This window comes from Malania oleifera, chromosome 6 (assembly GCF_029873635.1).
Source record: "Malania oleifera isolate guangnan ecotype guangnan chromosome 6, ASM2987363v1, whole genome shotgun sequence".
Taxonomy (NCBI): Eukaryota; Viridiplantae; Streptophyta; class Magnoliopsida; order Santalales; family Ximeniaceae; genus Malania; species Malania oleifera.
Genome location: NC_080422.1, coordinates 2,563,004 through 2,700,158, shown reverse-complemented (window position 1 = coordinate 2,700,158; position 137,155 = coordinate 2,563,004). Strand labels below are relative to the sequence as shown.

Below are 137,155 nucleotides of genomic sequence, written 5' to 3'. Positions count from 1 at the left end.
TATTTTAAGTCTACCCCTAGTCTTTTTACTACCTTTCACAATAACTGACTCACTCTTCTTCACTAGCACACCATATGGCCGGTCGTGTCTCCCAATAACTATAAAAATGTTAACTTATTTTTAATTAGTTTTTGAGATTCATCCTCAAAAAATAAAAAATAAATATTTTGTTAATTAATTGTATAAATAATTTGTCATTATTTATTTTTAAGTTTTTCAACTCAGGACCATGAATTTTGCCGCATGTCTTATAATTTGTGAAGATTTTTAAAAAAATTAGTACAATCTTATACTATATTTTATTATAATCAATACAATTTAAAGTTCAAAATATAAACTCCACCCTCCTAGTTACAAAATAATTTAGAAAAAAAATAAAAAATAAAAAATAAAGCTCTCTATATCAGATTTTTGTAATTTAAAAATAAAAAATAAAGCTATTTTCACAAGTAAATAATGTTAAAAACTTTTTGTTTTGTTCATTTTTACATAAATATTATAATTTTTTAAACAAAACTAAGTGGACAGTAATTTTTATTGTTAAAGACATTTATAAAACTTTGTAATAATTAAATATCTGAGAGATAGACGATAGTAGGTCAAAACTTACTTTACATATTTTAGGAATGAGAGACTAATTATTTGATGCTTTTATAAAAAATAATATAAAGATGTGCGCATAAAGGCTTAACTACTTTTTTCTTCCCCAACGAAAAAGAGGAAGGGAAAATAATAAAGAGAAAAAATGATGATAGAGAAGGTAAAAAGGTAAATGTAGAGAGAAAATAAGGAAGAAAATTTAAGTAAGAACGATATTAATTGTTTTTTCTTGAATGAATAAAATGAATATGGAGAAAAGATTTTTAAAAAATAGAGAAAAATATTAATATGACGGTTAAAAGGTAGAAAAAAGGATTTTAAATGAGGAGGAAAAATTAAGTCAAAAGGTGAGTAATTAAAGTAATTTTAAACTTTAAATTTTTCCTTTTTTATTTTGAAAATAATTATTTAATTTAATTATATTAAATGTTAGTTCTGACTTTAAGAACAAAATGAAAATATTATGTGACAAAAAATATGAAGATTTAATGTAGTCAAAACTTTTTCTTTATATAATAATATAGGTAGTTATATATGAGAGAGAAAAAAAAAGTCATATTAAGGAATCGGGAAAAAAAAAATATTATATCACTTAAAAGATGGTATTTGTTGTAAGGCGAGTCTATCTCTTTACTATCCTATGTCTTAATTTTTACAAGCTCTTTAGGAAAATTTATAAACTTATACGTTTATTAAGGTTTTGTTTGAAATTCGAAAAAAATTAGAGAAAAAAAAAAGGGAAATATTAAGGAATCGATATTTTCATGTTTGGTAATCAAGGAAAGTGAGAAAGAAAATAAAAATATACCAAATTTATAAACAAAATTTTGATTTTACACATTATAAATATTTGATTTTTCTTAATTTTTAGTTATATTAAAATAAATTTTAATTTTCAATAGTAATTAATAGAAAAGAAAAATACAACGAAAAATGAGTTTATTCCTTTTTTTTTCCTTTCCTTTTCTTCTCCCAAGCAAAATCTTTGACCCAAAAGAACTCTAAGTGAAGAGTGAAAATTTTGATACTGATAATAGTCACTTCAAATTCTCAAATAAGTAATTTGTATTGATGAGCACCAAATAAGTTATTTCTCATTTGATGCTTCGATAAATTGGTGTTAAGCAGTAAATTACAAATCTAGCTTAGTGGCGTTGCCTCGAGCCTAAATGTCATATAATATCTTCAACCCGATAATTTATTATTGGTTAAAAGAGCTACTGTGCTCGTTATTTGAAATCGTCAATGAGGTGTTCAGTTTAAAGTATTAAAAATATTCTCATGTCTAATGGGAATATTTTTGTTTGATTCGCACGATAAGATTCTAAATAATGTGCATAGGATTCTCATGTCGGTGTTTGACTCAACATAAAAGAAAATGACTACTATACATTTGATGTGTGTGTATAGTAACAATATAAGTCCATTGTAAATACATCAATAGATGGAAGGTAAATTTTAAGTTCGATTTTTTACTTGTTATTTACCTAGAGAAATAGATGGGCGGCAATATTTTCATCCTGTTTGGTGTGACCTAGTGGATTTGAAAGACTTGCCCAAATCACAGCTCCGGTTATTAAAAAAAAAGAGTTAAAAGTTATAACCCAAATCTAGCATTTTTAATATATGTCCATTGGGCCATGAGGGGTTGGGGGAGGGGGCAAAAGCACTTAGGATTATGAAAAGTGGTTGAGCGAAGATGGAATTTGCCACGTGTCACGCAATGGGAGGGCGGCGTGAATAGAGAAATCATGAGAGGGGACAAAGGAGTTTACTAATGCCGGACCACGTGGCCCAGTTGCCCCTCCCTTTAACCTGCATGCCCCTCTAATTTAATATAATTATGTCTCTGCCCCAATTAAATAAATAAAAATGTACCCTCCGACCAAAATACATTAATAAAAATTTAAAAAATGAAAAATATAAAAATTGTAAGGATGTTCTTTTCCGAGGCTAATAAATATATTTACTGTAGATTTACTTCAAATAATTTAAATAAATAAGTCTGCATTACATGTGAAATAATAAATAATTAATTTTTTAGTTGTGTAAAAATTATTTTTAATTTCCTATCTAGTGACCCGTCTTTGATTTTGTTTTAGTTTACTATATATATATATATACATATATATATATATATATATATAATTTTATATAATAATAAAAAAAAAAAAAGCAGACAAACATAAATAGAAATACATAATACATTTATGCTATATTTGCCGGTATGAATTTCATATTTGGATTTGAATTTGATTGGATTTAAATGAATTTTAATATAATTTTGTATCACATCTTATTCAAATCCAATACAAATTTAAATTTAAGGTATCTCCAAACATATGATTAAACCAAATAAGGGTGCGTAGGAGGGCATAAATTAGCAAGAGTATTAACACTCATATTTGTATATAGTATTATGGAAAACTAAACTTCTAAACTTAGGTTACGTTTGATTTGCGGAATGCCTGTTCTGAAGAATTGTTTAGTTTTAGTAGGTTAGATACAATTAGTTGTACAAGAAATTATGTTTTACTATTAAACAAATAATAATGTGAAACATTTTTATGAGTTCATAATAAAGAATAAATAAAGAATAACTACTTCCAAATTTCATGATGGAGATGTCTGTTATTTTCTTATTATCTATTTATTGACCTTATAAGTCACGCTCGGTTTTTACAATGACAAATATCTGTTGTATTTTATGGGTGTTTGAGGTTATGTGCAGGTATACTGATTGATAGATCAATATGATGGCACAAGGAATTGAAGTTGAAGACCTAATTTATGTTTCATTTAATTTCATTATTCTTTAAGCGTCTGTAATAGTAAATAGGGTTTGAATTGTAATAACCATATGCATCATCTGTATAGTATGATGGGTAAGCTCAAATGAAAAAAAAAATACCTAGAATGACCATAGGACACTCACACATACACATATATGTTTGGTTAAATAAATAGAGTGATTGCATGCTTAAACAGGACCGAAATGCACTAAATATGCACATTCGGTCAATTGTACTCTCAAGTACAAATTCCTCCCGGTCAATCGAATCGGTGTCGGGTCAACACTTTGACCACAGCCCGGTTGACCGAACTTACCCAGTTCATTATCACCAGGTTGACCGAACTCTCTAGGAGTCAACACTTTGACCATCTAGTCAACCATGCCAAAATTGCATGCCAACCACCTGATCGACTGAGTTCCCACGTGTGAGAACTCAACGGTTTGGTCGACCGAACTAATTAGTTCAAAAAGTTCCTGATCGACCGAACCGCCCTAAATAGAAAAATCGCACTGGAACCTCCATGTCTGGTTGACCGAACTTGTAGTTCAATTTATGGCCAGTCGACCGAACTCAGCACAGCTCAGTCAACCGAACCTGCTTTGGTCAACTGGTGCTCTCGGGTTGCCCCATTGTTTTTACCGTGGTTAAAATATTTAAACGGGGTTAATTTGCTTAAAATATATTAAAACTTTTATAATTATTCCATATATGTCCCGAACGGCTATAATTAAGGGGAAGTCTATATATACCTCTTCATTTGGAATAATTCTGATAAGATTAGCAAACTCGATTAGTGATTTTTCTCTGAATTTCAAAATCATTCTCTCTTACTTCCAAATGTCCTATACTCATACTTACCTTGTCATATTGCCAAAAATTCATTTGTAAGTTCGATTTGAGTGTTCTTGTTTTATAGGATTGCTCTCTCAAATTTGTGAGTATTTTATATTATTTTATTTGAGAGCAAGTCCTCAAGTTTTCTTAGGAGGTTTTATTGATAAGTCTTTCCTAAGAAGGCTTCGTTTGAGCTTATGAGTATTGCACTATTATTGCAATAACTTAAGAAGTTCGTATTTGATTTTGGTTGCTAAAATACTTTCAAATCATTTTCAAATATCTAGTGAGTTTCATTTTGAGAAATTTTTGAAGAGATATTTGTTTATGTGCTAAAGATCTTTGTTGCAATATTTCTTGATTAATATTATTTGTTGAACACAAAGATCAAACCCTTTTTGCAAACAAAATCTATACATCTCTTGAGCTTTATACATTCAGAGAAATCATCTGTTGAGATATCTGAAGTGTGGTTAATATATTTGTTTAAGCATTTAGATTTAACATATTGTGTGATACAAAGATTACATTATTTGCACTCTCACGCACTGATTACATCAATTGTGTAGACACCCTAATTTTTACCAAATCATTTTAGAAAGATCTAGTGCAATAAAATTTGATTCCGAATCCCGAAAATTGGAGGACCTTTTTGTGAAAAGTCCGGTATTTTAAATTGAGTCCCAGTTTTTTTAATCGAATCTCGATATTTTTTATGTGAGTTCCTATGTTGTTAACCGAGTCCCGGTATTTTTAATTGAGTCATGAGTTTTCAAATCGAGTCCTATTTTATTGGAGTCCTATTTTAAGATTGAGTCCAGGAATTTTCAAAAATAAGTCTCTTTGGTTTTAAAATTGAATTTTTCAATTTGAGCATTTTCAATTTTTAAATTGAGTTTTTCCAAAATTTTCAAAATTTTTGGAGTCGAGTCGTTTAATTTTTAAAATGAATTTTTTTTGAGTCATTTTTATTCCGGGTCCACCGTCGCCGGGAATCGAGTTTTAATTCTCAAACTCAAGTCTTTCCTTTTGCAAGAAAAAAATGGAGCAACAAAAAATAAATTAAAAAATAAGAAAAGGAAAAGCGTGTGAATGGTCCCTCTCAACAGAAAGCACATGCAGGAATATTTTCTGTTAAAGATTTTTTTTCTTTCTTCCTGCTTCCTGCTTCCTGCTTCCTGCGTGCTTTTGCACGCCAAAACCCTCTACAGAGTCCTTATAAGTGCACCAAGCACAACTGGAAAGGGGGGTAATATTCACGGTTCATCTTCTCATCCTCTCTCTCTTTCTCTCTCTCTCGTTGGTTTTCCCTCTTCGTCCCCGCTGCAACACCGAGAAGACCTAGCCTCTCAAACTCCCTCGCACTACCCTCTCAGCCCCCAAACCACACACAGTATCTCCCCCCATCTCCTTCTCAACCATCTCCAGCCTCCTTAGCACCCTCGTGGCCACGAGTAGCACCCGCAACCCCCATCCAAACCAGCACCACCCTCGGCCCCTAGCTCTCTCTCTCTACTGCTCATCTCTATCACAACTTCCTCCTCTCTCAGGTCCCCTTCGCAGCCCAGCAACCATCCCAACTGCTCCCATAACCACTCACACCACCTGCAGCACTTGCAAACTCACCCGCAACCACCTATCACACAGCTGCTCCAGCCAGAGACTCCCCCATCACCATCTCTCTCTGGTTTTCCCTCTCGTCTCCCACAGCAGATCTGACCTCACTCACAACCGCAGCGGTAACACCCGTGACCTTCACTGCACAGATCTCGGCCACCCACGTCTTCCCTTTCACATACTAGACAGCCGGGATCCAGACTTCCTCTCCGAGACTCCCAGAACCGACACTTAGCTCCTCTTTTAACCTCTCGTTTCCAACCAAGCCAGCAAACCAGCAGCTACATCTCTCTCCCAGCTCTCTTTCTCTTCATCGGATTTCTCTGGAAACCATCTCGGCCATATCCACCCTCGCCACCCTCACGTTGTCGTTACACCACTCCTGGTGTCGTCGTGCCAAGACCAGCTGTTCTTCAGTTCCCTCGTTCGGCCGCAGAACAAGATAGCCATAGCCCGAGCTTCATCATTACTCCTCGCAAACCAGCACAACCTCACTCCGGCTGCCCCATCAACTCTGAGATCTTGACAACGCCTTCGGCCTCAAACAGCTCCAATCACCATCACCAACTCACCGCAGCAAACCAGCAGCCGAGGTCACCCTCAGTCGTCACCCAGCCCGGTGTCGTCACCACCACTGGCAACAACGGTGCTGCACCAAGAACGCTAACCCCCGCTCTTGACAGCTTGGTTAAAATTCCATATCTGCCATTCACCTGGGATCAACGAAGGTACATCTAGCTTCCGTCTCAAGTTTCCATGAATTGTGCGTTTGATGGAAACTCAGGTCTTTTGTTATTGAATCATTGATTTTAGTCGAAGAAATAATGAGAATAACGGTGGATTTAATCCCTGATTGGTTATAATCTGCTTTTGAGTCGTGATAGTTGAAGAGGAAGTAGTTTGGAATGGTTAGTATGGATGAATCAAAGTTGGGAGGATGGTTGATCGTATGAAGTATGTGGAACTTTGTGGAGTTGCCAGAAGAACGGACGCTTGTTTAATATTTAGTGACTTTATGATGATAAAATTGTGGTGCTGAAAAGCGTCATTGTGTTCTTGGTGGGTTTGCTTGCTCATTGAGAACGAATTTGAGTTGATAAGGTTCAATTGTTGAAAACAGCCACGGTACACCACAGCTAACACACAGCTCACGCACATACTCAATACACCCTTACGCACAACACTCGCCCACCAACGCAAATTGCCTGCAACTCTGTTAACACGACACCTCCACGACCCATGCACCCCTAGCTGCGGCCAACTCCAATTTCGGCAATGCGTCAACACACACAAAACCCCACTCATAGCTGTGACCACCATCCTTGACCTCTCACCCACTGCACAACTCCATGCCTCGCTCATAGCTTCCATACCCACACGCATACAGCCGCAACCACCCACATCACCAACTCCGATAGCCCAACTCCAGCCACAACCACCCGCGTACAACTCTCGCATGCAGCAATGCACACCCACACACACACCATTGAACCCCGACCACCATTCATGCCCTTACACACCCAGAAAACTCACACCAACACACACCTTTACACACCCTAAACCACACACAGAAGCTTACCCAAATACACACATCAACACATTGCTACACACACTAAAACACACTGTTTCACCCCCACTCGCACACACTCACTACACACACTTGCACACACATTGATTCACGCATCGCCCACTCGCACACACTCACTGCACACACCTGCACACATTGATTCATGCATTACCCACTCACACACCCAAACATCCCATGCATGCACGTCACACACATGCACTATGATATTCTATCTCACTCCATCCTATTTGCATTATTCTTGTATATATACTTGTGACTATTGTACATTTGTAGGGATATAAAAAATCATAAAAAGGAAAAATTTAGGAGAAAATTCAGAAAATATTCTTAGTCTGACTTTCATTATTTATCTTTTCGATATTTGAGACTAGAGAGATATGGAAATTTTCTAAGAATAGAAAAGATAAAAATTGGAAAAATGTTTTGGGACATGAAGACTGTTTCTAGTACTTTGTCCCTCTCGCACGCGTCCCATGGGCGCTGCAGGTTGACTTAGCCATGACCGGGCCTAAAACGGGTCGACCCTTCTTGAATTGGTTCTTTCTCGAGTCAGTTAGGTCTTTTGAACCTGTGTGAAACCGGTTTACCCTTCCATTTTATTTCCCTTTTTTTTTTTCAACTTTTGCGGATTTTTCCTTAATTCCCTTTTTGTTATTTAATCACTTCTGGAAAAATATTGAAAAATCACCAAAAAATCGGAAATTTCAAAAATGTCTTTGCACTTGAAAAAATCACGAAAATCCAGAAAAGTCTTAGAAAAATCACAAAAAAATATTTTTAAGGTCTGTTTTTGTCACAAAGGAGTCTGAAAACCTCCAAAATATACTATTTTCATATTTAGAAAATCCTATTGATTTCAAAACTCCGAGAGTGTATTTTTGTATCCTATTTTCTCGATTTTCCATCCCAATGATTGCAACAAAGGGTATGGACTCTTCGGAGTATTGAATTACCCCGATTTTGAGGGAATACCTATATAGTATATGTTTTGTGCATTTTCTTTGATTTTTTGGAAGGAAGTAATTTTGAAAGGCTTATTAGATTTATTTTGGGATAATTTTTAGTTAATTTGGAATCGTTCGTATGAACGGGCCCGTAGGGGGTGCAAATACCTTCCCCTCGCATAACCGTACTCCCAAACCCGACCCTGATGATGCAGACCAATTCTACCCCTAACGGGGTTGCAATAAAGTGTTTTAACCGCACTTCAAAAGGTTAGTGGCAACTCCATCACACATTATTTTTCCACTAAATATTCTTTTTTCAAAATACAAATCCCATTTTTGCCACTGGGACGTCGCGACAACCTGGCGACTCCGTTGGGGACGCTTGAGAGTCGAGTCAGTGATTAATTGAGAATTATCCCGATCTTAAATCTAAATAACCCTTCTTGATTACTCTGTGTTGGCCTTACAAGGCTTAATATCCTATTTTGATGCTAACAAACAAGTGGATCTTAACATACTATGTTAAGTGATGTATTTTCAGGACTAAATGAAGAATGCAAGGTTAAAGAGTTCATGAGAGCTTGTACCTCATATATGGAAGGTTATATCAAGCTTAAAGCATGGATTTAAAGTTTAAAGCCTGAAGATCATGAGAGCATTGATATTAAAGAAACAGCTTCAAAGAATGAAAGCCCAAGTGATCAACACGGAAAGCTCAAAGAAAGATGAAACAAGTATAAAGGCCTAAAGGAATTCAAGAATCGAAAAAGTCTAGGAAATTTCATGTAAGTACTTCAAAGAATTTCAATATGGATGCATGAAGCTCTTAGGTAAATTTATTGGACCTAAATACCTTTGAACATACTTGGAAAATATTTTTATAAAGTCAAAGATTGTTTCAAAAAGGATAGAATCAGTTTTGGAATGAAAAGCACCAAAAAGAGAATTTCTCAAATGCTGTCAATTTTTCTACATCTGCATTGATGCACATTTTTATCCATTAAAAAATATTTATTTTAAAATTTGTTTAACATGAAAGTTTTAAGATTTTATCTTATCTTTAATTTGACACCAAGAACATCAAATTTAGAGTTATAGAGAGAAAGTTATGATAAAAATAATGAAGGGTACTCGAAGTTGACAGCATGACAGATGACTGTCAAGAACTTGACAGACGACTGTTAGAGCAAAATAAGACATCTGTGCGTGTTTGAGCAGATGTTTGACACCCTACTGCCACTTTAATTTAACTGGACAGACAACTGCCCAAAATGGACAGTCTGCTGCCACACAACTATTTTGTATTTTCTCATAACGGTCAAATTTGTAAATGAGGTTGCTTGGGGCTCAAAATTTATGGAAACTTGGGGGATACTTCAACACACTTAGGGATCAAGTCATACACTTTTTAAAGTCTATAAATAAGCCTCAAAGATCATTGAATCAATACAACAAAGAATTCAAATTCTGAAAAAATTCAAAGTCCCTCTCAAATTGCTCTTAAATTCTCAAGGCTCTCTTTTGTTCTCAAGCTCACATATTGTGCACGAATTCAACTGAGTTGTTGCTGATCTTCTTCCACCGGAATTGTTCTACAAATTCTAAATCTTTCAATCATTGAAAGAATTAATCGGTGATATACTTCATTGAGCTTCAAGTTATATTCCATATTGTGATTTACTTTGAAGTATATTAGTTGTGCTGTAATTGGTGTACTAACCAGCTCTTTAAGGAGCAAGTTCTTTGTACGCATATATTTGATTTGTATCTTATAGATTGATGATTCCAAGGGTTGTTTGGATCGTTGGCTAAGTATGGGGATATTGCTTAGAGAGACGGGCTCTAGCTTAGTTAAGGAGTGACCGAACGAGGGGATATCGTTTGGAGAAGGCAGGCTCTAGCCTTACCCACGGAGTGTTGTAAAGGTTTGTTCCGCCCGTTAAAGGAACAAGTTTAGTGAATCCTTTGGTGGTTTACCAAAGGCGAGGACGTAAGCTGGGTATAAGTCGAACCTCGTAAAAATCCCCTTCTCACTTTCTCTTTCCCTTACTCTTTATTTTCAGCATATTTAAATTGCGTGGATGGTTTAATTGATAATCTTATATACTGCGTAATATTTGGAAATCAAGTAAACTTAAAGTTTAATTTTGATTTGGGTTGCGGAAACCGAAAGGGAGTACGTTGGTTAAACCATATCTTGCGGAAACTATACGAGAGTACGTTTCTTGGTTAAACACTCAAAGATAAATTAACTTAATATTTATTTGAGTTTTGAATATTTGGAAAAAGTGATTGAATGTTGTATTGAACATCATATTAAGAAAATCCATATATCTAGGGTTGACAACAAAAGTTTTATTGTGTTTGTGAAAGGATTGTTAAATATTAAATTACATTCTTCACAAGGTTTTCAAATTCATAATCACGGGGCTTATATAAACAAACAAACTATCTCAAGATCTTATATTACCAAAGCGCTGAATACTTTATATCTTGGTTTGATTGTTTGTTGTTTAACTTGTACTTGGCAAATAAATTGATTGTTTGGCTTGAAGATTGTGTTTAATTGATTGATTGTTTTATTGTGTTATTAATTGGATAAAAGAACTAAGTTCTTGTCTAACGCCCCAACTTGGGTCTGTTAGAGAGCATTGTGTCTCTCCTCCTCCACTTGGACCAGACAATAGGGAGGCGGGCCTTATTAGACTAATGACTAACCCCACAAATCAACACGTGTCATTTTCAGTGTGTTTTGTCCTCACTCACACACTTCCTGAGAAAACTTCCCTGGTGGTCACCCATCCCAATATTGTTCCAAGCCAAGCATGCTTAACTATGGAGTTCTTATGGGAAAGCTCCCGAAAAGAAAGGTGCACCTTGTTGATATAGGTAGTAACATCTAATTTTTTTAAGTCTTTCATCCATGGGGTATCACATTCTCCCCTACTTATAGAACGCAACATCCTCGTTGCGAACCCACATTTCCAAATTCAGGCGATGTGAATCTCATCACACTTCCGACTGGGTGTTGACTCTGATACCATTTCTAACTCCCCAACCTAGGTCTGCCAGGGAGCACTGCATCTCTCCTCCTCCACCTGGACCATACAACAGGGGGCGGACCTTATCGGACTAATGAATGACCCCACAAACAAACATGTCGTTTTCAGTGTGTTTTGTCATCACTCACACACTTTCTGAGAAAACTTCCCAGGTGGTCACCTATCCCAAGATTGCTCTAAGCCAAGCACGCTTAACTATGGAGTTCTTATGGGAAAACTCCTGAAAAGAAAGGTGCACCTTGTTGATATGGGTAGTAACATCTAATCTTTTTAAGTCTTTCATCCATGGGGTATCACATCTTGATTGATTAAAGAATTAAACAAACAAGTCAAGAATTTGTTAAAAGAAATAAAAGAAGTTTAAGGTATCTTAAAAGGAATTAAAATAAATTTTTAAAATCCAATTCACCCCCTTTCTTGGGAAGCTATTCCTAATTTCAATTGGTATTGGAGCGGGGTTATAGCAACTCTTAACTAGAAGCTATAAAAAGATCTAAATGGCTAACTTAGGCATAGCTCCCTTTGGAGAGGGACAATCTTCAATTAGGCCACCAATCTTTTTTGGACACAACTATAAATTTTGGAAAAAGAGAATGCAAATATACCTTCAAACCATGGATTGTAAAGTTTGGGAGGTTGTCACGGATGGTGATCTAATTCCTACCACATTAGTAGATGGAAAACAAATACCTAAGGAAAAGAAAGACATGATTGAAAGAGATTATAAAATGTTGCAAATAAACTCTAGTGCTATGAATGCTCTATATTGTGCTTTAGATGCGAATGAATTTAATAGAATAATGGCTTGCAAATTAGCTAATGAAATATTGGACAAGCTAGAAGTCACCTACGAAGGCACTATAGATGTTAGGGATAATAGGATCGATATGCTCACAAGTGAATATGAAGCCTTTAAGATGAACCCAAATGAATCCATAACTAATATGTTTACTAGGTTCACTCACATAATAAATTCCCTAAATGCACTAGGAAAAACCTACACCCCTTATGAAATGATAAGGAAAATTCTTAAAGGGCTACCAATCGTATGGGAACCAAAAGCCACTGCCATAACCGAAGGAAGAAATTTGAAAAACACTTCCTTATATGAACTTATAGGTTCTCTCCTTACATATGAAATGGCAATGAATGAAAAGAATGGAAAAACCAAAGCCCAAGAATCTATAGCCTTTAAAGCCTCAAACTTTAGTAGTGAAGAAGAAATGAATGAAGATGAAGTAGCCTTCATATCTAAAAAGCTAGCAAGGATACTAAGAAGGAAAAACAAATTTAAAAGAAGAAACCAAGACTCCGAATCAGATGAAGAAGGAGAAGAAATTAGCAAAAATAAATCTAAAAGTAAAACTCCTACATGCTATAATTGCAACAAACCGGGCATTTAAAACTAGAATGTCCTCTACTTAAGAAAGAGTCTAAGAAGAAAAAGAAAAAGGTCATGAAAACCATTACTTGGGACATGATGAGTACAAGTAGTTCGGAAAATGAATCAAGTGACCAAGAGGTTGCTTATACGTGCTTTATGGCTTGAGATGATAAGGAAAGCTTCTCATCTAAATCTTCAAATAAGTCTTGTAGTGATGAATCCAATGATGAAAGCATGCCATCTTATGAAGAACTTCAAAATGACCTATTCAAGGTGCAAAAGATGTTAATTAAAGTAACTAAACAAAATACCTCATTGAAAAACAAGAATGAAACTATAACAAAAGAGTTATAATGTAAAAATCTTGCTGAAAAAGAAAAATACTTGAAAATCAAAGAATTAGAAAGCAAGAATGAAAAGATGATAGAAGACCTTCGATCCCTATCTTCTACGGTATATGAGAAAGATATATATGTTTCTGAATTAGAGGATAAAATAATAATTATCTCTAGAGTTAGAGAAATCTCAAAAGAAGGTTGATGGCAAGAAAGACATAGAGATAAATGATCTCAAAAGTAAAATTGAAGATAAAGAAAAGATCATCTATAACTTTACAAAAGGAAAAACAAACTTTGACAAAATGATAGGCTCACAAAGGATGTCTTTAAATAAAGAAGGCATTAGTTTTAATGGAATTGAAAATAAAAAGAAAATGAATCTTTACATGGGTTATTTCTCAAAAGCCTCCAAAGACAATGCTACCACATCTAGTAATGCCTACACTAATACAATATGCTATCAATGTAATAAAAATGGCATATAAAGTTTGAATGTCCATTTAAGAGAAAATGAGTGAAAACTAAACAAATATGGAGAGTTAAAGAAACATCCTTTATCAAACCAACCGGAACCAAGAAAGTATGGGTACCAAGATGAAAGACTAGTTCATAAATGAGAAACTCCATGGATTAAGTCATTCCCCTTTAAAAATTGAGAAAGTAACTTAATTCATGATAAAAAAAAAAAAAAATGAGTTTAAGAGCTTATTATAACAAATTCAAAAATGGCATTATTGGCAAAATCATAGGATGATTTTTTTTACAAAGCTTAACTTAAAATTTTTTTTTAAGAAAATATGAAATTGAGCTTATTACATAAGTACTTCAAGTTGATTCAAGTATGATTTTTCATTTTGAAGATCATTAGGTAAAGAGACTTAGAGACCTTAGTATAAAACTTGGAATAAGTTTTTCAAAGTTAAACAAGTTCATATTCCAAGATTAATTTAGCAAAGAAGAAAATATGTTGAAATGAGGAAAATCTGCTGATAGACGACTGTCCGTTCAGAGAAAGACGACTAGCATGTTATGAAGTGTTTTAATACAAGTCAGAAGACTGACAGACAACTGTCAAGTAATGGACAGACGACTGCCAGTGATCAGTGAGCCGTCTGTGAGTGTTTTGCCAGACGACTGTCAACCTTTTGTGTATATTGAAAAACTGATTTGTTCATGGACAGACGACTATCACCCTTCTGTTCATTTTTAAAAACCTGGTTGTTTAGTGACAGACAACTGCCCCCTATTGACAGGCGACTGCATAATTTTTTTAAAAAAAATATTTGAGAATGAAATGCTATATGTTCCATGCTTACATGCCTATATGAAATGCTATATGTTCGATGCTTACATGCCTATATGATATGCTATATGCTTCATATGTATGACTTGACTTGACTTGACTTATATTGATATTTTATGGCTCACTATGTTGAAAATTTGAGCATGAGATTATTGAGCAACAACATGAATTTTGATATGAGATTAATTCTTGATCATGCATGCTATTGATGAATTACATGGATATAATTACTGCTTTTTATATTGATATCCATGAGCTATGAGAGATATAATGGTTATATTGATATCCATGAGCTATGAGAGATATAATTGTTATATTGATATCCATATGCTATGAGAGATATAATAGTTATATTGATATCCATAAGCTATGAGAGATATAATGGTTATATTAGTATCCATTTGTTGTGTATAATGTGATAATGACTTTGGTATGTATAAAGTCTTTGGTATCCATGAATATTTTTGGTATCACATTTTAAAAATTTTAATTGGTATCACAATTTAAAAGCTCACTTGGTATCACAATCTAAAAGTTAAATTTGCCTTTTAAGCATGACAAGTATGATTATATCTATGAGTATAGTATGACATTGATGATATTAGCATGATATTGATATTTGATACATGATGTGAATCAATGTTTTGAAACATAGGATGATGAAAGCAAAAAAATGATAACAAAACTGAATGTATTGAATTCAGGGGAAGTGTTATGTCATATTGCTTATATTATGATTGTTTCCCTATTAATCAATTCAAAGAATTTTCAATTGGTATCATAAATTAAATTTTCAATTGGTATCAATTCTCAATTGGTATCATGAATTTTAAATAGATATCATGAATTCAATTTTAAATCGATATCATAAAATCAACAATTGAAATCTTGAATATTATCTAAAGGAAAAAGTTGTTAGTAATGAAGTTACAACTTATATACTTGAATGTTATAACACACTACACATGCTATATTGAAAAATAAATTGAGTGCGTACATATGTTGATATGCATGCTTAATGATATGCTCAACATATGATTTTACTTGAATTTAATCACTTTTTTTTTCTTCTTTTTGATGGATGTCAAAAGGGGGAGAAGTTTTAAAGCAAAAATTAAGTATAGTATTGCAAAAACAAAGCATGAGCATAATATATGTCAAAAAGAGAAGTATTTGATAATGATGAGCATGATTGTAAAAGAGGTTTTGAAATTGATATTGATCTTACAAATATTGTTAAGATGATGCTTATTGAAAGGGGGAGTCTTTTTAAGGCTCATTCTAATTTTTGCTTCCAATTTGTCATCATAAAAAAGGGGGAGATTGTTGGCCTTACAAGGCTTACTATACTATTTTGATGCTAACAAACAAGTGGATCTTAACATACCATGTTAAGTGATGTATTTTCAGGACTAAATGAAGAATGCAAGGTTAAAGAGTTCATGAGAGCTTGTACCTCATATAAGGAAGGTTATATCAAGCTTGAAGCATGGATTTAAAGTTTAAAGCCTGAAGATCATGAGAGCATTGATATTAAAGAAATAGCTTCAAAGAATGAAAGCCCAAGTGATCAACACGGAAAGCTCAAAGAAAGATGAAACAAGTATATAGGCCTCAAGGAATTCAAGAATCGAAAAAGTCTAGGAAATTTCATGTAAGTACTTCAAAGAATTTCAATATGGATGCATGAAGCTCTTAGGTAAATTTATTGGACCTAAATACCTTTGAACATACTTGGAAAATATTTTCATAAGGTCAAAGATTATTTCAAAAAGGATAGAATCAGTTTTGGAATGAAAAGCACCAAAAAGAGGATTTCTCAAATGCTGTCAATTTTTCTACATCTGCATTGATGCATATTTTTTCTCCATAAAAAAATATTTATTTTAAAATGTGTTCAACATAAAAGTTTTAAGATTTTATCTTATCTTTCATTTGACATGAATATCATCAAATTTAGAGTTATACAAAGAAAGTTATGACTAAAATATTAAAGAGTACTTGAAGTTGACAGCAATACAGACGACAGTCAGAGCAAAATGAGACATCTGTGTGTGTTTGGGCAGATGTCTGACACCCTACTGCCCCTTTAATTTAACTGGACAGACGACTGCCCAAAATGGACAGTCTACTGCCATGCTGCTGTTTTGAATTTTCTCATAACGGTCAAATTTTTAAATGAGGTTGCTTGGGGCTCAAAATTTATGGAAACCTTGGGGATACTTCAACAAAATTGGGGATCAAGTTATACACTTTTTAAAGTCTATAAATAAGTCTCAAATATCATTGAATCAACACAAAAAAGAATTCAAATTTTGAAAAAATTCAAAGTCTCTCTCAAATTGCTCTCAAATTCTCAAGACTCTCTCTTGTTTTCAAGCTCACATACTGTGCACGAATTCAACTGAGTTGTTGCTGATCTTCTTCCACCGGAATTGTGCTACAAATTCAAAATCTTTCAATCATTGAATGAATTAATCGGTGATATACTTCATTGAGTTTCAAGTTATATTCCATATTGTGATTTACTTTGAAGTATATTAGTTGTACTGTAATTGGTGTACTAACGAGCTTTTTAAGGAGCAAGTTCTTTGTACGCATCTATTTGATTTGTATCTTGTAGATTGACGATTCCAAGGGTTGTTTGGATCGTTGGCTAAGCAAGGGGATATTGCTTAGAGAGGCGGACTCTAGCCTAGTTAAGGAGTGACCGGACGAGGGGATATCGTTTGGAGAAGGCAGGCTCTAGCCTTACCCAAGGAGTGTGTAAAGGTTTGTTTCACCTGTTAAAGGAACAAGTTTAGTGAATCCTTTGGTGGTTTACCAAAGGCGAGGACGTAGGTTAGGTATAAGCCGAGCCTTGTAAAAATCCCCGTCTCACTCTCTCTTTCCCTTACTCTTTATTTTTAGCATATTTAAATTGCGTGGATGGTTTAATTGATAATCTTATATACTGCGTAATATTTGGAAATCAAGTAAACTTAAAGTTTAATTTTGATTTGGGTTGCGGAAACCGAAAGGGAGTACGTTGGTTAAACCATATCTTGCGGAAACTATACGAGAGTACGTTTCTTGGTTAAACACTCAAAGATAAATTAACTTAATATTTATTTGAGTTTTGAATATTTGGAAAGAGTGATTGAATGTTGTATTGAACATCATATTAAGAAAATCCATATATCTAGGGTTGACAACAAAAGGTTTATTGTGTTTGTAAAAGGATTGTTGAATATTAAATTACATTCTTCACAAGGTTTTCAAATTCATAATCACGGGGCTTATATAAACAAACAAACTATCTCAAGATCTTATATTACCAAAGTGCTAAATACTTTATATCTTGGTTTGATTGTTTGTTGTTTAACTTGTACTTGGCAAATAAATTGATTGTTTGGCTTGAAGATTGTGTTTAATTGATTGATTGTTTAATTGTGTTATTAATTGGATAAAAGAATTAAGTTCTTGATTGATTAAAGAATTAAACAAAAAAGTCAAGAATTGGTTAAAAGAAATGAAAGACGTTTAAGGTATCTTAAAAGGAATTAAAATAAATTTTTAGAATCCAATTCACCCCCCCTCTTGGGAAGCTATTCCTAATTTTACTCCATTTTCATTTTTTGTACAAATTGATGATTTGATTGCATATATGTGAATAATTGTGTGTATAAGATTAATTGTAAATGCTTTGCCTGCCTTGGTACTTGGATAAGCATGTGATTAGTTTTGTTTGTTCTAGATAAGCATGTGTTTAATTGTGAATATTGTGTTCAAATAAGAGCATGGATGAATGTGGGGCAGAAGGTTTTGGCAGAAAATATGATTTCACACACTCTCACAGCTCTACACCCGGGCTTTCCCTTATTAGGATTAGAAAGGAGTATAATAGTACTAGTTTCCATGTGACATGGCCTATGGGGACTCGCGAACCACTCCACTCAGTGCGAGTTTTGTCCTGACCTCTGTGAGAAAGGATAAATTTTCAATCTGGGAACCTGTTGCCAATAGGGATTAGAGCCTAACCACGCAATATTATCCAAATAAGTAGTCAAAACATACATACAATCGTAAACTACAAGTTTACCGATTTCGATTTCAAAAATAGCTAATATAAACAGAATCCCCTTACCTTTTCCCGAATATCAAAACCCGAACTCTATGGTTCCATAACTACAAACCAAGTTCCCAAAACCTAAACATCAAAGAAGTATACTTCACTATAATTCTCACTACTACCTATATACCAAAACGAAAATGAAATCGGACCCTTACCTCAATTTTGGATCAAAACCCGAAAATCCTAAAAACGAAGATCTGATCCACTATCTTCGAAGAGATTCTCCTCCTAATCCATGTAGCAACATCAGATCGTTGATTCAGGTAACGAACGACCCGAAATCTTAGAGAGAGAGAGAGAGAGAAAGTTTAGGTTCTAGAGAGAGAGAGTGTGTGAAAATTTTGGTTTCTTAACTCTTAAGCAAAGCCAAAAGATATTTATAACTCGGTTGACCTTGCCAGACTCGTTGACGAGACGACGTCCTCATCAATGAGCCATAGAAGGAAGTTTTGTAATGACCCGAAGAATAATGGTATTTAAATAATAAAGAGGGAGCGAAATGGAAACAGAAACATAAGAAGGCGGTAGACTTTGTCGACGACATTGCACTTTGGATGTAATAACTCTGGAAGATTTACACAGGGCCTCGTCGACGAACACAGGGAGTTCGTTGACGAGCTCATAAGGAGGCCTCGTCGACAAAGCCACACCTCGTCGATGAGAAGATATCGAGAGGATTTTTAGGCAGTCTGAAATTCATCGATGAGGAAGGAGGGTTCGTCTTCGAAATTCCTTGAGGACTCATCAACAAGATGACGTGTCTTGTCAATGAATCTGGCTCTATAAATTGCTAAAACTCAAATTTTTCACAAAATTTAGCCCAAGTTACCTCTCTTTCTCTCTAAAATGCACCCCTCTCTTTCTCTCTTTGATCCCGGCCCCGTCTCTGGCTAGATCGACGATCTAATGCCACCACGATGCTCCTAGCGAAGTTCTCTGCAAGTCTGCCAGAGCAAATCGTCAGTGGAAGTGGTTTGAAATTCATCCCAAATTCAGGGTAAGATGTTTTATTCAGAATCTGCTGTCCCTACATTTATAGGAAATGTAGTATGTAAGAAAATACTGATGTTTTGTTCTGGGGAATGTCGCTTTTAGGGTGTTGAGTAGAGAACCCTGCGGGTGTAGTATTAGAGTTCAGTGAGGGCTTTTTCAGAAACTAGGTAAGGAAAATATGTTATGCTAGGAGATTTTGCTTATATTATTAGAGATTTTATATGCATGTATACCAGTTATTATGCAGTTTTATAGAATAAGAGTATTAAAAAATGTGTGGCCTGAGTAGATATTATCTGATATAAAACCTTATGCAGTTTTTCTCAGAATATCATGTTATATAGTATATACGAGCATATGTAGATCTACAATTTTATTCATATCAGTATATATTCAGATATTTACACAAACAGATATATATACATATACACAAATGTTTACTCATATCAGTATATATAGTATTTACAGAATTTCATGTTTTCCTAATGCCATAACACTCAGTTTATATAGACAGTTTATACAAACAGAATATATAGTTATAGTATCAAGATGTTACAGACATGTTGTTCAAATATTACTGTATTTACAATATAGAATTATAATGTCATGGTTATTTTGGAATCATGATAAAAACAGTAAAGATAATTATAGTATATATATTTATATAGTATCAGATCCCTGATGAGATATTACAGACAGATACAATCTACAGAGCATGGTACCGTTACTATATACAGAATAGAGTGCAACCACATATCTCAGATAGTGTGTGGGTACCGTCAAACCATGCTTAGAGAGGATGACGCTCCCTAGTTGGGTTGAGGGGGCTTGTTTGACGAGGTAGCAGTTCCACTTCCATGCTTAGAAGTGGACTTAGTTTGGCCGGACTGAGATAGTGTAGAGTATAGTGACTTACTTGGAGGGTCGACCAACGTTAAGTCCCGCCTACGGGCCACACAACCTTGTCATGAGGGGTCAAATCGTGACATACATATTTCCAGGGAAAAGCATAGTTATATATATGTATACAGTTTTACAGCATTTAATGTATATAGTATGATATTAGCAGTACGAAAGATAGAAAGTTTAGATGATACAGTTATATTTTAAGCTACGATTAATGTAAAATTTATTTATACTGATTTGCCAGCTTTACAGTTTCAAATGTTATTATTATTGATATGCAACTTGTTCGCCACACACTAGTAATAGCATATTTCCACTTACTGAGCGCCGACTCATCCCATCATTTTAACATTTTTCAGGTGAGCTAGGTAGGTGAGTAGATCAGGCTTGTGGTTAGAGAGTCCCTTGGTTGCTCTGTACTTAGGGTATGTTAGTACAGGGAGGTTTAAGTTTTGGGAAAGTGATACTAGTATATGTAAATATAATATGGAAAATTACTGGATTATGGTATTGTATGTATATTTGTGGTTATGTGATTTATGTTTTCTCGCTGCATAGGTGTACCCACTATCTATAGAAATACTTCAGCGCCTATTTAAGGCCTGAGAGTCTATAGTAGGGATATTTAAGTAATATATATTGATATAAAAAAATGATATAATTTTGAGGTCGTTACAAGTTCCTCGACGAGCCTAAGATTTCAGAATTTCCCAAAATCCCTCGGTATCTCCTCGTCGACGAGCTACTGAATTTCATCACCGAGCTGCACAAGAGACTTCATCGACGAAAACAGAAACCTCGTCGACGAGCCCTGCTAATTTTTACCTTTTTAATTTTTCCTTCTCCTTTCTTATTTATTTAATACACCTAGCTTGGGTCGGGTTCTTACAGGTGGAGGATTGTCCGCTTCTACCAGTATTGCAGGAGAGTGGATCTAATCAGATGTAGTTAGCAAATTAGGTTAACAAATCTCAAAATCAGTCATTCTCAAACACTTATAATCTGGGATGGAGGAATCACCTGAACTTCTCATAGAGGAATGATCAGTCTGGTCCATCTTCCTCATAGTTTCAGTAACTTCCTCAATCTTATGCACCACCTCAACAGCCGCTATATCATCTAGTTGCAGCTCCTCAACAGCAGTATCAGCCACAACAGATCTCTCAAAGTTACGCACCTCCAGGATTTCAACCTAATTTAGCTCTTATTCCATCAAAGAAATCTTCTGATGATAGCATGATGCAGATGGCGAATATGTTTCAACAATTCACGCAGATTCACGTCACGACCAATAGTCAGAATACTCAAGCCATCGATGAACCGAGAGAAACTATTAATAAATAAGTACACAACTGAATACCTTAGAAAAAGCGAAATCTCCAGCATAACCTCAGCCTAATCCTAAAATATACCGACAACAACAGTAACCAATGCATACTGTTTCAAGGGATTATATTGAAATGACAAAGCCTGTCATTACCTTGAGGAGCGGAAAAAAAGTCTCTCGTCTTGAAATACCCATTGATCAACAAACTATTGGTCCAACACTTAACGTTGCAAATGAGATAGATGAAGCAAAAGAAAAATCATATGAAGAAAGCTCAGATTTAGAGAAGTCAGTTAAGGTGGAGGATGAGACTAGTAAGGAGTACCGACCTGTGGTACCCTACCCTCAGAGGTTGGCAACTGGTCAAAAGAACAAATATCACAATGAAATTCAAGAAATATTCAAGCAAGTGAAGATCAACATTTTGCTTTTGGAAGCCATACAGTAAGTTTCTGCACATGCAAAATTTCTGAAGGATCTGTGCACAGTGAAAAGGAAATTAAACATAAAGAAGAAAACTTTCTTGACCGAGCAAGTTAGTGCGTTGATATTGAGTCATACTCCTCATAAGTTCAGAGATCCTGGTTCTCCCACTATTTCTATTATGATTGGTAAATCTCGTATTGGGAGAGCTTTACTTGATTTGGGGAGTAGTGTGAACTTGCTCCCATTTTCAATATATGAGTAGTTGAGTTTTGGTGAGCTGAAGAAAACACCCATGATGCTACAGTTGGCAGATAGATCATTAAAAGCTCCATGAGACGTTATTGAAGATGTATTAGTACAAGTTGACAAATTTTATTACCCAATGAACTTTGTAGTTTTGGATATGCAGCAGCCTGTCTCCAACATCTACCAAACACCTGTTATTATTGGGCAGCTATTCCTTGCTACCTCCAATGCATTGATCAATTGTCAAAGTGGAGTACTGAAGCTCACATTCGAAAATATGACATTGGATATAAACGTGTTTAATGCTCACAAGATGCCGACTGGGTGTGATGATTCAGAGGTACATGCAGTTGATGTGGTAGATGACTTGGATATTTCAAAGTTGTTGTTGGCATTTGATTCGGATGGTGCATTTGAGAGTGCATCTCCCGAGAAGCCTGAGGTATTTGATGAAAAAGTTCCTTTGATTAGAGAGTTTCTAGAATCAGAGGGGCAATCCATAGAGATAGATGCAATACTAGTTTGTGATGCGCAATGGAGACTAAACCCAACCATGATGGAGGTGGTAAAGAAAGAAGTGTTGAAGAAGTTAGATGCTAACATCATCTATCCTATCATCTCCATGTCATGTGCCCCTTGGTTTGATAATATTGTGAACTACCCTGTCACCGATCAAATGTCAAAACATGGGATAACGCAGGATAAGCGTAAGTTATTTGCAAAGATCAAGATCATACTTGAGGAGACATGTTGTCCTAATTGAAAAGACTAGTTAAAGAAGCTGGTTGATGCACTCTGTGCCTACCAAACTGCATTCAAAACAAATTTAGGGATGCTTCCCTATAGATTGGTTTACGGTAAGGCATGCCGTTTATCTTTTAAGATTCAGTATCATGCATTATCAGTTATAAAACAGATTAACTTTTCACTTGATGATGCCAAAGGTTTGAAAAAGTTGCAGATGTGTGAGCTTGAAGAATCCAAGAGGTAAGTTTATGACAAGGCTCGCTTATCAAAGAAGCGGATGAAGCTACTGCATGACAATAAAATCAAGGATAAACAACTTTTTTCGAATCAGTAAGTTCTTCTCTACAACTCCAGATTACATATGTTTCTTAGGAAACTGAGGTCCTGATGGGGTGGCCTATATATCGTTAAACACGTTCATACTCATTGCGCAGTGGACATTGTGGATCCAAAGAATGGTAACGGCTTCATGGTCAATGGACAATGGCTCAAGCCTTTCATGACTCCCTTCGATCCAAATGAAGATGTCTTGTAGAAGGGGAGTTTTCTGACCTTTCTCTCTTACTACTTTTCTTTTTCTTTTTGTTTTATTTGTTTCTTTATTTGCATTTTTCTTTTCTTTTTCTGTTGCATTAGTTGGTAGTGATTTTCTATGTTTTTTCTATTAGCTTGTTTCCCCCGTGCGCAGTTTTTATATTTCTCCTATGCTTTCACATTGAGGACAATGTTCCACTTTAGTTTGGGGGGGTGAGAATTTGCATGTGAGACTGTGCACGTCCACATGCTAAGTTTTGTATTAAAAAAAATAAAAAAAAAATATTGAATATGGATGATTAGGCCATGATTAACACTGATTTATACCCTTTACATACTTGCATATAACCTAAGAGTTACACACTTAAGTTGTATAATGGATTATTTATGTGTAGTTTCTCTTTATATGACTAATTTAGGAATTGTAACTTTATGTAGGATGACTAGTAGTTCATTCGTGTTAATGTGACTATATAAACTCCTGTATTTACATGGTATCTCATAAGACTGAATATACACATTCACGTGATTCATTGCACTTAGGGTTCCTTGTGAGCACAGAGAGAGCGCTTGTGGACTTTGACACCTTGTGAGGTACTGTTGAGCCATTTATCATTCTTTTGAGTTTTTAACGTCAGTTCAGAGTTCATGAAACCCAACCTTCCCCCCCCTTTTTTTTTTTTTTTCTAGATATTCTTTGTATACTAGTTTCAGTTTTTTATCTTTGCTTCTTAAATGTTCACCTGATCTAGCGTTTAATCCAATATCTTCATGTTGTTCCTGTGCTAACTATATGTGTAATGATTAGTTTAACACTGAATCACTAATGGGTTGTTATCATCAAAATATGTCATTTGGGATTATGTAGCCACTCAGGCTAACAATCTCCCCCTCTTTTATGATGGAAAACCGTTGGTGTTCTTACAGGATATAATCTAAACCTCAGCTCCCCCTCAATTTTTGCATATTGTTTGAAAGATATGGCAATTTACTCCCCCTTACTGTATGCATATTATGCATGATAATAACCGTTGAACTCTAAATTTCATAGCCATGTAAGTTTTCGATAGTTCATTTAATGTAGAAAAACGAGCAAATACTGAACTTTGTGAACTCCTGTGGCTCAAAAAGACTTCTAATTGAAATTGGATTTGCTCCTACCTCCGAGATGGATCTCTTTTGTGATAACAAGGTAGCTATCGTCATTGCTCACAATCCTATCTGGCATGATCATACCAAACACGTGGAGGTTGACTGACACTTTATTAAAGAAAATCTAGAAACTAAAATAATTCAGTTTCCCTTTGTGAAGTCCGAAGACCAAGTGGCAGATATTCTTACAAATACCATATCAAGCAAGTATTTCCACAACTTACTAAACAAGTTGCGCATTGAAGAGTTTGATGCTTTCACTTGAGGGGGAGTGTTGGCGTGAATTGTTAATTAAGAAACAAATCAGAGATATTATAGGAATAAGCCAAGCAGAAAGATTATAGGAATAGGCATAACTGCAAAATCCCTTCCATCGAGGGATGAACCATGATTATGATTCCTAAAATCTAATTTTAGCATGATTATAGTTATAAAATCTGTGTAGTCAAGGAAATGGTTGTTAATCTCTCTCTCTATATATATTTGTACAATACCTCTGTAAATTGATAAAATAAAAAGATAAAGAATTTAATAGTTACAACTTACAAATGTTTAATTTATTAAGGGTCCGTTTGTATTAAGTATTTCATTTAGGAAAAGAAAGGGAAATGAAAACAAGGAGGGAACTCATTTTCCATTTTATTTTCCTTCTACATTAAATTTTATTAAAAATAAATGTTTATTTTTATATAATTAAAAATTAAGAAAAATTAGGTATTAATAATGCGTAATATTAAAATTTTGATCATGGATTTGGTAATTTTTTCATTCTTTTTCTTATTTTCCTCGATAATCAAACATGAAAACGTGAATTGCTTAATATTTTCTTTTCCTTTTGCTAATATTTTCCGAGTTCCAAATAAAGCCTAAGATGAGAACAAAATAGAAATTATAGGACATGTGATATATAAAAAATTCATTCATGTTAAAGTTTGGATTGATCGTCAAAGATGAAATAAAATATGAAAAGAGATATATTTTCACAATAAAATTTGAAAATATTTATATTCTCTGTCTATTCATTGTTATGGATTAAAAAAATATATATTATTTTTTTTTTTGTGATGACAGTATTTTTTTTACCATTATTATTATTATTATTATGAACTATATTGTTTATTTTTTTAAAACGAAAATAAAAGAAAATTAGAAATTGAGACTTGGCTCAATGGTAAAAATGTTACTTCCAAGCTAAAGGCCAAAGATTCAATTTGTGTAAAATTTTCAAATATATGTAATGCCCTCCAAGGGTCTTTTAGAGGAGATGCCCGATAATTAAAGTTTGAGATTTTTCATGTTAAATATCTGCACAAATTTTGAAATGAAAAGAAACTTGAGTAGAGTTGAGTTGGCACAATAAAATACCGAAGTTGACTCGACTCAAAAATATTAAGCTCAAAATTTGACTCGAATTCAATCGAGTTCATAATTTTTAATTTCGAAGTCGACTCGAATATAAATTCACAAAACTCGAGTTCGACTCGATTAAGCTCGACTCAATTAAGCTCAACTTAATTATAAATTAATATTAAATACATATATAAATATATGCAATATACATATAATATTAAATATATTTATAAAATATATTATATGACATATATAATATAAAAATAATGAAATAAGAAAAGTTCGTTTGAGTTTGAAACTCAACTAGAGTATTACAGTGGAACTCGAACTAGACTTGTTAAAATGCTCGACTAGCTCGAACTCGACTCGAACTCGAGTAGAATTGAGTTGATTCGAGTTAGAGGACGAGTCAAGTTTTCGAGCAGCTCGCAAATATGTATGACTTACTCGCACACATAGATATGAGATACCTTCCTTATATAGCCCAATTTTAATTGAATAAAATATATAAAGTAGAACCATGGAATCCTTGTTTTCAGTAAGTAGTTAGCCTTGGATAGTTGGAAGAAGCTCTTTTATGTCAACAATGACATGAAAGCCAAAATCATTTCACAATGTATAGACACAATCTTTAATAGAATTTATATACAAATAATTTTTTGGAAGGAAATTACTAAATTAGCACTAAACTAATGGGCTTCAAAACTTTTGGCAGATTACATTTCAACAGAGCAGCCCAACTTGCCATATAGCCAAATTAGGCCCACAAGCTCCTTTGCCCAACTCTAACACGACCCACGTAATCTAAAGTATAACAAAATAATTGTCCTAATTCCACATGCCAGGCGCCAACTTTTTTTCTGAATTTTAGGTAAACAACTCCCCATGCTAACTGTCTTTGCAGTTCAACCGCCCGCGAACCACCGCGGCCGGCCGCACCCGATCCCCACTCTTATAAATAGCAAATCCACGCCTAGTATTCCCAACAATTCTCCAGCCACCCCTCTCCATTTCCCAAAATCCCATACGCGTCCCTCGCCTGCGACCGCCTCCGGAATGGCCACTTCCAGGTCGAAGCAAGACGAGCGCGCGGGAGCGGAGATAGTGCGCGGGGCGGAGGAGTGTTACCGCCACTCCGTGGAGCTGCTGGAGGAGCTGGGGTTCCCGAGGGGAGTGCTGCCGCTGAGGAATCTGGAGGAGTGCGGGAGAGTGCGGGAGACGGGGTTCGTGTGGATGAAGCAAACGGCGCCGTACGAGCACTTCTTCGAGGGGACGAAGACGCGGGTGAGCTACGCGGTGGAGGTGACGGGGTACGTGGAGAGGTTGAGGATGAAGAGGATGACGGGGGTGAAGAGCAAGCAGGTGATGCTGTGGGTCCCCATCACGGAGATGAGCGTGGAGGAGCCGGCGCGCCGCCGGATCCACTTCAAGACGCCTGTGGGCCTGGGGCGGGCGTTCCCGGTCACGGCGTTCATGACGGAGGAGGAGAAGAAGAAGTACCTGGAGACGGCCAACGAGTGATGGATATATGGAACGGCGTCGTTTCTTTGTTAGTGGCTTTGGTTAATCCTCATATTTTGTGATGATCTTGCTTTTCCGTAACGTCTGTTTTGATCATTTTGTGATCGAAGAACTTTATAGAGCTTGTGTTCTAAATTTTCTGAAAATATTCATAATTAAATTTATAATTTCTATTATTCTAATTATATATTTTAGCTGTTATTTGATTAAAAAAATAAAAGTAAATATGTGACCAAGTTGTTTTTCACTTTATTTTTTCAATTAAACCTTACTTGCTAGTTTTCGATTTTTGGTTCCTATTCTTATCTTTTAGATGTAGTTTTAGGTTTAGGTTTTTTTGCTTCCCCACATTGATGCTGCCCCTTAGTAAACATATTATTAGGCATTTACAATAATATATTGAATAATAAAAATAGATCATAAATAAATTCAAAACTATATAAATAAAAAATTAATTTTATTTTCTCATTTATAATTTTTAGTTTTTACTATTTTAATTAATTATTAAAAAATTATTAATTTAATAATGCATTCATAATCACATGTTATGTTCTTATAATAATTTTAATAAGAATATCGGTCTTTTTTTTTAATCCAATCAACTAGAAAAATGAATGATACTTTATCATTGTCATGAAATATAGATTGTTTACTTAACTTTTTTTTTTTTTTAATCTCATTTTTTGTAGATTAGCCAATCAATTTATGGTGTGTACTCAATTTCATCATTTGTTAAATAAACACATAAGAAAATTAGTTATGGACAAAAAACTGTGATGTTTGTATTCACTGGCATGAAGTCATACCAAAATATAACGTTCGATAGATAAATATAATTACATAACTCTAAAATAAATTGACATAGAACGGTTCTAAGTAGCCCTAGTCCTACATTTGACCATATTCATAACACACACACAATATCATAATTTAAGGGAATAATTGAATTAACTAAGCAAAACATCACAAACATATTCTAATAATCACAGGTTGTTGAGATTTTAAAAACGTATATGATTTGGTTTAAAAGTTCTCGGTTGATCATTTATTCAAGTAATCAAGTTCACTTTAAAATATGTTATATTAGAAGTCTTAAATCACAAATCCTAACCCACAAATCAAATATCCCTAAGGGTAGTGCTAGCAAACATGTTCATGTTGAAAATCTATGAAGATTCAAAGAGAATAAACAAAGTTTTCAATCAATAATTCAAGTAGAGTTTCAAGGCTTACAAGGGACTGTTAGGAGCTATTTTGGATTCGAATGACAAACACCAAAGCACATAAGTACTCGATCGCACCACGAACAAGTTTATTGATCCATAGGAATCTTGAGACAATAATGAAGCTTGATAAAGGTTCTGACTGTGAGCTATGAAAGAAGAGTGGGGCATGGAGTGTTGATGATGACGTTAATATTGTCCTAGCCTCTCACCACCCAATCGCTGGGGAGATGGAACGTAGCCTCAGACTACTCAATCACAATGAGAGGAATAAGTTTTACAAGCTCAAGCAAAGAGTTCTTTTAATTGACAATACAAATACCACTTGTACAATACAAGTGATGACATTTACATACATATGCACATGACTTACACATAGTTTCTTAAGAAATTAAAGAAAATACAAAAAACGAGTAAAATATTTAAAACATGGATAATGAAGTTCCTAAGAAATAGTTTGTCATAGAAAATAAGTGTCTAGGAATTAGAATAGTTATGATAGTAGAGTCTATGAACTCAAAATTAAATAAATGCTTCTTAAAATACCAAGACTCTTTGACTTGCAAGTTATCATCCTTTTTCCAAGTTAACTTTCAAGAGAAGCTTTAATTGTGAGTTTTTCCCATGTAGTGGCTGAATTCAAGGGGAGGGAGAAAAAGGTAATTTTGGTCTTTTATTTCATGGGTCTTCAAGTGGTCTTTAATTCCATGCTCCAAAGCTTAAGTCATTTATTTTATTCTCCAAGCTCATCTAATGTAAAAGTCCATTAAGTGATCATTTGGGCTTGAACTTCAAAGTACCTGCAAATAAAGTTCACATCCAATGGTGGACTTCTGGTGGTCGTTCACGTATCACAATATTCGCGAAAGATACTCGAGGTGCATGTTGATCCCTATCATAAATATTGCAAGATTATATATATGTATCATAATTTTTTTTTCCTTTTTTTTTTCCCTTCTATTTATTGCAAAGCATTGCAAACAATTTAGTTAAGTGAAATGTAACTAGGTTGATATCTACAAAAAAAAAAAAATTTGTGTGCTTTTTAATTTGAAGGTCTCAAATGAAAAATAGTTTTGTGGGCTAGTATTTGTAATTTATTTGCATTTGATATATCTATTTTAATTTATCATTGTTCAATCCTTTTGATGCTTTTGTCCATTGAAATGCTTTATTATTGTATTTTTTTCATGATTGGTGTTGTAATTGTGCATAAGAACTTTCATTTGATTTAAAAAGTGCTTCTAAAAAAACACCATTTTTTGTTTCCTTTTTTTATTGTTTTCATTATTATATAATAAAAATGTACTTTTTAAAATTTTCTATTAAATTTTATTGTCAATTTTCAATTGTTGTATCAAAAACTAAAATCTAAATTTGATGATTTTTAGTTATTATATCAAAATATTTTGATAGAATAAATTGTTTTTAAATATTTTTTAATAAAACTAAATAAATAAATGTTTAAATTTTAAAATATATTAAAGTACAAATATTCATAAATTTTTATTTTTCAAAAAATATTAAAATTGATTTAAATATATTCTTACCATATACAATAGAGCTGCTCTTGGAGTGATAAAAATTGAGTTAAAAAGTATAAATTAAGTAGAATATCTACGCCAATAGGGGTAGGCACAAAACCTAGTCCCAGTTCCATCAAATTTGACAATATCAAATATTGTAGAAGATGATCTCGATGCCATAACAACAATCGCTCTGATACTAATTTATGGGATATGAATCGAATAATTAAGATGCATAGTAGAATAAATACAACAAGTAAATGAAACACAACCAGAACAAAAACAACAATAAGATTTACGTGGTTCGACAAAGCTTACATCCACAAAAGCAATGACACACAAATTTCACTATGGAAATCAAAAAGTACACAATACATGTCACGACCTGCCCAAACTGTCACGACCTACTCATTTTCAACATTTTTTTTTATAATAATAATATCAACGTCATGCATTCCAGCTCAGCAGGTCAACATCCACCTGGACCTGTGGGTACCAGGAATATAACAGAATATACTTAGCAGAGGCCTAAGCAGTAGAAAGCATATAAACAGTACTATATCAGCGGGGCTTTTCCTGCTCTTCTATCTGGGGCTCCTGAAAAGTTTATAAGATTTAGAGGTGAGACACCTCTCAGTAAGGGAAATAAACTAATACCAGTGTGTGGCAACATGAGTATTCTGTGTTCTACATATATCATATATAACATATTTAGTACTGTTAATCAAATCTGGAAAAACATATGTATATCAAAACATGGCAGAACATACTGCATTTTCATAACATATCTCATCTCATATCATAATAATAATAACATAAAAACATCCTCGTAGGTTAGTTGGCTGTTGTCATGTATTACCCCCACATGACTAGGTTGTGTGGTCCGAAGGCGGGACTTAACAATGGTTGGCCGACCACTGCCAAATCAAATAGCAGTCTGTAGGTCCGATGGGTCTACCAGACTTATTCCGTACACCAGAGGCGATCACAACACACTTCTTTAATAACCACATCGACCATCCAATCTCACACCACTCCGTATAGCGGCGTTAACACAAATATCATGATCACAAAGACGATGGACACATAACAACGGTACCGTGCAAGTGCTAGCCTAGACCAAGCCAACCAAGTTCAGATATCATATAATACATACTGAAACTGTGATACATGGATATCTCATATCATTAATTTTCACATCAATCATATCATTTTGCATACATACGTGTATCATGAAAATCATCGGCCCGTACGCCGGTATTACACATTTTATCATAGTTTGGCCCGTACACCGGCAAATCATAGCACAACCCGTACGCTGGCAAATCACATCACATAGCACGGCCCGTACGCCGATTTTTCCATCATAAAAATCCATATCATCCACATTCCTAGAAAACAGTATTTCACAACATTTTTACTCATGCCACAAATATGAATTTTCACATATTCAACATACGATCATTTTCACAGTATTTTACAAATATAAATCATATATATATATATATATATATTTCTTGAAACTAGATACTATATATACATATACATGCATTTTCTCAAAACGAAACTAGTTTAATTTATCCCCTTACCTGATTTCTGAAAAGCTTTTAATAAAATTGCCCCGCACCCGCAGGGTTCCTACCTCAACACCCTAAAAATGAAAACTCCCCGTATTAAAGTTCAGTATTTTCGTACGTACAATATTTTCTATAACTATCACTAAGTCAAATTCAGCTTAAAAGCCTTACCTCAACTTATGGATGATTTCCTACGTTCCCAATTCAACACCCCTGGAAATGAAAACTCCCAATATTAAAGTTCAGTATTTCTAAGCGTATAACACTTTTCTCAACTGTCACAAATCCAAATATTGAGTAAAAAGCCAGGGATTTGGAATGGTTTCCACCTAACTTTCACCAACGATCCGCTCCAGCAGATTTGGAGAGAACTTCCCTATGAGCGTCGTGGTGACTTCGGATTGTCGATCCGGCGAAGGTCTGGCCCGAAATCGATGAAAGAAAGAGGGAGAACCAAAGTGGAGAGAGAGAGAGAGGATAAATTTCTTAATCCTTAAGTAAAATTCGGATTTTCCCATATTTATAGAACAGGGGATTTCGTCGACGAGCCATGTCATTCGTTGACAAATCTTTCATTAATTTAGTCAACGAAATTCAGTTGGCTCAAAACCCCCCTCTCGGTATTTCTTCGTCGACGAATCACTATATTCGTCGATGAATTTTCTTAAGCCTTCGTCGACGAAGTCGACTGCTTCCTTCTGTTTCCGGCTTCCATTTCCCTTTCTTTATTATTTAAATACCATTTTTATTCGGGTCGTTACAATACACTTCTCAAATGATCACTCTCCCTATCAATATATGCCCTGAATAAGATATATAATAGTCCCTCAGAGGTTTCCCTCCGAATACCCAACCACCCAACGTTCAAATTCAAAATTCAAAAAAACTGCTTGCTACCCAGAACTTCTCATCGATGAGAATAGGAGATTCGTCGACGAGACCAAGAAGAACACTTGTTGAAGAATCATTCCACTCGTTAATGATCTAATTTTTCTGCTCTCGGTATCTTAGAAATTCTGAACTTTTGGGCCTCTCGGGATCTTCTCGTTGACGAGTACAAGACACTCGTCGACGAGTCCTTACTGTCTCATCATCGACGATCACAGGGCACTTGTCGACGAGTCTTTGCTATCTCCATATCGACGATCGCAGGGCACTCGTCGACGAGCCCCTGCTGTGCTGCCCCTTCATGTTTTTCTTTCTTCTTTGTTTATGAAAACCAAAGTATAAGAGTCACACCACAAACAACACACAAGTATATCCTTCACTCTCTTCTATCATAAACCAAAGTTCCTGGTTCCATCAAATTTGACGAAGTCAAATCTTGCAGAAGATGATCCCAAAGCCATATCATCAATGGCTCTAATACCAATTTGTTGTAATAATGGGTCGGATGAGTAGGATGCACAGCGGAATAAATACGCAACAAGAAAATCAAACTCAAACAGAAAACATGAAATAACAAGCACAACAATAAGATGTATATGATTCGGCAAAGCCTACATACACAGAAGCAATCGACATAAAAATTTCACTAAGAAATTTGAGAATACACAATACACTTCACCAATAACTCTCTTATATCTCACAATACCCTCAGATAGGGATAAATAGACTTTCTTCGGAGGTTTCCCTCTAATTACCCAACCATCCCAATGTTCAAATTCAAAATTCAAAAAAATTGCTCGCAACCTAGGCACATTCGTCGACGATCCATATAAGACCACTCATCGACGAGAACAGGGAATTCATCGACAAGTCCAGAACTCTGAGATTTTTCTACTCTTGGGATATACTCGTCGACGAGTCCCTATTGGGTTGTGTTGTCCCTTCATGTTTTTCTTCCTTCTTTATTTACGAACTCCAAAGTAAAAGAGTCACACCATAAATAACACTCACAACGATTATAAATTCTAATATACTCTTTGCATTTGTTGTTTGATAGGTTGGTTGGGGATCACATTAGTATGACATACATCAAACATCTTATTTTAATGAATTTATGGTTTACCTAACCAAATAATAATAATAATAATAATAATAATAATAATAGATAGTATATTATACATATACTATCTATTTATTTTTATTTTAAATTATATAAATTTAGTGTTATTTAATAACATAATCAAATTTGAATTGCTTACTCATGAGTCAATTTTGGCTGTTTGAGTATTAAAGTTTGGTGTCGGATTCCTTTCATGGGACATATAACTCCAAATCGAAAAGGTCTGTGTTGGAAGTTGCAATGCCAAAAATGCCCTTCATCCTCTTGGTGGCTGAGGGGTATAAAAGACATTCCAATTCCAGATGACTTGACTCACACTTAATTGTTCGACCAAAATGGTTAACTCGAAAGAAAAGCAAAGCGGTCTTAACCGGAAAGCTTTCCTGGTTCCGGAACAAAAAGACCGATGGTGAGAGCCTTCGTGGGCTCTGCGGCGCCTCTCCCGTCCTTCTCCCACCTCCACCAGTTTCCTCATCCACACTCTCCAATAACCGCTTCGACCACCAAGGTCACTCCGGCACCGGCGAAGCCATTCTCCCCGGCCGTTCCCGCCGCCGCCCGCCCAATGCCCCTCCGCCGCGGCCGCTCGTCGTCGCTTGAGATCCTCGGCGGCGCCCGCGACTCTTTCCTCCCCGCGCTGATAGGGACCCTCGACCGCCCCTACGGCCCCTTCCCTTTACTCGGATGGAATGGCCACGTCGAGACCATATTTGCCGCGTTCTTTCGGTCCGTCCCCGACGTCCGGTTTAGGCGCGAGTGTCTCAGGGCGAAGGACGACGGCGCTGTCGCCCTCGATTGGGTCTCCGGCGACGACCGACGACTTCCTGCCGATTCTCCCGTCTTGATTTTACTGGTCCGGCTCTTTCTGACTTCTGTTGCTTTGCTTTCTCTTTTATCTGCTTGACAGTTGAGTAACAGTCGGAAATGATAATGAAGGGGAAAAGTTGGATGTTGCAGCTGCCACTGTAACCCAACCCTGCTGTTAGATTCCAAATTTCAATTATTTTCCTGTATTTTCTCTGCGATCAAAACGAGAATGTCATTTCTACTACTAGTAATCTTGATATGCCAGGGCATCGCGTCGGTTGTGCTAAATTGAAGCACGCAAACATTTTTGGAAGACTTAGGCTGCGTTTGAATCAAGGGTTTTGTGAGGGAAAAGGAAAGAAAAAAATATGAACTTTTATTGTATTTTTTCTGCATCTCAAATTCAATTAAGAGTGAAAAATTTTCAAAAATTATTGCAAATTAGTAAACATAACCTGATTGTGGCATGCAAAATTAAAAACTTGTGTATTGATTTACAATATATTTTGTTTTCTTTCTCATTACCCTAACTCACAAAACAAGAAAGAAATGGATTTCTTCATATTTTCCATCAGTTGCTTCAAACTTTCATAGCTCCAAACCGATCCAACCATTGCTAATGATGGATAATTGCAGCCAGGGCTGACAGGAGGGAGTGGGGATGCATACGTGAGGCATATGCTGATTCGAGCAAAGAGTAATGGATGGAGAGTCGTGGTGTTCAACAGCCGTGGTTGTGCCGATAGCCCTGTGACCACTCCAAAGGTACTGTATAGCTAGGATGCAATAAAATTATGGGTTTTGACCAAACTTTCAGTTATAATCATTTTAATTAACAAATGATTTTGTTTATGCAATTGATTCAATTGGAAAAATTATAGCTTTCAGCCAAATTTTAAATTTTAAATTTAGTTAACAGATGGTTGTGTCGCGACCTGCTCCTACGCGTGGCAGAAACACAACCACATGTGTTTGCCCTGAGGTACGCGAACTAGAAAAGGTGTTATTTTAAAAGGTAATGGTCTCGGCATCTCCAACTGAGTCACCAAGCTGTCGCGACGTTTTCGGACGCTAACTTGGGACGACTTAAAAATGATAAAAAAAGTGAAGTGTGTGGATTTTGAAAATGTGATTTTCGTGGAAAATAATGTGTATGAACTCGCTACTAATCTTTTAAAGTGCGGTTAGAACACTTGATTACTACCCAATTAAGGATAAAATCGATCTGTGCTACCAGAGTCAGGTTCGGGAGTTCGATTACGTAAGGGAAATGTATTAGCACTCCCTACGCACCCGTTGTTACGAACGGTACCTAATTAATCGAAAATTATCCCAAAATAAATATATTAAGCCTTTTTATTTTACTATGTGAAGAAAATGTACATAATAAAATGTTATATGGATATTCCCTCAAAACCGGCGCATACCAAACTCCGAAGAGCTCAATGCCTCTCATTGCAATCATCGGGATGGAAAATCGAGAAAATAGTTTACAAAAATACTCTCCCGGAGTTTTGAAGTCTTTATAGAATTTTCTGAATGAAAAGTAATATTCCGAAAGGTTTTGGAATTTATTCGGGATGGAAACAATTTTCTGAGCCTCAAAACATTTTTATTTATTTATTTTTGGATTTTTGGTGATTTTTTCATATTTTTCTGAATTTTTTAAATAATTAAATAAAAAAAATGGAATTAAGGCAAAAACAATGAAACTTGAGTTTGAAAATATTTTTCCTAATTTTTTTGTGATTTTTCTAAATTTTCAAATAACTAAAATAATAAGAAAATACAAGATACCGGTTCAAGATCGATTCAGTGGGTCAAACGGTTCGCAGAGGAATAGATCGGGTTTGCCTTTCAAATATATAGTAAGTAAATGACATTATAAAAAAAATAGGCAAATAGGCATTTCAAATCGTTCAACATGAAAATAAGAACAAAAAGGGAGCAATGAAATAAAATGATAACTAACTCTTCAAAGCTCTAAATACCAATCCAACCGGTCATAATCAAGATGAACGTGTCATGAAGAACCTGCAAAAGTTTTGGCTTCATTAGACGAGTAATTACCATCCAATCATCGAAGTCATGTGGACTTGCGTAGGCGCCAGTGAACTTGGCGTTGCTGCAGTGAGTCGGTTGTCTAAGAAGTAAAAATAAAGTTGTAAACTTAAAAAAAAATTAATCCGAATGGTGAAAATTAGGAAGAAAGGATCAGAAACCATCTAGTAAAATTTCGTCTCGATCAGATAAGAAATCACCATTCGATTGGCTTCAACAAATTGAACGCACAAACGCCGACGACTCCACTGCTGCGGCGGCAAGGCTACGGTTTGAGGCAAATAAATAAATTTTCAAAGCTCTAAATAATAATCCAATTGGTGAAAATTAAGATGAGTGAATTAGAAACAACCTGGCAAAATTTTAGCTCGATCAAATAAGAAATCGCCGTTCGATTGGCTTCATCAAATTGATTGCGCAGGCGCCAATGACTCCACTATTGCACTGGCAAGATGGCTTTCCAAAAAATTAAAACGAAGTTGTAAAGCTCAAAATCGTAATCTACAACAACAACAACAAAATCAAGCCTTAGTCCTACTAAGTGGGGTCGGTTATATAAATCATTTTCCACCAATTTTTGCGATCATGGACCATTTCTTTTGATAGATTTAAAAATATTAAATCCTTACTCACTATCTTCTCCCAAGTTATTTTAGGTCTACCCCTACCCCTTCTACTGCTCCCCATAGTAACTAAGTCACTCTTGCTTACAGGTGCACTATAAGGCCTACTTTGCAAGTGTCCATACCATCTGAGTCGTCCTTCCCTTATCTTATCTTCTATAGGAACTTACCACGAATATGTTCATTCCTTATCTTTCAATGTTATACCACTCGTCCATCTAAGCATCCTCATCTCGGCAACTTTTACTTTTTGGACTCAAAATCGTAATCTAAATGGTGAAAATTAAGGCGAAAGGATCATAAACAACCTGGTAAAATCTCGCCTTGATCAGATAAGAAATCTTCGTTCGATTGGTTTCATCAAATTGATTGCGCAGATGCCAACGACTCCACTGCTGTATCCACGAGACGACTATCCAAGAAATTAAAACAAAGTTGTAAAGCTCAAAAATCATTATCCAAATGGTGAAAATTAGAAAGAAAGGGTCAGAAACGACGTGATAAAATTTCGTCTCGATCAAATGATAGAATGCGCAGGCACCAGAACCCATGGTTACCTCTGTGGTCTCTTATAAAATTCAAATTTGAATCCTCTTCAATTCCTAGGCAATTCCAATTTTAAAGTAAAACTGATAAGAGATAATACTATTGAAACAAATAAAACATGCACAGAGGTGGGGACTTGATCTACAAGAAAGTCAACAAAACAAAAACAACTTTTAATTTGAAATCTTGATGCAACATGGATCACCAAAAATGACAATTGCTTTTGAAATTTGCCACGCAGACCACCATGGCACATAGGAGCAAACAGTGTACCAAACAGTGAGTGAACAAAACGAACAGTGCTAGAAATGTATGCTACAGCACAATCTGGCAATGGGAAATGAAGAAGTCCGATCAAAATAGGAAATTAAACATTGAAATTTTGACAAAAAAAAAGCGACATGAGCAAACAACCAACTGAATAAAAATGTAACAAACAGATCTGGACGACCCAAACAAACCAACCAAAACAAATGAAATTGAAAATCAAACCACCCCTGCACTGAATCAAGGCTGGATAGCTTAACAACAACTCATTCTGGAAAACAATAACGGTGAAGAAAGATGAAGCAACACGAATCTTAATAAAAAAAAAAAAATTGTTGAAAAAAAAAACCAAACCACGAACGGATTTGTAGAGACACAAGACCACTGAGACTAGATCTGAATTGATCTGGTAGATGAGACCAAAGACGAGTGAGCCAGAGATGGGGACAAGGAAGGAGACGAAGGGGCAGAGAAGGAATCCCGGCGAGAGATAAGATTTGATGTGCCTGAGGGAACCACAATGCGAGCTATTTGATCGGATGCGACGATGGCCGGAGCAAGAAAACCTTGTGGCCGTGAATGAGGGTGGGGTGGTGTGCTCACAATCGTGCTTTGGGAAGTGAAGACAGTGGAGAGGGGAATGAGCGCGAAGGAGATGGAGGTGAGCCGTCGAGGTCTTTGCAAGGCCGTGTGTACGTGGAAACAGCAGTATGGCCGGCGAAGGAGGAGCAGTGTGGTGCTGCTCACAGCTGTGGTTGATGGCGTTGTCGGTAAGGAATGTGAGAGCCTGAGAGAGATGGGAGATAGACAAGCGATGATTCCGAAGTTGGTGGTCGGGAGAGTGCCGAAAGAGATGTTGTGCGTTGGTGGTGATGCTGATGTGAAGGTACGACAATGATAGTGCGTTGGTGATGGTTCGACAGCGATGGGGTGGAGTAGTCAAGAAGGTGGAGTCCTGCTACTGGGTTTGCATAGGGGTGTCCGGAGTAGGGGCTGGCCAGATCTAATGATTCAGCTTGACACCGGTGAGGAGAGGGGGGAACAAGGGGTTGCAAGGGATGGCCGGAGTTGCTGGCTTTGATGGCGACGACTTTGAGTGAGAGGGATGTATTAGGCTGTGGGTTTTAAGGGGGTTGCCGGTGGCGAGGTGTTGCATGGGAGGAGAGTTGTGCAGGTCTGGCCGTGAGTGGGTGAGGGTGTTCCCGCAACTAGTGTGGCCGTGAGGGATGAGGTTGCGAGGACTGTTGTGCGAGATGTTGGGGCTGAGTTCGGGTGAGAGTGAGGCTGTTGTGCGAGATGATGACGCCGGTGTGAATAGCTGCTACTGGGTGCCGTGCCGACTGAGTTGAGGAGAGGTGAGCTCGGTTGGTGCGAGTGTACCTCTAATGGTTGTTGGGGTTGCCAGAGTTGATGTGAGTGGCCAGAGATGAAGGTGGCAACGGAGTTTGTGGGCTGTGAGGTTTGCAGAAGTGTCCAATGGCTGTGTATGTGCGCTCTACTGTGAAGGCTACTCACGACTGTTCTTGATGCATGGGGGTGTTGTGAAGATGGTGATGAGATAGAGAGAGAATCGGAGAAAATGGAGAGTGAGAGAAAGTCGAGGGTGAGGGAGAGTGAAGGAGATGGAGAGCCCGTGAGGGTGATGGTCCGTACAGTGGTCGGAATGGTGCGTGGCCAGACCTGCGGTGTGGTTTGCTACTCGTGCTGGTGTTAGGTGGTGATGCGGTAGAGAGAGAGAGGCAATGGGAGAATGGAGAGATTCCGGTGAGAGAGCAAGCAACAGTGGGAGAAAAATGGAGAGAATGGAGATGGAAAAATAGAGACTCCCCACCTTTTTCTTGTAGATCTACGCCAGGACTCTCTTTATAAGGAGTCTGTAGTTCGCGCCAAAAGTTGGTTACAACAGTAGAATAATTTCCCCATACACGCGCGGTTCTGTTTGGGAGAGAATCATTTTTCCCATTGCGCTCATGCCTTTCCTTTTCATTTTTTGAATTTCTTATATATTTATTTCTGTTGTCCCATTTTGTATTCCCAAAAGGAAAGTCTCGAGTTTTAAAAATAAAGCTTAACTCTCGGAAATAGAAGGACCGGGACTAAAAAAAAAACGACTTAATAAAATACTCAATTTTAAAATCAAAAGACCCAGTTTAAAAATAAAAGACTCAATTCAAAAATTAAAAAACCCAATTTAAAATTTAAAAAACTCCATTCCAAAAATTTGAAAGTCTCAGTTTAAAAATTCAAAGACTCAAAATAAAAATAAAAATGAACTACTCAATCTAAAATTAAAAGACTCAACTCAAAAATTTCAAGACTCAATTTAAGATTAAAAAGACCTTAATTAAAACTCAATTTCCAAATTAAAAGACTCGATTTAAGAACTAGAAGGACTCTATTTTAAAAGTACCCTAAACTCATTTTTTAAAATAACCAGGACTCGATTTTAAAATGGGGCTCCAATTTAAAATAAGACGGGACTCGATTTGAAACAAAATGGGACTCAATCAGATCCTCCCATTCCTGAGATTCGAAGTCAACTTTTATTACGTCGGGTCTTCCCGAATTGGCATGGTTAAAATTGAGGTGTCTACAACTGCCCCTCGTTGTAGACTTTGTTGCTTTAAAGTAACAGTAGGAACTCTCCTTCGTTATTTGTAGTAACAAGATTGCAAAGATAAAAGATACCTATTTTAACCAGGCTGCAACTTTGATCAATCGGGTATTGTTTCTGTCAATTTGGGGGTGGGAGAAGAGCAACTAGGGCAAAATAGGAATGTTGCACAATTCTCTAAGAAATTGTTTATTGGTTTTTGGTTGGCTAATCAGCGAGGGCTAGTGGATAGTGGCTAGCATGGAATCACATGGGGGTGACAGTATGACCACCTGGATTCCCAATTTAATAACACACTTGATTCCCGAAAATTGGGAGGACCCGGACTCGGAAAGATGGCTTGATAAAAATGTTAAAAAAAATTCAATTTTAAAAATTAAACAACTCAACTCCAAAAAATTTGAAAATTTAGAAAAACTTAATTTAAAAATTAAAAATGCTCAAATTGAAAATTCAATTTAAAACAAAAGAGACTTATTTTTTAAAATACCAGAAAAAAAAAAAAAACCATTGACTCATTTTTTTTTGAATTATTATTAGTATTATTTTTTGGAAAATAACCTGGATGTGTTTTTTGAAAATAACCGGGACAGGACTCAATTTAAAAAAAAAAAAAAAACAATCGTCCAATTTTCGGGAATGGAAGTCAAATTTTATTACGCCAGGTCTCCTCATGGTTGCCTGATTAAAATTGGGGTGTCTGCAGGTTGTTTGATGGTAATTAATGCATTTGCGTGTCCTAAAGCTCATTCGTAAACTTCCATGGTTGTTGTGGTTGCTTCTGGGTGGTGCCAAGAATGGGGGCATGGCAACATGAAGCATCATTGTGGGTGTAATGCAAAGCTATAGAAATCTATTATTATTTGTGTTATTATTTTTTTTGACATTGTTCTTAGTCATCTGTCTTTTTTCTTTCTAGGTTGGAATAATTATATCATTTTGCTAAAGTTCCATTATGTATTTTCTGGTGTATTTTGTTTTATTTTACAATGCTGCAAATATGCAGTTTTATTCAGGTTCATTTACAGAAGACATTCGTCAAGTGGTCGCACATGTTGGAACTCGGTACCCAAAAGCCAACTTATATGCTGTTGGCTGGTCTCTGGGCGCAAATATTCTTGTTCGATATTTGGGTGAGGTAAGAGTAGGGTTAAAAAATCACACTGCTCTAGCTCTCATTTTCTTTTCTTTATTGTATATCAGTATATTATTTTTTTTGTGACAATTACTTGCATTTGCATTATTTTTCCACTCTTTCAGTTAATAGCTGCAATCCGAAGGTTGTCCATCTCTGCTATAAGCCTTTTTGTCAACCTCTATTGTATGTAGCTTCCATGCATATGGTTGATATATTTGGCATGAACATAAGATGATCCTCAACTTTGTCTCATTTCTCTAACCCATTTATATAACCATTGCTAGATATGTTACCTTTATTGTCACTGCTTTGGTCTTTATACAGGTATCTAGATGGTTCTTGTTCGACTGGTTTGCCCTTTATCTATTCTTTCTGATGATGGTGAACTCAAAATCAATTTGTGTTAGCTCTATCGGAATTAATATCTTCTAAATTATGGACCATTCTTTTCTTTGAGCTTTACTTTATTGAAGGGTTGAAAGTTGAGGTGGCAAAATTTGAGTTAAATCAGACCTGCTCACCCTCACCGTCTGAAATTAATGTACTTAGCCCATTAATAAACTGGTTGTGTAACCTGAAGTGGAACAAATGCTTTTACATAGGATATCTTATCTTCTTCTTCTTGCAATTATTTCTTTTCTTAATGAAGTTGTTTTATTTTCAAGAAAACCAGAATTGGACCCAAGTCACCCAACTATCAAGCATTTGGTCTGAGTTCTACTTCTTGACCTGTCACCGTTAATAGTGTTTTTCTTTGTTTTCTTAAACTTAAATTTTTTTCTCACTGTATATAATCATGACGGCCTGAGTTTAGTGACAGTACAGTTGTGATTGGATGCGGTTCAGATTTTGGAGTCTTGAATTGCTGTTGTCTCAACCTATTTCTAGTTCCATGTAAAACACAACTTAGAAAATGTAGGAAAATAAACAAATGGATTGTGAAGATATGCCCTTCCATGTCGTGATCATCAAGGAACTAAATGTGTAAACTTTGTGCATTGCTTTAGATGCCAATTTGGATGCATTTTTGTTGAGTAATTTTAGTTTCATCTGCACTTTTGCACTTTGTATTATCTGTAATAGTCCTGCATGTTCTACTTAGATGTGGCCATGTAATTTTAGGTGCCTGTGTGTCTCAACTTTGAGCCTAAAATAAGGTTCGCAATTGTCGTCTAATTGAGTCTAGTTACATTGTTATGTTCCATCATAAATCAACATTTAGGCTACTATGCAGACTTTTGATGCTGCGGCACACTCAGAACTGAGTTCATAAATCAACATTTAGGCTACTATGCAGACTTTTGATGCTGCGGCGGCACACTCAGAACTGAGTTCTGCTCATGGTTACTAAATATCTTTACAGCATTGACCCTTTATTGGCTCATCACAGGCAAGTAAATTCTTTTTATTACATGGGGAGAGAGATGGGACTGCTTATTAGTCTTGAATTCACTAACGGCTCGTTTGGTTCTGTGGAACAGTTATTTCTTGGAATAAGATGCAATATAGTATAAAATTGGGAAATTGAGGGAAAAGCTAGTCTTTGTATATTCCTAATTGTTTCATTCAATATGTAATAAGAAAGGAATAGAAATTCCAGTGGGGAAATTTAGGAATAGTTATTCTTTGTCCATTTCTTATTATGGACTCATAAAAGTTCATATTGTTATTTGATTTATAGTAGCCAACTTAATTTCTTGTATTACTTGTAACTAACCTATTATAACTAATCTATTACTAAGAATTGGCATTTTGCAAACCAAATGTACCTAACTTTCGCTTGAAGACTAGCCCATTTGAAAATTATGACATTCATAATCTGTACTCCTCACATGCTACTCTGATATCTCCTTATGTAGACATTGTTTAAGATGTGGACTTTATGAGGATAACAGAAATCTTAAAAGGGCTTGGGTTTGAAATAGCAAGATGTAGATTCTATAATTTTAATGATTTCACTGATGTACTCACTAGTTTGGATCCTGTGTATGTATTCGCTAATTCTTTTGTCATTATATTGGGCTGGTTTTGAGGAGCTATTTGCGTGAACTAGTTCTTTTCTGTCTCTCTCTTGTCTGTTCAACTACTTCTAACCTGTTCATTTTTTCTTACATGTTCTTGCAGGACTGTCATACGTGCCCTCTTTCTGGTGCTGTGTCCTTGTGTAATCCTTTCAGTTTGGCCATTGCAGACGAGGACATCCGTAAAGGCTTCAACATCGTTTATGACAAAAATCTTGCGAGTGCTCTACGCAAGATTTTCAAGAAGTAACCGTGTGATGATTTTTTTCAGTTTCTGCTTTCAATTAATTTATGGATAAAAGAAGTTCATATGGTAGAGAGTGTCATGGGAATCTGTTGGTTTTGCAGACATATTGTTCTCTTTGAAGACATTGGTGGTGAATATAATATCCCATTTTCTGCCAATGCCAAATCTATTAAAGACTTTGATGAAGGAGTTACCAGAGGTACATATTTCTTCCACATCAAAAGTTGAATTTTTCTATATGACTACTTACAGCATCTTTCGCTACTCTTTGCAGTTTCATTTGGTTTCAAGTCAGCAAATGACTATTACTCTAACTCGGGCAGTGCAGATTCTATAAAAGATGTCCAGACACCGTTGCTATGCATCCAGGCAAGATATCTGTAAAATTCTTTACACATTGTAGTATCATGAGTGTGAGTTTTCTTATAGAGAGTTCAAGTTGGGGAAAAGAATGATAAGAGAAGGCAAGATATCTGTAAAATTCTTTACACATTGTAGTATCATGAGTGTGAGTTTTCTTATAGAGAGTTCAAGTTGGGGAAAAGAATGATAAGAGAATTCAGGATTGACGGTCATATGTGCTAATTCATTTTGATGTTACTTGCAGGCTGCTAATGATCCAATTGCTCCATCCAGGGGCATTCCTCGCAAAGATATCCAGGTTAGTGCAGTGGTTTCTTGAGCTGTTTTTCTTGTGCACCATCTTAAACAAATGGAGATGGTGAACCGTTTTATTTAAATGGATCATAAATGGCTCACCCATTTTAACCCAAATATGTGCCGGCAAAACCACCAGTGGACAACCTCAACCGTGTTAAACAATTTTCTTCATTAGAATGAGACAGCATATCTTGGCAGCTTGTGAAAAACTTGCCATGGCACTCTGTTTTATTCAAATAGTGTATTGTCACATGTTATCTCAGGAAAATCCAAACTGTCTGCTGATAACCACACCGAAGGGTGGCCATCTGGGGTGGGTTGCGGGTGCCGGGGCACCGCTTGGAGCCCCGTGGACCGACCCTGTGGTGATGGAGTTTCTGGAGCATTTGGAGAGAGGAAAATCTCAAGCCCCTTCACCCCCCAGGGCCACCACCAAACCAGATAGTGTGGAAGAAGAGTGGGAAGAGCGCTTGCAGCCTACAACAGCATGACATTTCCTGAGAGAAAAATCTCAAGCCCCTCCACCCCCCAGGGCCACCACCAAACCAGATGGCGTGGAAGAAGAGGGGGAAGAGCGCTTGCAACCTGCAACAACGTGAAGGTCACTTGTTTGTTTCTTCTGTGTCTTGGAAGTGTAACCGCGATGCAGTCTAATGTTCAAACAACATTTATGAAGTATAACGCCATCTCAATTGTTTTTATTCATGTATTCTCTCTCTCTCTCTCTCATACGTGCGTGCACACATGGACACACATAATGAAGGGTTCCTTGAGTATGGCTGTCTTGGAGTGTATTCAAATGGAGTTAAGAGTTTGAGATCATGCAACAAACGAATTCAATTCAATTCAAAACCTTCATTATGTGTGTCCATGTGAGTTAATAGTGTTGAGTTTGAACTGACTTAAAACTTGAGTTCGACGTGATGAAACTTTATTTGATTATTGAATCATATATACACACTAGTAATTTAAAAATAAAATAAATAAAAAAGAGAAAAATAGCTTATTTCACACTTGGAAATATAGATTTCGAATTTTAGATTTAGATTTGGTTGAATTTGAAAAATTTTCAATGCAATTTTGTATTGCATTTTATCTAAATTCAATAATACCACTCTAAATCTAAAATCTATCCAAACATAAGGTTATGCCTCTTAAACTCTATTATCTATATACAAATGCTGTCTTAAACTTCTAAAAAAGATACTTGCACCCTCTAAATTATCTTCATGATTGTAAAAAAAATAAAATATATGCTTTTGTTAATAAAAAAAATAGTTAAATGTAACGAATATTGTAATGTCCTATGACACAAATATTGGTTAATAGTTTTTTAAGATAAAATTACCCTTATAAATTTAAGAAATATTATTAATAAATTTTACAAAAATGAGAGCAAAAAGATGCCCATAAGGGAAAAAAGACAAGAAATTATTTTTTGCACAAAAAAACAAAAGAAATATTATATTAAAAACATAGAAATATTAATTAAACTATAAGAATAAAAAAAGGATAGAAATTTGAGGAATTAAATGGGTAGTACAATATATTTTAATAAATAACATATATTATAGCTTTTACTAATTCACATAACATATATCTTATGAATTACATTGTACTATTTAATAAAATTTAATTAAAGAAATAACCCAACTTAATAAGCGAAATAATTTTTTATTTATTCATAAAATTTGATGCATTTTATATATCATGAATATAAATGATATTTGAAAATTCGAAAAAGTTTTGACAGTCCTAAGGTTGTTTGATTCTTGACGCCAAAAAGTTGTTACTAAATTAGATCAAGTAAAATTAAAATAAAAGGGTATACAAATATTTTATTATTTTAGTTAATGAATTTTAACTCCATTACCCCCTTCGATAGTTTAGGGGTGTAAGTATCGTTTTTAAAAATTTAAGGGTGCATTTGTAATGCATAATATAACTTAGTGGGTGTAAGTTTAGTTCTTTATAAAAATTGACTAATATCTTAAGCTTGTGAATAGTACTGTAAAATTTTAAACTCTACTCCTTACACTACTCGAATAGGTCAAGCTTGAATACGTTTCAAATAATTTAGAAGTTAATTTGACTCTTTTTTTTCTTATTGTTAGATTATTCCATTAGGGGCTCCAATTACATCTTTTTACATATGAAGACTCAAAATCATGACATAATGGCAATTTGAACTTAGTATAAACTGGTAAAATTAGCTTGCACTTCGCACTAAGCATACATATATATTTCAATAATTTGTTTTAATAATAATATGATAATTTAACACATTATTTGTTCAACAAAATTGACAAATATTGATAAATTTATATGAATAATATAATATTTATAAAAAATGCATATAATATATATTATTTTAAAAATGTTGTTGGGATGTATATTATGATAAAAATTTATTTGCAGATGATTAATTTAAATATAATAGTAATTGCGAAAAATAAAATACAGACATATACCATACTAATATTGAATGAAAATTTGAAATTTAAAATTTGAGTGATATTTTAATGCTTTATTTTATAACATATGGGAAGTTGAACATTTATTAAATTTATATGCATTTATGTATTTATATATAAATATATATTTATATATAATTGCAATATTTTGTTGTTTGAAACTTTTGGTGAAAATTAGGTGAGAAAAATTGTATTGTACATATTGTATTGAATATTTTAAAAATAATTTCAATCATTTTTTCAATTTTAATGTATATAATGTATGTAAATAGAAAATGCAATCCTATATATATTTTTACATTTTTGAATAATATAAATAAAAACTATTAGTGGATATAAACATAAGTCATAGAGAAAGAAAGAAAGAACAAATAATTTAGATTAATTTTAGGCAAAATATACTGACTTACCCTAAGGTTTCAACAATTCCATTAACTCTCTTAATGTTTAAAAAAATACCACAGACCCCTTTTGATGTTTACCAAAAAGACACAATCATATCCTCCAGAAATTTATCTATTTGCAAAATACAAGGAGAGGTTTGTTTCTTTTTGACAAACCTCAAGGAAGCTTTTGAATTTCTTGAAATTTCAGGAGAGATATCTAAAATTTTGAAACCTTAGGGGAGGATAGTGTCTTTTTGTCAAATCTTGGAGAGGTCAGTATAATTTATTCTTAATTTTTTAATAAAATGTATTGACAAAGAAAGTAATGGAAAGTGATTGAGCTGAACCCATTTAAAAAAATTTCTTTAGTAAAATTATTGCTCAACCCCCATAACAAATGATGTTGATTTCACATAATTAAAAACTTAACTTCAACCAAATTTGATGAGTTTTAGAATAATTACTCATTTCACTCGTATTTTGATTTATAGTTCCCTTATATTTCATTTCAAATGATTTGTTTGATAAAAAATTTAAAAAAAAAAAGAATTTTTTAAAACTTTCTCCTTATATCAATGACCAAATATTATTAAACACTAAAACTTATTAAAATACAATTTTGTTTATGATTTAATATATATTTAATTTTTATTATTTTTTATAGTTAAATATAAAAATAAATTTAATTTTTTAAAAATATTTTGTGAGTTTCAAAAGAGATGGGAATATTCTTTACCCATAATAATACAAATGTGCAAGTTCAATGAGTATATTACTGCATTATATTACTTAATAAGCAATTAAGGATAAATTCAATAAAATAAAATTTTAAAATTTTAAATCCACGTGACCCAATAAAACAGCGGAATCTGAAGTTTATATTTATATGGTATAGTACTATGAACATATATAAAGAAACCGACCATCCAATTCGAAAATTGGGCCCACCACCGACCCGCCTCTAAAATTTTTAATACTGCACGTGCTGGTCAGCAGGCAGCAGCTATGGCGTCGATCCTTGGGCCCATCCCCATGGCGCACTCTATTTTTTTTTTTTTTTTCTAAATTATTATAAATAATTTCCTTTTTTGGTTAATTATAATTTGTACAAATTAGGGGGCGAGAAAAATAAAAAAAATCGAACCAAGACGCAAAAGCAAATCAAATCGAACTTAAAAAGAGGGTAGCCATTTTTTATTTTTGGATTCTGTTCAGGATTTTTTATTTTTTATTGTTTCAAAACTTTTAATAACTACAATTAATTGACCTGAACCGGTATATTATAAATGTATATAAAAAAATATATGTTAAATATAATATCATATAATATTTTAATAATTTAAATTTAAATTTTATGTTGTACTAACATTGATACTTGAATTTTAATGATGAATAATTTAAATCTACATGTTGATTAGTATGTAAAAAAAATATTATTTTTAGTGACTTTAAAATTTTAAATTATGTTTAACGGTTTGATTTGATTAACCATTGGATGGTCCAAAAATCAATTAACTGAATATCAATTAACCATTTTAAATGGTTGTTTTGGTTCATATTTTCAACAAACCAAAATTTCGATTCAATTCAAGAGGTATGGTTCAATTAATTAAACCATGCTTACCCCTAGTACAAATGTCCTTTCAACAATTCACTTAGACCTTCATAATTTATACTATATATATATATATATATATAAATATAAATATTAAATCAATTAAAATTGATTAACTGATTTAACCGAAATTCGGTTTTGTCGATTTTGAGTTCAGTTAATATGGAATTTCGATCGATTTGGTTAATGAGATTTTTTAACCGACTAAATGGTCACTCCTAGACAAATGTAACATCTTCCTCTTCTGCAATGGCCTTTTTATGATGTTACAAATTTTCCTTCTGCTTAAAACTGTTCAAGATCGAAAATATGCAATCATATGGGGTGTATGATTTGAACTTGATGTGATTAGTAGGGATATAGATGAGTACGCATTTTTTAAACATTAAAGATTTTATTTATTTTTGTAATTTTTTATTTAATTCATTTAATTAATAATAATATTTTAATTTTGGACTTTTTGGCGACTATTTTTAATAGCAAATTCTCCTTCGACATTTGAATGTGGGATATTGGTTGTTGTTTTAATTTAGGTGAACTAATATATAAAAAGTTTTTAGCATAATTTTTTTTTTATGAAAGTCTGGAACTCTAACTTGGGCAAGCCCTTCAAACTTGCCCAAACGACAGCAAATTGGGGGATGAAAATAGCATTACTTATCATTCTTATTAATTTGTTAAGCAAATCACTCGTTTGGAATCGAACCTGTAACCTTGAGATTGGTAAAATCCAACTTCGTCCTTACCACATGATCAAACCCAAATAGGCTTAGTATAATTTTATATGCACATTTTATTGAGAATGATGTAAATATTTTATATGAAATGAATTAAACAATTTTGATTATTTTTTAGGATGAAATCTTAACATATCAATTATCAAATGTCATTTTGGTTCATAGTTTATATAGTGGTTGAAGGGCACAAACCCCCAAGTCTTGACATTAAAAATTGGGACCATTTCCTATTGCGATCTATTTAATTTTTAAAATTATAAAAAAAATCTTTAAATTTGAATTAATTATATAAACATTTTATTGACATTTTACTTTGATTTCCATTATTGAAGTATGTTTTAGCAAGTCATCAATAAGCTACAACTAATATATTTAAAATATAATTACATTGCGTTTGGGAATTTTGGATAAAAGACACTAACTTTCTTGAGGTTCAACAAAAAAAAAGTAATGATTTTTCTTTATATTTCATAAATTTCAGGAACTCCCTTATGGTCTGTTTGGAAAAAGGGTTTTGGTTGAGAAAAAGAAAGGAAAATAAAATAAGAAAAAAATTCATTTTTTATGTTTTTATACCAAATACTATTAAAAATAAAAATTTATTTTAAAATAGTTAAAAATTAAGAAAAACAAATATAAATGATTCATAAACTCATCTTTTTATTCATCAATTTGATATATTATTTATTTTTTTTCTTACTTTTTTCAATAACTGAATATAAAAAAGGTGAATTACTTCATATTCTCCTTTTCTTTCTTTACCTTAAGAATTTTCATTTTTCAAATTAGGAGTGAGCATAATTTGGTTTTAACCAAATTAATGGACCGAATTTGATTAGTTTAGTTCGATTAATTTGTAGTTTGGTTCGGTTCAGTTTCAAAAATGAAATAAATTCAAGTATTTGATTTTTGATTCGATTATGAGAAAAACATAATTCTGTTAAGGTGAAAGACATAAATCTCCCTTCTACTTGAATAGATTTTTTTCTTTTATTTTTATTATATACTAACTGAAAATTTGGGGGACATTTTTGTAATTTCAGTTTAAATTGAAGCTGTTGCATTCCGTCCAAAAGGGTGGGCGTCAGCTAAAGTGGTCCGGACCAGAGCCTTCCTTTTTTAATGAGTAGTGATTCGGACTACGAGACAGCCAACTTTGTTTGAATTTACTAATGAGAACAATTGACTCAACCATCGGTTTCAATAATAATTGTTTGCTCCTCATTACAAGGGACACCGACGTCGGATTAAATTAATCGTTAATTTTTATTTTTTTAATTGCATCCATGCACCATTTCACAGTTCACACTCATATAATTGCAAAATAATTTATTAAAAAAATAAGTGAGGCCAGACCACTAATTAATTAAAATTAATTCTATTTAAAATATAAGTCATTTGTTAATTAATAGCAAACTTATGTACCATAATAATCTATACATAGCAACTTGTGCTCTATGGCACGATAATATATATATATATATATATATATATATATATATGAAATAAGTTAAAAAAATAAACCTAAATATTAAGATCGATGTTGACAATACAAAATTGCAACAATATAATTTTTGCATGGAGCTTGAACGTAAATATAATAGTTTACTATTAGTAAAAGTGTATAGGAAAAATATATATGGAATAGACAATCTATAAGGGTTGAGCTCATGATAGCAGATCTTTTAAAGAAGGGATTGACACAAAAAACATTTAAAGAACATACTGATCACATGAGTTTTTGTTGTAATCATTGATGTATGATAGTGGATTTTTATGGTTGTTCTATAACATGTATAATGATAATAATAAAAGTGTTTCTAAACATTATTTCTATTTACCATCATTTACGTAATTAAAGAAGATAAATTATTATTAAATAGAAATGATCTTTGACAAAGACATTACAGAGACAGTATGATAACTTCCTATTATGGATCATAGTTAAGGGATTAATTTATTAGTATTGTGGTGCATGGAAAGGAAGATGTTGCTCTAATGATATTTATCGTCATGACTCATGCTAATGAGTTGTTTAATTATGATATTATGGTAATCTCATTGAATAGTATAACTAAACTAATGTTTTGTGCATATTATGGTTAATTGTTAATCCATATTAATATAATTCATATGGGTCAAGTGAGAGAATGTAGGATTTATATCCCAAAGGATATGTCCCACATGAATGATATGGGTCCCACATATAGGGAATGTGTCCCTTATGATAAGGATATGTATTAATGGTTGTATGAGTTAACTAAAATGTTAGCTTATTTAATATGAGAAATTAATGGTGGAAGTTTGAAGAGATTTCTATACATAAATCAGCTACTACTATGAGGAGTAGTTGTATTATGGGCATGCTATACATTAAGCTAAGCTAAGGAAATGAGAGTTAAGGAAGTGTAAGAAAATTTAAGTTCATAAGTTCTAAGGTTAGCTATATGGTGATGTTAGCTGCAAATAAAAGATAGGAAGTAATGAATTGTCCTCTCTTTGCCTCTACATCTCTAATCATCAGAAAATCTCATAGATCTGGTGAAGGAAGGAAAGAGAATGAAGAAAAGTGGTAGAAACAATTTCTTCGAATTCTCTAAGTGTTATTTTCGATAGATTCAATATGGTTGATTTAGGTATGTAAAATTTATAGTTTATGATTTATTTATTTTCCACCTAAAAGTTATTGATGTAAAGTTTCTTATTAATTGAAGATCCTATTGAATACTATGCAAGTAAAGTTTTCTAGGACAAAAAAGTGCTAAGTTTAATTATTTTTTTTTGTGTTTTTAGTGAGATTAGTTGTCAATTAAATCACGACAAAAACATATCAACCTAACTTTCTTGGTCAGCAAATAATTTGAATAATACAAAATTACAACAATATATCATTTTAGCATGAAAGTAAACATTATGTTGAAACACATATGATACAAATAATATTTAAGTATAACTTTTTTGTATGTTTTTAATGTGATTAATTGCCAATTAAATCACTTAAAAAATAGATCAACTAAGCTTCCTTTAGTAGCCAACAATTTTAACAATAGAAAATAATTATTTAAAGAAATAATTAAATATGTTTAATCAAAAGAAAAAAATTTTACCATTAGTTGCCGAAGATGATTCCTTAAAGGAGGCCAACAGTAGGACCCCTTTCTTTTGTCGGAATGTCATGTATAAAAAATAAAAAACGATTGAAAAGAAAATAAAAAAGAAAAAATGAAAAAGAAGATGGATCCACCTGCATCCAACAATAAAAGTGGGTGGAATGAAAAAAAAATTGTTTGTGCCACGTGTTAGCTGTACATGAACTCGAAGGGTTCAAAAATCATATAACATATGAGGTAAATTAAAAATAATAATAATTAAAAGTTTGAATTATATGCTGATAACATTAGAATAATTAAATATGTTTTCAAGAAAATAAAATTGTCCAAAAATAACAAACGAATTTGAGTTTTGAACTTTGATAATGAATACCGATAATGGGAGAATCTAAATATTAATATCAATCATAACAATGTAAAATTGCAACAATATATCATTTTAATATGAAATTGTAAATATGACCCTATTATTAAGAATGCATAAGACATTTTTGGAATTTACTATTTCATTAAACATTACCTTTAAAATACATAATATAAACAATATATTGGTTTAACTTTTTTTGTATGTTTTTATTAAAATTAATTGTCATATATATATGTTCATACACGATGTACGTAGTTCGATAATTAGTTTCAACAATAATATCATAATTTAACACATTATTTTCTATTATTTGTTAAACATAATTGACAAATATTGATATATTCATATGAATAATATAATATTTATAAAAATTGCATGTTGCATGTAAAACTTTAAAATATTATGGACATGTACAAATGATATAAATTTACATGTAGCGAAAAATAATAATTTATTATATATATATATATATATATATATATATATAAACAGAAATGTAACACGGTGTATATATTTCTATAATTTTGAATAATATTAATTAAAAATAATTCTATAATTTTAGTGGACAAAAATTGTATTATATTACATTATATTGAATATTTTAAAAATAATTCTAATAATATATGCAAATTTTAATGTATATAATTTATGTAAACGGAAATGCAATGTAGTATATATATTTCTGTATTTTGAATAATATAAATTAAAATTAATTCTACACTTTTAGGTGATGTAAATATAAATCAATAATAAAGAAAGTAGAGACTAATAATTTAAATTAATTGTATAATGTAAAAGTATCGAAAAAAATGATATAAAGTTGTTGAGTTAGAATTTTTTTTCAAAAAATTATTTGCTAGAATTCATTCATGTTAATTTTTTTTAAAATTTTTTTTGGCTAATAAGAAAAGATTTTAGAGAGAGAGAGAGAGATTTGAATAAATAAATTTTAGAAGTTTAGTAGGGCTCATGTGGCCAAAGGGAGAGGATTAAAAAAGTTGTAAATGGCTTAAAAAAATTAATGAGGCCCGTCATATGCGTGTAAAAGGAACTTGTGGGGCTCACCTAAGCCCCTCCATGTGCGAGAGCAAGAGAGGACAAAAGGTTAAAAGAAAAAACGAAGAAAAATCTTGGATGAAAAGACAAAAAACTCAATGGCACGTGTTAAGGTTGGCCGGTAGGTTGGTTGCCGTGCATATAATATGACATATATTAAAAAAATTTAAGAAATAATGCTAATGTAGTATATAATAAAATTCAATAACAATAACAATAATACTAAATCTTAAGTCTTACTAGATAGAATCGATTATATGAATCATTTTCCATTAATTTATAAGATCATACACTATTTTTTTTTTTTACAGATTTAGGGATATTAAATCCTTATTGGCTATATTTTTTTAAATTATTTTAAGTTTAATCCTATCCCTAATTCCCTTCTACTATCCTTCACAGCAACTAACTCACTATGGAGTTTGAACGTAAATATAATAGTTTACTATTAGTAAAAGTGTATAGGAAAAATATATATGGAATAGACAATCTATAAGGGTTGAGCTCATGATAGCATATCTTTTAATGAAGGGATTGACACCAAAAATATTTAAAGAACATGCCGATCACATGAGTTTTTGTTGTAATCATTGATGTATGATAGTGGATTTTTATGGTTGTTCTATAACATTTATAATGATATTAATAAAAGTGTTTCTAAACATTATTTCTATTTACCATCATTTACGTAATTAAAGAAGATGAATTATTGTTAAACAGAAATGATCTTTGACAAAAACATTATAGAGATAGTATGATAACTTCCTATTATGGATCATAGTTAAGTGATTAATTTATTAGTATTGTGGTGCATGGAAAGGAAGATGTTGCTCTAATGATATTTATCGTCATGACTCATGCTAATGAGTTGTTTAATTATGATATTATGGTAATCTCATTGAATAGTATAACTAAACTAATGTTTTGTGCATATTATGGTTATTTGTTAATCCATATTAATATCATTTATATGGGCCAAGTGGGAGAATGTAGGTGTTGCAGCAAAAAATTGAACGACCTTCACGATCTCTAATCACGACCACCTGAAAAGAGATAAATAAGTAAGGCTGGGAGGACTTGGGGTGTACTCTCGGGGATCGCTCCGATGCTTAAGTCAGGGATTGGCTTGAGAGGTTTTTTATGCAACAGTAAAGTAAAGTTTAAAATAAGATACCTTAACCTCTTTTCTGAATCCTCATTTATAGTGATGGAGTTTGACCCAAGGGTGATGTGCCATTTATTAGCGAATTATGGCGTAAGCGTGAATCGCTCCAGTTGTTATAACGTTGGCGTAGATTGCTCTAGTCATATGGAGCTGACGTCAATTGCTCTGCCTGAGCAGTTGACTTAGGTGGTAATTGCCCTCATCTATGTTGGACTCTAGTTTCCTTTGGATATATGGTAAGTGATATATTTGGGGTATATCAGTTGTCCCTCCTTCAGTTTCGAATTTTTGAAGTTGGCTTCCAAAGTTCAAAAGTTGTATTTTTTTTTTTTTTTTGGTCGAGCAGCTTTTCTTGAGGCATTTTGGGCTACTTGTGGCTTCATGAGTCATGCTCTTCTTTTTTGTCATTTCTGGCTTAATGAATTGTGCTCATATTTTGGGCCGTTTCTGGGCCTCACGAGCGTTGCTCGTCAGTTGGGTCGATTCTTCTTTGTCTAATGAGTTGTGCTCATTTTTTGGGGAGTCTTCTGGCCTCACGAGCGTTGCTCGTCAGTTAGGTCGATTCTTCTTTGCCTAATGAGATGTGCTCATTTTTTGGGCAATCTTCTAGCCTCACGAGCGTTGCTCGTTAGTTGGGCCGATTCTTCCTTGCCTAATGAGTCGTGCTCATTTTTTGGGCAGTCTTCTGGCCTCACGAGCGTTGCTCATCAGTTGGGCCAATTTTTCTTTGCCTAATGAGCTGTGCTCATTTTTTGGGCAGTCTTTTGCCCTCACGAGCGTTACTCGTCAGTTGGGCCGATTCTTCCTTACCTAATGAGTTGTGCTAATTTTTTGGGCTATATCTTCAGTAAGATTTTGATAATTTATAATGTCGGGATGGTTGTTCAATTCGATAGGTTCTTGCAGTTTTGATTTCATTGGGGTTAAAGATGTGAGTTCTGGTATTTTTAATATCAGTTAGGATTCTTAATCTGTTCGGGATGGATTTGTTTCAAAGGGTTTGGATGTGTATGCACCAAGTGTTCGATCATTTGTGGCGAAGGGAATTGCAAGTAAGCGTGCAATGTTATAGATTTCGCAAACTATATTTGTGTTGTTTGTGTCATATGTGGGGTCTATAAACTCAGATTATTCGATTGTATCCTAGTTGATTCGTGAGTCCCATGTTGGATGGGGTTGTGAGTGCAGTGACAAATTGAAGTTTAAGATTGAGATCTGCGAGATGTCTACCATTGACGATGGTGATTTTGTTACTGTTTGTTTTGATTATGGTGTGAATTATTTAACTGATTGGGCTCTAGGTGTTTGACTGAATGTCACTAAGAAGTTTAGTTTTGCTATTTGGGGTTTTGTCGATTGCAGTTGCAACAATTATGCAATTTCAGTGTGTATCGTAATTTCAACTCAAATTTTCAATTGTAATTTCAAATTCAATTTTTAGAGCACTTTTCAGTGCACATGAATGTGTAAGAGTCATTATTGCTGACCCCATGGTGCATTAGGCTAACCCATTGGAATTTTAAAGTTTGGTTTTGTTTATTTGACTGGAAGTGTAGCTGTCATGACCCCACTATGCATTTAGTGCATAAGTCACTGTTCAATCAATTAAATATCTTGAACATCCTATTAATTATTATTAGCCATTAAGGCGGAGCTTTTCAAGCGTTAAAACTGTGGCATCTATTTATTTTATTTTTTTTAGAATTATTATTGTATGATGGAGAAAAATTCATACCTTGAGAATAGGCACGTTGGCTACATAAATCTTGTGTATAGAAACATCAATTGTAGTCAGATTCGTATTAGATCCGAAATTTCCCAATATCGCAAGCTGGGTCCCAGTTATTCATCCGTCAATTTTCTTACTTGGCTTCTTCAACACGAGTAAAGCGCCATTAACATGCTTGAACGTAATAAACTTGTACCCTTTACTTTTCCCAATGACCTTGCTAAGAATCACGACGGCCTCTTCGAGGTCACTGTAGGTGGAGAAGAAATTGTGGAGGTTCTTGATGGTAGTGTCCCATCCAATTCCACGAATGAAGAGTTTGGACTAGGTAGGGTCCCAATTAGCGATGGATTGGACGGCATGGAGTACATCTAGGTGTTGGACGGTGGCATTTCGGACGATCTTAATTGAGCCAATGCATCAACCTTCAATTATCTGATGTAGTCATGATCAAGGATTGAAAGAGAAAATCTCCCAAGAAGTTCCCACAAACGGCGCCAACTATTGCAACCAAAAATTGAACGATCTTCACGATTCCTGATCACGACCACCTGAAAATAAATAAATAAGCAAGGCTTGGAGGACCGGGGGTGTACTCCGGGGGATTGCTCCGATGCCTAAGTCAGGGATTGGTTTGAGAGATTTTTTATGCAACAGTAAAGTAGAGTTTAGAATGAGATACCTTAACCTCTTCTTTGAATTTTCATTTGTAGCGATGGAGTTTGATCCAAGGGTGATGTGCCATTTATTAGCGAATTATGGCGTAAGCGTGAATCGCTCCGATTGTTATAACGTTGGCGTAGATTGCTCTAATCGTCATGGAGTTGGCGTCAATTGCTCTGTCTAAGCAGTTGACTTAGGTGGTAATTGCCCTCATCAATGTTGGGCTCTAGTCTCATTTGGATTTATGGTAAGTGATATATTTGGGGTATATCAGTAGGATTTATATCCCAAAGAATATGTCTCACATAAATGATATGAGTCCCACATGAAGGGTATATGTCTCATATGATAAGGATATGAATGGCTATATGGGTTAACTAAAAGGTTAGCTTATTTAATATGAGAAATTAATGGTGGAAGTTTGAAGAGATTCCTATACATAAATTAGCTACTATTATACTATTATGAAGAGTAGTTGTATGGGCATGCTATACATCAAGCTAAATTAAGGAAAGGAGAGTTAAGGAAGTGTAAGAAAAACTAAGTTCATAATCTCTAAGGTTAGCTATATGGTGATGTTAGTTGCAAAGAAAAGATAGGAAGAGATGAATTGTCCTCTCTCTACCTTTACTTTTCTAATCATCAGAAAATCCAATAGATCTGGTGAAGGAAGGAAAGAGAAGAAGGAAAAGTGGTAGAAACAATTTATTCGGATTCTCTAGGTGTTCTTCTCGATAGATTCAATATGACTGATTTAGGTATGTAAAATTTATAGTTTATGATTTATTTATTTTCCACATAAAAGTTATTGATGTAAAAGTTCATGATAATTGAAGATCCTATTGAATACAAGTAAAGTTTTCTAGGACAAAAAAGTTTAAGTGTAATTTTTTTTTTTTTTGGTGTTTTTAGTGAGATTAGTTGTCAATTAAATCACGACAAAAGCATATCAACCTAACTTTCTTGGTCAGCAAATAATTTGAATACTACAAAATTACAACAATATATCATTTTAGCATGGAAGTAAACATTATGTTGAAACACATATAATACAAATAATATTTAAGTATAACTTTTTTGTATGTTTTTAATGTGATTAATTGCCAATTAAATCACTTTAAAAATAGATCAACTAAGCTTCCTTGAGCGGCCAACAATTCTAACAATAGGAAATAATTATTTAAAGAAATAATTAAATTTGTTTAATCAAAGGAAAAAAATTTTATCATTAGTTGCCGAAGATATTCCTTAAAGGAGGCCAACAGTAGGACTCCTGTCTTCTACTGAAGGTCTACGTGTCATGTATAAACAATAAAAACGATTGAAAAGAAAATATAAAAGAAAAAATGAAGAATAAGATGGATCCACCTGCATCAAACATTAAAAGTGGGTGGAAGGAAAAAAAGTTGTTTGTGCCACGTGTTAGCTGTACATGAACTCGAAGGGTTCAAAAATCATATAGCATATGAGGTAAATTAAAAAAAATAATAGTTAAAAGTTTGAATTATACTCAGATAACATTAGAATAATTAAATATGTTTTCAAGAAGATAAAATTGTCCAAAAATAACAAACGAATTTGAGTTTTGGACTTTGATAATGAATAACAATATAAAATTACAACAATGTATCATTTTAACATGAAATTGTGAATATGACCTTATTATTAAGAGTGCATAAGACATTTTTGGAATTTACTATTTCATTAAACATTACCTTTAAAATATATAATATAAACAATATATTGGTTTAACTTTTTTTGTATGTTTTTATTAAAATTAATTGTCGTATATATATATATATATATATATATATATATATATATATATGTGCAGACACGTATGTACATAGTTTGATAATTAGTTTTAACAATAATATCATAATTTAACACATTTTTTTCTATTATTTGTTAAATATAATTGACAAATTTTGATATATTCATATGAATAATATAATATTTATAAAAATTGCGTGTTGCATGTAAAACTTTAAAATATTATGGACATGTACAGATGATATAAATTTACATGCATCGAAAAATAATAATTTATTTTTAATATATATATATATATATATATATATAAACAGAAATGTAACACAGTGTAATATTTCTATAATTTTGAATAATATTAATTAAAAATAATTCTATAATTTTAGTGGACAAAAATTGTATTATATTATATTATATTGAATATTTTAAAAATAATTCTAATAATATATGCAAATTTTAATGTATATAATTTATGTAAATAAAAACGCAATGTAGTATATATATATTTTTATATTTTGAATAATATAAATTAAAATTAATTCTACACTTTTAGGTGATGTAAATATAAATCAATAATAAAGAAAGTAGAGACTAATAATTTAAATTAATTGTACAATTTAAAAGTATCGAAAAAAAATGGTGTAAAGTTGTTGAGTTGGAATTTTTTTTCAAAAAATTATTTTCTAGAATTCATTCATGTTAATTTTTTTTGGCTAATAAGAAAAGATTTTAGAGAGAGAGAGAGAGAGAGAGAGATTTGAATAAATAAATTTTAGAAATTTAGTAGGGCACTTGTGGCCAAAGAGAGAGGATTAAAAAAGTTGTAAATGGCTAAAAAAATTAATGAGGCCCGTCATACGCGTATAAAAGGAACTTGTGGGGCTCACCTAAGCCCCTCCATGTGCGAGAGAGACTAAACCAAGAGAGGACAACAGGTTAAAAGAAAAAACGAAGAAAAATCTTGGATGAAAAGACCAAAAACTCAATGGCACGTGTTAAGGCATATAATATGACGTATATTAAAAAAATTTAAGAAATAATGTTAATGTAGTATATAATAAAATTCAATAACAATAACAACAATACCAAATCTTAAGTCAGGATTGGTTATATGAATTATTTTCCATTAATTTATACGATCATAGGCCATTTTTTTTTTACAGATTCAAGGATATTAAGTCCTTATCCACTATATTTTTCCAAATTATTTTAAGTCTATACCTATCCCTGATTCCCTTCTATTACCCTTCCCAGCAATTAACTCATTATTTCTCACTAGTACACTATGTGACCTATGTTTATACATTCTAAGTCGTTCCTCTCAATAATTATAAAAATATTAACTTATTTTTAATTAGTTTTTGAGATTCATCCCCAAAAAAATTTTAAATATATATTTTGCTAATTAATTGCATAAATTTACATATTGATGTGTTGTCACACTCCCAAGTGCTAATTTCATATTTGGAAAAAATTGTGATACGTATTTTTTTCGTAACTTATTAATGTTTAATTTTTAAGTTTTTTTTTTCATAGAGTTAAAGTTAAATTATTGGATATTTAGGTTCGTTCAAGATACTATTAAATAAAAAAAAATTAAATATCATTTTAGAATACAACAATAATAAAATTAAGTCCCACTAGGTAGGGTCGATTATATGAGTCATTTTCCTCAAATTTATGCCATCATGAACCATTTCTTTTGAAAGATTCAGGAATACTAAATCCTTACTTACTATCTCCTCCAAAGTTATTTTAAATCTTTTCTTACCATTTCTACTGTCCCCACAACAACTAACTCACTTTTCCTTATTGGTGCACTATGTGGCCTATGCTGCAAGTGTTCATAACATCCGAGTTGTTCCTCCTTTATAATATCAAATTATAAAATATTATGATATAATTTCAACATGATTATTTATTTATTATATTATATGTACTCTTAAAATTAGATAAAATATTAATATAATAAAATTAAATAATGTAATAAAATACAATGCTATGGTTATTGTTTTATAATATTATTGTTTTATATTAAATAATGAATTGTGTCATAATATTGTAATATATGAAATTTTTATTTACCTGTGATAAATTATATATTAAAGTTTAGCAATTATTAAATATAAAATAAATCTAATTTTCATTCTATAGTTAAAATAAAATACTAATAATAAAAAATATCGTAAAATATAGTATGCAATGTATAATCAACTAGATAATTGTCAAAATAAATTTTTAAAATTATTTATTTTATAATTTAATAAAATAAATATTATTTGTTTAAAACATTATTGTTTCGTATTAAAATAGTTGAGTAATTCTTTTAAACTATAATGTCAATTGATGAATTAGACTAATTTCTTATTCTTGTATATGTACACGAAATACTATAATGCTATTCCATTTCGATTTTGTGCTGAACCAAACATGAGAGAGAAATTTGATATTTTATTTCTAAATTGAGTAGATTCCAATTCCAAATTTGAACTAAACAGTACCTCAAAATTATAAGTTAAATGTTATTTGATATTAACTTTGAACTTGAGATGATTTGATGTATTATTATACTATGATAATAAATTTTAATTGATATTTTCATAGATTTTTTTGGCTCAAAAATACTATTTTTCATGGATGGATGCTTACAAGAAAATTGAAAGTCAACTTTTCAAAATGAACCCGTCTTGCTTGCATGTGCTATCATTCCCTTCTTTGGGTATTAATAGCTATTTCCCGGTTGTTTTTCTTTTAAGAGCAGGTTTTTACGCGTTGTTCACCTATCGGCAGTTGTAAACACCATTTCTTTTAGATTTGCATGAATTAATTATATTGTCAATATTCATCTTGAGCCAGGATCAAAACATGGAAAATTACTGCAGGTGCATAAGAATAATGTAGCGATAATTAACTTTTTTTTGGTCTATCACAAGTAATAACTTCCCAAAAAAAATATATATTAATATTTTAATATTCGAGTATTGTCATTTATACTTTTTTAACTCTGAACAATTGTTGGTGATAGGATAAAACTTAAAAATAAAAAATAATCCCTATAATAAAAAAAATATTGAGTATTTTTTTACTAAATCCAGTAAACAAAAATTAATGTTATTATTTTTATACTTAAGTCCTATTTTTGTGAAATACAAAAATGTCACCTTATTATTATTATTTTTTAATTTTTATGATTATAAAAAACTTAAAAAAATATTTATTATTATTCATAAATTCCTCGTATATATTTTTATAAAAATAATAAACATGATGTTTTATATTTGTTTAAAAAATTTAAAAATAAAAAAAATAACTTTTTTTTTCACAATTAAACAGGTCTTTAATTTTTTTTATTCTATCCTTAAAAATAAAATGAATAAATGTGTGAATTTTACTTAAAATATGGGATTAAACTTGTTAATTTTTTTGGTAAAATTATTAAAAAATTTAAAAATGATCTCGTTTATGACTTTTTATTTATTTATAATCTCTTCTAATCTAATGGTACAAAAGAAGTTTCCATGTTTTTTATAAAAAAATATAGAATTAATTCTTATAATTATTTTAAAGTACTGCTATAATTACCCATATCTATTTAAATTATTTTTATAATTATGTCACTATAACTATTCATAATTATTTTAAAATTTTTTTATAATTGCGTATAATTATTTTAAAATATTTATTCTTAATTTTTAATTATTTTTAAATATTTTATTTTTTTAAAATTAAAAATCGTGAAGCATTCACGTATTACGTGCCCACGACTAATTTTTATTACAAATATAAATGGGTAAGCTTAAAACTAATTTGAGTAGCTCTAGTTCGCTGTTGCGGTCACAAGACGAGCCGTTGAGGTCCCAAACCGATCCGGCGGCGGCGTTGGGGAAGAACGCGCTTCTTCCCTTACGTTCTCACCCGTGCGTCCGCCGCTAATGGCGACGGCCTCCCTGGGTTCCGCCGCTCCCCTTCCCTCCTTCCGCCATTTCCGCCACTTGCCCCGCTCGATTACTCCTCTCCCACTACCAACCGCTTCCAATCGCACGCCCATGAAGACCGTCTCCTCCGCCGTCCAAGTCAATACCGCCGCTCTCCTGCCGCTCGATAAACCCCTGGTCCGCCACTACCACCATCCGTCGCTCGAAGTCTTCGGCGGAGCTCAGGACTCCTTGCTCCCCGCTCTCAGTTCCCTGGAGCGACCGTACGATCCGTTTCCTTTGATCGGATGGAACGGCCACGTTGAGACGATCTTCGCAGCTCTCTTTCGGTCTCTCCCGGAGGTCCGGTACCGGCGGGAGTGTCTTAGGATGAGCGATGACGGCGTTGTCGCTCTCGATTGGGTCTCCGGCGACCTCCGCCGGTTGCCGGCTGATTCTCCAATCCTCATTCTATTGGTCTGCGTTCTTCTCACTTCAACTTATGTTGCTTTCTGTTTTTGAACACTATTTCTTCTATTCTCTCCTTTTGATTTCTCGGAAACAGAGGAAAAGGAAAGGAAATGAAGAAGGGGATAAAATTATTTTATTTACTTATACACCCTTGCAACTGCCTCTGTAAAGTGTAAAGTGTAAATATAACCCGTGATAAGATTCCATGTTTTGCTCTATTTTCTCGCAATCCACACGTATTGTTAGTCCAGATTGTAATCATAGACTACACAGAGGTTTTCTGGTTGAGTTAAAACTATGCAATTGTAATCAATAGAGCTGGTTGAACACTGTTATTATTATTCTCTCCGCTTGATTTCTCTGAAACAGCGGGAAATAAAGATGAAAATGGAAAAAAGAAAAATATTAGAATTACTTATTAATATTTCAGTTTTCATTACTTTCTCTTGGTTCTTTCCCTTAAACAGCATAAACTTCATTTTTTTAGTAATATTTCCTGACAAATTCCCTTACTTTTTATTTGTTTAGGGAAAGCATAGACATGAAATATGATTTTTTTCTTGTTAAAATTTAAATGTGTTTTACTATTTTTCTTGGTGTTCCTATATCAATATAGGCATGCCATTTAGAATTGATTTTGGAAATTTGACCGAATCTTAGGATTCAATTTGTTTCTTGATTCTCAATTCCAAAATTGGAATTTTGTGTCATGATTCAAATCTCGATTTGACAACTATGCTTGAATCCTACATTTACTGAGATGGGTTTTTTTTGCTGTGTGTTAAACTACGTAATTGTTAAAGATGGTTCTGTTGATTGATTGTTGCAGCCGGGTCTAGCTGGAGGGAGTGGGGATCGTTATGTGAAGCATATGCTAGTTAGAGCCAGCAGTAATGGATGGAGAGTAGTTGTATTCAACAGCCGTGGCTGTGCAGATAGCCCTGTGGTCACTGCTAAGGTATCTTAGAAGTCTATGAGAATTATGGATTTTGGTCACATTTCATTGTAATTTAATAATTTTAATGTGGAGCACATGGTACACATTTGGATCTAGGTTTTACAAGCAGCCCATGTTTTACAAGAATCAAGACAATTGCTCGCTGCAAGCAAGAATCAATGGCAGTGCCAGGCATTGCCATGATGACATAAACTATATAGGATGACATCCATTCCAATTTTAACCTGTTGTGATGCTTTAATGCAAAACAATATAGGCAATAGTAATTTCATGTAAATCAATGTGGTTGTTCTTTACTATTACAATTTTTTTCCTTGCTGGAATTATCAAAATATGTAGTTCAAGTACTGTAAGGCATTTACTTGCACATTAAGATTTATACTATGACACTGCTGATATGCAGTTCTATTCAGCTGGATATACAGACGATCTTCGTGAAGTAGTGGCACAACTTGCTGCTCGGTACCCAGAAGCCAATTTATATGCTGCTGGTTGGTCTCTTGGGGCAAATATTCTTGTTCGATATTTGGGTCAGGTAGGATAATTAAATGACCATGCTCTCTCGTCTTCCTTTGTATTTGGCTTTTTGTCTTGCTTTTGCTCGGCTAAATACCTGCATCCTTGTTTGCATTCTTTTAAAGTGCCTGTCCCCCGTTCCCTCATTCACCAGCTTGGACCTTGGTTTAATGCATAGTATTGTTTTACTAATTGGGATTTAGTTTTATTTTTATCTTGTTATATATTCCTGCAGGATTCTAATACTTGCCCTCTTTCTGGTGCTGTGTCCCTGTGCAATCCTTTCGATGTGGTTGTTGCAGATGAGGAATTCAGCAAGGGCATTAATTGCATTTATGACAAATCTCTTGCAAGTGCTCTCCGCAAAATTTTTAAGAAGTATTGCTTAAAAATTTCATTTCATCTCTGCTTTAGATGTATTTATCTTTAAGAATTTCTTTCTCTATGTATTAAATAATTTCTTTCTCTATGTACATTGTCTTGCGATTCTCTTGTTTTTACAGGCACGCTCTCCTCTTTGAAGACTTGGATGGTGATTACAATATACCACTGACTGCAAATTGCAAGTCTGTTAGGGAATTTCATGAAGGATTAACTGTTGGTATATATTTTTTTGTACATAAAAAGCTGCCTTGTTTTTAATTAATGTCAACTGCTTACAGCATGTTCTTTGACGTGGTAAAACCTTGCAGCTACATTTGGTTACCAGTCGGTGGATGATTACTACTCTAATTCAAATAGCTCAGAATATATAAAACATGTGCGCACGCCATTGCTTTGCATCCAGGCAAGATTTCTTTTACCTTTGATCATAAAACTTTTTAAAAATATAAACAATTTTATCCTCAAAATTCTGGTTGAATTGCACTGCATTTTATAAGTTTGAGTATGGATTTGCTAGAGATAGATATGGAGTGCATGCACAGCCTAAGGCTTATTCAATCTTGTGGAAATCAAATTATTAGTTGAATTACAGAAACAATGCTAAAACGTATGCTATTCTCTCTCTCTCTCTCTCCCCTGCCTGCTTCTTTTTTTTTAGATTCCATATAATATGCTTTTATATTGTGTTTATCATCTCTTCAGGAATTTTTGTTTTCACTAGTCTAAAGCCACCCTATATATGTATAGATTCCATATAATAACCTCATATATTGTGTTTATCATCTCTTCAGAACTTTGTTTTTACTTGTCCAAAGCCATACTATGCACTATTGTTGTGATCATTATCTTTAATGTTCTTGGTTTAATTTTAGAATAATGATATAACCTTATAATTGACGATTTTGATAATTAATTTTAGAAATAGTTTCATAATTTTGGGTCTAATAAATTTATATTGATTTTGATTATCTTTTCAACTTCTTATTTCTTTTGGCTGTTTGACCTAGCTTGAAATAAGTTACTTAGTCAATGCGTGCTATTTTTTTGAATTGGGTTTTTAATTATTTTTGCTAGGAAAACAATAGGCGAGAATTATGGCAACAACAACAACAAGCCTTAAGTACCACTAAGTGGGGTCAGTTATATGAATCATTTCTTGCTAATTCACATGATCAAGGGTATTTTCCTCAACTAACTTAAGAGCTATTAAATCTTTCCACACAACCTTATTTCAAGTTATTTTAGGCCTATCCTACTTCTTCTAGCACTATTAACAATAACTAGTTCCTCCTCACTGGTCTTATAGAACTTTCCTTTTAATTTCAATGGTATTTGACGACCACAGAGCATGCATGAAGCACTCCTCCATTTTACCCAACTTGCTTTAACTCTATGTATTACATGCTCTTCAATTTCTCCTTCCACTTGCATAATAGATCCAAGATATTGAAATCTACTAGTGTTGTTGGTTTCTTGATTGACAAGTTTAATTGTATTTTCAATATTCCTTGTTACATGGTTGAAATTACATTTCATTTATTTAATTTTGCATCTACTTATTCGAAAAACTCCAGTCTTTAAGGTTTTTCTCTAAAGTTGTAACTTAAATTCTAGCCGCTACTATTTTCATCAATTAGAACAAAATCATCTATGAACAACGTACACCATGGGATCTGGCTTTGATATTCCCAGTGAGTTTATTTAATGCCTAAATCAAATAGATAATGGTTCAAAGTAGAAGTTTGGTGTCACCTATTATGATTAGAAATTCTCTAGACTCTCCACTTGCAGTCCTAATGCTAGTTGTTACTCAATCATAAATTCATACATATCCTTAATGATGTCAATATACCTATTGCAAATCCTTTTCTTTTCTAGAACCCACCAAAGCACTTTCTTAAGTATTCTATTATATGCTTTCTCTAAGTCGATAAAAACTATATGCAAGTCCCTTTTCTTTTCACTTTTTCCATTAACCTTCTTAGAAGATTAATAGATTTTGTTGTCGATCTCTCAGGCATAAGACCAAATTGATCTCTGAGACCCTCGTTTCAATCTTATTCTTTGTTCAGTTACCATTTTCCATAGTTTCATCATTTGACTCATAAGTTTAGTTTTGTAAATTACAGTTTTGAATATCACATTTGTTTTTGTATATAGTAGGGATGCACATGGTCTGGTTAATTGAGCGATACCCCTCGAACCATTAAATGAGCCGAAATCGTTGAGTATAATTTATTATTTTGAATTCACTGCTAATAATATTTTTTTTCATAATAATTAATATGTAAATTTAAAATATTCATATTAAAATTTAAGCATCAATCTTAGCGCAATACAATTTTTTTTTTATAAATTAAACTACTAAAATTTTATATAATATTATAATATGTATTTATTTATATATTTATAATATATTAGATCGGTTTGGTTCGGTCAATTGTGGCTATTGAATGGGCTAAACTAAAATTGAGCCAATAACCGAAAAAATTAAAAATTCCAAGCTAAAATTGAACCAAAAAATGGTTGGCTGATTTTTCCGGCTCGGTTTTGTTTTTCTCCATTCTTTTTACATTTTCTTGGTTTTTATTGTTGAATAGATTAGTTGACCATATACTTTCTTTATCCTCTTGACATTTCCAAGCTTCAATTAGGATGTCATCTGATCCTTTACAATTCCCATTTTTCATCTTTTTTAAGGCCATCTTAACTTTAATGACTCTAATTTTGCAAATAAATCGCAGATTTTAGTCTTTTCCTCATTTGTCACTTGTAAATTTAAGCTTTCAACTTGGTTTTCATTAAACAACTTATTAAAGTGTCTTCATCCCCTCCCTTTTATGCCTTCTTCTTTTACCCAGACATTATCATTCTTATCTTTTATGCATTTTATGTTGCCTAAATCCTTGCACTTTCTTTATCTAGCTCTAGCCAATTTATATATGTCTCTTTCCTTTTCTTTTGAATGTAGTCTAGTGTATAAAACTATAAATTATCATAAGCTCTATGTTTAGCTTCACCAATAGTTTTTTTCGCCTCTTTATTTTTTTCAATGTTTTCTATATTTCTATATTTTTGCCATGTTTGTAACTGATTCTTTTTGCCCTTACGGTTTTTTGGACATCTTGATCTCACCACTAGCATTCTTTGCTGCCCAAGAATCTTCTGTTGGATTCAACTAAAGTCTCTTTTGCATCTTTTTAACACTATTAGCCATTCTATTTCATAGAGTGTTCATGTCTAGCTTGTTCTCTATTGTCTACTCATTGTCTTTGATCATTTTATCTTCAAATTTTACTATATTTTCTCATTTTCTCTCTTCAGACTCCACCACCTAATCCTCTTGCATCGATTTATGTTGCTGTTTCTCTTACATTTTTTTTTTCTTTTTCACAAATATCTAATACTATAACTCTATGTTGTGTAGTCAAGCTTTTTCGCCTAGGATAACTTTACAATTCTTACGAGATAAATGATCTCCCTTCCTACTAAACAAAAAAAATCTATTTGACTTTTATTTTGTCCACCCTTGAAGGTCATTAAGTGTTTTTATCTTTTCTTTAAGCAAGTATTGATTATAACAAGATCGTAAGACATGGAAAAATCTAAAACCATACCATCATACTCATTTAATCTCCATACCCATGGTCCCCCATGCATCATCTCGTAAACTTTATTGTCCTTTCCTATGTGGCCATTCAAATAAGCTCCTATGAATGTTTTTTTAGACTCTATGCCTTGTATAATATTATTATTCATATCTTTCCAAAGTTGTCTTTTGTGGTTTTCTATTAAGCCTGGTTGGGGGTTGTACGCACTAATAACATTTATTATCTCTTGGCCTATAGCTATTTTGATTTTTATGAATCTATCCCATATTCTTTTAATATGCACCATATCATCTTTTAGGTCTTTGTCTACAATGATTTCCAAAACATTTTTATGTTTTTCTTTTCCAATTTACTACAGTTTAAATCTTGATTTTCCAATTTCTCTAGCTTTCTCCCTTACCCATTTAGTCTCTTGGAGGCAGATTGTGTTTACTTTTCTTCTTATCATTGTATCAACCCTACTTTATCCGGACTTGAGACCAGCTGTGTGTATGGATGCACACAGGTGGAGTATAATCATCTAATGAGTGAAAAAAGGATAAAAAGTCTGGGGTGTAGTGTGATTTGTATAGAGACTGAAATACATAGGCTGTGTATAGTCTATCTTGAAAACCGAACATGAGCAGGTTGTTTTGGAAAAAATGTTGTTAAACATGCCTAATTTTAAAAACAAAAAAAATACTATTCTAGGAATTATAAAAAACAAAAACGATCCAAAAGTTGTTTTGGATATCAGCAAAAAAGTTGTATGATATCGTTTGAAAAATCAGTCGTGGTTGAGGCAAACTATTTATGATAATAAGAAGTGTGAGAACTATGAACCTAAAAACCTAAAAACCTAATTAGGTACTCACTCCTACTCTATCTAACCTGTGTCTACTTCAAAACAGACAAACACTCGACTTAGAACTATATCCAGAAACCACACACACATATCAAAAAATTGAGCAAGGGAAAAGATCTCACTGGCGGAGTTTTGTGCGTTGGAGCCCAGAGCCTTACCACATTCTTAGCCTTAAAACAGGATAGAGGGAGATTGAGCACAGATGTGGCTTGGGGGATAGGTGTTAGTTGCAGCAGCATACTGGCAGTGGCATGGTGGTGGATGCAGCGGTATGTAGAGACGAATGGAACTGAAGAGAGAATTATGGCTACATGAAGTCAGTCCTTCTTGGTGTTAAGGTTGTTTGATGATTAGTGATTACTACTGCTACTGCTACTGCTACTGCTACTGCCACTTTGGTATAGGAACTTCTTGGTGTTCAAATAAGCAAGAGGCATGACTGCATTAAACAGGAACTTCTTGGTGTTAAAATTGGGAGATGACTAATACTGCTACCGTACTTTGGTATGGGAACTTCTTGGTATTAAAATAAGAAAGAAGCATGGCTTCATAATTGTTGAATGATTACTACTGCTGCTGCTACTATACCATTGTGTAAGACTGTTTGATGGTTACGGCTGCTACTGCAACTATACTTTGGTATAAAAGCCAGGTTTTTTTTCCTCTTTTCGAAAAACCCTTTTATAATGTATACTGGTTTTAAACTCTTTATCCATGTGCAAGTAATGATAGGTTACCAAATATCAACATGTTTTTGATAATCTAACCAAAGAGAAGTTATATTTTTATTGATTGATTGCTTTTTTAAGTGTAATTGTAGACAATTATGATACTTTGGTCATCTTACCTATAAAAGAAGTGGATTTGAACATGTGCATACTTGTAGGGCTATTTGCTTGATTTGCACATTTTATTGATTGATTGTGTACCTTCTAACGGTTCTGCCACTTAGAGGGACTTAAGACTTGCTTATTATTGTTGCAATCATCTTTAAAAAGTCACTATGAAAAATTGAAAAAGGAAAAGCATTGCGGCAATGTTGTTGAATAGTTGGGTAAATTGGAATACCAAATCACAATGATAGGTCTCTCCCTCTGTTCATAATATATGTCAAAGTACATACCAATGACCATAATATCCTTACTAACTCTTACTTGTTAACGTAACACTCACGCACTAACAATGCTAAATGACTAAGATAACCATCAACACTCCCTCTCAAGTTGGATCACGTTAAATTCATTTGTAACAAGCTAGGAGCATATATATCATATATCATATGCTCCTAGCTTGTTACAAAGAATTTAACACGAGCATCCCTCAAGGCTTTAGTAAATAAATCATCAAGCTGCAAATCTGACTTCGCATATAAGTGGTGGTAATGAGCTTCTGCACAAGTTTCTCCTGAACAAAGTGACAATCAACTTCAATATGTTTTGTTTGCTCATGGAAGACTGGGTTGGAGGCAATATGAATGGCAACATGTTCTTCAACCAAAAAATTTCACATGTAGTGTGAGCCATGACCCTATACTTTGACTCAACATTTGACTTGGCCACCACAGTATGTTTCTTACTCATCCAAGAAACCAAATTTCCACCAACGAAGATACAGTACCTAGATGTGAATATTTTATCAGAAGGTGACCCGACTTAATATGCATCAGTATATCCTTGAATGTGAGTGTGACCTCAATCTTGATATAAAAGACCTCTCCCAGGTGCATCTTTGAGATATCTCAACATGTGAATTACTGCATCCCAGTGACTTGTTCTGAAAGAATCAAGAAACTGACTCAACACTTGCTACAAAAAATATATTCGACTGAGTGACCATAAGATAATTTAGCTTTCCAACAAGTCTCTGACATTGTATTGGGTTAGGAAACAAATCACTAATATTTGGCACTAGCTTACCATTAGGATCCGTAGGTGTATCAACGGGTTTGGATCCTAACAGTCCAGTCTCATCTAAGAGATCAAGAACATACTTCCTTTATGACAAGATGGTTCCTGAACGAGATCTCAATACTTTTATACTGAAGAAGTACTTCAATAATCCCAAATCCTTTTTTTGAAACTTAGTGTGCAGGAAATGCTTTAGGCTCTAAATACCTTGGTCATTATCACTAGTAATCACAATATCATCCACATACACAATAAGCAGAATCTTTCCATATGGAGTACGACTATAAAATACATAATGATCTACTGCACACCGTTGAAGGCCAAACTAAAGCACTGTAGCACTAAAGTGACCAAACCATGTCTTAAAGATTGTTTTAAACCATGTAGTGACTTATTGAGCCAACACACTAAGCCTGACTCCCTCTGAGCAACAAATCCAAGTGGTTGCTCCATATAGACCTCCTTCTAAAGATCATCATGTAGGAAAGATTTTTTCATGTCTAATTGGTGTAGAGGCCAATGATAGGTGGTGGCTAAGGAAATTAACAAACGTACTGAGATAGGTTTGGCTACAAGGGAGACTTCAATTGAGCCAGGGAACCATTTGGATTGACTTTCAAAGTGTATATGCAACGACAACTAACCACAGACTTATTAGGAGGAAGATGTACCAATACCCAAGTATCATTATCCTATAGAGGATGCATCTCTTCTATCATTGTGTACCTCCACCCAGAATGGGACAAGACTTTAGATAGACTTGGGAGGAGCAATAGAGACATGGAACTAACAAAATAGTAGTATGAGGGTGACAAGAAATCATAAGAAACAAAATTTGAGATTGGATATTGGGTACAAGAGTGTTTACCTTTTTGAATAGTTGTAGGAGGATCGACCACTTGGGGAAGACAATCATTTGACGAGGGAATTGGAGGCCTAAAAGTGGAGGCTGGAGGAGGCTCTCCTCCTGACTTGTCGTGTGTACACTTGTAGATAGGGACAGTCTAAGCATTGAGAAGGACTCAAACTGGATGAAGATGTAGGAAGACTAGATGAAGGAAATAAGTTAGGATTAGGAAGGCTATGCAAAGGAAGGGACTCATCAAAGTCAATAGAACTCAAGGAATCAGAATTAGTACAATGAAGACTCAAAAAAGGTGACATCAGTAGAGACAAAGAATCGATGTAAAGTGGGGCTATAACATCGATATCCTTTTTGAGTATAGGAATAACCCAAAAAAATACATTTGATAGCACAAGAATCCAATTTATCTCTTCCTAGATTTAACCGATGAATGAAGGACACAACCAAACATACAAGGAGGAAGGGAGAACGAAAGAGCCTTAGGAAAGATATTGAATATGGGATTTTACCACCAAGGACAAAGGATGTCATTTTATTCGTAAAAGAGCAAGATATGAACACAACATCACTCCAAAGACATTCATTTTATGCAAAAGGGTTCAAGTGACTTAAAAAATATGTCTATTTTTTCGCTCCGCAACTCCATTCTGTTGTGGAGTGTGGGCACAAGATGACTGATGGATCATGCCAGTCCTTATTTGAGAGCATATCAAACTAAGTCCTTATTTGAGAACAGAACACACAAAATATATTAAACAACTTAGAACGATCTTTCGTTAAATGCAACCAAGTCATTCTGGAGTAGTCATCGACAAAAGTAACAAAGTTTTGAAACCCCAACTTTGACGTGACACGACTAAGACCCTAAACATTAGAATGAACTAACATAAAAGGGTTAATGACGCTTTTATTGACTTGGGGGGCAAATGAGCACTATGATGCTTTCCTAATTGGTAAGACTCACATTCAAGGTTAGACATGGAACTCAAAGTATGAACTAATTGTTTTAAGTTGTCCAATGATGGATGACCAAGGGAACAATGGATTTGATGTGGTGCAGCTGCGGCACTACATGCAAAAGGAGAAAAGAGCGACTAAAAGTAGTAAAGTTCACCAGCCTTACGTCTGGTGCCAATCGTCTTCCTCATCTTCAGATACTAAATAAGAACAAAATCAGGAAAGAAGGTTATAGAGCAATTTAGTGACTTTATAATTTTACTAACAGATGTGAGATTAGAAGGGGATTTAGGAATGTAGAGAACCAAATAAAGAGAGGGAGGGAGTAGGATTTATTATACCTATTCCCTTAACAGAAATAGTGGACCTATCAGCAAGGATAACTCGAAGTAGATTTGTAGGATATTGGGGAGTAGAAAAGAAGTTTGTGACACTCGTCATATGGTTAGTACCAATAGAGTCGATAACCCAGAGACTAGTGGGAGAGATATTGGATGACCTATAGACAGTATGGTTACTTTTTGGAGCAAAAAATGCAATGTGATGATATGCTTGTTGGGATGCCTGATACTGCGGGAACCTTGAATGCTCCTCCTCTGAGACAACTATAGTACGTTGTTCATGCAAACAAGTAACTGAAGAGGGAGACAAACTTTTGGGATTTGGGAACTCCATCCCAACACATATGCATCCTTGATAGAGCCGCAAATAAAAAATGCACAGCGGGCAACATGTTTTTCGAATTCACCCACTCGATCCCAACCTACACAACCTTTGATAACCGACGCAAACCACAAGACCACCACGTACAAGTAAAAAACACAGCATATACCACTGTTTGAGGTCCAATAAACTCCATAAACATTAAAAAACAGCTTTGAGAAGCATCAAACAATCATTCCTCGGATGTCATAAATTAGCAACTAAAAAAGGTGAGATATTTGGACTAAAAACATCACGAAAAACTTCAATAATATGTTTATAGAGCTGCTGGAAGAATTCAGGCCAGAAACATGCCTGAAATTGGCTTAACGCGCTGGTGCATAGGGTTGGCCCTGCTAGCCTTCAATGGGTGTGTGAGGACACATGGGGAAGCTTCTGCAGGGGATTTAAGTGGGGGGCAGGTCGGCAGTATCTGTGGGTGATGGATGTTGTTTTCGCAAAATCTATAGTGGATTTTGAGTTCCTGTACTGGCAATGTCGCCCCAAAATTTTCCAGTGACTGCTTTGATTCTGGCAGCTGCTGGCTGTTTCTTTTATGGTTATAGTGTTGCTGGAAATTCTTCTATGGTGGTAGACATGCAGTGGATTTCGGGTTTTAGGCTTTGGTTTTGATGGTGGCTGTGACAATTAGGGTTTAGGTCTCAGTATCATGCTTTAATACCAAGTTGAATAATTGAGTAAAATGGAAGACCTATTCACAATGATGGGTCTCTCCCTCTATTTATAATATATGTCGAAGTACATTTCAATGACCATAATACCCTTACTAAGTCTCACTTGTTAACATAACACTCACATGCTAACAATGCTAAATGGCTAAGATAACCATCAACAAATGTAATAGATTTACTATAGACACGAAGTGTAAGAATGAACTAATCGAGGTTTGTTCTCTACTTCTCTGAAAGATCAAGAGCTAAACCAATCCAAAGGCTTTGCATTGTTTCAGTTCTCAGGTTGCACCAAACCAACTTGGAGCTGCTAAATGACGTCGCTTATATTTTTAAGGATTCAACTGATGAAATATCTTTGACATAAGCCATGATTGGTTGGGCTAAATTGTTTCATTTCTAGTCTCTCTCTTTGCTGAGAAACTTCTAAGACATTCTCAAGCAAGCGAAATTGAGTTGCATTCAAGTGAACAACAGTTGTGTCTTGAGTCTTATAAATGCAATAAGTAGTGTTTGCTTTACTTCTTGGATTACAAAAAGCCTTGTGAAAGTATATTTGTGATATGGTGCCTTGTGAATGGCTATGGTTTGCCTGGCCTTGAGTATATCCTTTAACAACAGGGCAGGCCTTCAATTGAGCCAAGGAACCATCTGGATTGACTTTCAAATTGTACATGCAATGAAAACCAACCACAGACTTATCATGAGGAAGATGTACAAATTCTCAAGTATCATTATCCTATAAAGCATGCATCTCTTCTATCATTGTGTTCGTGCACCTAGAATGGGACATAGCTTCAGAAGTATACTCGGGAAGAGCACTAGAAGACATGGTACTAACAAAATATTAGTATGAGGGTGACAGGAAATCATAAGAAACAAAATTAGAGATTGGATGTTGGGTACAAGTGCGTTTACCTTTTCGAACAACAGTAGGAGGATCAACCACTTGGGGAAGAGGATCATTTGACGAGGGAATTGGAGACATAAAAGTGGAAGCTGGAGGAGGCTCTTCTCTTGAGTCCCTGTGTGTACACTTGCAGATTGAGACGATCCAAGCATTGAGAAGGACTCAAGTTGGATGAAAATGTAGGAAGACTAGACGAAGGAAATAACTTAGGATCAGGAAGGCTAGTAGAGGAAGGGACTCATAAAGGTCAACAAAACTCAAGGAATCAGAAATAATACAATGTAGAATCAAAAAAGGTGACATCAGTAGAGATAGAGAATCGATGTAAAGTGGGGTTATAACATCGATATCCTTTTTTAGTATAGGAATAACCCAGAAAAATACATTTGTCAGCATGAGGATCCAATTTATCTCTTCTTGGATTTAAATTATGAATGAAGGACACGACCAAACATATAAGGAGGATGGGAGAGCAAAAGAGCCTTAGGGAGGATAATTGAATATGGGATTTTACCACCAAGGACTGTAGATTGCATTTTATCCATAAGAGAGCAAGCGATGAGCACAACATCAGTCCAAAAAGATTTTGGGGACATTCATTTGGTGTGAAAGGGTTTGAGTGTCTTCAAGAATATGTTCGTTTTTTTCGCTTTGCAACTCCATTTTGTTGTGGATTGTGGGCATAAGATAACTAATGGATCATGCCAAGGTTTGTCTTATAGGTAACGAATTGAGTACTAAAGTACTCCTTAGCATTATCACTACAAAGTACCCGGATTGGCATATCAAACAGAGTCCTTATTTGAGAACATAAGGCACAAAAGATGTTAAACAACTCAGAATGATCTTTCATTAAATACAACCAAGTCATTCTGGAGTAGTCACCGACAAAAGTAACAAAGTATCGAAACCCCAACCTTGACATGACACGACTAGGACCCCAAACATCAGAATGGACTAACATAAAAGGGCTAACGAATCTTTTATTGACTTGGGAGGCCAAGGAACACGATGATGCTTTCCTAATTGACAAGACTCACATTCGGGGTTAGACATGGAACTCAAAGTAGAAACCAACTGTTTTAACTTGTTCAATGATGTATAACCAAGGCAACAATGGATTTGATGTGGTGTGGCAGCGGCACTACATGCAATAGGAGAAGAGTGCAACTCAAAGTAGTAAAGTCCACCAGCCTTATGTCTTGTGTCAATTTTCTTCCTCATCTTCAGATCTTGAATAAGAACAAAATTAGGAAAGAAGGTTATAGAGCATGTCACTTGACTTTATAATTTTACTAACAGACATGAGATTAAAGGAGGATTTAGAAATGTAGAGAACAGAAGAAAGAGAGAGGGAGGGAGTAGGAGTTACTATACGTATTCCCTTAACAGTAGTAGTGGACCCTTTAGCAAGGGTAACTCGAGGTAGATTTGTAGAATATTGGGAAGTAGAAAAGAAGTTGGTGACACCTGTCATACGGTTAGTACCAGCAGAGTTGATAACCTAGGGACTAGTGGGAGAGATACCGGATGACATACAGACAGTATGGTTACTTTTTTGAGCAAAAGATGCAATGTGATGATATGCTTGTTGGGATGCTTGATACTGTAGGAACCTTGAATACTCCTCCTCTGAGACAACTATAGTACGTTGTTCATGCAAACAAGTAATTGAAGAAGGAGACAAACTTTTGGGATTTGGAAACTCCATCCCAACACACATACAACTTGATAGGGCAGCAAATAAAAAATACACAGCAGGCAACATGTTTTTTAAATTCACCAACTCGATGTACACAACCTTTGATGACCGATGTAAACTGCAAGCCGACCATGCACAAGTAAAAAACACAGCATATACTTCTGTTTCAGGTCCAATTAAACTCAATAAACATTAACAAATAGCTTTGAGAAGCATCAAACAATCATTCCTTGGATGTCATAAATGAGCAACTAAAAAAGGTGAGATCTTTGGACAAAAAACATCATGAAAAACTTCAATAATATGTTTATAGAGCTGCTGGAAGAATTCAAGCCAGAAAGATGCCTGAAATTGGCTTCATGCGCTGGTGCATAGGGTCGGCCCTGGCAGCCTTCAATGGGTGTGTGAGGACACGAGGGGAAGCTTCTGCAGATGGGATTCAAGTGGGGGGAATATTGGCAGTATATGTGGGTGACTATGGTCTTGTTTTTGCAAAATCTGTAGTGGATTTTGGGTTCCTGAACTGGCAGTGTCACCCAAGAATTTTCCAGCTACTGCTCTGACTTCTGTCAACTGCTGGCTGTTTTTTTTAGGGTTATAGGGTTGCTGGAAATTCTTCTATGGTGGTAGACATGGTGCGGATTGTGAGTTTTAGGCTTTGGTTTTGATGGTGGCTCTGACAATTAGGGTTTAGGTCTTAGTATCATGCTCTGATACTAAGTTGAATAATTGAGTAAAATGGAAGACCTAATCACAATCATGGGTTTCTCCCTCTATTTATAATGTATGTAAAAGCACATTCCAATGACCATAATAACCTTGCTAACTCTCACTTGTTAACATAGCATTCACAGTCTCACACACTAGCAATGCTAAATGACTAAGATAACCATCAACAAATGTAATAGATTTACTATAGAAACAAGTTGTAAGAATGAACTAATCAAGGTTTGTTCTCTGCTTCTCTGAAAAATCAAGAGCTAAACCAATCCAAAGGGGCTGCATTGTTTCAGTTCTCAGGTCGCACCAAACCAACTTGCAGCTGCTAAATGACATCGCTCATATTTTTAAGAATTCAACTGATGAATTATCTTTGACATAAGCCATGACTGGTGGAGGCTAAATTGTTTAATTTCCAGTATCTCTCTTTGCCGAGAAACTTATGCAATCAACAATCTTTGCTTTACTTCTTGGATAACACAAAGCTCTGTGAAAGTATATTTTGAGTCTTATATATGCAATCAACAGTATTTGCTTTACTTCTTGGATAACACAAAGCTCTGTGAGAGTATATTTCTTGATATGTTGCCTCGTGAATGGCCACGGCTTGCCTGGCCTGGAGAATTGTAGCCAGCATTGGAAAAGCTGACCTTTGGACTCCTTATGATTAATAATCGAATTTATTAATTTAGGTCCTAGAACAGTGAGTTTTTTGCATCAAATTTTATTCTACTGATTGAAAGTTCCTCCTAATTAATTGTTCATCAGTTATGAGGAGGCTGGACACCTGTGCCTGTTGGTTGGCTGTTAGCAACAATGACTATTGTTTTTCATGCTAAACTGAGCTAGATGGTGGGAAATCGTTCCAGCTGTTAAACCACTTACCACTTTTAATTATTATAGTATCTTATAATGTGATGTTGTTAGCTTTTGTTAGCTGCCTTTAAGTGTTTACGATAATAGTTTTGTGATTTTTTAAAAAAATATTTTGTATTCTTGGTCTCTCGGATAAATTTTTTTTTCCACATTTCCATATTGTCAGCATGTAGATTGCATTTTGAGGTTTGAGTAACTTGAACCAAATTTGGGTTGGGTTGGGTTGGTTTGGTTCTTTAAGCAACTTTGTTTGGTATGAGATTTTAATGGAATCGAAACTTAGTGTTGATAAGTCGGGTGACATTTTCAAATAAAACACATACTTTGCCAAAAGAAACTGGGTTGAGATACCAAGAAAGGGCATGATTGCGAATGATAAATGAAGGATATGACCTTGTAGTTGAATTGTTTAGATATGTTTGCAGAGGTAACCTTAAGTTGCTCGTATATAGGGTTTGTGGAGTTTGGTTGGAATGGGATTAGCTAAAGCTGAAGTTGTGTTGAATTCTATTTGGAGACCGAAATTTCCTTCCAAGTTAGAGCCTTTGTTTAGGGGAAGATTTTGGGTAGTCCTGAACTACTAATAGGCTTGAAAAATGAGCCGACTTGAGCAGAGCTTTGCCATGCTCAACCTTGTTTATTAAATTTTATAACTGAGCTGGAGCTTAAGCCAAGATTAGATATGGATCTAATATACTTGCTCAGTCTTGTTTGTCATGCAAATGAACTAGCTCACAAGCCCTTATCAAGCCAAGCTACCGAGATGCTCACAAGTGATTTGGTTCTTTTAGAGCCTTTCACTATGAGAGATGGGAGGGTCTTAGAGTTTTGTTAGACAAAAAAAGTGAAAAAAGAGCTCTTACTAATCCTGCCTTGGAGTTTTTTTTTTCCCCTTCAATAAGCTAGCCTATCGGCCTTGGGCATTGTCCCTATCATTAAATTTAGTTTACGGAATTTGAACTAAATTAGCGACATCCAAATAGTCCCTACTTTTAAGCCCATTATATCCTATTAATCCCATTTTGACCTTTATAAACTAGCTCATAAATGAGTCTAATTGAAGCCTATCAAACAAGCCTAAACCGAGCCTATAATTGAGCCACTGACGAGCCAAAACAAGCCGAGCCCATTTCTGTTCAAATTCAACTAGTTCATTAAAATGAGCCTGTTAGGATTCCCAAATCAAATGGGATTTCTAATTAATGTGTTATGATTTCCACACCTTCCTTATTTGAATAAGGGTGGTCATCCTCAACCTCTTCTGGCTCCTCTACTGGTTCAATCATCAAGAGTCGTCCTTTTTTGCAACAGTACCTTCTATGCCACTTTTCATCACAATGTCAATACAAACCTTTTGTCGTTCGCTCTTTAAGTTCCTCTTGAGTTAGTCATTTGGGAGGAGGATTGTGAGAAGCGGGGGGGGGGGGGGGGGGGGGGGGGGGGTGGTGATAGTGCTGCTAACATGCTGCTTTCTAATGGTCTTGCTGGAGTGATGTCGTTCTTCTCCCAACTTCTCTTCTTCTAACCACGCAAAGGAAATTGCAGCGGTCATAGTCCGTGGTCAATCGTAGTGGTTACACATATATACAGGGTAGAGACACTTATTCTTATTAGGAATGTACTATATCCCCTCGAATCCTAATTGACTTGGGAATCTTAACAAGCATTAAATAATCCTAACATCAAATAGAATCTTTGTTGATTTGGGAATCATAAGACATTAATTAGAAATCCCAATTGATTTGGGAATCCTAACAGAGCCACAAAACTGGGCTTGGGAATTGCTTATTTATATAATGAAAGTGATCTCTTATCCAGCCGAGCTCTTGAGCCACTCTTGAGCGGTTTGGTACGTTTGCAGCCCTAACTACCAACAGCAAGCATGGTGGTGGTCTCAATCCATTCAGGAGCTGCCATTTTGTCCACACTTTGGCTGGATCCACATCCATCTGCTTTAAATGAAATGTCAAAGTGTGGAGCCCAGTGGTGGTCTTTGAAAAGGAAAGTGTACTCCCAAGATGGGGGTGAATTGGGATTAAAAATTTCTTTATACCCTCTTTAATAAATTTTTTCTTAACCCTTTTTGGATTCAGCAATTACACAATCACAAATACAACGGATAATTAATTCAAGATTGAATCCATAGAACAATTTCAGCAATGCTTTCAATATTCAAATGTAGATTTGAGCTTAAATATATAACCGATGAATAACCTTTACAAACAAGGAAGACTTGATTTCTTCAATATGAAACACAATAGAAAATTCAACCAAGCTTCCAAAACTCAAATATTGATGTTAAATATGTAACATGAAATATGCAACCAATTAATTTGTTAATGGGCTTTGGTATTGATCAATCAATGCACTTCCTTTAATCAAGGTTTCCGCAAACGATTAATCAACGTACTCCCTTTAAGGTTTCCTCAAAAGATCAATCAACGTACTCCCTTTAATTAAAGTTTTCGTAATCTCAATAACAAATTAATTTCCAACACTTAAATAAACATCCACGCGATTTATATATGCAGAAAATTAAAGAGTAGGGAGAGAGTGAGATTCGAGTTTTACGAGGTTCGACTATACCCCCCTATGTCCTCGCCTTAGGCAAACACACCCAAGGATTCCACTATATCACTCCTTTACGGGTATGAGCAACCTTACACACTCCTTTGACAGGAAGGAGCAGCCTTTTACAATCCTTCCTTCAACTAGGGTGGAGCCCCCTCTCCAAGCGATACCCCATGCTTGGTACAACGATTCAACAATCCTGAACCGTTTAGAAAAACAAGAAACAAATTTGGTGTACAAAGACACTCTCTTCAAGAGCTGATTAGTACAATAATTAAGCACTACAATATACTTCAATTCAAAATAACAATTGAAAGAATTTGAAGCCTTACAAGTATATCACCGTGAGCTTTCTTTCTAGATTGAAAGAATTCAGAGTAGACTCAGAAATTTTGTGAGAGATTCACAGCAAAACTTAATAAGGAACTTCAGAGAGTTTGAGAGCAAGAGAGATTTGAGAGTATTGAGAGTAAGAGAGCTTTGAATGCTGTGTATTTGTTTGGTGTATTGAATCCTTAGCCTTGAGGGGGTATTTATAGATGTTTAACTAAGAGTATTTCGTGTTCTCCAAGTGACTTGGAGTGTTTCCCAAGTTTTCATAACATTTAGAATTCAAAAAATCAAATTTGAAAACTTCTCATTATATTTAAAATTTGAAATCTCGAAGAGTCAGTCGACTAGGAATAAAGAGTCAGTCGCTTAGATTCATTAAAACACTGAAAATTTTAAACTTAGTAAGGAGTTAGTCGACTGGGTCATCACTAGTCAGTTGCCTGGGTCCTCTCGAGTTGTCTCAAAATCAGTTTATTTATTTGTCAGTCGCCTGGAAAGATCAAAAATCTAATTTTTCATTTTGTTTCCAATTTCTTTTTGCTCTTTTGCTTTCCCCAAAATAATTTAAGACTTTTGAAAAATATTTTTCGGGGTTTTTCAAAACATGGTCTCTAAGTCAATGAGTTTCCTAATGAGCTTCAAATTCAATCAAATTATCATTTGAATGAAGTACTTACATAGAGACTCTTAAGATTTAATTCTATTCTAAGCTTGAAGTCTTCATGGTTGTTATTTGTGTAGTCCATCTTGCCTCTAAACTTAAATTCTCTAAGCTTCCATCAATTTTCTAAGCTTTCATCAAGGTGTCTTTGGAATATGTTCTTTGAGCTTTCTTTTCTTTTTCATGTATTTTTGCAATGAGTTTTATGATAATTTTGAACTTGAACTTAAACACCTGATTCCTGAAGTATCATCACTTTCAACAAAACATGTTAAATTACCTCTTATTTGTTATCATCAAAACAAGATTAGTAAGCCATGTTGGGCCAACAGTCTTGACTCATTTAGGAGCTGCTACATGACAATTGGGCCCTCACTTGGATTGGACCCGTGTCTGTTGCTTTCAATTACCAGTCAAAAGTGTGGGCCCAGTTGTTAATGTGGAAGCTTTTGTTGAGACTACCATTGGACTTGCTGTGTTGGTGGTCTAAAACTACCTAAAACTTTCTCTTTATTTGGTCTTCAGTCCTTACACCAACAATTAGCTGCAGGTTAAAAGGTCTATTATGTTGTTGCCTCCTAATATTTGTTTGATGCCATTGTAGGTTCTCATATGTTCGTTGCATTGTTTCACTGCATTATGTGGAATACAATTTTAGGGTTCTTTGAAGAGTAGTCTTTTTGTCATCTTTGGACAGTTTTTTGCTTTCTTCTTTTAGTTGTTTTGAGAGGGATATCAATGCTAAAAAAAATTGTGCACTTGTGCTGTGTTTCCTGTCATTAATGACATGGGGCTTTAAAACTGACTTAGCCTCAACACGGGTTGGTTGAGTTCTTGGGTGGAAATGGATGACTTTGGCTGTTTCAGTTTTAGGTTGAGATTTGAAGTGAACTGAAATAAATTTCCCCCATTGTGGTGAATAGATAATGCTGTTTGTTTTTGTATTTCATTATCATTGCAAATGTAATTTGAATAAATGAACCTTCTAGGGCTCCAATTCAATCTTTCATTAGATTCTTCTTTGCATCATATGTAGTAATAGTGGGAGCTTTAAGGATTAGGAATTAGTAGTCTAGTATAGCAGTATGTCCAGCCTAAAAACAGAAAAGCTACTATCATCGCTAATTCACTATTAATGCACTAATTATGGGAGAACATACAAGGTAGCAAACCTTTAAAATGTGTTGGGTTTGGTCATTATCCATATAATTATAGGAAAGATTGGATTTTTCATTACCATGTATTGGAATTATTAATCAATGCATTTTGTTTTTTGTTACAGAAATTGTAACCTAAGATTGCAGCATTTCATTTTTATTTAATTTTATTTATTTATTTGTTTTTTTGCAGAAAGTAGGAACAGTCTTGTTTGGACTATCTAATCAATTGATAAACACTAGATCTCAATTGCCTTAAAAAATTATATATTTATTTCTTATATTTTTGAACTCACTTTTTAGTGCTCAAAGAACAATCCTGTTGCACATGACAATTGAAAAATTTTGAAAATGAATTATTGATTGAATTTATTATTATTATTATTATTATTATTATTATTATTTAAATTTAGAAATTTTATAGAAAATTTCATTTTAATTATAGTTTAAATTATCATGGATATTTTGTTTTTATTTTAATTAAAAAGTTTGTATAGAATGAATGATTTAATCTGTAAAATTCAATTTTGAATGTTAAAAGTTTCGTAGTAAACTAGGTCATCACAAGAATTGAAAATTTGATTTTCTGAAAAGTAATAATGCAAAAAAAACATGTAAATAACTTATTTTTTCAATCTACAACACCAAAAACAGAAAAGGTACCAAATAGCCCCCAAGTTTTCCTTCTATTTTTCTTTCAATTAGCTGCATGTGCATGCATAAATCTAGGGAGTGTTGCACAACAAAAGCTACACTTTCTAGGAATACGTAGCATAATTTTGGTAAAGATTACACATTTGGCATTTAAAACAATAAAGTTATGTTTGGTTTACGGAATGCCTATTTCTAGGTATAGATTAGTTTTAGTAGGCTAGTTACAAATAATTATATGATTAATTATGTTGTTATTATGAAGCAAATAAATGTGAAATATTTTTTTAGTCCATAATAAAGAATAGACAAGGAATAACTATTCCAAATTTTATCATGGGGATATCTATTCCTTTTTATTATATGTTGAATGAAATAATTAAAAATATATAAGAAATAACTATTCCCTTGATTCCCAAAATTTAAACTATATTTTATCTTATTCCAATGAATAGCTATTCTGCTGAACCAAACGAGCTGAAGTTTTTCAATATATTGAAAAGAAAAAGGGTTGAAGGATTGTATTTGTTATTAGTCTCTTTTTTTGCTTGGCTTTCAGATGCACCATGAAATAATTTTCTTTGAATTATAACTCAAGGTAAACTTTAGCTGAAATGTGCTTAACCCATTTTAATCTTCTTAACGATATGCTGCAGGCTGCAAATGATCCAATTGCTCCTTATAGGAGCATTCCTCGAGAAGATATCAAGGTATGCTAGTGTTCTTTGCTCTCTTTGGCTGTATGCTATAGAAATAGATTGGCATGTTTTGCTGGTATATTGGATTACTGAAGAAATCCCAAATGTTTGGTCATGAGAAATTCACTGCTCACATTTCTGAAATCCTTGAAGATTTGCTGAACCAAATGGACAGTTAAAGTTGATTCATATGCTTTCTCAAAGTGGAACTATTCCCCAGCTCTATCATTCCACTAAACTCAAGCCTGAAAAGATCGCGTTTATTTATTTATCAACTGTTAATTGATTTGTTTATATTTTTTTTTATTGGCTAAAATGTTTGTTCTTTCGTTTATTTTTTTGGGATCTTTCCCATCATATTCAGGAAAACCCAAACTGTTTAATGATAATTACACCAAAAGGTGGTCATTTGGGGTGGGTAGCAGGTGCCAAGGCTCCTCGGGGGTCTCCTTGGACTGATCCAGTGGTGATGAACTTCCTGAGTTATCTGGAGAGCGGCAGATCCCAACCCTCCGATTTCCCGGAGTTGGAGAGCGGCAGATCCAACAGCTCTGCAACTTCTTTCATGAAAGTGAACGGAGTTCAACAGTGTACAGAGGGTTCTCATCATCACCAAGAGGTTTAGATGGCAATCTTCAGTTGATAAACATGTTTGTTGTTGTATCTGTTTTATGGTCTTGGAAATGTAATTATAACGCTGCTGATGTTCAAAGTTTCAGGGAATGTGATCTGTTTGCTTTATTTTCATTTTTGTTTTTGCTTTGTGAATTTTTTGGTTATTTGGTATTTGGTTTGGGTAGGCAGGTGATGAGCATGATTGGTGGCTGCTTGATTCTGCTTATGTGGGTTGGGATGCATGTGGCATTCACGTGATATTCAAAAATTAGTTTAAATTTAAATATTATTTGACTGAATTCTTACAATTGAAGCTTAAATCTATTAGTTTGCATTAGATGTTATTAAATATTATATATATAATGTAACGATCGGACCCTTTATACGGACCCAGACTGCTACCAAACATATAGAATACCTGTACATGATAAACATATATAAACAACTAACCTTAAACAGAGACATACGAATGTATTTCATACATAACTGTAATTCAAATGTTGCGGAAAAATATAAACATCTATAGGAATTCTATTAGATATATATCAGAATTCTAACTGTATCTTTAATACATAGGATTTATACTTAAAATATAAACTATATTACATTCCCAAAAGAAACTAACCAAGCTAACAACCAAGTACTAGTACAAAAACTTACTCCTATCAATTAGATTCTAAGCTTCAAAGTCTCATTAAGATGAGGATCGATGCCCTGAAGGACCTGAAACAAAGGTTGTAAGATTGAGGTAAGACACTTCTCAATAAAGTGGAAGATATTACAACAGCATGTGATTATATGAGTTTATTCTAGTTAAAACAGTTGCAAAATTCCACATTCATATTGCTGCACCATAGGAGATATACAAATATAATTTAGTATCGTTACAAGTGAGAGTTCTCGAGGTTAGGGTAGGGTATAGACTCATACACTGTATGATCCCTCCACTAGGTACTTAACCCTGTGACCTTACCCATTTTAGTTTTTAAATCATGTCTATGAATATTTAGAACAATGACCAGCTTTGAAATGTCATAATATGCCTATTTATCCCATGACACGGGTTGTGTACTGATAACTCTGACATGCCCTGTTCGTGCAGGCACTGTCAAACATCTATTATATAGTCCGACTGTTCTACCCGATCCATTATTTCATCAGTGGTCCCAATACTCCTACAAGCCAACTATCTCTATACCCATATTGATTCACATGTGTCGTTGCACTGCACTTTACTAGCAACGGAACCGCGCCTTTAGAAACTAGAGTATCTTTCAATTCCTTTAATCTGAAGTATGTTTCAACTCCTTTAGTAACAAGTTGTGGTCCCATTTGTCATATATACAATTTACAATGAAAACATAATAACATGTGCATTTCTAGTATTTTCACAATCTCATTAATGAACTAAGCAAACATTATTTCTTTCTTTCAAACTGAGGTATCAATCGACACACATACTCTCGGTTGACCCCTTTTCACATATAAAGCTTGGTATTTTACTGACACCTATTTTCCAAAGTTTCAGATAGTATAATGGAACTTTAGTTCCTATAGTTTAAAACTGTATATTCCAATGTATTATAAGTCCATTTAACAACATATATCACGTTCGTTTCGTCAAAAGCCGCTTTAAGGAGTAATCAGTTCAAAAAGTCATTTAAATGAAAAATGAGGGTTCAAGCATCTAATACTAGTGGTTTAAAGCAACTAGGTAAATTTTTAAAACGTTTGAAGATCATATGCAAAAATCCCTAAATTTACCAAAACCTTAAAAATAATTAAATCGACACTTTTACCTGGTAGAATTTTGCAAACATACAGTCATAACATACATAATAGTATAAACTATAGTTTTACCGGTTTACTTTTCAAAATAAACTGATGTAAACAAATTCTCTTACCTTAAACCTGAAATCGAAACACGAACGAATCAATCCAAAAGAGCGACTTGGGGTCCCCAAAACCTAAAAACTGAAGAAGAATACTTTAATATAATTTCCTATACTATCGATTTACCGGATTCAAACCCTTACCTCGATTTTAGGGAAAATCCCGAAATTCCACAAACGAAGATTCGTTCCATAATAAATGTAGAGATTCTCCTCCTGATCCACGTGGTAACGACGGATCGTGGATCCGGCAACGGATGATGTGAAATCCTAGAGAGAGAGAGAGAGAGAGAGAGAGAGAGAGAGAATGAAAGTTTATAAAATATTTCCTCTAAGATATTTATATATAAATATTTCAAAATATATACTTTCAAAATATCTTCTCCAAAATATCTCTTCTAAAATATCTCTTTATTTATTTATTTATTTATTTTTATTTTTTTTAGGTCGAGTTACTTCAATCTCCCCTCCTTATTAAAATTTCGTTCCTGTAATTCTCCAACCGATACCAAGCATACTCTACCCTACGTCGGAGACATACAGAAGAGTCGGCAGCCACCCAAAAAGCAGCTTCGGCCCGAATTTATTATCTATCCTCGCTTATGGCGGTCGAATACCGTGGTTACAATGCAATGTTTCAGAAGATTACACACACACACACACAAACAAAAACTCTTCTGAAGACCATACCACCTATACATACATAACTAATTACCATTAGAAAATAACTGCAGGTACTTCTAGCGTATCTCTGACTCTAACTCCCATGAAGTTTCCTCCACTGCATGGTTACGCCATAATACATTGACTAGCGGTATTTCCTTAGTTCGTAATTGCTGAACTTTCTGATCTAATATCAATACTGGTACCTCCTCATATGATAAAGTATTACTGATCTCTAGAGGTTCGTAACTCAGCACGTGCGAAAGATTGGACACGTACTTCCTTAGCACCGAGACGTGAAACACGTCATGAACTTTAGATAGTGCTGGAGTTAAGTCACTCGATAAGCAACTGAACCTATCCTTTCTAGGATTTCAAAAGGCTCGATATACCAATGAATTAGCTTCTCATTCTTCCCGAACCTTATCACCCCTTTCATCGGAGCGATCTTTAGAAACACCATATCACCTACCTCGAACTCCAGCTCTTGTCGATGAGTATTAACATAACTCTTTTGCCGACTCTAAGCTGTCCTGATTCTTTCCTTGATCAATTTGACCTTTGCAGAGGCCTGCTAAACCAGTTCCAAACCCAGTATCTGTTGCTCGCCTACCTGATCCCAGTACAACGGAGATCGACACTGACGACTATACAATGCCTCATAAGGTGCCATCCCTATGCTAGCCTAGTAACTGTTGTTATACGTGAACTCGACATGCGGAAGATACCATATCCAACTATCACCGAAATCCAATACACAAGCCCGCAACATGTCCTCTAGCATCTGAATAGTCCTCTCCGGCTGTCCATCCGTCTACGGGTGAAAAGATATATAGAACGTCAGTTGTGATCCCAAGGCATCCTGTAGACTTTTCTAGAAATGAGACATAAAATGCGGATCTCATTCTGAAACAATAGAAATAGGGACACCATGGAGTCGTACTACCTCCTGCACATAAAGCTCAGCCAACCTATTCGAGAATATATAGAGACCTGCAGAATTATGGTAATTAAATAATAAAATAAAGGAGGAAGTAAAGGAAAATTTTAAAAATGTCAGCAGGGTCTCGTTGTCCTGGACACGTGTCTCGTCGACGAGAAATAACCGAGAAGTTGTTTTTAGGCCCTAAATTTTGTCGACGAGGGTAGTGTGTTCGTCGACAAACTTGTTTCTTGGCCTCGTTGACGAAGCCAGGGGTATAAGTAACCAAGAATTCCTGTTCTGCGAGAAATTTTGCATGCGTGCTTCTTTTCTCTCTCTAAAATTGTCCCTCCCTCCTTCTCTCTTTGATTTCGACTTCGTTCTTCACCGGTTCGACGATCCGAAGCCGCCACATTATTCTTGGGAGGATTCTCTACAAATCTATTGGAGTAATTTGTTGGTTAGGTCAACTTGGGAACCATCCCAATTTTAGGGTAAGTAGATTATTTGAGTATTTTTAGTATTATCCAATTCATTTGAGGTCAGATTTAGTATTATATGAGAACATACTGGGGTTTTGTGAAGTAAAATCAGGGTGTTATATTTTCAAGAATAAGATGTTTTGGGATCTTGCAGACAAGGGTTGAGGACCCCAGAGGGTGGTATTCCAAGAACCCAGGTAAAATAATATATGGATTATAGCTTAGGAATTGTGCATATGTGGATTTGGGAAAATATGTATGTGATGATTGTTTAGGTGAATTTAGTTGTTCGATTGAGAATTATACATGTATTATCTCAGGATGTTGGAATTGTAAATGCTGAATGCGTGAGATTGTAATAGCAGCTAGCGTTCAGATAGTCAGGTAAAGAAAATATGTTATGTTAGGAATTTTAGTATGATAATCAACAGAAATTACATGGTTTACCAGATTATTATTATGCAGATTATAATATATTTGTATAGCAGCAAATAAAAATTTTAGAACAAGTGAATTTATTTATTTAAATAGTGTGACATGAACTTATAGCAAATTAGCACAGTATTTATGCAGCTATAAATACTATGTTTTACAGTATATTAGCAAAAAATATCATGAGATTTATATATATTTTATAGAATGTTCAATTTTCAGTACATATACAGATAGAAATTATACAGTATATTTAGAAATATGATTTACAACATATGTACAGAAACATATATTTTCAGCAGTTTCAGAACACCATGTTTCAGAACCATATTCAGATTATCAGATACATAGAAATACAGACATTAAATATTCAGATATTTACTCAGATTTTCAAATCAATTTTGTAATGTTATGGTTATTTCAAAATCATGGAAAAACAGTAATATAGAAATATCAGTTACATATATAGTATAAGACCCTGATGGACCAGATTTAGTCAGTAGAGCACGGTACTGTAACTATATTCAGTTTAGAGTGCAACCACATAACTCAGATAGTATGTGGATATCAACAGTTAATCATGCCTATGTTGTGGATAGGTTCCCCGTCAGTTAGGGTTAAGGAGGACGATCTGACTTTCGGAGTTCAGTTGACTTATCTTGGTCAGCTAGCCAGGATAGGTCCCTCCTTCGGGCCGCACAACCTTGTCATGAGGGGTTAAATCATGACTTTCAGTTATCCATCCAGGGAAGTTTTCTCAGTTATTATATATATATATATATATATATATATATATATATCCAAATTTAAAGAAACCATAAATATACCTATGAATATTAGAAGTATTATGTTTAGAAAATTTAGAAAAACAATTTATGTTAAGCAACATAGGTATGAGCTATATTGAAATGTTGATACGTGTTTTGCAGACTCAATTATTTATGACATTTCCAAATCAGTTTTATAAATATATAAACTCACCTACCATACACTAGTAATAACATATTTCGTCTTACTAAACGTTGTCTCATCCCAATGATTTAATATTTTTCAAGTGATCCGGCTAGGCGAGCATATCAGGCTCACATATAGAGGAGACTTCAGTACTACCCTATTTGTAGGGTGAGTATTTTTGGGAAGTCATTTTGAGTAGTCTCTAGGTTCAGTCGACGGTATTTTTGAAATGGTTGTGTATGTATATTTTGGGAAATATTTTGACACTGGTATTGTATATATTGACATGGTTGTATGTATTCTGCTTCCCGCTTTTTAGGTGGTTTACTGTCTCAAATTCCATAGGTCCTATATGGTTCGTGATGTTGGTTTGATTTATATTAAAAGGTATCAGAGCAGTAGAACTTTTACATTTAATTTATGTAGGGAAAAAAAAAACAAGAAAATCGGGTCGTTACAGAATAGCTGACTCTGATTGGAATGAAGTGTGCAGTCTTCGTCAGCTGGTCCACTACAACCCATATAGCATTCTGACCATGCACTGCCTCAGGTAACACCGTTACGAAATCCATCGAAATGTGTTCCCATTTCCACTTGGGGATGTCAAGTGGTTGAAGTGGTCTTGCGGGTCTTTGGTGCTCTGCTTTGACCTGCTGATATGTCAGGCACTGCTTTACAAAATAGGTGATCTCTCTTTTCATGTTGGACCACTAGAAAGATTCCCTCAGGTTTCGGTACATCTTCGTACTTCTAGGATGTACGGTGTAGAGCGAACGGTGTGTCTCCTCCAGAATGACTCGTTTAATCTCAATGTCATTTGGTACACATACCCTGTTTTGGAATCTCAACATCCCATCACCTGAGATACTAAAATCTTGATTTAAACCATTCTAGACCCCTTCCATAACCTCAACAAGCTTAGGATCTTGCTTCTACGCTGCACGGATCTTCTCCTGTAAGGTTGGCTGTACCGCCAAGCTAGCAAGAAAAACCTAATGATTTTCTTCCATTACTTCCAAGCCCAACCTTTCCAGGTCCATACAAATTTGGTGCTGAACTTCTACTACAGAGACCGATGTATCCACAGACTTCCGACTCAGAGCATCAACTACTACATTTTTTTTACTTGGGTGATAGCTAATGATACAATTGTAGTCCTTTATCAATTCTAACCATCTGTGTTGCCTCATGTTCAACTCATTTTGGGTGAAAATGTACTTCAAACTTTTATGATCGGTAAAAATCTCGCACCTTTCACCATACAAGTATTGCCTTCATATTTTCAATGCAAACACTACTGCAGCTAGTTCCATATCCGGGTAGTTCTTCTCGTACTTTTTAAGTTGGCGAGAAGCATAAGCAATCACCCTTCCCTGTTGCATTAGAACACAACTGAGACCTTTCTTAGAGGCGTCACTGTAGATAACAAATCCGCCATCCCCAGGCGGAATGCTAAAAGCTGGAGCAGTAACCAGTCGTTGTTTCAGCTCCTGAAAACTAAGCTCACGCTCGTTAGTCCAATCATACCTCACGTTCTTCCTCGTGAGTCACATCAAAGGATCCGATAAACTGGAGAACCCCTCTACGAATCGACGGTAGTAACCTGCAAGACCCTAAAAGCTTCTGACCCCTTGAACATTCCTCATTTTTGCCTAGTTCACTACTACCTCTATCTTACTCGGATCCACTGAGACTCCTTCTTTAAACACTACATGCATTAGAAATGCAATTTGTTCCTGCCAGAACTCGCATATCTTCAGTTTAGCAAATAACTTCTTCTCCCTAAGCATTTGCAGTACCAGCCTCAAATGAACTTCATGCTCTGCAGTGCTCCCAGAATACATTAGGAAGTCATCAATAAATACCACGATGAACTGGTCTAAGTATTCGTGAAAGACCCTGTTCATCAAATCTATAAATGCTGTAGGTGCATTAGTCAAACCAAAAGGCATAACCATAAATTCGTAATGGCCATACCAAGTTTGGAAGGCTGTCTTTGGAACATCCTCCGCCTTCACCTTCAGCTGGTGATACCCAAATCGTAAATCGATTTTGGAGAAGATATGCGTGCCCTGTAGCTGGTCAAACATATCATCGATCCTGGGTAACAGGTAATTGTTCTTTATCGCTACCTTGTTAAGTTCCCTATAGTCGATGCACATCCTCATCAACCCGTCCTTCTTATTCACAAATAGTATAGGTGCTCCCCAAGGAGAAACACTCGGTCGATTGTACCCCTTGTCTAGCAGCTCCTGAAGATGTTCCTTCAACTCCCTCAATTCTGCTGAAGCCTTTTTGATATTGGCGCCGTTGCAAGAACTAACTCTATACCAAACTCCACCACACGATCTGGAAATAATCCCGACAAGTCTTTTAAGAACACATCTGAAAACTCGCACACAATATGAATCTCTTCCAGTTTACGTTCCCCTGCCAGCGTGTCTTTTATAAATGCCAGATACCCTTGGCATCTCTTTAAAAGTAATCTCTTAACCTGCAAAGCTGATAGGATCCATGGCGCGGAGTGCACACACGACCCTAAGAATTTGAATTCCTGCTTCCCCGGAGGTTTAAACACCATTTCTCTCATGTGGCAATCAATACTGGCATAACTAGTAGACAACCAGTCCATACCCAAAATGATATCGAAGCCATACATATCAAACACAATAAGACTAACTAGTAGTACTCTTTCCTGAATTTCTACTGGAAAGTCAAGAATTACCCTACTACATACGACTACCAATCCTGAAGGCGTAGTCACCACCAGTTCATAATCTAATTGTTGAGTCTTAATGCCACACAGTTTAACAAATCCTCAGGAGATAAAGGAATGTGTTGCCCCCGAGTCGAATAGTATAACAACTTTATTGGAAAGCATGTAAATATTACCTGTTACCACATTTCTAGCGTTTTCAACATCCCCTGGAGTCAAGGAGTACACCCTAGCTTGGGCATTACCCCCTTGCTATCCACCTCATGGCGCCTGCGCACCAGCTTTGAAAGGTTGCTGTGGCTCCACCATACTTCGACGAGTTGCAATCCCTCACCTAATGATCCTTCTTTCCACATCGTAAGCAAGCTCCCATGGCCTTCCAACACTGCCATGCATGAGGCTTCCCACATGTAGAACAACCAGCAGTGAATGTGGTATTATGAGAAGCACCACTATGGTTCTTCTTCTCCAGTTTCCCTGCCTTGGACCATAGGAAGAACTGGGAGGCACTAGCCTTTTATTCGAAGCCTGAACCACTAGGTTCTCCTGCAGACTCTCCTTTGCAACAGTGGCTTTGTCCACCAAAGCGGCAAAGTTTTGCATCTGTCAGATGGGGTTCTACTTCTATGTCTCCTTCCTCAGACCCCTCTAAAATTTCCATGCCTTTATTGCCTCATCAAGGATCATAAATGGAGCGAATCGGGAGAGCTCCTAAAATCTAGCAGCGTATTGCTGAATTATCAGCTGCCCCTGTGCCAAACTCATGAACTCCTCCATATTTGCATTCCTAACCGTGGCTGGGAAGTACCATCTAAAGAAAACCTCTATGAAACGGGCCCACAGTATCACCATTGGAATGGGTCGATGCTCCACAAGCATTCTCATAGACTTTCACCATCTTTCTGCTTCACCTGACAACTTAAAAGTTGCAAAAACCACCTTTTGCTTTTTAGTGCAGTTCAGATCATCCAGTATCTTCTTAATCTCCTCGATCCAATTTTCAGCTTAAACCGAGTCTACACTTCCCATGAAAGCAGGAGGCTTTAGCTGGGTGAATTGATCAATAGAACAACCCAGCTCAGCTGCAGGACGATCGTGCCCCCTATTCATCCAAACCACCTTAGCCATCAACTGCTGAGCGAAGTCCCGTAGAACGTTCGTGGAGTCACTGCCAGCCTTAGGGCCAGCTCCCTCACTGTTACTGCCTCCAACATTGTTAGTATTTTTCCTGGATTCCATCCTGAAAAGCAATTGAGAAACTCATGCAATTGAGAAACTCATCTTAGTACTTTAATACTCTACATATCGGTTACTATCACAATACTAATTGACTCGTGTTTCCAATTCTACCTTCCCACTCTAACCCAAATTCCACCCCTCTACTCAGAAATAAAACCATCAATAGATTGCCGTGATTTTATGAACCCTTCGAAAGATCCATAAAATCACAAAAGTCTGTCAATGTATTCATGTCTCCAAGTATAATAAGCAAAACTCAAGGTCTTATCCATGTCTTATACTCTAGTATATTCTAGACTACAAAAACTAGCAAATCCGAAGTTCTACACATATCCCTAACTAGGTAGTATGAATCAAATCACAATTCCGATAGGTTAAGGCTCTGATACCAACTGTAATGACCCGACCCTTTATACGGACCCAGATTGCTACCACATATACAGAATACCTGTACCTATTAAACATACATAAACAATCCGCCTTAAACAGGGACATACGAGTGTATCTCATACATAATTGTAATTCAAATGTTGCGAAAAAATATAAACATCTATAGGGATTCTATAAGACATATACCAGAATTTTAATTGTATCTGTAATACATAGGATCCATACTTAAAACATAAACTATATTACATCCCCAAAAGAAACTAACCAAGCTAATAACCCAATACTAGTACAAAAACTTATTCCTATCAATCAGATTCTAAGCTCCAAAGTCTCATTAGAAGACTAGGATCGATGCCCTAAAGGACCTGAAACAAAGGATGTAAGATTGGGGTGAGACACTTCTTAGTAAGGTGGAAGATATTACAACAGCACATGATTACATGAGTTTGTTCCAGTTAAAATAGTTGCACAATTCCACATTCATATTATTGCACCATAGGAGATATACAAATATAATTCAGCATCGTTACAAGTGAGAGTTCCCGAGGTTAGGGTAGGGTATAGGCCCACACACTGTATGTGTAACGACCTGCTATTTATTGAATATTATATATATATATATATATATATATATAATAAATGTCATCTGTTTGTAATACTGAAAATAACATCCTAGGCCCAAAGAGCAATGAGGAAATTCTCTCTGTCATACATATCTAAGCAGCGGTACACCAAATTGGGAACTGCTATGTACAATACAATACCAGAAAACTATAGAACTCTGAAATATAATCTCAATAAAAAATACCCAGTGATGACACTATAATTTGAAAACTATCTCAAAACATTGTTATCTCAAAAATACCTACCCTTCCCACAAGGGCAATTCAAGTCAACCTCTACCCGCGAGCCTGATCTACTCGCCTAGTTGGATCTCCTGAAAAATGATAAGTCACTGGGATGAGACAACGCTCAGTAAGTGGAAATATGCTATTACTAGTGTGTGGCAGCTGAGTTAATTATTTAAAATACTGAAATAATATTGTAATATGATAAAACTAGTAAACTATACAGAATATATTTATCATGTAATCTTTAAAATATAACTATGTATCTTAGTTTGCTATCTGAAGGTACTGCTAATATAATAATATAACTGCTGCTGTGTGATATATCTATACATAGGAACTTCTGCTATACTCTGGGATCTGTATATCATGATATATCCCCTCATGATAGGGTTGTGCGGCTGGACTTACTATGGTTGGCCTACCAGGCAAGTCAATCTATATCTGTACATCTGCCAATCTGTAATGATCTATGAAGATCCTAGCCCACTGCAATCTCCGGGCTGTAACAAACCTTTGTCATCGTCTAACCAGCTACCTCAACCCAGCGTGCTGGGACCGCAATCTCTTCTAGCACGGTTAGACGGAATCCACATGCTATTTGAGTCATGTGGTTGCACGTGTCTGAATCTAGCAATGGTACTGTGCTCTGCTGTAATTATATCTTTCTGTAATTTCCACAGGGATCTGATATCGTGTAATACTGTATACATATATAAATATATACTTATTTTGCTGCTTTTAACATGATTTCAAAAACAACCATAACACTATAATTCTGAACTGTATTGTCTGAGATGTCTGACTAATATATATATATTTTCTATCTGTATCATCTGTGCTTTCTTCTTGAACTATCTGTAATATTTGTATAAAATATATGTATATAATATCTGTATATAATATTTGTATACTCTGTATATAATATTTGTATGCTCTGTATATAATATTTGTATGCTCTGTATATAATATCTGTGTGCTCTGTATATAATATCTGTATATTCTGTATATCTGCTGTAACATCTTGATGCTATCACTATATAATCTGTCTGAGTGTTATGGTCTAGAAATCATGTTTTTCTCTGAAAATACTATGAGTTTCATTCATTTCTAATAATCTGAAATATCTGAATATTTGTATATCTTTAACACTGTAAAATCTATATATAGGGTACTGTAATAAACTCATGCCACACATTTGAATAAACGTAGTCTCATGCTCAATTTCTATAATTCTGCTATAAAAATAATATTCATAATTCTTTAGAAAAATAATCTGATCTACATGCTTATATATACATATTCATAATATTCTGTAAACATAATAAAAATTGCTAGCATGGCATATTTCCCTTACCTTAACTCTGAAAAGCCCCTATAAAATTCTGACTCTATACCCGCAGGGTTCCTAACTCAACATCCTGAAATAATATCCCCCAGAGCAAAACATTAGTATTTCCTTACCTACAACATTTCTTACAACTACAAGGAAGACATAATCTGAATAAAATGCCTTACCTTGGATTTGGGATGGATTTCAAATCAACTTTTCCCATGATCTGCTCTGGCAGACTTGCAGCAAACTTCGCCAGGAGCGTCGTGGTGGCCTTAGATCTTCAATCCAGTGAGAAATGGGGTCAGGATTGAGGAGAGAAGGGATGGGTGTCATAGGAGAGAGAGAGAGAGAGAGAGAGAGAGAGAGAGAGAGAGAGAGAGAGAAAGAGGAGGGTTTTTGCGCTGAAATTTGATTAAAAGTCCAAGTTTCAGCTATTTATAGGACTGGATTTGTCGACAAGACACGTCACCTTGTTGACGAGTCCTTAAGTAATTTCGTCGATGAACCCTACACCCTCGTCGACGAGTTTCAGTTTGCTTTGAACCCTCTCTCGGTATCTTCTCGTCGACGATATGGATCTTCATCAACGAGATCCTGAGGAGCCCTCGTTGATAAAACCCCTTTATTTGTCGACGAGTCCTGTAGAAATTCTCGGGCTTATTACAGTACAATCCCTCCACACGGTACTTAACCTTGTGACCTTGCCCATTTTATTTTTTAAATCATGTATATGAATATTTAGAACAACGACTAACTCTGAAATGTCATAATATGCCTATTTACCCCGTGACACGGGTTGTACACTAATAACTTTGACATGCCCTCTTCGTGCAAGCACTGTCAAGCATCTATTATATAGTCTGACTGCCCCACTTGGTCCATTATTTCACCAGTGGTCCCAATACTCCTGCAAGCCGACTATCTCTGTGCCCACACTGATTCACATGTGTGGTTGCACTGTACTTTACTAACAACGGAACCGCGCTTTTAGAAACTGGAGTATCTTTCAACTCCTTTAATCTGAAGTATCTTTCAACTCCTTTAGTAACAAGCTGTGGTCTCATTTATCATATATACAATTCAAATAAAAACATAATAACCTATGCATTTCTAGTATTTTCACTATCTCATTAATGAACTAAACAAGCTTTCTTTCTTTCTTTCAAACTGAGGTATCAACCGACACACGTACTCTCGGTTTACCCCTTTTCACATATAAAGCTTGATATTTAATTGGAACCTATTTTCCACAGTTTCAGATGGTATAATGGAACCTTAGTTCCTATAGTTCAAAACTGTATATACCAATGCATTATAAGTCCATTTTACAGCATATATCACGTTCGTTTCGTCAAAAAACCGCTTTAAGGAGTAATCGGTTCAAAAAGACATTTAAATGAAAAATGAGGGTTCAAGCATCTTCTGCTAGTAGTTTAAAGCAACTAGGTAAGTTTTTAAAACGTTTGGAGATCAAATGCAAAAATCCCTAAATTTACCAAAATCGTAAAAGTAATTAAACCGACACTTTTACCCAGTAGAATTTTGCAAAGGAACAGTCATAACATACTTAATAGTATAGACTACAGTTTTATTGGTTTACTTTTCAAAATAAACTGATGTAAACAAATTCCCTTACCTTAAACCTGAAATCGAAACACGAACGAATCAATCCAAAACAATGACTCGAGGTCCCCAAAACCTAAAAATCGAAGAACAATACTTCAATATAATTTTCTATACTACCGATCAACCGAACCGAAACCAAATTCAGACCCTTACCTCGATTTTAGGGAAAATCCTGAAATTCTACAAACGAAGATCCATTCCACAATAAACGTAGAGATTCTCCTCCTAATCCATGTGGTAATGACGGATTGTGGATTCCGACAAAGGACGATGTGAAATCCTAGAGAGAGAGAGGGTTGGTTCGAGTTCTATAAAGAGAGAGAGAGAGAGAGAGAGAGAGAGAGAGAGAGAGAGAGAGAGAGAGAGAGAGAGAGAGAGAGAGAGAGAGAGAGAGAGAGTTTATAAAATAAAACCTAACTTAACCTTTAGGTAATCAAAATAAATATCTCCTCCAAGATATTTATATATAAATATCTCAAAATATCTTCTTTCAAAATATCTTTTCCAAATTATCTCTTTATTTATTTATTATTTACTTATTCATTTATTTTTTTGGGTCGGGTTACTACATATAATATAATATATTATAGCATACAAAATATATGACCGAAGATATAAACTTTTTTTGAGATTTGGCAAACATACAACTTTTTTCTGAGGTTTTAAAATTTTCATTGACCTCTCCTAAAGTTTCAAAAATAACATGAAACTTTCTTAAAGTTTGCCAAAAAAAAAAAAAAAAAAAAAACACAAATTTCACCTTAAGGTTCTGTGTGGAACTCAGAAAATATTACGGAAAGGAAAAGAAAATATTATGAAATTTTCATTTTCATGTTTGATTATTAAAGAAAATGAGAAATAAAATAAAAAATATATGAAATCTATAGAAAAAAAATTTGATCTTACACATCATTAATATTTATTTTTTTCTAATTTTTAGTCATATTAAAACAAAATTTTATTTTTATTTATATTTAATAGAGAAGGAAAATATAAGAGAAAATGAGTTTCCTTCCTGTTTTTATTTTCTTTTATTTTTTCATATTAAATCTTTGATCCAAACGAACTGTAAAAGACATATATATATATATATATATATATATATATGTATATTATAAAATACAATGGAAGATTTATGCCCTTTTGGTAAATCTCAAAAGAGGTTTTTGAAATTCTTAAAATTTTAGTGGAAGTCCTCAGAATTTTTGAAATCTTAAGAAAAGTTTGTATTTTTTTTTACCAAATCTTAATGAAGATCAATATCTTTTGCCCCTAAAATATGAGTTAGGTTCGAATACACTTCTTAACATTGTTGTGAAAGTTATCCTTCACTTGTTAAATTACACAAATAGTTTGAAGTTGCCTTAGTGTGTGTGTTATAATATTAATTTTATTTATTGGGTCCTTTTTTTTTTTTTTTGGAAATTGCTTTAAACTTGATACTAAATTGAGTAATGCTGTTTCTCCAATGAAATTGTGCATCTATAATAACCCATAATTTATTGTGCATCTATATAACCCATTTAAAAAAAATTAATTAAGGCGAATGGTGAGTTGGAAGCATCCCAAATCCAAGAAAAAAAAAAGTGAGCAACATCCCTATAAATAAACTAGTGGTGTTATGAAATATAGGTGGATGTCCCCCATGTCAACTATGAACCTAACCTATATATTTACACTAATTCATGTCGCATGTGAACCTACCTCATATGTTTGTACTTATAAAGTCTATGTCATCCCATCTTCCACCCCTTTGATTTTTCCCCTAATAAATGCTTAACTATCCATATTGCCCTATAAAAGGGCACCCTCCCCTTCTCATTTAGGACGCATTTTGATGCTTTCTTGTAATTAAACATATAGTGAGGATAAGAGAAGATGAGAGATAAAGTGAAGAAGGGATAAAGAGGAGATAGGGATATCTTGTACAAGGTCAGTTTCATATCCTATTGTAATTCCTTCTGGATAGTGAAGTTTTGATCCCATCTGTCCGTGGAGTAGACATAGCCAAACCATGTAAAATTTTTGTCTCGTCTTTATTTATTTTCTACATTTTTATAACACGTTATCAGCACAAGACTCTTACCAGCTGACATATTTCTTTAATTCTTATTTAATTCACTAAACTCTAACTGACTAATGTATTTCTATATACCGCCTTAATGGACAATTTTATTTCTATTTATACTGCCTTTATGGTTAGTTTTATTTCTGTACCGCCTATATATATATATATATATATATATATATATATATATATATATATATATATCTCTAGAAGAGGTGGTAAAATAGTCCTCCTGAAGAGGCTCTATATCTAATCTCCTAAAGAGATAGTCCTCCTGAAGAGGCTATATATTTAAATCTTCTGTATATATATGCTTAAATCTCTCGAAGAGATAATCCTCCTGAAGAGGCAATATATTTAAATTTTTTGTTTACATATTTAATCTCCTGAAAAGATATACCTCCCGAAGAGGCTATATATCTAATCTCCAGAAGAGATGTTTTATATTTAAATTTCCAGTCTATATATTTAATCTCTAAAAGAAATATTAAATATTTACCTCCTGAAGAGGGTATATTTTTTAACCTCCTGAAGAGATGTTAAATTCAACTTCCTAAAGAGGTGGAACATTTTTTTTCCATATGAAATAGTATATTTAATTTTCGGAAGAAGTGTTAAATTATTACTCAATTTAATATTATAAATTGGGATCATACTCCTAAAGAGTACAAATTGAGAAAATAAAATAATGCTCCTGAAGAAACATATTTAAGTAACTCTAAAAGGATGAAAATAATATTATATTACTATCCCAGTTTTATTTCAGCTTTTACATTCTGTTTTTACAAATTGCTAAATTGTTAATTTATTTACATGTCAAACATAAGTAAAATTATATTTGTTCCACTTGACATCAAAGACAATAATTGTTTATCATGGATTATTGATATTGAAATCCATCTAAATGAAATGAAATTGGGAAACACTATTTTAAATGAAAACACTGCATCCCTGCAGGATTGCGTAAAAGTCATGATCTTCCTCACGCATATATGTATGATGGTGTGTTCGTGCATGGATTGAGCAGCTTATTAAGAAAATATTTTATATATATTTGCCTCTTTTATTTTATATTCATCTTCTCATCTAATTAATAATTATCTCTCTTATAAATGTTATCTCTCTTTAATTGCTTTCTCTCTCATATATTATTATCATTGTTATTATCATTGTATTTATAGATGAAGAATTAAAGACTGAATACATCACTGTTATCCTATGAAAAAATTTTAAAGGATATATTTGACCATCAGATTTTACCAAAAGCTTGATATGAATGATTGCACCTAAAGTTACAAGATTTTAAAACAATCAACAAATATCATTCAACTCTGCATAAGATTAACTCGAAGCTAAAACTATGTGGTGAAAATATTACTGACGAAGACATGCTTGAAAAGACTTTTACTATTTTTCATTCCACTAATGTGCTATTGCAGCAGCAATATAGGGTTAGGAAATTTAGTAAATTTTCTGAATTCATATCAAGTCTTTTTGTTGCTTAGCAAAATAACAAGTTTTTGATAAAATATTACCAAATTCGTCAAACTGGTTCGACCCTATTCCTTGAAGTGAATATGAACATGTTTCCTGGTTGAAGACGAGGTCGCATGTATGGTCGTAGGCATAGTTGTGGCCGTGATTGAAAGTATCATTGGCGTTGAGACGTGAGAATATGATCCCTCATAAGAGGCATAACCCCCAGAAGAGGGATGACTCCCAGAAGCGGGATAATCAATGATAAGCATCATGAAAATGAGTGCTACAGATGCGGAATAAAAGGTCATTGGTTGCGTACTTGTCGTACGCCCAAAAACTTGGTAAATCTATACCAAGCATCTATAAATGAAAAGGAAAATAGTAAAGAAGTAAAAATAAATTTTACTAATTTTCTTACAAATCAAACAATGATGCAAAGGAAGCAATTTATATTTGGAATTATCATTGCTTTGATAATAGTGCTATAATACACAATTATTCAAGATAGAAATATTTTCATTACTTGAATATATTTTCAACAAATGTTAATATAATATTTGGTTTTGCAAATTTGATTGAAGGCTTCAGAATAGCTAATATAAAGTTACCCAATGGTACTTAAACAAATCAATGAAGCTCTATATTCTAGTAGATCTAGAAGAAATCTATTAAGTTTTAAAGATTTAAAACTCAATGGATATCACATTGAAACTACAAATGAAGGTAGTAAATAATTTCTTTATACTATTTCTATTATTTCTGGAAGAAACAAATTCTAGATAAGCTGTCAACTTTATTTTCTGGATTGTATCATACAAAGATTAAAGTAGTTGAATCATGTAATGTCTTGCACTAGAAGTATAATGATCCAAAGTTATTTTCACTTTGGCCTGATCGTCTTGGACATCCTGGAAATGTAATGATGCGTAAAATCATTGAGAATTCATATGGTCATCTACTAAAGAACTAGAAGATTCTTTTATCAAATGATTTTATGTGTACTGTTTGCTCTCAAGGGAAATTAATTATTAAACGATCTGTTTCAAAAGTAAGTTTTGTATCACCTAGTTTCTTACAAAGAATTCATGGTGATATATGTGGAACAATACATCCACCATCTGGACCATTTAGAAGAATACTTAATAACCTTTAAAAGTGAACAAAATAGAAGTCAAATAAATTTTTTTTTAATTAGGAGGGTAGATCGTTTATCATGCAAGGATTGTAAAGTTATTTCAGGTGAGAGTCTAAACACACAACATATATTCTTAGTGTTAGAAATATGTATTAAAAAAGGGAAAAAGAAGGATAAAATAAACCAATGTAAGAAAACTAGATGGTGGAACCTAAAAGGAGAAAATATAATAAAATTTAAAGATAAAATGACTAAAGATGGGGATTGGACCATAGATGATGGGATAAATACAAATACTCTTTGGAATAAATTAGCTAGCTCTATTAAAAAGATAACAAAAGATATTTTAGGTGAATCAAAGGGAAGATTCTCGAATAGCAAAAAGAGTTGGTGGTGAGATAAAGATGTACAAAAAATCATAAAGACAAAAAGAATTTAGTATAAAATGTGGCAAAAATGTAGAAGCAGAGATAACTTTGAAAAATATAGGGAGGCAAGAAAAGATGCAAAAAAGGCTGTCAGTGAAGTTAAATATAGATCATTTAATAGTTTGTATGATAGATTAGTACAAAAGAAGGGGAAAAAGATATATTTAAACTTACTAAAGTTAGAGAAAGGAAGAGTATGGACTTAGGAAATGTAAAATGTATAAAAAGTGAGGATGATATTGTCTTGGTTAAGGACAAAGATGTTAAAGAAAGATGACGAAGTTACTTTAGCAAGTTGTTTAATGAAAACCAAATAGAAGACTTAAACTTAGAATTGTCAAATAAGGAAAAGACTAAAAATATGAGATTTATTCGCAAAATTAGAGTTAACGAAGTTAAGTTTGCACTAAAAAAGATGAAAAATGGGAAAGCTATGAGACCAGATAACATCCCAATTGAAGTTTGGAAATGATTAGGTGATAACAAATTATATGGTTAACTAATTTATTTAATACAATTGTAAAAACTAAGAAAATGCGAGATGAATGGAGGAAAAGTACTTTAATACCTATATACAAAAATAAAGGAGATATTCAAAATTGTAATAATTATCGTGGAATTAAACTTATGAGTCATATGATGAAACTATAAAGGGTAGTTGAACAAAGATTAAGGTTAGAAACGAAGGTCTCAAAAAATAAATTTGGTTTTATGCCTGGGAGATCTACCACTAAAACTATTTATCTTTTAAGAAGATTAATGGAAAAGTTTAGGAAAAAGAAGAGAGACTTGCATATGATTTTTATTGACCTTGAGAAAGCATATGATAGGATACCTATGGAAGTTCTATGGTGGATTTTAGAAAAAAAAGGGTGTATATAGTAGGTATACCGATGTCATTAAGGATATGTACGATGAAGTAATGACTAGTGTAAGGACTATAGATGGAGAAATTAGAGAATTTCCAATCACCATAGGTGTGCATCAAGGATCTGCTTTGAGTCCTTATTTTTTGCTTTAGTGATGGACCAATTGATTGAGAGTATTCAAAAAAAGGTTCCATGGTGTATGTTGTTTGCAGATGATATTATATTAATTGATGAAACTAGGGATGGAGTAGAGGTTGAGTTAGAATTATGGAGAGAAGCTTTGGAATCTAGAGGCTATAGGATAAGTAAAAATAAGACAGAATATATGAAATGTAATTTTAGTAATGATAGGAGGAATATTGGGGACAAAGTTAAACTTGATGATGAAGAAATAAATAGCACTTGTAGATTTCGATACCTTGGATCTATTATGCATGCTGAAGGAGAAATTGAAGATGATGTAATGCATAGAGTTAAAGTAGGTTGGGTAAAATGGAGAAGTGCTTCAAGTGTGCTCTGTGATCGTAGAATACCTTTAATGTAATGACCCAGAAATTAAAACTATTAAAATAATTAGGAAGTATAATAAATGAAATGAATTAATGGATAATAAGGAAAAAGGAAAGATTTTAGAGGAAGGAATAGCAGGCCTCGTCAAAGAATGTTTGTTTTCGTCAACGAGTGTCCTTCTAGAGATCGTGGACGAACTCCAGTTCCTCGTAGACGAAGGAATCCTGAGAGAGTAATTTCAAACTCTGAATTTAATCGACGAATGTATCTTCTCGTCGATGAAGTCTCCTCAGTAGTTTGTCGACGAGCCCATGTGTCTCGTCGACGAAGCCCTGCCTATAAATAGAGTTTCTTTCATTTTTAGAGAGAAACTTCAGAATTTCACTCTCTCTAAAAAACAGATCCTCAACCTTCTCTCTTCGATTTCAGGCTGGATTTGACCCAGTTTGACGATCTGGAACCACCACAAGGTTCGTAGGATCGTTCTCTGCAAGACTGCCAAAACTGATCGTTGATTTGAGAGGTTTGGGAAACATCCCAAAATCAAGGTAAGTGAGTTATTTTGGGAATTTTTTTTAACGAATATTGTTATTTGGAGCCTAAGAAGTATTAAATAAGTATTTTTCCTAAGATTTGAGTCAGTTGGGGTTTATTTAATTAAATTAGGAATTTTGATTTAGGGTCCAAGTGAACGCTGTGGGTATCGGTTCGGGGATCTTACCGGCGTAGTTCAGAAGTCAGGTAAGCAGAAATTGTATATTAAATTAGATTTTATGAAATTAAAGGTAATAAATTATGTTATATTTATGTATATGTTTTGGTATAGGTTTTAAAATGCCAACCATTTAAATTATGTTTTCTGAGCCTAAGACCGCTTATTTAGCTATGTATATGTGAAAATGAACTGATGAAAGTGAAATGTATTATCTAGAAAATTATGTAAGAAATGAAAATTATATTTTTAGTATTTAAATGCTAAATGTGGGTTGACTTATTTTACGAGGAATATGTATGAATTTTATTGCTAAATTGTGTGGTATGAGTAAATGTAAGTTCTGTGTAAATATACGTTATATGTATGAGATGCAGGCTAAGTAAGTAATGCATTGAAAATAAAATATGAAATGAACTATGTTACTTGTGTATGTCAATGTAACCATGTAAATGTATGACAACTAAAAGCTGTGTTAATAGATTCTAGCGCATTTCTATGTGGACTAACTGATGACAGCTAAAAGAAGTTGTGTTAGCAGATTCTAACTCATTTCTATGTGGACTAACTGATGACGGCTAAAGAGCGATTGTAGTACGAATGAATGAAATGAAAATGGAATGAAATGGCAATGAGATGACAATGGAATGAAATGTGAACTGTGAATGATGCAAATGGGAAAGAATCATTTAAAGTGAAATGCAATGTAATGTTTAAGCTATGAACATGAACCAATGTGAATGGTTGAATAGTGGCCGAAAAAATAATGTATTATGATATTAGAAGTATCTATGCTCGTAGAACATGTTACGATTGGGCGAGACATACTCTTCGCTTGAGGGCTTGCTGAGAAAGGCGAGTGCGCTAGTAACTTCAAATGTGGTAGTAGTTGCATAACATACTAGGGCAGAGGGAACCTACTTGTATGGGTGGGTAGATTTCCCTATCCTTGGGGCCTTCGCTGGTAAACCTTTGTTTGAACTGTGTGAATACGAGATCAATCTAATACTTGAGGGCTTACTGAGTAAGGTGAGTGTCCTGGAATGCTTCAGTAGTGACCCTAGGGTTGCCTAAGTATCAGAGCAAAGGAGTGCTACTTATATAGGCGGGTAATCACCCCTATCCTTAGGTAATCTCGTGGGTTAAATCTTTTGCATGTGTTTGGTTAGGTTTAGAGAATGATTTCAGTGTTTATGATGACGTTTTGCAAATGTTATTAAAATGATATTTATAAACCTCGTGTTAGCCACACACTGTTTTAATATATTTTTTCTTGCTTTACTAAGATGTGTCTCACCCGAATATGAATATTTCTTTTTCAGGACATCCTCGAGGTCGGGTTTAGAGAGCTCGAGGGTTTATAGCATTTTTGAGGATTATAAAGAGAAAGGGTATATTTTTGATAATACTGTTGGGTTGTATAAAGTTTAAGTTTATGTTTTTATATTTTAAGTCCGTTGAGAAAGGAATGATTGTGAATACTGGTTTTGTGGATTGAGTTTTTAGAGGTATGTAGATTTATGAATACAGGTGGATGAATGGATAATATGGATTATAGATAGAAATAGTAAACTCTGGTATTATATTTATGAAGATTATGTTTATGTTTTCCGCTGCGTATATATTGATTTATGGATTATTGGGATTTTATCAGGTATAATGCACTGGACTTGAGTTTAAAAGTTTGGGGCATTACATTTACATGATTTTATCAAGTATAATGCACCAAACCCGGGTTTAAGGGTTTGGGGTGTTACACTTAAAATTAAAAGGGAAGTTTTATAGGATAGTAAGACCAGCAATGCTATATGAATTGGAATGTTGGGCGATGAAGAAACATAATATCCAAAAAGTAAAAGTTGCCGAGATGAGAATGCTTAGATGGATGAGTGGTATAATATTGAAAGATAAATTAAGGAATGAACATATTTGTGGTAAGTTAGGTGTAACTCCTATAGAAGATAAGATAAAGGAGGGACAACTCAGATGGTATGGACACTTGCAACGTAGGCCACATAGTGCACCTGTGAGGAAGAGTGACTTAGTTACTGTGGGGGGCAATAGAAGGGGTAGGGGTAGACCTAAAATAACTTGGGAGGAGATAGTGAGTAAGGATTTAATATCCTTGAATCTATCAAAAGAAATGGTCTATGATCGTATAAATTAGCGGAAAATGATTCATATAACCGACCCCACCTAGTGGGACTAAGACTTGGTTTTGTTGCTGTTGTTGTAATTGATGCATCTACTAGATGGTCACATGTTTCTCTATTTTTTACTCGTAATATTGCATTTGCTAGACTTCTTTCTTAACTGATTAGATTACTAGCTCATTTTTTCGATGATCCAATTAAATCAATTCATTTGGATAATGCTGGTGAATTTACATCCCAAGCTTTTAATAACTATTGCATATCACTTGGAATAGATGTTGAACATTCCGTTGCTCATACCCATACACAAAATGGTTTAGCTGAATCTTTTATTAAGAGAATTCAACTCATTGCTAGACCTATGATTATGAGAACTAAATTGCCTTTATCTGTTTGGGGACATGCTATTCTTCATTCTGCATGTTTAGTCTATATAAGGCCAACTGCTTACAATAATCTTTCACTCATGTAATTAGTTTTTGGGCAACAACCTGATATTTCTTATTTATGAACATTTGGTTGTGCAATATATGTTCCTATTTCTCCTCCTCAAAGAACTAAAACGGGTCCTCAACGTAAGCTTGATATCTATGTTGGTTTTGATTCCCCTTCTATTATTAGATATCTTGAACCTTTAACTGGTGATTTTTTTAAAGCACTATTGCAAGATTGTCATTTTGATATGTTGACTCTATGAGTCAAATGCTGTTTTGATAATGACAAATCACTTGGTATTTGACCTGTGCAATTGAGTTTGTGAGCAGGATCATGATTTAGAATGCATGAACAATTAGTTTGATATGGAATCCATGAGGAATTTAAAGTACATATCACTTGGCTCAACCCATAGAACTAGAAGAATAAAAGGATGAAGAAGCAAGCTTCAAGTTCAAGATCTTCAATGGGAATGGGTATTTAGAGTTGAATGTATTTACATATGTCATATGATATAATTCAAAACTCAAATATACCCTAGACAGACCTTAGGACTTATGCATTTCATGAAAGATACATTTACATTAGTTCTAGGTTGAATAAATTTTTAGAGGCAAAATTTTAGAGGCTTTGTTGACGAACCCCATGGCCTCGTCGACGAACACATGAAGGCTACTCGACGATGAACATTTTTCTCTCGTCAACAAAAAAATAGTGAGAGCCCAAAAAGTTCAGACAGTGCTCTCATCGATGAACTCATGACTTCGTCGACATACGAGTGTTGTATACTCATCGATGAACGTACCCATTCCTCGACGAAGGTTGCAGCGTTGAATGATGTCTTAACGAGGATACACATGGAAATTACTTAATCTAATTGATCTAATGGTTAGAACTTAATCTAGGGCTGAGAACACGTATAAAAATAATCTCTAAACCCTAGAAGAACACTTTTTGCATATTATTGAGAGCCTTAAAAGCTTACATTCTAAGAGGCTTGAATCCTACTGCTAAGAATCTTTGCTTGCATTCTAAAGAATACACATTTGTCTAGGCATTCTCATCATCAATATTCAAGCGAATACACGCACAACGTCTGCTAATCTAGGTTTGAACTTGAGGTTTGGAAAAATATTTCATTGAGTATTCAATCTGTTATTAAACTCTTAGGATAGAAATAAAGTTGTTGTCAACAACACATTTGCATATGCAGTAGCTACTGACATTACCAGAAGTAATGAACTCTTGAACCTAAATCTGTTAATGAATGTCGATATTGAAGTGATTGACCAAAATGGAAAGAGACTATCACATCAGAATTAAAGTCTCTGTCAAAACTAGAAGTTTTTGGACTTGTAGTCCACACACCAAAAGATCTCCAACCCGTTGTATAATGCCTTGAACCCCTCGCGGTCTCGGGGTGCTACTTTAGTGACGTCTGTGTACCTGATACCATCTCATTATATAAAATATACAGTAGAATAAATAAGAAATTCTCCACAATCTATTACTAGAGTCTAACCATCAATATACATCAAGGTCTTTCCATTCTCATATTACATCTCAAACTAATAAGTCTACTTACTCGGTCCATACGACCATAATATAAGCCCTGAGGCGTACAATATAAACATCTCACATTTGAGTTCTTGTAGACACTCACAAAAAAAAAATCTATACTAGTCTCCACCCCCTGGTTCTGCTAAACTCGATCTCTGTGATTCCCTGAAAAGATATGTTGTATACGAGGTGAGACACCTCTCAGTAAGGAAGATTAAGTTAATGACAGTGTGTGGTCAGTATGCGTTTTAGTATATACAAAATCATACATCTCTTTCTTTTACTGAAAATAGTATGTATACTCACTTCTCGTTTCTCATAGTATTAAACAGTATTGAAAACAATTACATCATTTACATAAATATATTGATATGCATAAAAGACTCCTCTTGGAACTATACGCCATGTGTGGTCAGGGTTACTTACTCGGTCCATATGACCATAATATAAGCCCTGAGGCGTACAATATAAACATCTCACATTTGAGTTCTTGTAGACACTCACAAAAAAAAAAGCTATACTAGTCTCCACCCCCTGGTTCTGCTAAACTCGATCTCTGTGATTCCCTGAAAAGATATGTTGTATATAAGGTGAGACACCTCTCAGTAAGGAAGATTAAGTTAATGACAGTGTGTGGTCAGGGTTGTGCTACTCGAAGGCTGGACTAAAACCTGGGGGATCAACCTAGTCCAAGTCACTCCCTTCTAACTAAGTCTGTAGGCTTCCACAACTTAGTTACGGGTTTGATTGCCTTACCACATCCTGATACGTACTTCCAGGGAAGGTAATACCTCTACCTAGGTCAATCGGCTAGGACCACCCAACACCACTTTTGTAGTACAATGTGGGTGCACACGACCAAATGGTGAGACTCTCTGTAGCTATGGTACCGTGCTCATAACAATTGGGTCCTCAGGGTTCATAGAGCATATCACATAGTTTAAGTTATTAAAACTGTACTTTAAACTCATTTCACATAAAATCTGTAATTTTATAAACCCCGGCCTCGTGCCGTTTACTGCAAACTCAGCCCTTGATCCTCTGTTACAACTCAACTCTCAGCCACTAAATAAAACTCTGGCCTTTGGCCGTATGGTAAAACTTGGCCCTCGTGGCCATTATATGAATCCCTGCATTAATCAAATAGTTCCAATATGTTTCGCAAACAGTTCAGTATTACACAAACACTCCCATTTCTAGTATTTCCATATCTCTCAAAATAGTATTCCCTGCCACATAATTTTCCATATTTAAAAACATAGCCCATAGGCAAGCAATAAGAACACCGTATAAATGGTTTGTAGGATCAAACTGAACTTTCCACCATTCATTTCTACTCAAAATATCATATCATATATCCTAAGTTTGAAAATGGGACTTTTGAACGGTTGGTTTTAGAAATCTCAACTAAAAACATAAATATAGTTACTCCATAAACATTTCCATTGGTTCAAAATCATAAAAACGTTGCATTAACATAATCCCCTTACATGTATGCAAAACAGAAACTAAAATGGACCGAAAACCGAAAACCCTAGCTTTTCGAACCGGTGAAACTATGAGATCCTTTGCACCAAACAATGAGAGAGTGATCCGGGAGCACGTGGGAGCCCATAGGAACCTTTTGATGAAGAAATCCCGAAACCCTAGCAGAGCTCAAAAGAGGGGTTTTTGAGATTTCTAAGAAAAAATGAGCTCACTTCTATTTATAGGTGAGCAACCCAGAAATAAACCGGGGCCGGTTTCCCCTGTTCCCACAAAATCGTTGCCGGTTTTGTGGTTGATTGGCCCAGTTGACCCAAAACCATGGCCGATTTTCCTCCAGCCTGGAAAACCATCTCCTGTTTTGGCCTTGACTTCCCCAATTCCTTCTTTTTATTTTATTTCATTTTCCTTTATTTTTTAGGTTCGGGTTCCTACATGTTGGATACAAATGGGTATTTGTGCGCAAGCGAAATGAAAATAATGAAATTTCTCGGTATAAAGCAAGGCTTGTGGCACAAGGTTTCTCGTAGAAACCCAAAATTGATTATAAGGAGACATATTCTCCCGTAATGGATTGAATCACATTCAGATTCTTAATTGGGCTAACAATCGCTGAACGACTGAGTATGCATCTTATGGACGTAGTAACAATATACCTATACAGATCGTTAGATTATGAAATTTATATGAAAATTCCTGAAGGATTTAAATTGCCTGAAGCAAAATCCAAAAGTTTATATTCAATTAAACTCCAACGTTCTTTATATGAACTAAAGCAATCTGGACACATGTGGTACAATCGCTTAAGTGAGTACCTTGTGAAAGAATGTTTTATAAATGATCCAATTTGTCTATGCGTTTTTATTAAAAGATCAGAATTCAAATTTTCTATAATTGCTGTTTATGTTGATTTGAATTTAGTTGGGACTTCTACTAGTAAGATATAGCTCTACTCCTACTTGGCGAAACTGGAATGGAATTAAGCACATTTTATGCTATTTGAGAGGTACATATGATTTGGGTCTATTCTACTCATTTGATTTCAAATCTCAATTAGTAGGATATGAAGATGCTGGATATTTATTTGATCCTCACAATGCTAAATCTCAAACTGGAAATGTATTTCTTTACGGAAAAACTGCTATATCCTGGAGATCAGTAAAGCAGACGATTATTGCAACATCCTCCAATCATTCTAAAATACTAGACATCCATGAAACTAGTATAGAATGTGTGTGGTTTAGATCGATAATTTTTCATATCCAAGCCAATTGTGATCTTCAATCAATCAAGAATATTCCAACAATTTTATATGAAGACAACGCTGCATGTATAACTCAACTAAGAGGAGGATATATAAAGGGTGACAAAACAAAGCATATCTCTCCCAAATTCTTGTGTATGCATGAACTCCAAAAGAATGGTGATATAGATGTTCAGAAGATTTGATCAAGTGATAATCTTGCAGATTTGTTCACCAAAGCTTTGCCTACTATAAAATTCAAGAAATTGGTTCATCTTATCGGAATGAGACGCCTTAAAGATTAACAGAAGGAGTTAATATATAGGCGACATCCAAGGGGGAGTGTTATGAAATATAGGTGGATGTCTCTCATGTCAACTATGGACCTACCCTATATATCTACACTAATTCATGTCCTATATGAACCTGCTCCATATGTTTGTACTTATAAAGTGTATGTCACCCCATCTTCCACCCCTTTGATTTTTCCCCTAATAAATGCTTAACTATCCTTATTGCCTTATAAAATGGCACCCTCTCCTTCTCATTTGGGACACATTTTGATACTTCCATGCAAGTAAACATATAGTGAGGATAAGAGAAGAGGAGAGATAAAGTGAAGAAGGGATAAAGAGGAGATAGAGATATCTTGTATAGGACCGATTTCATATCCTATTGTAATTCCTCCCGTGATAGTAAAGTTTTGATCCCATTCGCCTGTGGAGTAGGCATAATCGAACCACGTAAAATTTCTGTCTCGTCTCTATTTATTTTATATTTATTTTCTGCATTTTATAACAAGTGGAAGTTTTTGAATTTTTATGCACTTTCCTATATTAGGAAAGTGATTTAAGCTTACAAAATCACTTGAAGTCACTTTGGGTCCCTCGATCATTGGTGACTATTGATTGATTGTAAATTCAAAGTGCATTTGTTTTAATGTAAAATTCACTGAACTCTCCTAAATTTTTATAAAAATATAATAACTTTTTTTAAAGTTACAAGAATTTTAAAAATCTTTTCTAAGCTTTCAAGAATTTTAAAGACCTCCTGAGATTAGCCTAAAAAAACAAAGAAAAATTTCCCTTTATAAAGAGGTCTGTATCATTTTTGAAATCTCAGGAAAGATTAAAAATTTTATACATACTAAAAATATTTAATCTAGCATAGTTGATAAAATGAAGAATAAAAAAACATTAATCTTTTCTGAATTTGGCAAAAAAATATAAACTTTTCCTAATATTTTAAAACTATCACAGATCTTTTCTTAGATTTCAAAAATGATACATACCTCCCTTTATAAAGGAAATCATGTAGTTGTACCAGATTTCTTGAAAACCGTCGCCGATTTTGCATTGACCATCAACGGTTTAAGATAGAAAGAATTTAAGAAGAAAACCATCGATGATTTTTTCTGTTGCTGATATAGTTGAGAATCCCCTTGTTACATTATTTAAATATTTGTTGATATCTGATAGCTTAAGATTATCTTGTTATGTTATTTTGAATATTTGTTGATATTCGATAACCTAAGATCTTCTTATTATGTTATTTAAATATTTTTAAATTTGTACAATTCCTATATATAGGACATCTTCATATCAATGAAAGTATTCTGCAAATTCTTTACCCTTGAGGTTTGCCAAAGAGATATAAATCTTCTCCAAAAAGACTTACCTCTTTGAAAAAATTTTAATATTTTTTTATATTAATTTTTATTGTTTTGTAAGTAGGTCATCTTTGTACTGATTGTTCTTTAAGCATTTGAACTCTTATTTAATTTAGTGTAGTTAGAGAGATTAATTCCAAAAATTGTATTTTTGTATGTTTTAAATTCTAAGATTTAACAATTACTTTGGTGTGTTCACTAAAATCATTTTCAAAATAGCTTGCTTTGTGTTCATTAGGATTTTGGAAGAAAGTTTAGGTGGTATTTCACCTAATTATTTACTTAGGTTAGTCCAATATTTTCCTCTTTTTTGGCATCTACAACCTATCAATATAAATTGTTGATGTTTTTTGACACTAGGATTTTTCCATTAAGTTGTATTTGCTTTGACAGTGTATCTCTCCCTAGGCTAAGGCATGTATATTCCGCTCTCTTTAAAAAGAATTAAGCCCTTTGCGGTTTTTTGACTTAGTCCATGAATTGATGTAGTAGAATTCCTCAAGACTTGTCTCCTGCGAGATACAACAGTCCGATCTGAATCGTATGACTCTCTCCAATTATACACAAACAAAGGAGTCCAAAGTTTCACTAAAAACACCTTTCTTTGCTTGTCAAACTCCCTAAACTCAAAAGAAGAATGATATGATGAGAATGAAGAGAAGGGATTGGTGTGTTGTGCTAATACCTCAAGGGTCTATTTATAGGCACAAAAGACCCTTCATTCTCCATATACTTAATAAATAATGTTAGCCTTGTTGGCTACAATATCATATTTAATGTATTTTGATGATATTGACCTATTTTTGTGTTCCTAGTGTTCTCCTATCTTTACAGTTGTGGTTAGTAAAGGTACAAGTGGCAAATGCTTAGAGTACTGAGTGAGAGGCAAAGATTAAACCGAGTAAGCGTCAAGAAGGACAAATCAAATGGACACATACTCGGAAAGACCCAAGTACAACTGGATATTTTATAATTGTTGAATTATTTGTAATAAGGGTTGTGTGAGTGGTAGGTTCAGTTTGTAACTCTTGTGTTTTGTTTCTGTATGAAATCTAAGCAAGAGTTAAGCAAAGCACATGCATATTAGGACATATGAGTTTATAGGATTGCACTAAAGTCATAAACACAAACTCACCTTTCATGGTTTTCAAAGTAAAATTTAAAGAGTTTGTTAAATGAATCCAAAGCATATAAGATATTGAAACGAATTTTCAAATATCTTATATTCAAAGGGAAACCCACTTGGACAAGTTTTGAACTTCATTAGACTTAATATCTTTCGTATATTTTGTCCAAGAAATGTTATAAGTGTTAAAAGGTTGTTTTGAACAAGGAAAAACAGTATGTGAGTTTCAGCCCCAAGTGACTTGTCGACGAGCACATGGACTCGTCGACTAGTATGTATGAGGAACTTGTCGACGTACACAGGGTACTCGTCGACGAAAAGATCCCGAGAGCACCTGAAATTGCAGAGGTGACTCATCAATGAATACAAGGGGGATTACAGGGGATTCGTCGACTAGTGTGTGAAGATGACTCGTCGACGTATACAGGGGAATTGTTGACGAAGAGATACCGTGTGATGCCTCGATTTTTGTACAATTTTTTTAATAATAAATAAATATTCACTCATCATCAACAACATCCATAAATCGGTCACGTCAACAATCCTACTTCCATTCATACGACCTGACTTGTATTGGGTACCGAGTAAAAAGTCATTTTATTTATATAACCTAACATCGGAAGTTACTACATACTTAACAACTAGAATACAATACCCAGAGTATCAACATACATACAAATATATACACTACGATCACAATCTCAAAAACAACTCAACTCTAGGGGCATTACACTTCCCCTAGTCCAAAAACTCACCCTGTGTGTCAGGGTCCCAGCTCCCTATGATCATGGAGCTCTATCACCCGATCTATCCCTGTTCCCTGAAAAATTTAAATAATTTGGGTGAGACACATCTCATTAAGAAGGAATAAATTATTTAGAGTGTGTGGCCATATGAGTTCAGTTACAATACACTTTACTTTTCAAACCATCATTTCATCTGAGAAAATATATTGATATACACATTCACATAATCATATAGATATACAATACAAGCTTTTATAAGCTTTAAAACCATTTCTCAAGTTTATTCATTTCCAACACACATAATTACCCGTGAAGTTCCTGAGAATAGGGAAGATTGCCCACCCATACTGTAGTGACCCGAAGAATAATAACATTTTAATAATTAGAGGGAGAGAAAATAGATACAGAAACAGAAGGAGGTCGTAGACTTCAGCGTTCGTCGACGACATTGCATTTTGGAGAATGAAATAAATTCAAGAAATTACAAGGACTCGTCAACGAATACAGGGATTCGTTGACGAGTGGTTAAGAAATTTCGTCGACGAACACAGGGCTTCGTCGACGAGAAAACACCGAGAGGGGTTCTAAGGTAGCCTGAATTTCGTCGACAAATACAGGGTCTCGTCGATGAAATTTGTGAAGGACTCGTCGACGAACACAGGGTCTCGTTGACGAAATCCCCTGGTTTATAAATAGTAGAAATCCGGGATATTTTTCATTTTTCACCAAGCTCTCTCTCTCCTACGACTCTCTCTCCCTTCTCTCTTCATTTCCAGCCCCACCGGTTGCCGGATCGACAATCCGAAGCTACCACGATGCTCCTGGCGGAGTTCTCCACAAATCTACCGGAGCGGATCATCGGGAAAACGAAGTTGGGTTTCATCCCAAATTTTGGGTAAGGTCTTTTATTGAGATTTTGACTTTCAGTCACTTATAGAAAATGATGTAGACTAAGAAATACTGAAGTTTTGTTCTGGGACATTGTGTTTTCAAGATATTGGGTTAGGAATCCTGTGGGTGTACAACTAGATTTTTATAGGGGCTTTTCAAAGTTGAGGTAAGGGAAATATGCTATGCTAGGAGTTTTAATAGAGTTAATAGAGATTTTATAAGCCTATTTTCATGTCAGTTTATTATACAGTTTTTATAGAAAATGAGCATAAATGTTGTGTGGCCTAAGTAGACTTTCATGTGAAGAATGAATTTATATAGTTGTTATGAAACATCATACTATACTAAATACAAAGATATAGGTAGTATATACAATTGATATAGTTTTCCAGCATATGAGATTATACAGATATAGATTTATATTCGCAGAGAAATGTACATGCATATACGGTTTTTATATAAATAGTTTCATGAAACAGATATATACATATATCCATATGCATGTATACAGATATTCAGAACAGTATATATATACACAGTGTTATAGCATGCCATGTTTTTCCTATTACCATAACATACAGAATACATAGCCAGAGAATATATACAGAACACACAGATAGATATACAGAGGTAGCATCAAGATGCTACAGATACAGTATTTATAGTACAAAAAGATAGAGTTATGGTAATTTTTGGAAACAGGAAGAAAACAGTAAAAGAGTATATATGTATATATGTATATAGTATCAGATCCCTGAGGAAAGATACATAGACAAATACAGATTACAGAGCACGGTACCATTGCTAGATACAGATAGAGTGCAACCATATATCTCAGATAGTATGTGGGTACCGTCATGCTATGCTCGGAGAGTATGCAGCTCCCCAGTACACTAGGTTGAGGGGGGCGGTATTAACGAGGTAGTAGCCAGTCCCGAGCTTAGGAGAGGATGCAGTTTGGTCGGGCTGAGGTAGTGTAGAGTATGATGACCTATCTGAAGGGCTGACCAGATAGAGTCCCGCCTACGGGCCGCACAACCCTGTCATGAGGGGTCAAATCATGACGTACAGAGTCCCAGGGATAAAAGCATAGTTATATATATATATATATATATATGTATATATATATATATATATATATATATATATGTTTACAGTTTTACAGTATATGATAAGTATAGTATGATATATTATTAGTATGAAAAGTAGAAAACACAGACGATACAATGTATTTTAAATTGAGAAAGATATGTCTTACAGATTGTTGCATTACAGTTCAGTTGCTATATTTTAAAAGTACTTTTGACTTAGTTGCAACACACTAGTGTTAGCATATTTCCACTTACTGAGTGTCGACTCACCCCATTACTCTAATATTTTTCAGGTGAGCCAGATCGGCGAGCAGATAAGGCTCGCGGATAGAGAGAGTGTTTGGTCACCCTGGTTATAGGGTGAGTTTTTGGCAGAGTTGTGTATGTTTTGGGATAGATGATACTGGAGTGGCATTTTTGTATGGTCTGTATATTTTAGAATCTGGTATTGTACAGTTTATGCATAAACGGTTTTATGATTTGTGTTTCTACTGCGTAGGAATGTTTATTGTATATATACAAAAAAATGATAAGAATTTTGATGTCGTTACACATACAGGTAGCTTCCCTCTGCCCTAACACGTTATGCTGCCAAGAATGGCCACATCTGATACCTATCAGGGCACTCATCTTACTCAGTAAGCCCTCAGGAGGAGAGTTTCACTTCGCCTCAATTATTTATTTTATAAAACACACACTCTTTCATTTCTCATAATCATTTCCCATTTTAACTCATTACATATCTATATATACATAAATTCACATTTATGTACTTTACATAATACATTAAATCACATAATTCCAATTCTCAACACATTCACGATTCCCATACTGAGCATGCCTCCCCAACTGCATCAGTAGGAATCTCACAACACAATTTCTATACTGAGCATACCTCCCCAACGACATCAGTAGGAACTTCACACACACACACACACACACACACACACACACACACAGTCTCTATACTGAGCATACCTCCCCAACGGCATCAGTAGGAACTTCGCACACACACACACACACACACAGTCTCCATATTGAGCATACCTCCCCAACGACATCAGTAGGAACTTTACACACACACACACAGTCTCCATACTGAGCATACCTCCCCAACGGCATCAATAGGAACTTCACACGCACACACATTCTCCATACTGAGCATACATCCCCAACGGCATCAGTAGGAACTTCACACACACACACAGTCTCCATACTGAGCATACCTCTCCAACGGCATCAGTAGGAAAGGAATACTACCCACCCACAATTATTGTGCGGTATTGGCATATCATCAATCATATTTCAGTATATCTCAATTCAATTTAATATAAATATTCTCATCATTTTCTGTGCACATTTCATCATCTCATAATAATATATATCATATTTCAGATATTTCCACATTTCCCAAAGTACTCATTTTTCATGCAAATAATTTCTACTCACGTATAAATATCACATCAATCATTCTCATTTCAATATTTTCTCAGAAAATACACATCATTATATTTTACATTTTTCAACACATGTCATGTGCCAACAATTTTCATCCAATATTCATAATATGTTAATTTCACACTGCAAAGCACCACGATTTAATATTACTCAAATGCCACACAATTTATCTAATATTTATATCATAATAACTTTCAGGAAAAATACCATATGCTCATTTTCTCATATTAATTCACACATTAATTCTAAAAATACTGTTATAATTTATTCTCTTTACCTGACTTACTGAGAGTCTCATTAGGACCCAAATTCTACGCCCTTGGCGCCCGAAATTCAACTCCTGCAATTTACATTTTCCTCAGATTAATTAATTCATTTACCCAAAATACTACCCATCTAACCTTCCTTAGGCTTCATATATCTCAAATTAATATTTAAACTAAAATTTAACAACCCCACTTAATTTTTTTGAATTTTTCCTGGAGGTCCCAAAATTACACTAGTAGCGCTCACTCGGACCCTAAATTCCGAAAATTCTACTTTAACTCCAGATGTTCAACATTTTAGAATTTCTAAATTAATCCTAATTAATTAAAAATCCCTTGATAACCCCCCTACCCCAAATTTGGGGTTTTGCCCACGACGACCCCACGAGAATTCCGTCCCACTAGACTTGTAGAGAATCATCCCTAAATTCTCGTGGTGGTATCCGTTCATCAATCGGGCTTATAATTTGTAAGAAATTAACAAAAAAAAAAGGGAAACTGGCTTACCCTAGGGGATACGCCTATGCCGCTCCTACCACCGATCCGCTCCGGTAGAAATGATGACAGCGGAGAATGGAGTTCAACGATATCTTCTGATTTTCGATTGGACGAAAATCCGTCACCAAATCTAGGAGAGAGGGAGAGAGAATGAGAGAAGAGAGAGAGAGAGAGAGAGAGAGAGAGAGAGAAAGACTGAAGGGGAGGGGGGCTTCCTGCGCAGGCCTCTCTCTCTATTTTTTTGTTTCCTTCTTCTGTTCCATCCTTTAGGAAGAAGATGGATATAATAATAATAATAATAATAATAATAATAATAATAATAATAATAATAATATTAAATTAATAAAAATAAAAATAAATTTTAATTATTATTTTTTTGCTTTTTTTTTTTTATAATTCTGATTAATTAATTAATTAACTATTTTTTTTTTTTTTTAGAATCACTCCGCTAATATTCTATATCTCTTTTTGGGGTTATTACATACCAAGACCCACCTTAGATGTGCAGAGGAGTCTCGTTGATGAGAACAGGCACTCGTCGACTAGTGTGTATGTGGGGCTTGTCGACGTGTATATGGACTCGTCAACGAGCAGTCTCGAGCCCAGCATCCTAATGGGTAGAAAATAACTAGTTTTGTTTAGGGAGTGCTCCCAAGGGCTAGTTAACGGCTATTAGGGGCTTTGGGCTATATATACAAGTTCCTAAACTTGTTTAGGTAAGGTTTTTGATCATCTTAGTCAATTATATCTTTGATTTGCAAAACCTAACACTTTGCACCTTGCATATTAGTCTTTTATACAAAAGTGCTTAATCCTCTCTTCATAATTGATCTTTTGTGAATCATTTCTTGAGAGATAAGAGTGAGGATTTAATTGTATTTCATATTAGCTCATTTGAGGAGCATTTCTTTGTAAATCATCTTTGTAGTAATAGGTTCTTTGTGAACCATTGAGTGAAGGTTCTTGGTGAACCAAAGTGAAGGCTCTTGGTGAGCACGGTAGGGATTTATTCCCAAGTATGTAAGGCTTGCTCTACCGGAAAAGGAGCGAATATAGTGGATTGTGGAATCCTTGGCTTGGTGCTAAGGCGTGGACATAGGCTGGGTGTTGAACCACGTTAAAAACTTGGTGTTAAGCTTCTCTCTTCCTACTCTTTATTGTTTATCTCGTGCATGATTTAAATTCCATAAATTGTGACATAATTGCTAGAATCTTGCCATGTATTTTGTTTTGTAGAGAGAATTTTTTAATACGCAAAAAGAGCTTTTCACCCCCCTCTAATTCTATTGTATATTCGCTACAGGGCATATCGTATATACTCCCGGGCTACGATGACTAACAAATAAGATGTGTATATATTAAATAGATATACACCTAATTTTAGGGTACACTCATAATTAATTTTATGAATTTATGAGATACATGAATGAATGACATCATTAAAAGTAGATACATAACCCATTCCAAGATATATGCTCTTTTCCAAGATAATAAATAAAATAATAATATTAAAATACACCAACAATTTCTCCCTCATTTTAATATTATGTATGTACCATACATGTAGAGAGTTTGACAATCAAAGATGAATAATTATACATAATGAAGGTGTGCTCTGCATTGAACCTTCACTTAGTGAACAATAGTCACTCAGGAATTGACATAAGGGAAAAAAGGTATTACTGCTCACACATAATCATTCAAGTATTGACATAAGCTTTAATAGCTAGCACGTTTCAGCCTTGTGCTAATTCTGATTTCATGAGCATATTTGAGAATAGCCCAATTCTCATAAAGAGCGGCCCCACTCTAATGCTCACATAGCTGAAATCTATCAAGGATGCTCCTGTAACTCAAACACCCCACTCATAAAAGATACAAATTATCATTAAAAGTTTTAAAAAGTTAACCTCCTCCATTATAGGATAAATGTATTTCCACCATAGGGATGAATTTAAAAATAATAGTGCATTTCTTCAACCACCATATGATTCGTTTTTCCTATTGAACCCAATTACATGATCTCTGGTCCTTGGGTTGGGTATCCTCATAAGTGGTTCATGATTTTACGGGCTTTAATCTCACCCCTCTTAATATATTTCAGACCCTTTCTCTTGCTAAGGCCATAGTTAATGGATCCGCAAGATTTTCAAAAGATTTTATATAACTCACATTAATGATGTCACTACTCAAATATAATCTCATAATACTATCACCATTATTCACTCTACCAATTGCAGTAGTACTATCACAATTACTTAAGATAGGTAGTGTAACGACCCGAAGAATAATGATATTTAAATAATAAAGAGAGAGGAAAATGGAAACAGTAACAGAAGGAGGCCGCCGACTTCATCGACGATGGTTCTTTAGGATCTCGTCAACGAGAAGATACCGAGAGAGGATTTTTGGGATGTCTGAAATTTGTCGACGAGGGTGCAGGTTCATCGACGAACTTTCTACAGGACTCATCGATGAGGTGATGTGACTCGTCGACGAATCCCGCAGTATAAATAGTGCTAAACTCGAATTTTACGCAGAAAGTTTCAGCCGAGAAACCCTCTCTTCCTCCCCTACGGTTTCCCTTCCAATTTTTTTCGATTTTGGCCCCGTCAATCATCAGATTGACGATCTGAGGCCACCACGATGTTCCTGGCAGAGTTCTCTTCAAGTCTGCTGGGATGGATCGTCAGTGGAATCAAGTTGAATTTCTCCCCAAAATCAGGGTAAGGCATTTTTGTTGAAATTTGGCTTTCCAGTAGTTGTAGGAAATGCTATAGACGTAGAAATAGTGACATTTTGTTCTGGGATATATAGTTTTCAGGGTGTTGAGTGGAGAATCCTGAGGGTGTAGGACCTGTCTCAGTAGGGGGTTTTTAGTAGAAAACAGGTAAGGGAAATATGCTATGCTAGGTAGTTCTAAAATGATTTCCAATATGAAATGTATATTTTTACCAGGTTATTATTCACAGCAAGATTTTATACAGTTTATTAATTATGATTATTATGTATTAAATTATTGTGTGGCTTGAGGATACAAATATTGTACAGAAGTATGTTTTACAGAATATACAGCTTGTGGATATGTTTTATATTAATTATAGAATACCATGATTATACAGTTTTTAGTACCCTGATTATACAGTTTCAGTACCATGACTTACAGATTACAATTCAGTTCAGAAATATAGTTGACATAGTTACAGTTTATTTCAGTGTCATGGTTAATACAGTTATTTCAGAATCATGGTAAATCAGATAGTTGTATATAGAAATATATTATATAGTATCAGACCCTGTTGGACCATACAGCAGAGCACGGTACCGTAACTACAGATATTCAGTTCAGAGTGCAACCACATGTTCAGATAATACGTGGTAGTAGGTTGATCATATAGTGCCCACGAGTGGACAAGCTCCCCATCAGATATGGGTTGAGGAGGGCAGATCAGACCGAGGGAGTATAGTGGTTTACCCTGGTCGACCAGCTAGGGTAGATCCTACCTACGGGCCGCACAACCCTGTCATGATGGGTTAAATCATGACACACAGTTATCCACAGGGAAGTTTTCAGTTATTATTATGTATATGCAGATTTACAGAGAGAGAGAATATACTTATGTACATTAGAAGTATTTTGAATAGTAACCTAAAATACTGATATGTTAAGCAACATGGAAATGGTGGTGGTTTCTATTAAATGTGTTGTAATTACAGATTCAGTTATACATGATTATATAGCAACATATTTTCATAGTATTGAAACTCATTTGCCACACACTAGTAATACCATATTTCGTCTTACTGAGCGTTGGCTCATCCCATTACTTTAACATTTTTCAGGTGATCCAAGTGGGCGAGTAGATCAAGCTCGCAGATAGAGGGGCCTCAATACAGCCCTGTCAGTAGAGAGTGAGTATGTTTTTGGAGCATTTGTGTATAGCCCTAGCCCAGTTGAGGGTATTTTGGGGAACAACCGTACATGTATATTTTGGGAACATTTTAGCACTCTGGTATTGTATAATTTGGATATGGTTATATGAATTTTGCTTCTTGTTGCTTAGGTTGATAGTTTGGTATCAGAGCATTATAGTTGTTATAGTATAAAAAAAAAAAAAAAAACCTAGATGAATGTCAGGTCATTACAATTTGGTATTAGAGCCTAGGTTGCTAGGTTCTGTAGACTTTAGAGTGCTGCGGAAGCAATACCAGAGATTAGGAAATGATTTAAGGTTTGTTATGTTGTCTGGGTACAGGATTTTCTGTGGTGGTTTCCGTGTTTTTCTTGGGGGGAGGATTTCAGGAAAATCATAGTAAACTATCATCGGGTCGTGTGTCTAGATTGCAGAACGGGATATCGAATTAGGATTGGGGAAGATGGTTAATATAGAATTTGTATAAGGTAGATTTGTGTAGGAGATAAAGTTCTTAAGTGTATTTCTTGTTTTTAGGATGGATCCAAGAAGCAGCGACACGAATGCTGGGGAGGATAGGCTAGGACCTTCCAGCATAGGTGGAGGAGATACAAATGTTGTACTGTGTAGTGTCACTTAGCAGGTGATGGCTGAGATGGTCAGGAGCTCTGGGGAGTGTGGCTGTTTGATTGAGTAGTTTATGCGGATGAAGCCCCCATCCTTTGCTGGAAAAGATGATCCGATTGTAGCTAAGAATTGGGTCTAGAATATCGAAGAGACGTTGGTTGTGCTTCCTTGTTCGGATGAACAAAAGGTGGTATTTGCAGCATATAAGTTGACCAGGGAGGCGAAGCGCTGGTGGAGATCAGCGCGATTGATAGAGGAGCAGAGGTCGGTTCCAGTGCTAGTGACGTGGGACAGATTCAAGGAGCTGTTCTTCGAGCAATATTTCCCTACTATCATTCGGAGTGCAAAGGCAGTAGAGTTTATGCATCTGGTACAGGGGCAGATGATTGTATCCCAGTATGCAGCTCGGTTCATTGAGTTGTCACGTTTTACTCCACATCTAGCACCCGATGAAGAGAAAAAGGAAAAAAAGTTTGAAGAGGGCTGAGACAGAACTTGTTTGAGTAGGTGATTGGCTTTAGAGCTCAGAAATTTATGGAGGTTGTAGATAGAGCTGCGATCATCAAGAGTGGTATTCAAAGAGGTTTAGAAGCTCAGAGTCAAAGGAAGAGGCTGGCGCCTCAGGGTTTTCAGGCTGGCTCCAGTATAGGTCCATGGAGAGGAGGTCATGATAGGGGAGATCAGAGGCAGATGACAAGACCTCGAGGGAATTAGGGTACACCGACTTTCCCAGTATGTTAGACGTGCGGGAAACATCATTTGGGAGAGAGCCTGGTAGGCAGAGGTGTATGCTATCGTTGTGGGAGACCCGACCACATGGTGCATGACTGCCTAGGTCCACCAGATCAGATTCCAACTCCCAGGCCCTATCGAGGAGGATATCAGATAGCTCGGGGAGGATATCAGGTGCCTCATGGAGGTCAGCAGAGGAATGTGGCCCCAGCGAGGGTTTACGCGTTGACGCTAGGTGATGCTGAGGCTGCTACAGATGCGGTGACAGGTACTTTTACTATTTTATCGCATTCCGCTATTGTTTTATTTGATTTAGGTGCTACTCATTCCTTTGTCTCTACATCCTATGTTAAATTATCTGGAAGTGGAACTCAGTTATTAGATAGAGAACTGTTAGTAGCTACATCGTCTGGATTAGTGTTGAGGTGTAAAAGGGTACTCAGGGGCTATCTTATAGAAATTCAAGGGAGAGTACTACCAGCAGATTTGATTGTGTTTGAGATGTGTGGGTTTGATGTAATACTAGGTATGGATTGGTTGGTAGTTAATCATGCCAGTATTGTTTGTCATTAGAAAGAAGTAGTTTTCAAACCCTTTGGTAAGCAGGAATTCAGATTTGTTGGTTCACGGGTACGTGCTCCAACGCAGCTAGTGTCAGCCGTGCAGGTGAGCAGATTACTCCTTGATGGAGGTCAGGGGTTTATAGCATTTGTGAAAGAAGTATCTGAAAATAAATTGAAGATTGAAAGCACCCCAGTGGTACGAGAATTTCCAGATGTTTTTCCATAGGAGTTACCTGGGTTGCCTCCTGTGCGCGAGGTGGATTTTCATATAGATTTACCTCTTGGGACCGCACCAATTTCTAAGGTTCCTTATCGTATGACTCCAGCTGAGTTGGGAGAATTGCAAAATCAGTTGCAAGATTAGCTGAATAGGGGATTTATACGACCCAGTGTATCGCCATGGGGAGCTTCAGAGTTGTTTGTAAAGAAGAAAGATGGGTCTCTGAGGATGTGTATTGATTACAGAGAAATCAACAAGGTTACTATTAAGAATAAATATCCTCTATCCCGTATTGATGATTTGTTTGATCAGCTCCAGGGTGCACGGGTATATTCCAAGATCGACCTCAGATCAGGTTATCATTAGGTGAGGGTAAAGGAAGAGGATGTTGCAAATACAGCTTAGGTATGAGCACTATGAATTCCTCGTTATGCCATTTGGTTTGACGAATGCCCCAACTGTGTTTATGGATTTAATGAATAGAGTTTTTCACCAGTATCTAGACCAGTTTATGGTGGTTTTCATTAATGATATACTTGTGTACTCGAGGAGTTTTGAGGATCATTAGATGCATTTGAGACGGGTACTACAGACTCTCAGGGAAAAGAAGCTCTATGCCAAGTTTAGCAAGTGTGAGTTTTGGCTTGAGAAAGTTGCATTTTTAGGCCACATAATCTCAGGAGACGGTATATCAGTGGATCCCAACAAGATCGATGTGGTAGTGAATTGAGCTAGGCTGAAGAACCTGCAGGAAGTCAGAAGTTTCTTGGGACTGACAGGTTATTACCATCGGTTTGTTGAGGGGTTTTTGGCTTTGTCAGGAACTCTCACACATTTGACCACGAAGAATGCCAGATTTGTGTGGGATGAAGAATGCGAGTAGAGTTTTCAGGAATTAAAGCAGCGGCTCGTCACTGCACCAGTAGTGACGATTCTATCAGGAGGTGATGGGTATGTGATTTACAATGACGCATCTTTGAAAGGGCTTGGTTGTGTACTAATGCAGCATGGTAGGGTGGTGGCATATGCGTCCAGGAAGTTGAAAGAGTATGAAAAGAACTACCCTACTCACAATCTAGAATTGGCTACGGTTGTACATGCACTGAAGATCTGGAGACATTACTTATATGGTGAGAAATGTGAAATATTTTCGGATCACAAAAGCTTAAAGTACTTCTTTACAAAGAAAGAGTTGAATATGCGCTAGAGGAGATGGTTAGAACTCATCAAGGATTACGACTATACCATCAGTTACCACCCAGGTAAAGCAAATGTGGTGGCTGATGCTTTGAGCTGTAAATCAGGAAATATAGCATAGTTAGTCGCAGTAGTTCAGTACCTAATTCTGATGGACTTGGAAAGACTCGGCGTGGAGTTAGTGGAAGATGATCCTCAGGCGCTTATTGCCAGTTTGGTTGTATAGCCTACACTTTATGAGAGAATTAAAGCTGCTCATAGGGATGATCCGGAATTGGCAGAAGTGATAGCCAGAACACAGGATGGTCAAGGGGAGGAATTCAGCATTTCTGACGATGGGGCTCTGAGATTTCGCACCAGATTGTGTGTGCCTACAGATGACAGTATCAGGAGGACGATTCTAGAAGAGGCACACAGATTTCTATACACTGTCCATCCTAGCAGTACGAAAATGTATAGGGATCTGCGGGAGTATTTCTGGTGGAGTGGCATGAAGAGGGAAATAGCAAAGTTTGTGCGGTAGTGTTTAACGTCCCAGCAGGTTAAGGCTGAGCACCAGAGGCCGGCTGGTCAATTACAGCCACTTTTCATTCATGAATAAAAGTGGGACCACGTATCCATGGATTTTGTTACTAGGCTACCACCGGCGCCGCATGGTCAGAATGCCATCTGGGTAATTGTTGATAGGTTGACGAAAACAACGTACTTTCTGCTCATTAAGATTAGCTACCCTATGAACAGGTTAGCAGAGATTTACATACAGGAGATTGTTCGACCCTATAGAGTGCCAGTATCCATAGTCTCGAACCGTGATCCACGTATCACATCGCGGTTCTGGAGGAGTTTACAAGAGGCACTAGGGACTAAACTAGCATTCAGCACCGCTTTCCATCCTCAGACTGACGGTCTGACAGAGAGACCTATTCAGGTACTTGAGGATATGTTGCGAGCGTGTGTATTGGATTTTGGGGGGTAGCTAGACTCAGTATATGCCATTAGTGGAATTTGCTTACAATAACAGTTACCAGGCTAGCATTGGTATGACTCCTTATGAGGCACTTTATGGTAGGAAGTGTCGTTCCCCTTTATACTGGAGTGAGCTGGGTGAGAGGCGAGTTTTGGGGCCAGAGCTAGTTTAGCAGGCATACGATAAAGTCCAACTCATTTGAGATCGAATCAATGCAGCACAGAGTCGGCAGAAAAGCTAAGCAGATACTCACCGCCGGGAACTGGAATTCGGAGTAGGTGATCATGTATTTTTGAAAATCGCACCATTGAAGGGGATCATGAGATTTGGGAAGAAGGGTAAGTTAAGCCCTAGGTTCATTGGCTCATTCGAGATACTCGAGAAGATTAGGTCAGTTGCCTATCGACTGACTTTACCACCTTCTCTATTCAGGATTCATGATGTGTTTCATGTATCTATGTTAAGGAAATACATCCCAGATCCTTCCCATGTTTTCAGCTACGTTGAATTGGAACTCAATGATGCTTTGTCAAATAAAGAAGTTCCAGTACAGATTTTGGACAGAAAAGAATAGGAATTGCGCAATAAAAAGATACCACTAGTAAAAGTTCTATGGAGTAATCACGCAATAGAAGAGGCCTTGTAAGAGCTCGAAGATGAGATCAGACGGAAATATCCCCACTTGTTTGGTGGGTCATAGTAGTGATATGTAATTAAAGTAGTGATAGTTTTGTTTTGTACAATGTAAATGTAATTTAGAGTATAGGATATGTAGTATTTTGGTTTTGGGGGAAATTTTCTTTTATACTTGTAATCTCCCATAACTACCCATGTAACCACGGTATTCCTCCGCCATAAGTGAGGGCAGGTAATAAAATAAGTAGACCATTTTGCTTTAAAGGATGACGAGCTATATGAATAGTAAATTTCGAGGACGAAATTTTATGAGGGGAGAATGTAACGACCCAAAGAATAATGATATTTAAATAATAAAGAGAGAGGAAAATGGAAACAGTAACAAAAGGAGGCCGCCGACTTCATTGACGAACACAGGGGTTTCGTCCCTGTGTTCGTCGACGAGGGTTCTTCAGGATCCTGTCGACGAGGTCCTGTCTCATCGACAAGAAGATACCAAGAGAGGATTTTTGGGATGTCTGAAATTCGTTGAAGAGGGTGCAGGTTTGTCGATGAACTTTCTACAGGACTCATCGACGAGGTGACGTGACTCGTCGACGAATCTCGCAGTATAAATAGTGCTAAACTTGGATTGTACGCAGAAAATTTTAGCCGAGAAACCCTCTCTTCCTCCCCTACGGTTTCCCTTTCAATTTTTTTCGATTTCAACCCCGTTAGTCATCGGATTGACGATCTAAGGCCACCACGACATTCCTTGCAGAGTTCTCTTCAAGTTTGCTGGGACGGATCGTCAGTGGAATCAAGTTGAATTTCTCCCTAGAATCAGGGTAAGACCTTTTTGTTGAAATTTGGCTTTTCAGCAGTTGTAAGAAACGCTATAGACGTAGAAATAGTGATATTTTGTTCTACGATATATGATTTTCAGGGTGTTGAGTGGAGAATCCTGCGGGTGTAGGACCCGTCTCAATAGGGGGTTTTTAGCAGAAAGCAGGTAAGGGAAATATGCTATGCTAGGTAGTTCTAAAATAATTTCTAGTATGAAATGTATATTTTTACCAGGTTATTATTCACAGTAGGATTTTATACAGTTTATTAATTATAAATATTATGTATTAAATTACCGTGTGGCTTGAGAATACAAATATAGTACAAAAGTATGTTTTACAGTATTTTCAGGGTATGTTTTACAGAATATACAGTCAGTGGATATGTTTTATAATAATTATAGAATACCATGATTATACATTTTTCAGTACCATGATTATACAGTTTCAGTACCATGACTTACAGATTACAGCTCAGCTCAGAAATACAGTTGACACAGTTACAGTTTATTTCAGTGTCATGATTAATACAGTTATTTCAGAATCATGGTAAATCAGATAGTTGTATATAGAAATATATTATATAGTATCAGACCTTGTTGGACCATACAGTAGAGCACGGTACCGTAACTACAAATATTCAGTTTAGAGTGCAACCACCTATTCAGATAATACGTGATAGTAGGTCGATCAAATAGTGCCCACGAGTGGACAAACTCCCCATCAGATATGAGTTGAGGGGCAGATCAGACCGAGGGAGTATAGTGGTTTACCCTAGTAGGCTAGCCAGGGTAGATCCCGCCTACGGGCCGCACAACCCTGTCATGAGGGGTTAAATCATGACACACAGTTATCCACAAGGAAGTTTTCAGTTATTATTATGTATATAAGGATTTACAGAAACAGAGAATATACTTATGTACATTAGAAGTATTTTAAATAGTAACCTAAAATACTGATATGTTAAGCAACATGGAAATGGTGGTGGTTTCTATTAATTGTGTTGTAATTACAGATTTAGTTATACATGATTATATAGCAACATATTTTCATAGTATTGAAACTCATTTGTCACACACTAATAATAGCATATTTCATCTTACAGAGCGTTGACTCATTACATTACTTTAACATTTTTCAGGTGATCCAGGTAGGCGAGCAGACCAGGCTCGCAGATAGAGGGACCTCAGTACCGCCCTATTAGTAGAGAGTGAGTATGTTTTTGGAGCATTTCTGTATAGCTCTAGCGCAGTAGGGTATTTTGGGGAACAACTGTGCATGCATATTTTGGGAACATTTTAGTACTTTGGTATTGTATAATTTGGATATGGTAATATGAATTCTACTTCTTGCTGCTTAGGTTGACAATTTGGTATCAGAGCATTATAGTTATTATAGTAAAAAAAAAAAAAAAAAGCCCAGATAAATGTCAGGTCGTTGCAGGTAGTATGGATTATTCCCAAAATGGAATTTCATGCAACACATCTCTCAACCAACTTGCTTCTTCACTAGTTGATGCTAAAGCAATAAGTTTAGCTTTCCTAGTTGAGTTAGTAATTATGATTTGTTTTTTAGATTTCCAGCAAATAGCACAACCACCTAAAGTAAAATTATAACCCGTGGTAGGGAGAGAATTACCCGGTAGAGTATTCCAATCAGCATCACAAAAACCATTAAGTACAACAAGATACTAAAAAATAAGCCATAATTTGCGCCTGATAAAGAAATATACCTTCGCACGATCTTATAATTTTCATGCCTAAAATAACATTAGCCTCACTCAAATCTTTCATCTCAAAATGGTTTTTCTGAGCATAGTTCTAGATTCTTTAAAAGGAGTGCACATATTGAACCAAAATTTATCGTAACAGACAATGTCTATTAGCACTCAAGTCTGCCAACCACCTCTCAATACTGTGAACCATATTTATATTAGTAAGTATTGCCATAAATGGTTTCTCAACTATATTAAATTGAGAAATAGGCCCACATTCTTAAAATTTGTAAATTTGAGCAATATATATTCAATTTTTTTCACAAAAAACAAAACCCATTGTTGGTTTGCTCAAATTGTGGTAAATAAAACGTGACAATACGCAGTTTACCATACTAGTGGATAAGGAAGTATTAGGATATTCCAAACTAGATTCCCCTATAATAATTTCATAATGCTATTCATTATTATTGTTTTTAAAAGTTGTCTATAGGTTAGTGGCATGTCCAATGAACTGTTTAACTATCAAATTCATTTCCATTGAAATGAAAAAAGAAATACACGCGTTCCCATTGTTGGGCCGGTGTCCACGTTCTTGTTACACTACAAATATTAAAGTGGGCCTGGCCCATTTGGTGTCGGGTACCTATCGCCAGATCCTGGCCCATTGCATGACGTACTATTCAGTCCACACTTCACGGGAATCTTTTATGGATCAGTATGCGGACAAATGCGAACGTGGCGGGCCCATCAGACGGGAACAGGCCATGGCGGGCAGGTCTCGTTGAATATTCTGCTTCTGGGAGGATGGGCCCAGCCCAGAAATGATATCTCGGTGGACACGTCACCCTCTGTCGGAAATTAGAAGGAGCGTGGCCCAGCTGGCCAACACCTTTTCCCAAGTGGACGTGGATCACGTGGTGATGAATCTAATGATAAGGCTGATGACGGCGTGATGATGTTTCCAAAAGGCTTTAAAATTTCGGTCGTAAAATTGAGAAAAAAAAAAAAAAAGATGATTAAGAACATTTAGTTCTAAAGAATTACACTGTTAAATTTTTATGATTCTAAATTTTTTTATTTTAATTTTTTTATAATTTTCTTTTTATTTCATTTACAATACGTTATCAGTACGATCAAATTTCTAATGGTATAATAGAATCTTTTAAGTTTCATTGGTATTATTTCAAGATAAGAATATTTTTTTTAATATTTGTTATTTATATAACTTTAGTTTTTTTTGTCAAACTATATTTATGTGTTAACTATTTTTCTTATCTTGAATACGTGTTCTTAAATATTTTGATGTTAAAATATATGTGAGAATAATATTTTCATTTTGATATATGCCTAATTATGAATTTTTATTTGTTTTTCAAAGTAACTTTATGATGTCAAATCTCACAAATCTTGAATTCGTTGCCCTTGATATTTTTGAAAAAAATTATCTACCATGGGTACTTGATGCTAAGATTCACCTTAATACTATAAATCTTGGTAGTACAATTGAAGAAAGAAATCAAACATACCTGTAGGATCGCGCAAAGACAATGATTTTCCTTCAATACCATTTACACAAAAAAATTGAAAATTAAATACCTTACTATTAAGGACCCATTAGTCATTTGGAACAACTTGAAGGAGAGATATGAACATCAAAAAGTAGCAATTCTTCCAAAAACTTGATATGATTAGATACGTTTGTGACTGTAAGATTTTAAAACTGTAAATAAATATAATTCAGCATTGTTTAAAATTAACTCTCAATTGAAGTTATGTGGGAAAAAAATACTGATGATGATATATTAGAAAAAAACATATTCGACTTTTCATGCCTTGAATGCGCTCCTGCAGCAGCAATGTCGAGAGTATAAATTTAAAAAATATTTTGAGCTAACTTCTTGTTTATTGGTGGCTGAACAAAATAATGAACTTTTGTTGAAAAATCATCAATTTCGTCTAATTGGCTCAACACCATTCCCTGAAGTGAATGTGACTTTTTCTCAAGGTCGTGGACGAGGCCGTGGTGGTTAAAGGGGTCGTGGTAGGAAAAATTGTTGGCCCGTGATGATCATCCTTCAAAATTTGAAAGCAAATGTGTTGAAAAGACTCAAAAGAAATGGGTAAAGAATAAAGAAAGTTCTGAACAAAATAACAAAGTGCAAAATAATGATAATATTTGCTATAGGTGTGGAACAAAAGGTTATTGATCTTGAATATGTCGCACTCATAAACACCTAATTGATCTTTACAAGGCATCGTTAAGAGGAAAAGGGAAAAATACTGAACTGAATTTGTTTGAATCCATTAATGCTAAGTGTGAGTCTCCTTTGGATGTTGATTTTGATGTTTCTGAGTTTTTTGAAGGATCCTAGTGGCAAAATTGATCATTTGATTGGGGATGAAAATGTCTACTATAAATTATTTTCATGTTTATGTTATTTTGAAAAATTAATTTATGTAATTTTTAAAAGTTTTAAATATAATATGCTTGGAAATATTTACCTTTCTTAATTCTTAAATTTTATTTTTCATTTACTAGATTATATAAAATAAACTTGATAAAATGGACGATGACTTGTGTTTGGTGGACAATGGTACGACTCACACAATTCTTCGTGTTAAAAAATATTTCTTATAATTAACATTAGCTGAAATTAATGTTAATACAATATCTGACTCTAAAAATGTAATAGAGGGCTCTGGAAGAGTTCATATTATGTTTCCAAATGGGAAAAAATTGTATATTGATGATGTGTTGTATTCTAGTAGATCCTGAAGAAATCTACTAAGTTTTAAGGATATATGTCGCAATGGATATCATGTTGAAACCAAAAATGAAGGAGATATGGAATATCTTTTAATTACATCCACAACTTTAAACTAGAAGATCATATTGGAAAATTTTTCAAGTTTTTCATCTGACCTATATTTCACAAAAATAGGGATGGTTGAATCAAATTTTATGTACCGGAAGTGCTCCGAGCCTAGAAGTTTTATACTTTGACATGATCGTCTTGGCCATCTTGGTCCCTAGAATTTGCAGAGACATGAAACGAGTGTCCCTAAAAATTTCTGAAAAGTGGATCCCATCCCAATTACATAATCTGAAAGAGGAATAATATTAGTAGTGCCCGGGATTCCCGTTCCAAATCCTCCTCTGCATTGGTACGATCTAGAGGCCCGTTGTGAGTATCATGCCACCTCCCTCAGTCACACCATTTACTGATGTTGGGCCTTCAAGCACAAAATACAAGTACTAAGGGAAGCGAGTTAGTTAGCCTTTAATGATAAACAATCGGGAATTTAGGGATATCCTTTGCCCGATCATAGGGGGAATAATGTTGGTATGGTGGGAAAAGTGACGGAAGGGATTCTAGAAATAGAACTTGATCAGATGTCATTGGATTGGGTGTACAGTGAGCTCATCGCTGCAAGCCAGATAATGCGAGAGGTTATTTATCCAGATGGCACATTCTGGGCGTGCCAGGGTAAAGATGAGGGATCAGTGCAGCATTACAGAACATTCAGAACATTCCCGCAAGGGTTG

At 34.7% G+C, this 137,155-nt stretch overlaps 3 protein-coding genes across 3 annotated transcripts; all 3 read left to right on the top strand.

The window, feature by feature from the left end:
* The first annotated feature begins 27,114 nt into the window (after positions 1-27,114).
* LOC131157732 (uncharacterized) lies at positions 27,115-27,966 on the top strand. The gene has a single exon (XM_058112077.1). The coding sequence runs from the start codon at positions 27,149-27,151 to the stop codon at positions 27,782-27,784; it is 636 nt and encodes a 211-aa protein (XP_057968060.1). The 5' UTR covers positions 27,115-27,148; the 3' UTR covers positions 27,785-27,966.
* A 6,461-nt stretch (positions 27,967-34,427) lies between these two features.
* Positions 34,428-45,807, top strand: LOC131157382 (embryogenesis-associated protein EMB8-like). The gene is made up of 8 exons (XM_058111489.1): positions 34,428-34,971; positions 35,562-35,690; positions 42,043-42,174; positions 44,299-44,441; positions 44,544-44,641; positions 44,717-44,811; positions 45,050-45,103; positions 45,366-45,807. Exons 1-8 carry the CDS (start codon positions 34,525-34,527, stop codon positions 45,591-45,593), a joined length of 1,326 nt encoding a protein of 441 aa, XP_057967472.1. The 5' UTR covers positions 34,428-34,524; the 3' UTR covers positions 45,594-45,807.
* Positions 45,808-63,930: 18,123 nt separating this feature from the next.
* On the top strand, positions 63,931-87,021 carry LOC131157366 (embryogenesis-associated protein EMB8-like). Its single transcript, XM_058111451.1, has 8 exons — positions 63,931-64,565; positions 65,389-65,517; positions 65,921-66,052; positions 66,269-66,411; positions 66,537-66,634; positions 66,726-66,820; positions 86,233-86,286; positions 86,639-87,021. The coding sequence occupies exons 1-8, from the start codon at positions 64,107-64,109 to the stop codon at positions 86,897-86,899; spliced, it is 1,371 nt and encodes a 456-aa protein (XP_057967434.1). The 5' UTR covers positions 63,931-64,106; the 3' UTR covers positions 86,900-87,021.
* Positions 87,022-137,155: the final 50,134 nt, after the last annotated feature.

Excerpts from the sequence above, each read along its gene's own strand:
- LOC131157732 (XM_058112077.1), top strand. The coding sequence starts at position 27,149 with ATGCTAACTGTCTTTGCAGTTCAACCGCCCGCGAACCACCGCGGCCGG.
- LOC131157382 (XM_058111489.1), top strand. The coding sequence starts at position 34,525 with ATGGTGAGAGCCTTCGTGGGCTCTGCGGCGCCTCTCCCGTCCTTCTCC. Across the intron at positions 44,642-44,716 it reads TGATGAAGGAGTTACCAGAG|TTTCATTTGGTTTCAAGTCA; the intron begins GTACATATTTCT and ends TACTCTTTGCAG. Across the intron at positions 44,812-45,049 it reads CACCGTTGCTATGCATCCAG|GCTGCTAATGATCCAATTGC; the intron begins GCAAGATATCTG and ends TGTTACTTGCAG.
- LOC131157366 (XM_058111451.1), top strand. The coding sequence starts at position 64,107 with ATGGCGACGGCCTCCCTGGGTTCCGCCGCTCCCCTTCCCTCCTTCCGC. Across the intron at positions 64,566-65,388 it reads CTCCAATCCTCATTCTATTG|CCGGGTCTAGCTGGAGGGAG; the intron begins GTCTGCGTTCTT and ends TGATTGTTGCAG. Across the intron at positions 66,821-86,232 it reads CGCCATTGCTTTGCATCCAG|GCTGCAAATGATCCAATTGC; the intron begins GCAAGATTTCTT and ends GATATGCTGCAG.